Source organism: Pempheris klunzingeri, chromosome 21 (assembly GCF_042242105.1).
Source record: "Pempheris klunzingeri isolate RE-2024b chromosome 21, fPemKlu1.hap1, whole genome shotgun sequence".
In the NCBI taxonomy this organism is placed as follows: Eukaryota; Metazoa; Chordata; class Actinopteri; order Acropomatiformes; family Pempheridae; genus Pempheris; species Pempheris klunzingeri.
The window spans coordinates 1,387,743-1,509,483 of record NC_092032.1 but is presented as its reverse complement, the minus strand read 5'-3'; the positions used below and the strand labels follow the sequence as shown (position 1 = coordinate 1,509,483).

The 121,741-nt window shown below is 41.8% G+C and overlaps 1 protein-coding gene across 1 annotated transcript; it reads right to left on the bottom strand.

Moving 5' to 3' along the window:
* Nucleotides 1-27,024: 27,024 nt before the first annotated feature.
* On the bottom strand, nt 27,025-110,780 carry plppr5b (phospholipid phosphatase related 5b). Its single transcript, XM_070853080.1, has 6 exons — nt 110,577-110,780; nt 80,088-80,220; nt 60,875-61,125; nt 40,554-40,730; nt 33,123-33,257; nt 27,025-27,054 (listed from the first exon to the last, which is right to left on the bottom strand). The coding sequence occupies exons 1-6, from the start codon at nt 110,778-110,780 to the stop codon at nt 27,025-27,027; spliced, it is 930 nt and encodes a 309-aa protein (XP_070709181.1).
* Nucleotides 110,781-121,741: the final 10,961 nt, after the last annotated feature.

Below are 121,741 nucleotides of genomic sequence, written 5' to 3'. Positions count from 1 at the left end.
ATTTGTCAGACTGACTGTGGTGGCTAGGCTAGCAATAGCCATGTTAGGCAAGGCTAGCTTTTATTAGCCAGCTATTATTATCTTTGGGTGACGTTGTATCAGCAAGAATATATGAAATTATGGAACATATCCCAACAACAGAGCAGATGAGAGAAACTTCTGTTTATTGTCCTTTGGTGTCTGATGTGGCCGACCATGTTCAAGCGACACCTGCTGTTAGGAAACAATATGTCCAGCTGGAACACAAGTTGCTTTTCAATCTTAGTGATTTGGAATGAATTGTATCTTGCGCCCACAAATTACAATTGCATTTGGAGCACTCAATGTAGTAGAACCTGGCCTCAGTATATCTTTTTATTCTCTGTGGCTACACCAGGGCTTTGTAGACAACGGCTGCCTGATGCTGCTGGAAATAAGGCTGATAAAAGTGGCATCGACTGTCTGGAAATAACAAGACTTAAAGCTAGAGAGATATGGGGAACCTTGGGGCTGTTTCCAAATGAAACACAGAGTTTTCTTAAATGACATGTATGCATCGTTGATATGAAGAAACTTCTTAGTGCAGCTATAAAATAATACAATTCCATTTAATTGGTCAAACTATAACAATGTAGAAGAACATTTTAATGAGCTCAGTCAAACCCTTTTAAAAACAGCAGCAGTTAGAATCACGCAACAAAAATCATTGGCAAAACTTGCTGTCACTGGAAGACCAGCGCTTTGTACATGCTGAACAATACTTATGCAAGTGGAAACAACCTCTTCAGCTTTACTTTGAGCATTAAGCAAAAAATGACATGCATTGTCTATCCCTCGCTCCCTGCATGGTAAGGGCTGTGGAGCCGCACATGCTACTACTAAGTAGGTTATCCTACACACTTAATCACATTAAATATTAAAGAAGGTTCTTTAAATAAAGCTGCGCCTTGAAAATTAGGCCCTCCACGGTTTTTCTTAATGCTGAGGGGAATACAGGCCGGGGAGAAGAAGACAGAGGGGGAGGGGGGGACATGTGTTTGTACATGTTCATATAGCGGAGCTCTACACTGATGTTCTCTTTATGCTGTACCCTGCATGGAGGTCCCTGTAGAGAGAGAGAGAGATCATGAAATTGCTTGTACAACATACAACATGTGTTCACGTGTACATGATTGTTAGAGCTTCTCTCTGTAATAAGTTACATAATAAAGGCACAAAAGCCTGATAATATTGTGTGTTTCCTATCCCAGTATTGTGTGTGTGGATCTAAAACACTTCATTGAGCCACACTCTTATGTCTCATTATTGCTCTGCATGAGAATGAATGTATTATGAGTGGATATGTTCATTTTTTATGTTACTACCTAACACAACACAGTGTCACTACAGTACACCTCTGAGGCTGCTTGATGACGTAATACTGTAAATGACTACAATCAATGAAATCAGTCAGTAAAGGATGACAAATGAACGACTAATAATGTGTACGTACTGATGCTGCACTGAGGATTAAAACCACCCAGAGTAACTTGCACACCTCTGCTTGGAGAGAGAAAACAGGTATTACTATAAAACAGGTATTACTTTTCTACAGAAGCTTGTTCTTGTTCTCCAACATTTCTCTGCTAAAAATATCACTTCTGATCAGCTAACACATAAAGCCTTTAAATCATGTGCTTCTAGCTTCACCTGCTGTGTATCAAAACTTGTGGGTGGTTCTGCTGTCTTGGGGGCAGGCAGTAGCATTGCTGGTTTGCAAGCGCTTGTGGGCTGTCTGGGTTTCATATCATGTCCAGGAAAGATGCTGCGCAGAGATTCTGTCTACTTCTTCCTCAACTCAAGCTTTAGCTGGTTAGGGGTCAGGTGAGTGCCCAAACAGCCTGACTCAGCAAAGGTGTTCTTCTTCTGGGATGTCTGTGCTGATGGATGTGTATATTTGCTGGCAGGGCCCCACATGCAGTATATCACTATAGATCCTCTGCCTTAATACGTGTGAAAAGACTTCTCTCTTGGCACATGGGGCGCACAGCTGCACTCAAAATGATTCAACCCCCATTGCAACTTAGTTGTATTGGCTAAATTCACAAACCTTCAGCTGTGTTCAGTGAACAACTCAAACAAGAACAATAGAAATAGCTCAACACAACTAATATTTCAGGTCACCTGATGCAACTAATGATGCACTTGATTAGTTGCATCAGGTGTGCTTGAGATAGAACACATCACATACATGTTGCATTTTAAAGATATGGGTAAGTCAAGAGAATTGTCCAAAAGGTTACGAGAGGAGATGATTGCTTTGCACAAGCAAAGAAAAGGATACAAAAAGACAGCAAAGACACTGAATGTTCGTAGAGATACTGTTGGATATATAGTTCAAGTTCAAAGCTGAAGGAACTCTGGTTACGCTACCTGGATGTGGCAGAAAGAGGAAGCTGTCAATGGCTGCCACCAGATTTCTGAGGGGGGAGGAGGCCAAAACACTGAGGTTTCAGTTCCTACAGTGAGGAGCATTCTAAACACTGAAGGCCTCCATGCCTGAACTCCAAAATGTTCACCACTACTGACCTAAAAGCAAAGACAAGTTGGATCCAATATACTCAAAACTATATAAATAAGCCATAGAAGTTTTGGGATTGGTGGCTTGGTGATGCTCTGGGGCTGCTTTACTGCTTCTGGCACTGGACCTGTAGCGTTTGGAGGGCAAGATGGATTCAATCAAGTATCAGGAAATCCAGGAGAAAACATCTTCAGAAAAAGTCCTGGAAGATACGAGAGTGGCCGTCAGAGGAGGCTGTTGTCCATGAGGAATGGGCTAAGACTCCTCAGGAACACTGTCAGAGCCTGGTGTCTGGATGTGTGACATGTTTGCAGCAGGTCATAACAGCAAAAGGTGCTCCACTAAGTACTAAAGATGCTTGTCAAGAAGAGGTTGAATCATTTGCAGTAGTCTGAGAGCAGTCGTCATTAAAAGTGGCATTCTGTGTTGAATTTGGAGAAAACACGTTATTAGTGATGAAACCTCAATACACCTGCTTTGAGTAGGTGTATTTTTGAGTGCACCTGTAATATCCCATACTAGAAGTGTTACCAAGTGAATCGATTGAAAGGGAACCAACCCACACAGAACAAACACCTACTCCCACTAATTTTGCTCCATAGTGCAAGTAGTAGTCAAAAGCACCATTAAGTTGATCCTTGAAACATTTTGCCATTGGGTTGTCTCTGTTCTGCTATTGTACTTCAGAGCTTGAATTTAGCACGCCTGCCTTTCAAAAATCTCCTTGTACTCCCTATGTTAAAACATGACATGTGCAGGTGCTCGGCAGCTCTCCTGGTGGAGTATTTACTGTGCATCAAGGCTGAGTTGTTGAATCCAGCCCAGGCCCTTTGCTGTATGCCATCCCCTCTCTCTCCCCTGCTTTTCCTGTCTCTCTGTACTATCAAACAAGTGGAAATGTTGAACAATGATGCATATAAGGTGACTACACTATGTACCACGTATCGTGTGAGGAATGGGTAAAACCATGCACTCAAGGTGGGGATCATTAACACATATTCCTCAACACCAGTGGTTTCTTTAGTTCTCTCATGAACTCACCTGTAATGTTTCTTTATCAGAAAGTTCCACATTTCCTGACATTGATTTTTTTTTTGTGCGTTTGAAGAGTTCAACCCTTTCTTAACCCTCCCTAAAGCTATGATATATAACATTTCCACTGTTGTTGTCTTGCATTGCTGCAGCAACTGTTACGAAGTTTCTTGACTTGATCTGACGTGACTGAGGCAGAAATCATTTCTACGGATGAGTTAATGTATTCATGTTTCATTCACATTCAGTCATGTTTATTCTTGTTATTCTAATGTATTATTTTGATTCAGAGAAATTACATATTGTGTGTTTAAACCTTTTTTTCTAGACTCGTATTGAGGGACTCAGAGTTTGCCAATTGTTTTGAGAGACATAATGTGAGGAATCAGTGACAGCAGCAATTAGTGCCCCAATAAAACACTGCTCTACAGTACATTGCATTACTTTTACTACTACACATTTTCTTTTTTAACTTTCACAAATTACCCAGAACGCTGTTTGTTCCCTCACCGAACAAGCAGCTGAAAAATGTGTCTTCTCTACTAAAATGCTGCTTCCTCCACAAACCCTCTCTTGCCTTATTTTTTGGAGCCTTTGGACAGCACATATGGACTAATGGTAAATGGTAAATGCTCTGTATTTGTAGAGCTCCTTTCTAGTTATTTCAACTACTCAAAGCGCTTTTACATCACATCTTCATTCACCCATTCACACATCATTCATACAGGAGGAATCTAATTCTTTCTATTCTTTCATTCTCAGACTAAATGAGACTAATGGGATTCATAATTCTCCAAGAAAAAAACACTCATGGCTACAGCATTGGTCTGGCAGAATTAAAGCAAAGTATGCTAGTGCTGTATGACGTGCTGTGCTATCAAGTGTTATGGAGCACTGAGGGGCCTCTTAAGGCCCTGCAGGCGTCGTTCTGTGTGCGTCCACGAAACAAACACTCCCATTATTAATGCATTTAACCATGTATGTCCTACTTCTTCTCTGCCTGCTGTCAGTGTGGGCACAGAATATGGAGGGTGACAGTATGCTTTTTATGTATCATTCCAATTGTCTTAGAAATGTATATGTTTATATGTTTCTGATATCTAAGATCAGTTCATTTTGGAAGAAATGTATGCTGTTCAAAAACATTATTTCATATCCACGAGGGCCCAAGCATGGACTCGGTACAGATGGCCACCAGCAGCCCAGCATTAATGAATGCACAGGCTGTATGCACAGACAGTAAGCTAAATCATTCAGTATTGCTAATAGCCAATATTTCTCACTCATATGTTCTGCATATAGTCAATGTCTTGATGGTGATCTCAGTAAGAATAAAAAGCGCTCATTCGAACTTAGATATGAAAAATCCAATCTTTTGCTAAGCTGAGCCTTCAATGGATTCTAGAACAAAATTAGGGTGTGTTGACAATCTTCTAACACTCTTAAAACCAGAGCCAGATTCCTTTATGAACAGCAAAATGTGGTATGCATTTTGTGTGGAGTCTGCATGTTCTCCCTGTGCTTGTGTGGGTTCTCTTTGGCTTCCTCCCACAGTCCACAGACATGCATGTTAATTGATGAGTCTAACTTGCCCGTAGGTGCGAGTGAGTGCGTGAAGGCTTGTCTGTCTCTCTGTGTGTTGGCCCTGCAATTGACTGGCGATCGGTGCGGGATGGACCCCTCCTATCACCCAATGTCGGCTCGGTTTGGCTCCAGCCCCCCTGCGACCCTGAAGGATAAGCAGGGTAAACAATGGGTGCATGGTAATCCAGCTAACTCAGTTTAGTGACCCTTAAGGCATCCCCTCTTAACGCACTTCCAGTGTGGGTGATTGGGGACAAAATCCACAGTCCTTGTTTTGTGGTTCCTTTTGCTTTGGCTAGTAAAAGCTGTAGGTCTGCAGACAAAACAAGCGTCTGGACAAGTGGACTAAACATGTGAGAGCAGACCAACACTAGGATTTTGTGGTTGTGGATATTAGCATGAGTTCCAATGCTGAAGTTATAAACTGGCTGCAAATGTCCAAGAGTATTTAGAATGCCTGTCACTGCATAAATACAGATAATGCAGATACATCATTGTTTCGAGGGGGCCAATGAGAAAACAAAACAGAACTGCTGGTGTGAAGGAGCTATAAAGGGAAGTCAGGCGGATCAAGAAACAAGCAGTGTGACATCCACAGTTTTGTTCTTGATGTCATATTTTCTTCATCCGGTTTCATAAACCATTTTTTTTCAATAAGTCATTTATTAGGAAAAGCTACGGTGCTAAATCAAATGAAATATGATTATTGTAATAGTTATTATTATCCATAAGAAATGAGACAACACAGCTGCCCCCAGGCCAGCTGAAATTAATAGAAGGAAGATTGTATAATCCTTGTGCCGCCATCTTGTCCTTCTCTAAACCTCTGAATGCGTTCTTAAAAATGAATCACCACATTTTTTCTGCAACATCTCATCCTGTGAACAGCGATGACCCGACCTGCTCTTTCTATTTCTGACATCATGTGAGCGCTGCGTCCCACGCAGTGAGCCCCAAGGCCGACAGAGATCCAGACTCTCAGTCAGTGTGACATAATATGACTTAATGACCGCAGCCCACTCCTGACGCTGTGCAGGCATCACTGCTTCACCATGTTATTGTCTTGTTTTCATTTCATCAGCCTGTCCTGGTGATGTTTGTGGTGAACACTGTCCATGTGTGTGTGCGGTCTGTCCCTCCAGTGGACCTTCTCTCCTCGGCCGGGACTGTGGAGGAAGTCAGGAGAAATCTTTCTTCTGCATGAGTCCAAGATTCATGCGTATGTATAGACTGCATGTGGATGACTGCTAGTACTCCTCTTTGAGATCAAGATACAACCGTATTACTGTGCAGTGACTCATCAGCCACAGAGCTCTGGGGGCCAAAGAGAGAATCTGTGAGTGGTCACAAAGGAAGAGAATTCAATCTCATTTATTTTATTTGGTTTTTTTAAGTCCTCCTCAAAATGACGTTGGACATCTTATGGTTTTGTCGGAGCAAAAATATCTTTATTGGGTTAGAAGATGACATGAATAAACAACACAATGGCAGTAACCATACAGAAAGACTTTATATTGTTACACTACTTCCATGTTTATTGTACACATTGTAAAAGAGGAATCCTTGCTGAGAAGAACTCTGTTCTGGAGACTGGTGTTCGTTAAGAGTCCAGCTGTACTGTTGTCACAGCGAGGCTGACAGGGTGAGGCCGTCCTACTTGGCCCAAATCAAAACTAACACAATCATGAGCGTCGACCAAATGTTACAGCCATTAACAGCAGAGTGAACTAGTAGAGCATGAAGCAGGCTAGACCTTTTCTAACCACTTCTGAGAAAAACACCCCCCCCACCTCTACTCTCATCTGAATGTTGATACAAACACAGATACTTTCTTGTGGCATAAACAGGTACAGATGGATTCGTACATCACGAGCAGGGAGCATGCTTTTCAATTCTCATTCATTGAATGTGACTAGCGAACAGTTTCACAGGAAGAAATGGAGTCAGTTTTTCTTGACGTGTCTACGTGCTGCACAGTTGATTTTGTTGCTTGTGAATAGCTCCGGTACTCAAATTGCTGTTTCTGTGCTCTGTGAGCTTTGGAGGTGTTGATAGGTGTATTGTTGTTCCCTCCTGCTTCCAGTCTTTATGCTAATCAAGGCTAACAACAACCTCACACCACCATAAAAGATACACACACAAGAGATTAATATCCATCTGAAAGAAAGCCAGTATTTTGCAAAATTTTTTAGTATTCATTTATTTCTTCACTGGAATCAGGCAATGGCTGAGGTTCAAGGTTCAGGAATCATTCATTTGTTATTTTACTACACAATGAAGTGAAAGTTGTAGCTCCTTCATGCTACCAACAGAACACTCCTACACACAATCAAATTCAGCCCTAGAGAAAAACGCTTTCCCCTTTAAATGAAAAGTTGTTGTGAGTCTAATTTAATTACCATGAACCATGTTTATCTACAACCAAGGCTCAGTCCTGACAAACACAATCATATTTTCATAAAACTCCCCTGCACATACATCATGTTTACTTGACTGAAGTTCATTTAAGTCACCGATAGAAGTGAACAATGCTTTTAAATGATTCAGCCAGCTGTGTAAGTGTGTGCAGACAATACCACTGGGTTTATTATCAACACTTGTCTGAGTCCACTGAGAAGAGCAGCTTTTGATAAGAATACCTGATCCTCTGAGTATCGCACCACAAGTCTCGCCGTCATCATCTGACAAGAGCAGCACAACATTTGCCTCATTAAAAGCATTCCCGCAGGGCTGACTGTCAGTCATCTCCACCTGTTACACTGGGCCTAGCCCCCTGCAGATGCTGTTTTCAGTGTAATTGACAGAGCAGGGGATTTAGCCTATGGTAATGGGAGTGCACACATCTAAACCCCAATTCCCTATCACAGCACGTACCCACCAATCCACCCACTATCCCCCCCGTCTCATTCTATCTGTCCTTATTCTCATGGAAGAAAAAGGGATGAAAGCAGCAAACCTGGTAGGAGCCTGGAAGTCTCGGGAGGTAGATTACTGACATGGCAGTATGTAATCAACCTCCCATTCAGCCCAGCAGCCTTTTTATTCATGCACTGTGGGAGAAAGCTGCCTCGGCTCTGTAGCTGTGCTGCTGATGTCTGCTGGATGGAAGGATGGTGAAGTAAAGATAAAGAAGAAAAGTAAGGGATGTAAATATGATTACCTCGACTCCTTGTGAAAGTGAAATGCAGAAGTTTTGAATGGCGTGTAATGATGACACTGACCTTTTGTTTAAACATTATCACAAATAATTAATAATGATCACAGACAATGGATAATTATAATGTTATCAAAGTATAATAATTATATTCATAATTAATTAATTAATCAATATGACTTCATGTAAAGTCAACCTTGGGGAACCACTTCAATGAAAACAATGATTCAGTCTCAACACATGAACTAAACTCCAAGTTTGGTATTATGATCAATACTCAACTCAGTAACTAAAACCAAAATAACCATATTGACAGCTTGATGAGGGATTTAGGAGTTGTTGGCAGAGCAGAGGGTGTCAGTATTCACTCTTGTACAACATTAAAAAGGAAAGTATGTGTATTAAAACATTTATCAAAACGAAAAAATAGTGTGTGTGTGTGTGTGTGTGTGTACGTGTGTGTGTGTGTGTACGTGTGTGCAAAAGAAGGCAAGATGGGGAACATCAAGTTAACGGTAACCTAGCAACACATCACAACACATAAAACTCAATGAACAACATTAAAGCAAATCAAAGCCAAAACATTGACAAAGTTAAGCCATTGCTTAGCCGTGCATACAGTCATAGTGTGCTATATGTGTCCAGTCCTTTGGAGGGGAAAGAGAGAGGTCCCTCAGTTTGCTGCTTTCTTAGCTGACCAGGCTGGAAGAAGGCTTGTGGCTGCTGCATCCTGGTTGCAGGTTGGAGGAAACTGGTCACTACTTGTTAAGGGCAAGATTTAAGGAGTTGAGGATTGATATTACAACACAAACACAATACTTTGACTTCCAACTGACTTCCAGTCCTGTATACATCTGAATTTCAATAAACACGTGGAGCAATGCCTCCTCATCCTTATTGTATTAACACATTTGACCAAATTGACAAAGACATTTCCTATTTCCTTTTTACTGATTTACTTTTTTGGTTAGTCGCAAAAATAAGTAATAATAAGTACACAATATCATTTTTAAAGTGTACTTGTTATTTCTAAGTTCTGTGTGTGTGTGTGTGTGTGTGTGTGTGTGTGTGTGTGTGTGTGTGTGTGTGTGTGTCAGGATGTAAGTGTGCAGTGTGAGCTAAATGAAGGTAATGGTTCCAGAAACCCTTCATTATGTGAGCAGGGAGGACACAGAGCCCGTGCTGACTGAGCAGCTGTTTGACTGACACAGCTGCTGCTCCATCTACGCTCACATGTTTGATGATATAAGAGTCTTCATGTGTTGGGAACACCTTTCACCAATGTCACCTTAAGGCTCTACTTCCACTTCCACACAGGAAGTATATATTAAGCACACAGTTTTATGGAATTGCAGAACTTTGTGTTTTGAAAACTTCAAGTCCCTAAGGTAATGTTGTCATGTAAAAAAACAAGATATTTACTGAGTGGACTGCCATGAAAACCACCCCTTAACCTTTCCTCTTCATATCTGTGTGTCATGACTTTCAGTGGAATTAGGTTCTGTGGAAATGTACATCATGCTGAATGTTCCCTGTGACCTGTGCCCGGGTTGTTAGCCTGGCCTTTATTAGCACCCTGCCTTAGCATTTGTGCTGGCTATTATTTGAACTTTTATTATTTGAAGATTCATGGAGTATGCTTCCTGTGGTGGAGGGATAGCTTATTTATATACACTGTTGCCCATAATGTTGGAATAATTGTTCAATACCCCCAATTTAGTTAAAGCCTGAATACACAGTTTACAAAGGTTCATTGTGGTTTAAGTTTCACTGTGATATGTTTGGAAGAGTTTGATCAATAAAGTTGAGAAGATATAAACTTTATTTATCAAGAATAAATCACACTGTCAGAATCATTTCATGAGAAGAGGTAGAAAACATTTTATTCCAACTTTATGGGCAACAGTGTATGTGTATATATATATATATATATATATATACTTTACTGCTACTTTACACAGTATAATTTAATTCTTAGACTTGACCTTTGCAGCATGTTGTGCAGCATTCGACTGCATGCTTTGACAAAAAGTTATAAAGTTATAGAAAAGTTATTAAAAAAGTAAAAAAAAAACACCAGGCCTTTAAATACTGTAATACCACAGTCCCCAAATCAAAATGTTTTTTCACCAAGTCATATTCGAAGTGCGTTTGTCTGATCTGTCAATCTGTCATTGCTATTATAGCATATGCTAGTGTGGAGAGGCACTTTCGAAACTACGACACTGACTTCCCACCAAAAAGCGAGCTGAGAAAGAGAAAAGTGAGGGAACTAAAATCACAGTTAAGTGGACAGCAGTCATTTTTCACACAGTTAAATACAAAAGCAAAGGCAGCCACCGAAGCATCGCTCCAGGTGAGTCACTCCATCATTAAGCATAAGAAGTCCTTCCTGATGATGATAAAAGAGGCCTTCGTTGAGGCAGCTGACTCGTTGTTTCGGGATTTTAAAAACAAACCAGAAATATTATCTTGGATCAAAACTCTTCAGCTATCAAGAAGTACAGCTCCACGGCACTGTGAAGTAATGGCCGATGATTTGACACAGCAGCTTTGGGAGGACATTGCAGACTGAAAGTGTTTCTCACTACAATTGGACGAGTCTACAGACATAAGTGAGACGGCCCAGCAGTCATTTTTATTGGGATGGTGTTTCCAGATGTGACCGCAAAATAGGAGCTGTTAACAATCCTGCCCATGAAAGAGCACACGTGGGGAGAGAACACTTTATTGAGAAAACCCACCTCCGGCTGTTTAAATTGTGCAGGCAGGATGATGATTTCCCCGACTTCCTTAATTACCACTGCATAATACACCAACAAGCATTATGTGCTAAGATGCTAAATATGAAAGAGATAATGGATGTGGCAACAAAAATCAGCTGTTCTATACGAGCGAGACCTCTTCAAAGACGACTGCTCTGACCTCTTTCTACACACTGACGGGAGATCTCTTAGTAGGGGGAAATCCCTGCACAGATTTCGAGAGCTCTGTCGGCAGATATAGGAGTTTCTCCTTGTCAGTAAACATGCAGAATACAAGCAACTGAATGACGATCAGTGGCTGCTAGACTTAGCATTTTAACTGATCTGACCAACATGTTGAATGATCTTAATTTAAAACCGTGGTCAATATGATCAGCTCAGTTAATGCTTTCAAACGAAAAATGCAACATCTGTCCTCAAAGCTGCAGCACCATGATTTGAGAAACTTCCAAAACCTCGCATCAGAGCTGGAGACGCAACAGAAAGTGTGTGCACAACTTAACAGAGCAGAGCTCTACACAGAGCAGATTGAAAATTGTCTGTCAGACTTTGACAAACGGTTTCAAGACTTTGCTTTACTCGAGCCAGTGGCTACATTTATGTGCCATCCATTCAGGGAAGATGTTGAGGTTGATTCACTCGCATCAGAAACACTGTTTCACCCAAACTCTTCTGCAGTGGAAGATGAGATTTTGACACTACAGGCTGACATTGAGCTTAAGTCCAGGGCTCATGGACAGTTTTGGAACTTACTCACAGAGGAAAAGTATCCAAACATGTGGAAATGTGCCACCTCCTTGACTGCATTATTTGGCTCTACTTATCTATGCGTCAGCATTTTCCCACATGAAGATTATTAAGTCCAAATACCGTTCCACCATGACCGATGATCATTTGGAAGCCTGCTTGAGACTAGCTACCAGCAGCTACTGTCCGGACTATGCAACCCTGGCAGTGCAAGTCATCAGAGTAAGGTAGTGACCGTAAATGTATTGAATGTTCCTCTTGTCACTCTTGTTACTCTTGTCACTTGTGTGCAATACCAAGGGTTACATTAGTTGCAGTTATGCAGTGTACACCAACATACGTATATTGTATATGTAAAGTATACTCAGTATAAATAAATATATGTTTGGCATTTTTAATGTAGGTAGATCATTTTGACCTGGTCATATTAAAAGTAGCTCGCAAACCGAAAAAGTGTGGGCACCCCTGGTTTATATCAACTTTATTTGTGACTACCTTTTTGATTCCCTTGGTATTATTAATATTGTACAGCTGCTTTATAAAACCATGTTTAGGAAGTCTGTGTGCCTTCAAGTTGAAATGGAGCTGCAAGTGTAGAAAAAATGGTAAATGGTCTGTTCTTGGATAGCGCCTTTCTAGTCAATTCAACAAAGTTTACACTACATTCACATTTGCACATTCATACATGATTCATACAGGAGGAATCTAAGCTGAAGGAGTCTATTCTCTCACATACATTCACACACCGAAGCTGCTTCAGGAGTGGCTCTTCTGATTGATGGATGACGTGCTCTACCTCTGGTCCACAGCACAAAAGGTTAAGCCAGGTAAATTATGATGTTGCTGTATATTAAAGAGTTTGGTCTAGACCTGCTCTTTATGTAAAGCGTCTTGAGATAACGCTGTTGTGAATTGGCGCTATATAAATAAAGATTGATTGATTGATATATATTGGAATTTATGCAGACCATCCACATTGCGTAAACTGAATATTGAAAAATATAATAATGCCACTTTTTTCAGTGAATTCTCTAGTTTCCAGACTATCAAGACATTTGCAGTAATAAGACCAAAACACATTTTGGCTTGTTTGAAGGGGAGGCTTGTTTGCATAAATGATGATCATCATCATAGTCATAAATGATTAGGGTGAACAAAATGTTCTTCTAGAGTGGGCTAGGAAGTAAAAACTGTGGGGTCCAGCCAAGATTGTATGGTTCATTGTACAAAAGACCAGTAGTAAACTTTACAGCCTCAAGCAGATTTCTCTCTCTGTATTTTTAATCCTTGGTCTTCTGTTGTTCCAGATGAAGTCAGCCACTAAATTATGTAAATCATTCCAATCTGTGGATTCAAAGGAAGCATAGAGCCAGGAAAATGAATTTGAGGTAATACTTTTATTTTCACAATTGAGATTCTGGTGTTGCATTGGTCATGACAAGTCTGTTTAGATTATCTAAAGCTGTAGTATAGGTTTTACCGACTCTATTTTCTTAACAGAAGGATATGCGGAAGCAACTGTTAGAGTTTACTGTTAAAGTGATGTATGCCTACTTTTTGAGCAAGCAGCTCTAGGGATAGAACAAAAAGTGGGGAAGATGGTGGCTATCCTTGGCGAGAACCTCCAGAAACTGGAGAATGTGATGAGCAGCTCAAAATAATGCTCATTAGCTCATTTTCACCAGGATAAGCTGACCCATTCATGAAGAGCGAAAGCAGCTTTGTTGCGTTTTTTCCAGAGATTGCAGCTTAAATCGGGAAGATATTGATATTAAAGTAGTTTTGAACCTCTAGTGGAATGATTTTTGTTTATTGACAGAAAATTTTATTAATTTAAACATTTATGAGCATGCTGGTCGGAAGTGAGGCCAAAGTAATGTCAGCTGTTTTTGCCTGCTGCATGGGGAATAGTGGAGGGCATGGGCATGGGCTTGAATGGATGGCCTGTCCCCAAGTATCTCATGCATTGCATCAAACCACGGCCAAGCAGCTGTTGTTGCCTCACCGCGGTTCGTGCCTGTGCCCAGGGGGATTCTTCAACTCCTACTAACACCGTGGATAACAGAATGTTAGAATACCGATAATGTAATGTGCCATTCAACTTTGTGGCCACTCATAATTGCTTTTACATCAGATGTTGATAATTTAATCAAATAGGCACATTGCATTTCCAAATAGAAAGCTGTGGTAGCCAGTGTAAATTAATTGTGCAACTCAACATCCACAGACAACAGCACACTGCCGTGCTCAGTTATATGATATGCTTAACTTTGTGTTTGGTTTTCAAATTGTCTCACATTTTGGAGGCCTGCATGGCCCTCCAGCCCCATTTCCTTCACCGCCTGGCTGTAAATCACACTTAGCTTAATTTGCCCCAGCCTGATTTGGCTGAGTTGCTCTTCCTACTGAAGAGATGATCCAGTTTAACCCCTGCCTTTTTAAACGCTCCACATGGAGCAATAACCTGTGCAAACATCATTTTAGTCCAACTGTTAGTGGTATACGTGTTTTCCTTCTTACAGTAACACATCTCAGGCAGCAAGTCTGAAGTCAGACAAGTACAATCATCCATCAGGGTCTGGGTCAAGGTAGACTCTGTGCTGATGTTTATAGACCCAGCTCTGATGGGAGAGCTCTGACTCTTATCAGTCCCGACTCATAGACGAGCTTATCTAACTGAGATATATGATGAGACAGCTCGCTGGTCCGGAGAGGAGGGGGAGGAGAGCAAGAGAGAAAGCCCAGAAAGATCAGATCACCTGCTGCTGATGAGCAGGGGGGGCTGGAGCCAATCCCAGCTGACTTTGGGCAAGAGGCGGGGTCACCCTGGAATGGTCGCCAGCCAATCACAGGGCTGATACATAGAGACAGACAACCACTCACACTCACACCTATGGGTGTTAGAGTCACCAATTAACCTGCATGTCTTTGGACTTTAAACATCAATCAATCTTTATTTATATAGTGCCAATTCATAACAGTGTTATCTTTCCATAAAGAGCAGGTCTAGACCAAACTCTTTAATTAAGAGAGACCCAACGATTCAGGAGTTCAACATTAAGGATTCAAGAATCCCCACATGAGCAGCATCAGATATTATATTAGGAAACAGTGGAGGAAGAACTCCCCTTTAACAGGAAGAAACCTGGAACAGAACCAGGCTCAGAGGGAGGGGGGGGCTTTCTGTCGGGGTCCGTGTTGGGTGGAGGTTGGACAAAGAGAGAGAGAGAGACAGAGACAGAGACAGAGACAGAGAGAGAGAGAGAGAGAGAGAGAGAATGAAAGAGAGAATCTGACTAATAATGATCAATATGATAACAGTGAAAAACATGACAATAGTTAATATATGAATAATAATAACAGGACTAATATCAGTAAAAAGCTTCCGATGATCCACAGCAGTGATTCATGAAACCAGAGAACCGCAGCAGAGAACCAGGACCAGGATCCACAGGAACCACAGGAACCAGAGAACCACAGCAGGAGAACCAGGACCAGGATCCACAGGAACCAGAGAACCACAGCAGGAGAACCAGGACCAGGATCCTTAGGAACCTGAGAGATGAGAAAAGCACAGAAAGGCTCCAGGGAAGATACCAAGTTAGCAACAGACATTAGAGACACATGAACCATAAGGATGGAGAGGAAGAGGAGGAGAGAGGAGCCCAGTGCATCATGGGAGTCCCCTGGCAGTCTAAGCCTATAGCAGCATAACTAGGGGCTGGTCCAAAGGAAGGTTTTTAGTCTACTCTTAAATGTAGAGAGGGTGTCTGCCCCCCGAACCCAAACTGGAAGGAGATTCCACAGGAGAGGAGCCTGATAGCTGAAAGCTCTGGCTCCATCACTACTTTAGAGGACTTTAGGAAATGAATGAATGATGGAAAAAGGCAATCCTGGAAATTGCTGCTCATCCAGGACTTTATGTCCTTAAGGCAGACTTGGAGGTTCATCTGGCTTTATTGCTAAGTATAATTGGGTATCATCTGCATAACAGTGGAAATTAATGGAGTGTTTCCTGATAATATTACCTAGAGGAAGCATATATAAGGTAAATAATATATGTCCAAGCACCGAACCTTGTGGAACTCCATGTCTAACTTTAGTGTGGACAGAGGACTCATTGTTAACATGTACAAACTGAGATCGATTTAATAAATAGGATTTAAACCAGCTTAATGTGGTTCCTTTTATGCCAATGAAGTGTTCCAGTCTCTGTAACAGGATGTGATGGTCAATGGTATCAAACGCAGCACTCAGATCTAACAAGACCAGTATAGAGAGAAGTCCTCTGTCTGATGCCATAAGGACACAGTTCCATGACAAGACTATGTGATGTGACATGATCAAAATGTCCAGAAGAGGAGGAGAGCTGCTTCTGGACCTTGTGGTGAAGTTGTTTATGTCAACTGAATGTCGATTTATCTAGTTGACCGAGCAACTCTTCATCCTTTGATGGTGTAATCCTACATATTGCTGAATTTTAACAGGTAATCCTGTGATGACCTGAAATCATTTATTTGTGCCAGCTGGTCATTATTTAATGAACTGTTGCACAAAGTGGATCTTGAAGAGTGCATTTTTGGTTTCACAAATCGTTCTGATAAAAGTTCCAAAGTCATCGGAGCAACAAATTTCATTTGTCCTGTGTGTCAGCAGTATTTTTATGTTTTTGCTGGTGAGCTGTTTTTTACTCACCCACCATCACAATATGCTTTTTCAATATGCTACTAATTGTGAGCAGGTCACAGTGAGTCCTCTGGACTATCTATACCTTCTCTCAGATTTAAGAGCTTGTTTTAGTGCTTACGTACTCTGAATTACTATTTAACCAGAAACTGAGGAGCTCTAAAGTTCGGACTGATTTATATTTAGGAGTTTATCCTGACTGAGCCAATTAAGAGAAAATGAAAATGTTTTGTGAGAATGACCTGTAAACTCCTTGAGAAAAAATCTGAATTTTGTAGCCATCCATCTGGTGACCATTAGTGGGAATGCATCTTGAGGAATTTAAGGTTTAAGCTTGTGGCCATGGTGGTGATCTTTCTCAGATTTGTCCACATTTGTCTTGGTTTCCAAGGAGTCTGCTCAGAGCCAACATGCAGGAATTCTCCTCATTCTCCTGCTTTATAAGTGAGTCATTAACCAACTGCTTTACTGCTTTCCATGTACATTATGAAAAACTAACACAGATTACTCAATAATTAGGATTCAAAGGCCTAACTACTTCACTACTTTAAATGTGGGCCACTGTGTGCAGATGCACTAGCAGAGCCTCTGCTGTGACTGATAGCATACAGAAACAGCACTTCTCTTTACCACCATTAAGTATGCCCTAGTCTCCTTCATAATGACAGCATTTTCTCTGGATAAATGATCCTATCCATCTTCTGTGCTGTTGGATATGCAGTGACACTATTTCATCTGCAGCGATCCAGTGCTCACACCCACAGATAAGTAGCAGGACCAGATTAAAGTCATTCATTTCACACTCTATATATGAATGCATTCTTTCCCTTTCTCCCTGGCTCTTTCTCCCCCTCTGAGCTCCACACATAACGATAATGAATTTCACATGTGCCAGTGACTGAGATGGGATCTCAAATCTAAATTGTGGATGTTTGGAATTAAGGATTATGGTAATGTGGTGGCCACGCTGCAGCTGCTACACTGACCTGGCTGCTTCTCAGTTTTCTCCTCCATCAACCCCTGCTGGGAGCAATTTAACGTGTCCACCCCCAATCTGAGGGGAGGCACATCCCAAAACATGTCCTTCCATTGCTCTGCTTCAGAGACTTCACTGAGCTCAGGCCCACTATTTCTGCCAGAAAGCAGCATCCAGTCACGCGCACTGAGAAGTCCCTTGATATCATTGTGCATGCAGATAAGGATGATGATGAAGAGGCAGCCCAGTGGCACTCTACAGCGCTTCAAGGATCAACTATCAAAGCATGGCTCTCTTCCAGTTTGACGGATCTGCAGCAGAGTGCCTCTGAAAAAAGTTTCGTCATCACTTGACCACAATAGATCCCTACAGAAGGGGACTGGGACCACAGTTAAACATTTATTTTAGTTCTGCCTTTATTTTCAGAATTCTCCATCTAAAGTCAGAATTCAGACACTAAAGTCAGAACTCAAATGTTTCACATATGGCCCTAATCCTCTTCTGTAGATCCCTGAATTCTGTATCTGTTCTGCACCATGTACCTGCCTATGGTCCTCAGCAGGCCATGGACACAAAAACTGTTAAGTCACAGCCACAAAATATTGAAAATATTGAATTGAATATATGAATATTTATCATTTGTCATGATGGATCAAAAATTGTTATCACAAGGTCCACTTATTTGGTTGTCCAGAGCTTTCAGCCACATCCTAAAGCCTTCCTCAGTTGTCAGGTGTCATGGAGATAACAGGTGGTTGTATATGGGAATATAGGAGAGGGTAACCTCTGTCTCTGTTCAATGATGGACTGTCGGGTCAGATATGAATGTCGCCATCTTTTTCTGGTTGTCCACTGAGTCGATGCCCTCTGACCTCTTCCTGTGGATGCTGTGACTGGCTTTGGTCTGGTGTCTCTTTTTCAGGGTCTTAGCTGTTTCACTAATGTACCGTTCACCACTGCTGTCATATACAATACCATTCACCACTTACAGTGTATCAGCATTGGTGTTGAACTGTTGGTGGTCCTTATGTGTTTGACATTGCACCGGATTATGGTCGCACTTAATCTGCGATATCTGACATCTATGTCAAAAATGTCTGGATCCTTCACATGCTTCACTTTTATCATTATGATGATCCACTACAAGATGCTTCTATTTTAGCTTAAATTTCTACATCAATCACTAATTAGTATTTGTCATTCCATTTTTTCTTATCTTAGAATTTCCCATATTGACTAGTATTTTAAAGATTTGAAAATACAATAAAATGAATAAACATAGCGTCTCTTAAAACTATAAAACATGTTGCTAATATCATTCAGGAAAAAAAAGAGCCAGTGTAGCTCTATACTGCTGTGCGTCAGCTCTGGTAAAGCTGGTACAGAAGCAAGATTATGGTTCGTAAATTGATTGATGGTCTGTCTTTTCTGACAGTTATCAGTACTTGGTTAATAAGTCTGTACCCACAGTTCAGGCTAGTCTCATGGAGTGAAAGTTTAATCCATGAATTTGTATCCATGGACATGAATTTCTTATTTTTGTGTGTCCCTGAGCACAAATCTCAAACCAATATTTTTCGATAGGATTATCTTTTCATGTCTATATCACGTCTATTTTCTTGTCAGTAGTAGTAGTAGTCAATGAGGCACTGGATTATAATACCACTTCGGCTATGAAAAACGATGAAGGAGAAGTGAATTAAAATGGATGGTCATAGCATAAACCGCTCGTATTATTGACTTATCAAACACATGTTTTTGACCGGCAGTCCACTGCTGTGGACTGATAAAATAATGAGAGGGTAAAATCTGCTGGTTAAATGTTGAGTAATGTAGCGGTTATAGTTTAAAAATGAACATAAAATGAGAAATAAGAGCAGAGCTTCTGTGCTGCCAGGTCCTACAGAAGTCCTACTCACAGGAAAAAAAGATGTGATGTAGATATGAAAAGATAATCCCATAGAAATACATTGATTTGGAATTCGTGCTCAGGGACATGAAAAAAATAAGAAATTCATGTTCATGGTCACAAATTCATTGATTAAAATTTCATGACTATTTCATGAACTTCCATGAGTCTGGGTTGTTGTATTATATTACCTGTCCCTTTTGTCTTTAAGATAGAATTAGGCCAATTACTTATCTCTGAATGTTACCACAACATACAGGCCAGCCTTTTCTTCAGACTGCTCTTCACTTTGGCACAGTTCCATTTCATTTGTTGCTCAAGTGTTGCTTTGCTTTGACTTTGTTAACACTGTTACAAGCTGGAGCTCTGATAATATGTTGTGTGTTGCTGTAATGATCAGAGTGTGGAAAACCAACCTCTGAGTTCATGCGGAGCATGTAGTCCCTCCATCACAGTCTGCTTTATGTTCCATATTTAATGCCAGTGTCTCTGCATTTCCTTTGACATTATGAAGAGAATACTGAAGTAAGTCTGTGTGCTTTCCCTTGGAAATAGTCTAGTACAGCATGGGGAAGATGAAGTTCAGTGACTAAAAAAAGGCTTCAGTACCCTTTGATAGACATATGAAAGATACATGAGATACATGAAAGGCACAAAGCAAACTCTGAACAAGCCAGTTGTTAGGAGAAGATCTGTGAAAGCATTGCTTTGGACTGCTGTAAAGCTAAAGGTTGGATGCCATCAACATGTTACTTGAAATGTGTTTGATCTGAAAAAGTAAACCAAGCTCACGACAGAGACTCAAAACTGTCACTTTTCACAATGTCAGTACAAAGTCACAGTGACACTGACATGGCACTTTGCCACAGCAGCATCACGGCTATGGTTCTTTTCAGTGTCCCAAAAATCAACTCATTTCCTCCCTAGTGCCTAAGACACAGTCACGTGGAGCTCTTGGCTGTGGGTTGATGTTTAATATAAACAGTATCAGGTCATGTACTACTGACCACTTAATCTGTTACTTGTCACATAACTAAAATGATGTACAATGCCCCCCCCCCTTCTTTTTAGTTTAGTTCAAGACTCTCAAAGACTCTTCCAAGGGCTGTTCAGGTATTGTTTCCTGCTTCATGCTGTATGTTGCTTGTGCCTGATTGTCTGCTCCTGTTTCATGCTAACCTCCCCTGTCCTCACTCTCCTCACCAGTCAGCCTTTACTGATTCCACGCTAAATCCTTGTAAGTTTCTCTTCAGTTTATGGTGTTTCATTTCTTGTACTTTGCTCCTGTGTTCGTTTTGTACCTGCACCCTGAGTTTACACCTGCACTTGCCTGCTTTTTTTCCTGCCTGTAAAATATTTGAAGGTCTGCCTGCATCTGCATGTGTTTGGTTCCTCTCCCTCTGTTCCTGCCCACCAACCCCTGTGGCAGAATGAACTGACCCCTGCAGACACACAGTTTCCCCCAGGCCTGTCAGTTCCCTGTAGCCCAACCCTCTGTGACAGCAGTGACAACTATGCAAACTCCATTTTTAGATGAAGACCGTGATAGTTCAGCAAGAAGATTTGATTTGTAAAATGAAGTGTTCTCCTAATTAACTTTGTATTGGTGTCAATCAATCTTTATTTATACAGCACCAATTCATAACAGCGTTACCTCAAGACTCTTTCCATAAAGAGCAGGTCTAGACCAAACTCTTTAATTAGAGAGAGACCCAACGATTCAGGAATTCAACATTAAGGATTCAAGAATCCCCACATGAGCAGGCTGAGACTGAAGTGTCTATACAGTAATTATTTTGATGGCACACACCAAACTATCTGCCAAATCATTTAGAATCATTTTTTAAAATTGTACTTTGTTGGTTTCTGCCACTAAATTGCACCTGTAAGAGGCAGTGATAAAAATCACTACCACCACATGTGAGTGTCATGACTTGTATAATCTTTAGTGTTCAATTACTTGTGTTTAGATTCAGTTTTTCTCAGTGTACAGTTTAGAGCAGGGGCATTAAAAAAACCCCTTCACAGGTCAATGTTGTGAAGGGTTACTGTGCTAAATACAATGTACATCATTAGATTCCCATAATATGTAATTATCTTCATTCCATTCATGACTGGGCACAACTGTTTCAGAACCTCTCTCCTTTGTAGCATGAAGCAGGTGTGTTCAGCAAAGACCAGAGCTCACTAGGCCGTACTACTGCAGACAAGACTGGCTGTGAGCCCTGACAAATGTTACTGTGATATAATCAGTGATGATGTCACATTGGTGCAATTTAATCCTCAGAGACTTGATCCACTACATGACAGTTTACAGATGAATAATGTCCACGATACAATCCTGGCTTTCATTAAGAGTGTTGGAACAAGCACGAAGAAAGATGTGCAGAGAGGAAGACAGAAGAAGGGCTGCAGAGAGGAAGCTACAGAGACTCTCTCTCCATGAGCCTGTCAGGGATATCTTCCATGTTACATTTTTACTGCAGCTCAACAAAAGGACACAGGCTTTGTTGTACTGTCATGTCTCTCTTGAGAGCTGAGATTCAGAAAACTGACCTTTGATGATGTTATACAGCTTAGCTGTAGCCCTCTGTGGTCCATATATGATACAAATGCGACTATGATGGGCTCTTTGTTTGCTTTTTGGTGGAGACATGCCTTTAAAAAGCATGCAGTGCCATAGAAGTGTACAAAGGCCTGGGGAAACCTGGTTCCAGAGATGTGAAAAATATGGAGATTGAAATATTGAAATAAAATGGAAGGTATTCCTATCAGCCTTTTAACAGAGACAGACAAGCGCTAATGTTACCAAAGCACCGATCCATCACAGGAGACGGGCTGTCTGTTGGTTTGTCCTTCCAAAGTGTGTCCTACCGGTGACATCACTATTTCCAAGTCTCACTGGAGACTGTCTTGTTTTATCTAAACCTCCTGTCTGTCTTTGCAAATATTGTAGAGAGTTTTTCTGTTGAATATGTGTTAGCTGACAATAATACAAGAATCCCGTTATTGTTATATATTTCCAGTTGTTTATTTTCACTCTGTTTCTAGAGAAATGTCTCAAAATGTTTCTGCCTCTAAAACATCTTGTTTAAATGTACTATAAAGTAGGAGAGAAGGTGGGTGGAACATGACTGACAGCATATACAGTATTAGAGCTTCTCAAACAGAAGATTGACACAAATGTTTGATCCCTTTTCAATGTTTTTTATTCAAAGGCTGTAAATTTCTTTTTTTCTACAGTGTAAAAGGTCACAATTTGAACTCCAGCTGAAAAGAAGGGAATTTTGGAACAGAAAAGAATTATGAATAATATAAAAGAACTGGGAGAGAAGAGGAGCAACAGCATCCATACAAAATGTCCACTAGAAGCAAAGAAATCACATGACTGTGTGGAGAAAAACAAATAAAAACCACAAGTTTAAAAAAGGAAATATATGGAATACTCAGCAGGATAAGGAACAGAAACATTAACACCAAGACCATGAATGTCACTTTTCACAAAACATAGTATAAAAATGTGTAATTCTGAACAATTACATGAAATATACCTCATTTTAGTAAAATAACATGAAGAAGCCTTAACAGTTATCTGAGGAATAAAAGAAACATTTATCGTGAACACTCACACAGTGCACAGTCATAAGAAAATAGACAGCAGTAATGTATAATATGACCAAAAGGATATAATATATACAGTATCTATCACTTTTCCTTTAAATACTCTATGATAGTGTAGTAGCTCTCTTACAATGCACACTTGAGCAGATTTGTATTTTTTTAGAGTCCTGAATACTCTGTGTGATGTTTGTTTCCGAGCAGAAGCAACATGGGAAGCCACTTCATTAGCAATGAGAGGAGTTACAGATTGACTTAAAGTGCTGCGTTTTGCATGTTCCTGCCTGGAGTCCTTATTCACAAGTGATTCAGGGATTATTACAAAAATAGAGATTTGAAGGGGCAACAGAATTGGACCTTCAACGCGTTCTTATACTCTCTACTGGAGGGAAAGAAATGTTATTGCTAGAAAAGAGAATCACTGAATGCAAATAAGGGGGGGGGGGGCTCTTTCACCTTGATACAATGCAAATACACAATATAGGGGTCCATTTATCATTAACATTAAAGTTAGTTCCTCCTTCACTTAACTTCAGTTCAGTTAATCAAAGGACAGTAAATGTATTAATGGATGAACAAGTTAAAGCTGCATTTATCTATTTTAGTTCCACTAAGGGGCAGAAGATCATGTTAGTGTAAGTTCAATATTCACTCTCTTACCTGTTTTGGGTTTCTACCAACTCTCTGGCTCTTTTAGTTGCTAAATGCTCCGTTATGTTCACCAGTTAGCTGCTCACATTGTCTGTCTGCTAGTTAGCCAGCCCCAGTTTCCTGCGTTAAGATTACATTTGAAGAGCTAATCATCTGCTTCTCTGAAAACACACAGCATGTTTGATTAAGGGAGGAGTAAATAACGTACCACAATTCTATCTGGAAACAAACTTTTTAAGCTAATATCTTTATTAGAGAGAGACAGTAAAGAGATGACAGGGACTGAGGGGAGGGGGGAGGGGGGGTGGCGAAGGACATGCAACAAAGGCCCATGCAAAAAACATGGGTGTTGCGACCCTCAGCACCTTAACCTCAGGGAAAGATAACCTGTTTCTTAAGATGTGACTCTGTGTCCTGATCACAAAGCTGGAAAAGCTTCTTTATGTTGATGAAAATAAAACATTAAAAAAAGTGAAGTAGGAAGTAGGAAATAGCCACAAACTGGTGTGGCTAATGCAGGTTTCAGTTTAGCACAAGCCAAACACAAGCTGTTTCAGTGGATGGAGCTTCTCTGTCTTTCATGCCATTGCATTGTGCGTCCACGTTTTGGGAAACATGTTTGCTGTGTTACCCAGGACAACATGAGAATGTGGATGACATTTGGTTTGTCCGGTGCAGAAATAACGTACATCAAGAGAGAAAAGGGTGCATCTCACAACCACTCCATAACACTACTATGTATCATTCTATCAGGCATAGAGCTGACAAAACTAGAAGGTGGCCGATGTGACTACAAAGAATATCTAAAAAATAACTGAATAACCACTGACTACATCCTGGATCAGTGTTAGTCCTGTACATACAGAGCTAAACCCACAGCGAACCTTCTCATTTGACCCTGGGAAAGACAGGAAACAAGAAAATGTACTAAAGAGATAGAAATGATGAGATGTTCATTTGAATGGGACCATTTCATGCCAAACAAAGTGTTTAGTGTGATGCTGACAAAGTCTGTTCGGATTGGAAGAGATTCAGGCTTTCTAGTGTAAAAGGAATACGACTGATTTTACAATTACAAAACATTAAAACATTGAAAGAAACCGAATTTGATCCATTTGATGTTTAAATGGAACTAAAAAGCCAGGATTCCAGTAAAATCATTCTTTCATGTTATACTGAGCTACATGACAGAAACATTAGAGGGAAAAAATAGCGCAACAACAAAACTTGTAGCCTTGCCAATGATCAAAGACATCCGTGTCCCGATTGGCCGAGAGATGGAACTGCAGAGACTGCCTTCCCCCAGTGTGAAGCCATGTCTCTTTGATACTGAAGACACAGGCCATGAATAAATACTTTCTCCGAGAAAAGACGAGGAGAAATCTCAACTGTCGATTTTCTTACATACTGTAACCTGATTTGACATCGCAGACAACAGATGGGAGACAGGAACAGAACTCATTATACTGCAATTAGAACTTCATACAATAAAAATAGCAGTTGTGGCCTGTGAGTATGTTTTAGCTTTCACATGACAAGAAACAAAATAATTCTTGAAGTCTTTTTACCTTTGTACCGTGGTCGTTTCTCATGTACAGTGCTGGATTATTATACCTGCTACCACACACCCAATACCTAGAGAGCTAAAAAGGAAAGAGTGAGTTTGGTTGTGATTGTCTGGTGCGGCTAAGAAACCCTTTTAGGGTTTTGTTAGAATACAGAGTGTATAGTGTTTTCATTGATTGCACACACACCCTCATAGAGATGTCAGGGGACACATGAACACAAGGACATCAAATTTTGCAATTTTCCCATTTTGCTACTTTGACCTGAGCCCGTATTTATCAAAGTTTCAAGAATTGCACCTAAAACTGTCACCAACTTATGATGTTTTGCTCCAAAAACGTCCAAGCTGTGCTCCTGTCTCTGACTTGCTGTTGGAAGGCTGGAAACAAACAGCCATGGGAAGGTCTCCTGTCAGTGGCCCCTGTTCACGCTCATCCCATGCAACCTGAAGAAGCATGTTACAGTGCAGCCTAACCAACAAGCATCCTCCACAGAATACACACAGGGCTGGAAATACAGCAAGTTGCTTCAAATGGAAACATCTAAAAAAAAAAAAAACATTAAGGAGTCTCTAGATAAAACAGCCAAGTGGAGAAAACGAGATACAGTATATTCACTGCAAACTAAACCAAGTCTAGCGTGTGCATTACAGGACACTGCACGGCAGAAATCATGTGTAGAAAGCGATGGTGCAGGAGGCTTGGGGCTGACGACCACAGGCTAGTAGGTGAGATACAGCGTCTGAGCTAACCAGGAAAAAAAGTAGTTCTATTCAAAAAGATTAAATTCCTCCCTCGTGATTGGATGGTGAGACACAGATAACATGATGTGACAGCCCAAAATACATCCGCCTCTTTGTTCCTTCAAGCATCAGACACTTTTCTATAGCTCAACGTAGTGATTTCAGAGGTCAAAGTTGCTGCTGTTGTAAATGCTGGCCCTGATCTTGGTCATTTTCACTCCTGGAGGATGCAAAATGTGAAGTAACCTGCTGTCAAGGTGATATATTGGACAGTGCTCCTGTCTTTGTACGATCATCTAGGACTAATTTAGGACTCTATGATGCAACTCTTTTACAACTTAAGAGCCCTTAGGAGCTTTCTTGAATCTACAAGCATGATAAGTCAAATAAACATTAAATAAATCACTTTCATTCTCAAGTTTATGAATAGATCATTTATCTTTCATGATAAAAGTTCTTTTAAGTCCAAAATTCCACCTTAAGTAGTTTGATAAATACGGGCCAGAAGTCAGTGTCACATTCTCATATCCTCAGCAGTCCTCTGAATGTTACAGAGATGATGCAATAACAGCAATAACAAGGAGGAAACCAACTTTAGCAACATGATATGAGATGGCTTCTTCTTCATCACTCCGTTCAGACTCGATTCATTCAACCGCCTGACGTGACCAAACCACGGGGAAAGATGTGACCCAGGAGGTGATGCAATCCAGTTCTTCCCTGTTCTTCTAGTGTCTCACAGTGTGCAACAAGTTCACTCCAGGGTTTGCCTCTCAACGAGCTTCATTGGGGAGGCGGTTTAGAGTAAGTGCATAGATGGAGAAAGCAGAAGCAACCTGTCCCGCTGAATTACTGACCCTTTTTTACGTTCTATTTTTTTCCCTTGAATACAAGAAGCTGCGAATGACAACAGGGGCCTGATGAAGACGACATACAACAACATACTGCAGACCAGACACACACACAGGATGGGTTTAGCACTGCGCTCCGGTTAATTTGATCGGACGGTGAAAAGCGTGGACGTCCAATGGGTCTGCCACACAGCCGACTCCACGTCATGTGACCTCTGCGAAGGCGATGTGGTTCTGCAGGGAAGGAGGGAAAAAAAGGAGAATCAGGGCAATGGAAAGGACTTCAGGTTGGTTTAAGAATTAGAATTAGAATTAGCTCATGACTTCTTTTAGTGTTATGTGACTTGTAGAGTTCGACCACAAACATACTAATAAGGGAGGGCTTCCAATAACAGAATCATTTAAAGAGGTTTTCACAGCAGAAAAATTCCGCTATATTTCAACCTGGGATATTTCCGATAAATGTGGCCAAGGTGATTCTCTGGGTTGCATAATAAAATCACTTTGTCAGCTTTGCCTGGAATGATCCTCAGCCTCCTCGGCCAACATCCAGGGAATGTGTGAACAGAGCATCTCCCTCACTGGCTCACATGTGGCTGTTTGTTCCTATCTTTATACAGCAGCTCTATTCTTGGAGTAATGCGGAGGTAGAAAAGTGGCTGACTGTACGGCACTCTTCTTTTAATACCATAAATGGTGTCATATTCCAATGACAGATGCCTCACCAAGAGTGTGCCACTGCGTGGTACATTGGGAATTGGTGTGTGCCAGTGGACCACCAGGGGCAAGCTGTTTTCATATGTTATATAAAACCAGCAGCAGCAGCAGCAGCCACCCCCCCCCCCCCCCCCCCACCATTATTTTAAAAATACTTTTTCTCTGTCTACTTTCTTTGTTCTTTTTTTAAAATAAATATATCCTTTCTTTGATCTATGTTTTTAATTCTCTTGCTTCATTTCATGCAAATTCACTCCTACAAAACATGAGCTTACATGATTCCAGTGTCGTTAATAGTACCACAATGACCACCCTTTTAATGTCATCATACAGTTGCACTGAAATTTATTCAACCCCCCACGTTAGGTGTATTGGCAAAATTTACAAGTATTCAGCTTGGTTCAATGAACAACTCAAACAAGAACAGGTGGTTTCTCCAAATTCAACACAATATGCCACTTTTAATGAACACTGCCGTCTCAAAATTATCCAACCTCTTCTTGAGAAGCATCTCTGGTACTTAGCAGAGCACCTTTTGCTGTTATGACTTGCTGCTAATGTGATGCACAGCCAGACACCAGGTTCTGACAGTGTTCCTGAGAAATCTGAGCCCATTCCTCATCAACAGCCTCCAGCTCTCTAATGTTCTTGGGTTTGTGTGCTACACCTGCCTTCTTCAAATCCCACCAGAAATTTTCTATGGCACTGAAGTCAGGCGACTGTAACGGCCACTCTAGTATCTTCCAGGACTTTTTCTGAAGCCAAGCCTTGGTGAACTTTGAGGTGTGCTTGACATCGTTGTCCTGTTGGAAGGTCCAGTGACGTCCAAGCTTCAGCTTCCTCACAGACACAAGATTTCCTGATACTTGATTGAATCCATCTTGTCCTCCAAACGCTGCAGGTTTCCAGAGCCAGAAGAAGTAAAGCAGCCCCAGAGCATCACTGAGCCTCCTCCATGCTTCACTGTAGGCAGGGTGTTCTTTTCAGGGTCTGCCTCATTCTTCCTCCTCCAGACATACCGCTGATCCACAGACCTGAAAAGTTCCAGTTTTGTTTCATTGAACCACAGAACAGAATCCCAACACTTCTGTGGCTTATTTGTATGGTTTTGAGCTTATTGGAGCCGACTTGTTTTGTACTTTTGGGTCAGTAGTGGTGAACTTCTTTAGAATACACCTTACTGTAGAGACTGAAACCTCAGCGCCTGCTACCACCAAGTCTTACTGCAGGTCTTTTGAAGTCACTTGAGGGTTTTTGGCCTCCTGCCTCCTCAGAAATCTGGTGGCAGCTGTTGATAGCTTCCTCTTTCTGCCACATCCAGGTAGGGCAGCCAGTGTTCGTTTAGCTTTGAACTACGCTTCCAACAGGATCTCTAGAAACATTCCGTGCTTTTGCTGTCTTTTTGTATCCTTTTCTTTGTTTGTGCAAAGCAATGATTAACTTTTTGGACAATTCTCTTGACCCCATATTTCTAACATGCAACCAAACGTCACTGTGAACAAACCCACAGCCAGTCCGGATATTTGATGTGTTCTATCTCAAGCACACCTGATGCAACTAATGAGGCCATTGATTAGTTGCATCAGGTGTGTTTGAGGCAACACCTGATTTGCAAGTGAGTGCTGTTATGAGGGATTCTTTTTAGGGGGTTTTGAGACTCCAGTTATCATTAAAAGTAGCATATTGTGTTCCATTTGGAGAAACCATTTGTAATATTAGTTGTGTTGAGCTGTTTCAATTGTTCTAGTTTGAGCTGCTGTTGACCACAGCTGAAAGTTTGTAAATTCTGCCAATACACCTAATTTGCGAACAGGGTTGAATAATTTTGAATGCAACTGTATTCCTAGTATTACTGGGCCTATACATCAAGTAGTGCTAGTAGTAGTAGTAGTAGTAGTATCTAATGCATAGCACTCATCAAGAGTGGCATACCACCCAGAATTAGCATGACATGTGACCCTGCTGTATTTTTACCTGACCAACACATTTCTCCACTTGAAGAAGCTCCACTTCTGAATATATTCATTTGAATCATGGATGTGACAAACACAGTATGTCACAGTTGCATCTTGTGTCCGTGAGGGCTCACACAGCACCCCTGGGGAAAATCCTATTATGAAAGACACCCTCCCTGATTCGTTTTCCTCAGTACAGTTAGTGGTTGTGTTAAAATAATCCCTTCCAGCAGACTGTTGAAGCTGCCACATCAAGTCTCCCTTTTGAACCTTTAGAGTTTTCATTTGACTAAGGAGAGATAACAGCATTTATGTTGAAGGACAGTTTCAGTTTTCTCCGGGTTTGTTTCTAATAAAGCAAGCAATAACTCACCCTGCAAAACAAGAAAGTCTGATTTCCTCCTGGGTATTTAATTAAAGTCAGCGAGTGTTCAATTTTCTACAAAGCAGATTTGGTTCTATGGTGATCATATCATTGTTTCATTTCTTTATCTTTCAGGGTAATCATCTATGGCGTCTCCCAGGCAGTTTCATCGTGTAGTAGAGACTTGAAGTGGTATCATTCCAGCACAGCAAAGAGGGAAAAATAACTAAATGAAAGCATGGTATTTATTTTTTGCTGCTCAAAGGTTCCTTTGCTGTGGCTTGTTTAGCTTCCAGGCATGTTTAAGCTAAGATATTTTTAGAGCAGGCAATTTTCCACCGAGCCTGTTGTAGCTGAGGTGAGAGTGTGAGATTCTCTACTCTTTGTCAGACAACTGAGCGCAGGCTCTCTCAGCAGGAAGCTGTGAATTGAATCATCAGATAGAAGCTGTGTATTTTCACCGTTTCACTGCTGAATGTGTATCTTGTTAGAGGAAATGAAAAGAAAAACACCGCAAGCTAGAGTAAATAGAAACACATCTGGTATTAGGAATTCTGAAAATGTAGAAAACACAGATTTCACTCAGATGCAAAGAGAAAGGAGTGAAAGCACTTCAACCACACAGGCCAAATACTCTGGACAGCATTTTGTCTGGCTCAATCACCTTCATCCTCTCTTCAGTTTAATTTAATACAAACTTTGGTTTGGTTTGGTCACTTTGGACCAAGATGGTTGCTGGTCCAATAGGTGGGTAGATTAGGGCCAAACTACATCATCATATCTATGCTCCAAATGACTGGTAATGGCCATTTAATGGGTTTATATCACTGTAATCGGCTGGTTACAACAAAAAGGCCTCACACCTCAACAATGGTGAAAGTATATGAAATGAATAGTTGTGTCATTGGTACTACACATCTGTTCCACCTGTGTTTTTCTAACTATGACAGGTCAAACCATCTGCGTGACAAAGTTATGAATCTGATTCATCTGAGTCATCTCGACATAAAGAAGTAAGAATGCTCTGACACTGTGAGAGTAAGCAGATCAGCAGGATCAATTCAGATAAAAAAACAACACATAAGGTGGGACAGCAAAATAACACAGATGATTCTCATTAAGCAAAAACACTAGTTTAATCCAAAATATGACAATAAGCCTCTCGTTCTCTTAAGGCTGCTGTCAATATAGCAGAACAGCCTATTTCACATGGAGCCAACTTGCAACATGGATTCCTGGACACATGAAACGTGTCTGAGAAGAACAGATCACAGTGTATTTAATTATTTAATCAGTCTTTTCAGTGGGAGGCCAGTGAACAAACCTTATAAAGGGTCCACTAACTCATGATTGTACCTCCTAGTTGTGTCAGTCTGCTTCAAGAAAGTCATATTAGAGATGTGTCCAGAGATTTGGCAGAGCTCTGCTTTTAAACCACTTCATTGTTTGTTGCCTTTTTTTTCTGCAACGCTGGAACCATTCGAGATCCTGCAGCCAGTGCAGGAAGGCCAGGAGGCGCTCCTTAATGTAGCAAGACTCTTCATCTTCTTCATCGGCCTCCTACATCAGCAGAATGTGTGTGTGCATATACGTGAGTAAATGTCACATTAAGACATTGTGAATTAGTTTTGTGTCAGAAAAGAACAAGAACGTAAAGATGCCAGTTGTCTGTCACTACATCACTGACCACGGGTGAATAAAGGTGCGTTTCCACCAAAGGTGGATATATATTCACATCATCGAGTAAGGGGAGGCGAAGATCATTTTTATTTATTCACGTTACTCACACAAAAAATTTGCCTCGCGTTTGGTGTAAACACACCATTAGAGCTAATGTTCAGAGACATATACACTTGTTGTTTATCCACATACAAAATACGTTTTAACAGTGTACTCTACACCAGCGTCAGGGCAACGTGAGTATTCTCACAACATATATCTAGAGAGCAATGACTTTAAAAGAATCATCTTTTGTTGGTTAGTCATTGGCCCTCACTTATGATAAGGGGCACACTTACAATTAACAACAGTTTCAGTTTTTTAGACTATCAACTATTTTTTATTAGTGATGTGATGATTAGTGATTGTTTTAAAGTGATGTCTCAAAACTGCTTAGTGTTTCTGAGCAGAAGTCTAAAACTTGAGAGTATTTAGTTTACAATGATTTGAAAAGGTGAGGTGTAGCAAATTCACACATACACATAATACAATGATACTACAATAATATTAACCACTAACTAATATTACAATAATATTTTAAATACTCAAATAAAGAATCAAAATATTCACAGATTTTCATTGATAATTACTTTCTCATTATTTCTCCAAGACCACTATACGGCAAACAACTGATTGATGAAAGTAACAACTTGTTTTAAGACTAAATGAAAGTACTACACAGTGGTATGATTTTACTCAGCAGGGGAAACACTGACACCACAATCATGTGTCATATACTGCTGACTGATTGTAGGTGACACCTGTCACTGTACATTTAACTTGATTTACCCTTTCCAGGTGAATTTTGGTGTCAGTGCACATTTTATTGTCCTGTGCGTGCTGTCTCCTGCTTATATCCTATAGAAGTTATATCCTATGTACCCTTTTCACTTCCTTATTCTTGTCTAAAAGTCTTTGATTGGCTCAGGTGTTTTTGAATTCAGAGCAACAGTTTTCTATACGCACAACTCCAGAGCTATTTTAATAACTGAAGATGTGGGCGGCCATACAGACGTATAAAGCCCTTATGTAATCTGTCTGTGTATGCAGATCAATCGTTACAGCCCTATGAGAATTAAACGAATCATGTTGGTTTGAAGCTGATGTACAGTATGAGTTTACTTCATACAATAAGACTGTATAAAAGAAGTGGACGTCCTGCACTCCACTGGCTCCAAACAGAAGTCTAATTGGATGGAAGTCTATGAGGAAATGAGCCGACTTCTCTCCTGATTTATTAGCTCATTAAACATTTTCCTGATGAGTTTATGGTCTCAGTCGCTAGTTTACAGTCTTCTTCAACACAGCAGGATGTTCATTTAGTAAATTATGGTCCCATTTAGAGGAAAATAGACCAGCTCGACGCTAGGCTTCAGAGTGGCAATACATAAACCAATGGGTCACAGTGGCCATGTCCACATCTTTTATCCCGTCAATTCTTCATTAAGACATGCAATATTCCAGCATGAAAGGGCAATTAGACTTAATTCAGGGCATAAAATGGTGTGTACTCTGGGTGCAGGCGTGTTGAGTTGTGCTGCACTGACCTGTGAGGCGATATACTTCTCCAGAGGACTCTCCAGTCGACCCATGTTCAGCATGGCTGTGTTGGGCCGCTGACCCCCTGGTGAATCCTCGCTCAGCAGTAACTTGCCTTTGAAGTTATGGACCACACACACCACCTACAACACATACACACACAAACACACACATACATATAGCAAATTTAATACACACTTAGATGAAAATAGACCTATAGCCAAGTGATACACACACACACACACACACATTCATTCTGAGCCGAGGACAGAGATGTGCGCCTAATTGAATTTCAAGGACTGATAGCGTTCCTGGCTAGATTAAGAAAGTAACTGAAGTATGTAGGTCACATATGTGTTCATTGACTTCTTCCTCTGGGGTACTGTACTTAGTTGTGATGGATGTGGGTGTTGCATGAGCTCCTCTAATAAGGAGCTAAACCTGGCTTTGAGGTTCAAAATGAAATAACCAATATCAAATTGGCTGAGCAGAGAAGAGATACACAAAAGCTCTGAGGGCTGAAGTGGTGTCAAATCCAGTGCAGTCCATTCTGTCCTACAGAACACTGCAACCTGTAAACTTTGTATGGAGTGTCATAATGCACACCAGCAGACTTCACCAGCCAAAAGCAAACCACGTTTTTATTCTTGTCTTTTGTTCCATTAACAGAGGGGCCAGGGAGTCACACCAACTGAACTGGGACGGAGGTTTGATGCCACTCCTTCTGATGCAATAACAACAAATAGTGTTTTAGAATAGAATACCTATATTGTCACCGCTCAGAGTACAATGAAATTGAGCAGCAATCCTGACATTCACACATTCAAACAGCATTTAGGAATATATTTGCTGAAATTGTAGTGGCCCTATATACAAGTAGTGCAGTTAAACAAATATATACATATAAAGGAGCCGTGGTTATGTAGGCATCTGTGTTCTATAAGTGTCAGTTTTGGGCATTGTTCCGTTCTCATACGGCTATGGAGTAGAAGCTGTTCTTAAGTCTGTTTGTCCATGATATGATCGACCTGAAGCATTTACCAGTGAGCAGCAGGTCAAACAGATGATATCTAGGGTGGGGTGGTTTTTTGAGTATGTTGGCTACAGAGGCAGCAAGAGTTGAGAGAGTCCTCCAAAGAGGGCAGTGAGCAGCTCGTGATCTTCTGGGAGGTACTGACGACCCTCTGAATGGCTCTCCTGTCTGTCTGAGCAGCCGGCATACCATGCACGTCTATGAAAAGCATCCTTACATTGCTGGTGTTGAAGCTCTTCATGATGACAGCAGTGAATTGACTGTGGCCTGAGGGGGACGATGGATTTAGGCAGGGACAGATTGAAGGTCTTTGTGAAGTCCTCAGAGAGCTGGTTCTCACATTCCTAATGTACTGTTCCTGTCACACCATCAGGCCTGGAAGTTTTCCTGGGATGTACTGCTGTGGGCACACACCTCACATCCTGATCCTGCACAGTGACGATGTGGCTGTTGCAAGCTGTTGAAGAACCAGTGAGGCGTCACCGTTGAGCCGAATGGTTGCTGGTGTTGTAACGGGTGATGTGCTGAATGCTCTACTTCACCTTGGCACACCACCAACAGGGATTATTATTGGTAAAGTGGTCGATGTTCCTCTAGTAGGTCCCTTCTGCATCACTGATGCCTCTCTTCAGGTTGGCTCTTGCAGCACTGTAGAGGGCTCTATCACTGGGCCTGAAGGCAGTGTTACAGTACTCGAGGCAAGTTTTGACCTCCTCAGACATCCGGGGCTTCTGGTTGGGTGGGGAGATGTGTGTGACAACATTGACATAGTCAAGTCAGTTCTGTATTTTACCTAGCAGGAAGTGAGCACAAAATATAATTCTGCTCCCTATAAACTTATATACAATGGATTTACAGCGTCGCGTTCCAGACAGAAATAAAGCCTCATCTCCTTAGGCAGGTTGATTCATAGCTGAGAAGTCCTAACGGCAAAAGCACCTTTGGATTAAGCACTGATTCTGGAACGGCCAGCAGAAGCCCACCTGAGGATCCAAGGCTGCCAACCGGCTCATGTAAGGTCACCATTTCCTCTATGTAGCTTGGGGTCAGACCCATGCTACCTTTAAATGTGATCAGTGAAATCTTAAAATCAGTTCAGGACTGGGCTGATGTGATGTCTATTAAAACCAGTGACAAGTCAAGCTGGTCATTCTGAACTAGTTGGAAGCGAGAGAGTGATTTATGATTCATACCATGGAGGAGAGAGTTACAGTAATCAAGTCTAGAGAAAACGAATGCATGAATAACTTTTTCCAGGTCAGAATGTGACAGCATTGGTTTTATTCTGGAGATGGGTCTTGTCAGTTGACATTGCTGAGACAGTTTAAAACAGCAGCTGGGCTTTTAGAATTACCAGGGCTCAGGGGAAGGTATATCTGTGTGTCATCTGTGTAGAAATGAGAAGATACGTTATGAAGTTAGATGACTTGACCAAGTGGGAAATAAAATTGGACCTAAAACTGAACCTTGCAGTACGCCACATGTCAGTTTTAAAGGAAGAGTAAGAGGAGTAGGTGATAACGGAGTCTATAACCTTAAACAAAATTCTGGGGTCAGAGTGATTTGTCAAAATCAGATTAGAAAAGAAGGATGCTCTTGCTTCTTTCGGCCGGCATTACACTAACAACTATTTAACTACAAATTCACCATTTTGAGTTTCCTGCACCTCTCACTCAAAGGCAGGGTGAAAGGGGGGGGGCAAAACACGACAGAGTGCACTCTCCCCGGAGACATCCATAGTTTCATTTTGTTGTTCTATGAGAAGTGACAGCCGTACTCATGTGTGAGTAATGACAAAAGAAAACTCGAGATGGAAGTTCCAAACCCTGCCAACTTTCACACCTCCATTCATCTCACCAGCCAGTGTGTGCAGAGAACATGATCTGATCTTATGTAAAGTAGAGATGCTGTTTGATGATTCAACAAGTATGTAAGATTGACTTCTTTATCTGTCATCTAAATTAGAATATCCTAAATTCAGTGTTAAAATGTGATGTAATATTGTGTACTAAAACAAAATACTGTTTGGTGATAACACTCTTGTCTGATGAGTTTAACTCATCATAATTTCATTTTACCAAAGAAAGGCGTTGCATTACTGAGGACAATAAAGCAAGCCGACTAAAGATGCGATGAAATAAAGCTAGAAACACATAATGCAGTATTAGAAAAGTCAGGTAGCACCAATTTATATTTTCATAAATGAGGTAAGTTTTTATATTCAGATTCATATTAAGTTCCTAAATATAGTATATCTCCTCATGTTAATCTGTCTATTTTATTTCTCTATTTTCTTTTCTTTTTGTATTTGTAGGCCCTATTTATGAGTTTAATTCCCAGGACATAAAACCATGTTGTTGTGACCCACAACCCATCTGTAGGAGATTTAAAGGCTTTATTGGGCCCAATATATCTGCTGTCACTTGTAGAGATCATTTGGACATATATAATAGCATCCCTACAAAGCCAGGAAGGGGCCAATCTTCTCTTTGATTCACTGTTCTCTGTGATAATTAGAGCTATTAGAGAGGAGAGGAGAGGGGATGAGAGGAGAAGAAACAGGGAGAGGTAAGGAAACAAGGATAAGAAGAGGAGAGAAGAGGGGGGAGGAGGGGGTCTGCTTCTCAGGTATCAAAAGAAAAGTGTTTTGTGTGCTTTGTGTGTTTTCCCTATGTCCATCCATCACTAATGGTGCTCTAGGTATTTCCGAACCACGGCCACCATTACCTCATCACAGACTCTCTCTCCCTCAAAGCCCTCTAGTCCCAGCAAAGAATGTACTGGCCTTCCTCTGTCGAGTGCAAGAGGAGGACAGAGGCTGAGGGAAAAAAGGGAGGGAGGTGATCTTTTCTTTCTACTGCTGCTGCTAGGAAACGTGCTGTATCTGGGGCCTCCTCATCATCACTGTGAGTGTATTTCATGATGGTGTGCAGCAAAGCTGTGAAGGGAAGACAAGCTTTAATATATATATATATGACAGAACAAAGGCTATACAAAGAGCATGCAGAGCCTTACAGCCTACACAGACTGACAGCAATTAGATGTGCAGCTAAACTGTGTGACCCTGCCGGATGCTGTTCGTGTCCACTCTCTGATACCATTGGACCTTTCTGCATCTTTGACTAATGCCTATCTTTTTTACAAGCCAAAAGTACATATTTTTGTTTGGTAGATGGAATATTTACAGAACATGCATGAAAGAATTTCTGACGAGCAGGCATTTTGTGTGCTAAAAGTGTTTGTTATCGGCAGTTTTCAAAACCAAAGCCAGTATTCAAATAATGGCTTAAACTACACTGTTGCCCATAAAGTTGGAATAAAATGTGTTTTACCTCTTCTCATGAAATGATTGTGACAATGTGATTTATTCTTGATAAATAAAGTTTAGATCTTCTCAACTTTATTGATCAAACTCTTCCAAACATATCACAGTGAAACTTAAACCACAATGAACCTTTGCAAACTGTGGATTCAGGCTTTAACAAGATTGGGGGTATTGAACAATTATTCCAACTTTATGGACAACAGTGTATAACGATAACAGGTCTGATGAAGGCCATTCAGCATGTGGTGTAAGAATCACTATACTGTACATTTTCACAGAATCAATTGGAATGCATCACTACAACAGAGTCATGTCATAGTCATGTTGTGCTCAGTGGTACTAGGGCACCAATAAATGTAGGGATTCCAATTATAGTTCTTGACAGAGTAGAGGTTGGCAGTATTCACTCTTGTACAATATTAAAGCATGTGGATTAAAACTTTTATTAAAACATGACAAAATCAAACAAACAAACAATCTAAGTGTGACTAGATAACAAACAATAAGGAGAGTGTGTGTGAGGGGGTGTGTACATGTGAATAGGTGGAGGACTAACTTAGCTTAGCTTTGTCTCTCAGTGGAGGCCTATTGTAAAACTGTATGTGTGTAGTGTGTAGATAAAGGTACCAGGTTAGAGGAGAGGATGGTTAGTCTGTAGACTCTGTGTCTGTGGGAGCAAACTAACATCAACTAAACTTTATGGCTGCACAGTAAACTACAACACATCACAATAATCAAACTCAGTGAACATTAAAGCAAATCAAATATATATATATATATATATATATATATATATATATATATATATATATACATATATATATATGCCCAGTTAGAGTTTGTTCCCAGTCCTCAAAGGGAAGAAGAAGGTCCTTCAGTGTGCTGCTTTCTCAGCCTGTTGATGAACCAGGCTGGAAGAAGGTTCTGGTTCTTTGTTCTTGCTGTCCTGGTTGCAGGTTGGAGGAATCTGGTCACTCCTTTGTTCCTTGCTAGTTAGCAGCTCAGTGCTAACTTCCTGGTGTGCTCCTGTTGCTCTGAAGATCAGCTGGCAGACTTCAGGTCATACCTGCTGGTGCTGATAAACTTGGTTCAGGCAGGACTTTGTGTTGCTGCCATGAAAAAGGTGGTCTGCTCTGGTACAGGCCACACTGAGGCTGGGGCTCTCAGGGGTTTGAGAGAGCTCTGGAAGGAGACCTGGCCTCTCCTCCATCCAGGAGAGCGATCAGAAAGAGGGAAAGCAGTGGGGGAGCTCTGGTTTTGTGGCCTGAGGTTGTAGGGTCATGTGTCCCACTTTGGCCAATTGTGGCTGCAAAGGTCCAGAGGTGCATTTAGCACCTATGAGTGAAAACGTAAGGACTCTGGGAAACTGAGTTCAGAGAGGAGTCCTTTGTTCAAAAGACAGAAACATGTGGCCTCCACCATCTTCTGGTGAAGCCCAACAGTCACGACTCTGGTGCTCTGGGTTTCTCTCAGAAATACTGTTGACATTCACCCACCTCACTTCGATGCTATTTTGCCATTTGTTTCTATTGCTGTTAAGCTTGTGTCAATAAAGGTCAACACTTCCACATTAAAAGTAGAGTAATTAAATTGGAAAGGGGGCACTTTTTCACTATTATTATCGAACATACCATCTTCATGAAAGTCATTGTCTGACCAATCAAATAATGCTGAGAAAATTGTGTGGGACTACACAGCCTTTTCAGCCATGCTATAGTCATAGGATTTACTGACCATCAACCCTGCTGGAGGTCTCTGCTTTGCTGTGACTTATTGTTATCAGCAGTGGAGATCACCCTCTCTGTTGCAACAGTGCTGCCAGTTGTTATCACCAAAGATATATCGACTTATCTTTTGAAATGAAAAAGTATACGGTTCGAGCCTTTTTTCTTCCAGTTGGAGTTGCCTGGAAGCTTTGCTGCGTGGTGCAATTTATGTTGGGTGGTTGGGGTTTGGTGCTTGACCCCGTTGACGCTAGTCTCTACAGCATGGTGTTCCAAGCATTCATATAACACTTCAGCTTCATCTTGCAAAGCTAATTATCTAGTTATTAAAAATGCACCCAAATGCTTGCTGTTTTTTTTATGATAAACTCTAGATAACTCTGGGTGTGTGTGCACTCTATGCTGTCCAGGTGCTGCACTATGCCCTTAAGAAGTAGAAGAGGAGGAACTTTATTAATCCCTCTTGGGGTAATACATTTTTTACACTTACATTTTTTTCATCACACACACATAGGCCCATAATACACTCACATACACACACAGTGCAGTTTGGGGTTCAGTGCTTTGCTCAAGGGCACATCAGCAGTGCCCAAGGGGTAAACTGGCACCTTTCCACCTTTCAAACTGTAATCTCTTACGCCACTCATTATTGAAAAAACAGTTAAGTCATTACTGTAACTTGTTACTAAGGAATGCGTGTTGTGGAGCCCACTGCTTGCCAATACTAAATGCAAAGCCATGCCATTAGTTTTCATGATGATGAGTTCTCAAAAATGAAAAATGAAAAGCAGTCCGTCACAAATCACAGCTTGGGGGCAGAACTGATAATCACTTTAATGTGACACATAAAATTCATGTTGCATTGAAAAACAATTCAGTTATCAAAGCGAAAAAGCTAAGTCAATGCTTTTTTTTATTATGACAGTAAATTGCACATATTTATTTCTTTGTTTAATTTGTTTTGGTATAGGTGTTATAAATCTTCTATAGAACTTTAGGTTCTGCCAACGTTACATTATTTATATCTTACAATAACCAACTTTTTTGAATCCATAAATCAATTTGGACTCATAAAAGAAACAATTCTTATCTGAATTGATAAGAAACACACCCCATTATAAGACTACCAGGAAAGGGAGGGATTTGAGGTAACAAAAGTTCCCAGTCAGAAACTGAGAATTTAAGTTACCTGTGTCTGAATGTGTGCATTGTACGTGTAATATATGCACATCAAACACAATAGCATCATCCCAACAGCTGGACATGTCTCCTATCACACACTCCATATCCTTCAATAACTCAATGTCCTACACAAGCATTTAACATCACATGCAACCTTTGTGTATGCGAGTCTCACCAGGAAAGTGGCGATGGCAGTGCCGATGATAAAGCCGGCGATGACGTCCGACCAGTGGTTGCGGTATTCAGCCACGCGGTTCAGACCGGTGAGAAATGCCAGACACATGAGCCCAAGAGAAAGCACAGGCTTGGCCAGACGAGTGCCCTTCGCCTGCACTGTGCATGTCACATACATCTGCCAGGGAAGAGAGATGCAAGGATTAGATCATCGGAATTTTTTAACTTGTGGTAAAATCACTGATTCTGTTGAAAAGCTCAGGACCGCCCTTCACTTGCAAAAACGATTCAGAAAAACACATCCATGCTAATATATGACACCACTGTAACACCTTAAGCACCTGCTTCCGCCGTTCTGCAGTCCATCCATCCATTGTCTATACCTTAACCTTATCCTTTGGGGAGCTGGAGCCAATCCCAGCTGACAGTGGGTGAGAGGTGGGGTACACCCTGAACTGGTTGCCAGTCAATCACAGGACCAACACACAGAGACAGACAATCACTCACACTCACACCTAGGGGCCAATTTAGTCACCGGTTGACTTGCATGTCTTTGGATTGTGGGAGGAAGCTGGAGAACCCGGAGAAAATCCATGCAAGCATGGGGAGAACATTCAAACTCCACACAGAAAGGCCCCAGGTTCAAACCTGGATTTGAACCCGGAACCTTCTTGCTGTGAGGCAACAGTGCTGGAACTGTTAATCCCACATCACAGCAGTTTTAGCCTTCACTGGCTCCATGTTAAGTTGACTGGCAGCATATATAATTTGTACACTTTATACCATGAATCCAAACTAAGAACAGCTGCTTGCCATAATCATATTAGCAACTGATTGCATGTAATGTGAAATGTGACCAAGTAAATTGTGACTCTTGTCTGTCAGGAGCAAAGGTGGGAGCAGTGTGGTGTTGTTTTAGAGTTACTTACTCTAAGGGAAGAGGTTAGGGTGGATGGGTCAACAGTGCATGCAATGCTGACACTGGAAACCACCAGAAAGCCACCGCTATTGTCTTTTTATCACATTACCAATAATAATGGCAGATTGGCAAAAGGTGAAATGGATCATTCTTTTAACAGTTGTTCGCAGGCAAAGACAGAACATCAGAACGTTATATGCTCATACAGTACGTGTCACTTTGGCCTTTAAGCTCATTGTTTTGGTGCAGCAGGGAGCTAAAAGAAGCATCAATATTCTACGCAGAACAGAATTCAACATAAATGCTGGTCCTTGAATTGTCAACTTTGTATTATCATTTATAAATTTATAAGGTGACGATATATCTGGTTTTGTGTTATCTGCATGTTCCTGTACCACAAGAAGCCAAAAAAAGGAATAATGCATAATGCAAACAATTTCTGCATATAAACTCTGTTTCTCTGTGGTTAAATTAGATTTCTGTTTGCAAAAATAAATCAATTACCATAAAACAACCTTCTTCATTACCCACCAAGCACAGCAGCAGGTTTGTGTTTGTCTTTTGGTTGTGTTTGATATAGATATGTTACAGTTACGTTGCATGAACATGATGCATCCTGCAGCTCACGGCACAAGTATCCTTGAGGATTGTATTAATTCTGTTCAGTTATAAAGACACAAGTTTTGCATTTCAAATGTCCCTAGCTTCTGCTGCGTCTGACACATAAGGTTTTGCACCTAACCGTTCAACTGTGTTAAAATATGTGATAGAATAGCGGAGGTGTGTAAATGACTGCAGAAAGTAGCTCATGTGATGTCAGGAAGAAACGTCAACTCAAACTGCATGTCTCACAGATGTTCATGTGAATAAATACATTTGCCACATTCAAAACGTTCTCCTGACAGGAAAATGCTGAAAATTTAAATTATTTTAGTTTGACTTTTAAAAAATATTCTGAAATTTCCTTCCTGTGCTCCTAATATTTTATTACAACCTGTGGTGAAATGCCACCAGACAGCTGTGACTGTGTGTGAATATGATCTGATGCGTTAAGTCTCTCCTCAGGGCAGCTCTCTATTTTCTCCTCTGTGTTTAGAGAAGTGCTGGCAGATCTGCAGGATGAAAAAAATATAATGATGACAAAAACAAATTGACAAAGAAGCAGACAGAGAGCAATGGATAGAAAACAGGGGATGACTAACAGAAAAGAAAGAAAAAAGAAAAAGTAGAGGAAAAGGATGATATCTACAGGAAGAAAGACATAATGTGGGGTGAGATGGAGAGAGAGGGAGAGAAGGTAGTGAGGAGAGGAGAGGAGAGGACAGGTTTTCAAAGTCCCTTTATTGAACCACTATTAAGAGAACATAAATAGATCACTCTCACACCAACATTTAAGGCCAAAACACCTAAAGCAGAACACACCAGTCAACAACTCATAGAGACTTCCTTCAGTCACAGATTAACAATTAGCTCTCCAACCCCCCCCCCCCTGCAGATTTTCCATCATTAGATTCTACGTTTTACCCTCAGTCTGGCTGTCAGCAGTCCCTCCACACTGCCAGCACCCTGAATCCGGTTCCTGCAAATCAGCCAAATGGCTAACTTAGCAGAACCAGATAGGAAATTCACTAAAGTGTGCATCTTCTTTTTGATTGCACAGTAGTTTGGACCAAAAATGAACAGATCAAAGGAAAAGACCACCCCAAGACCCCGAAACCACCTTTTTAAAAGTTCAGAAAGTGCACCAAGGTTTCAATCTGTGAGCAGAAAACACACTCCTCCCCCACCGCTGAATCCAGGTGTGCTCTCTATCTGTTTGTGGCTATTGCCTCATGTACGACTCTCCATTGGAGGTCTGCTGTCCGCTTTTCAACAGGCAGCTCGTACAGGGACCGCCAGCTGCCTTTCAGGGGAAAAACTCAGTCCACCTCGACTCTCTCCAGGTCTGAGCTGAGGGAGCCCCCCCAGGAGTTCCACACTGCACTCCTCTGACCCAAAGAGGTCAGCAGCAAGGCTCCTCATCTCGCCTGGATTGGTGATCACTCTGCCTCCAGGACGTTTAAGGCAGGTCATCTGCTTCCTCTGTGCCGCCGAGCTCTCCAAGTTAAAAAAGAAAGAGCTTGGGGCATCCATATCCTTCAACTGGAGGAAATGAGACCTTCTGAGAGCTCCTGTAACTTTCTCCTGCAGGAAGCTAGCCTCTTCTCCTTCAGCTGCCAGCAGTTCTACACTATTCAGTACACTCTTTCCTTCAAATTATGCTTGTCCTTGTTTTTCTGTATATCTAATTGTGTAAATGACCCAAATAATGCTCTTTCCATGTTAAATTCATTTTTACCTTTATCAGCGGGTACTTTTATTTTGAAGGCTAAAAACCCGGAAGTTATTTTTAAAAAAACGGAAAACGAGGAAAGGTTTAATTTACGTTTATAACCAAGAATATAGTAATATTAGGTATTGTTTAGCACCTGGCTGACAAGGGCACAAGGTTTGTCGGTGTTTTATTTTATATTGTGCATATTTTAGTTACTCTGTGGTTTTGGTTTTGTAACTTGTCAGATGGAATATGGTGCATTGTGAATTAAGGTGCTAGCCCTCTGAAAGTTTGCTCTTTCCTCAGGTGTAATGCTATAAAATGAAGTTGTCTATTTAGTTTCTTTTCACCAGCTCTTACGGTGTGTTCAGTGATGTGGTCAGTCAGTTCCCCTGTATGTGTACACATTCTGTACAGGCAAAGCTGTTAGTCTTTCTGGTTCTGAGCAGACACCACCTGTTGGCATGCACAGGTGTAGACAACTGGGATTTTGGGGGGGTGCAAGAGCCTACAGTATACAGTCTAAGTCACAGGTTTGTGGGTGTTTCAGCAGGTTGGAGAGTTGGTCAGCTGGATAGTGAGAGATGCAGGAGTGATAGAGTGATTGATGGTGATAGTAAATGAGAGTCAGTGAGTGATAGTGGGTGAGGTGTGTATCTGAGGTGTGCTTGTGTTTCTGACAGTCTGACATTGTAGGTTTGTCTTGTCTTTGGCAGTGTGATTTGTGTATTTGTCCTTTTCCATGTGTATTTTCTTGTGTGCGTTTTTGTTTTTTGTATGTGAAAAGGTGGGGGTGGAAAGGAGAAGTAGTTGGCAGGTTGAGTTAGAATCAGGACGGACACACAGGGTTACTAGAATGGATCCCAGAATTGTGCTGAATCTGAAACTGCACGAGCTCTATCCTGAAGGTTTGACTAGTAAAGAACGGTGTGTCATCGAGAGAAGAGCTGACAGCTTCAGGATCAAGGGTAAGAATGCATGCCATGTGGAATATCTCCCAATAAATCTAACAACATGACACTGAAACACCAGATGGAGACCCTCACTGCATTTGTAGATGAAAGAGAAGCGGCTCAGAGCACCTTGCTGAGGTCGTGTCGACGGTTCAGCATCTTTGAGGAGTTTCACTCCAGCCATTTTTGGGGACACTTTGGTGTGGAGAAAACCCACAGTGCCGTTATTAGCCGATACTATTGGCCCGGCATGGAGGAAGACATTCGAAAGTGGGTGAGTTACTATCTTCAAAATAATGTGGAATGCTCATTCAATGACTCATTCAATTCACACCATTTCATGAATGACAACTTATAATTCATCCACCTGCCATACATTCCCTTCTGTACATACAGTAGAATACACTGATCCTATCATGTCCCTTTCCTGAAACCCTAACATTGAAAGTCCTTTCACTACATGTTGTGTTGTGAATGATAATGTACATGACATTAGAATTTGATTTCATGGAGTGTAATGTATAATTTTTGCAATTATGAGAAGCCTGTGAATGTAACACTGAAGTACTGTTCTGTAGCCTTCCTGGGCTGGTATGACAATGCCTGCTTAAGAGCCTACCATTAGTTTGCAATATGAGGACTAACTGATAGTAACACATCTGTCGTAATGTTTGTGTGTTTAGATTGCCCAGTGTCCCCAGTGCCAGTCAAGGAGGGCCAGTATCAAAGAAAAGAGGGGGTACAATCCAGTTGAGGTAAAGGAAATGGTGGCATACACTGTCAGCTTCCACACACATTGACAATGATACAATGCTCATGTCTATATATTTTGTCTCCCAGGTCACAGAGCCTGTTGAACTGGTGGGGATGGACCTAGTGTGTAAACTCACTCAAACAGATGGTGGCAACCAGCACACATGTGTCATGGTTGATTATTTCACCAAATGGGCAGAGGCCTACCCACTAAAGAGTAAAACAGCAGATGAGGTGACCAATTGTAGACTTGATTTCTTTTACAAATTTGGTGCACCTAAAAGACTGCTAACAGACCAGGGCTCAGAATTCTGCAGTGAGGTACAGTCATGATTCATTATGAATCCCCAATATGACTGTTGCTCTGCTAACATACATACCAACAGGTCAACTACAGCCTGTGGCAGAGGCTCGGTATTAAAAGAAGCCTCTGTGCGCCTTATCATCCCGAGACAAATGGCCTTGTAGAGAATACAGCCCCGACTGTCTCATGCTCGGCAGAGAGGTATCCATCAGAGGTTCCCCTCAAGTATGAAGTAAGATTCTCTAATGTTCTCATCCTTCTGTACAAAATGTAATTTTAATCAGCTGTTCCACCTGTGTCCTCTACAGCAGGGATTCTCAACTGGTAGGTCAACCCGTTTTCAGGGTCGCAGGCAAAGAGAAATGTTGAGAAAAAAATCCTGTGCTTTTATTTTGAAGGGGATTTTTAATGCAGCGGAGTGCCATCTATTCACACTCCTTAACAATAGGTGGCGATAATGCCCTGTAATTAGAATTACACCCGCCATTTCACAGTATAGAAGAAGACCTGCAAAGTTTGTTTTCATGTGCTAATTGAGCATGGTGAAACACAAGTATGACAACACTCTTCTCTTGAAGATAAACCTGTTGAGTACTTTCGAAGACCTGAGGACATCACAAAGGTGTCTTACTTCTTCATGCTCGAAGCAAGAACAGGCACTCCGTGCATGTTACCAGGTGACACATCGTAAATTCAAACTGCACCATCTTTCCATTGAATACATTTGAGAAGTTGAAAATGTTCAACTTCTCCTCGCTTGTCATTAAGGGGTGACGGTGGGTCCTGAAGCCAAACCAGTTGACAATCACTGCTCTACAGTACATTCTAACTGATCTCTGGCAGATAACAGAATACAAGACAGCAGCTCTCAGAGGGCCTAAAAGAACAAGCCGCCACTTTCATTGTCTGGCAGGGTCTGTGTTGGGTGGAGTTCCACAATACCTCATCCAAAACAGCAGGACTCAACCTCATGTGGTGTCTTTGTGTGCAAGGTAACAATGCGGTGATCTCTGTGGCCATCCATCATATACAAGTCATCATAACCAGAACTGTCAGACTTTGTAGCTTGCAGAGCAAATCCTCCACAAGCAAAATGTTGATTACCGTGTGGACCAGGAGGGAGGGGCCAGGTTGAGGCTAGACTTAGCAATGTCCTTGCTGATTGACCCAGGTACTCACTACTCTTGTGAATGTTGTGTCTGAATTGGCATTAGACTGCATTAAAGCCTGTATTTCAATTGTTCCAGATGACCTATCCCAGCTGTGTCGGCTTGTGGGGAGGAGAGCTCGGGGGCAGATGTAGATGGTTGGGTAAGAGGATTCATTCTGTTCCAGACTGATGTTCAGCTGGAACACTGGGATCCACCTTAGATGGGTTACCTCAACATAACTGGGTGAACAGCAGGTCATTGCACTTTCTAAGGACACTGGTGCAGCTGAAGGAAGATAAGAATCCAACTCTACAATTGCAGGACCAGAGCTAATATTTACACTCACATACACTGTAACACAGGTTGATATTATATCGCCATGTCCAAGTTTAAACAGCTTCCTTGTACGTCTTTCTGTGGATGAGCAATGTGAACCTGATGATGTTTGACAACAATCCAAGTCTGTTTTGAGAGCACCACCTGCGCCTTGTGGTACCACACTGTCTGTGTTGGCCATCAGTACTTTTTCTGCAAGGCATGTAGCCTTAAATAAAACGGATTCTAAATCTCAGGGAGACATAGTGCCTGCATTGCACTTCAAACTTGAATTTATCCAGTGTCAACATATGTAATTTCTTGTTTTGTTGTTCTTTTGTTCTTTTGTTTTCTCCACCCAGAGCAGGCCTACTGCTCTATGTAAAGGGTTTGGTTGGGTTTAAATGATGCAAGGTATTCATTTCAAACTTTATTTCAGGCTCACAAGGGACCATAGCAGAAGACAAACACTACAAGATATAAATATATTAAGTTGTGCATCAGATGCGTTAGAAGTGCCTTATGTAGTATCATCTGAACACCCAGTTGATGATGTCACCAGCATCATTGTAAGCCACTGTGAGCCAAACATTCCCCTCCTGGTAAGCAGGATTCTTTCCACCACCTGACAGGGAATACTGGCGAGGGCAATAAGATCATCCATTTTTCCCCTTTTACCATCTGACCTGACTACCATGTTTCAGAAAGGCCAACTACATCTCAGACTGGGACGGAGGTTCACCTTCCAGCAGGACAATGACCCTAAGCAACACTCGAGTGGTTTAAGGGGAAACACTTCCATGTCTTGGAATGGCCTAGTCAAAGCTCAGACCTAAATCCACTTGAGAATCTGTGGTATGACTTCAAGATTGCTGTACACCAGCGGAACCCATCCAACTTGAAGGAGCTGGAGCAGTTCTGCCTTGAAGAATGGGCAAAAATCCCAGTGGCTAGATGTGCCAAGCTTATAGAGACGTGCCCCAAGAGACTTGCAGCTGTGACTGCTGGAAAAGGTGGCTCTACAAAGTATTGACTTTGGGGGGGTGAATAGTTATACACGCTCAAGTTTTCTGTTGTGTTTTTTTTTTGTCTTATTTCTTGTTTGTTTCACAATAAAAAACATTATTTATACTGTGTATATACTGTAGTCTTTAATCAAAAGCCTGATCGATGGTAGGAACATGTATCACAAGTTAGGACAGCTAACAGCCTTCTCCACACTACGTCAGAGCTGTGTGGATCAACACATTCCTTCCCTTATAGGCTGCATAAAAGTAGAAACCTTCCCACCTCCATCAGATCAGTAACGATACTTAATACAAATATTGAAATGACGACAGGAACATTTAGATACCGACTTAGTGGCGTTAGCAGTGTTTTGAACAGTCACAGTCACCCACACTGCCACTCAGTGTCTAATCACTGTCCAACCTACTCAAACACCAACAGTCCTAACATGTATACTGAACTTATAAAGCCTGTTGCACTCCTGTTTCTACACCAGTGCTTAACAGTTATCCACTCTGTCTTTATTTGCCAAATGAGAGACTCAGTCTGATGTGACTCAGAGGACTGAAGTGTGCTGAAGACTACAGAATTTCAAGCTGAGATTCACGTTTGGAGACTTAAATATAAAACAGGACTGATGATACTGATACTTGTGTCACTGATTAATCTGGACTTCCTGCTCTTTGCCACAGCAATCTCTGCTCAAACTGGGCCGAAACATACGGTTACACCCCAGACTGTTTAACTTGTACGAACACATCACTAATCACCATATGTACATATAGACTAACGTTATTGAGCTGTCACACATTCCACACCAGCGTAACGTCAGTTAAAAGTTAACTTCAACCCATCCTGCTTTAGCAAAAAGAAACAGCCTCGACATCCGTGTGGTTTGAGAGTTCCAGGTGAACTCATCGCCACAGGGGAGTGACATGTATAATATTAAACTGAGATGGAATCATTTTAATGCTCACGTTTCCTTTTCTGTTCGGGTTTTAAACATTTTATTTTCACAGTCACAGTCCTGGTTTCATAGATATGGCCTAGACCTGAAAGTGTGTGTGTGTCCAAAGCCTGACATCTATCTAAGTCCTCCTGTTCTTCTGGTCCACAGAGTGCTATTGCTGTCTGTTAAAACAGATTAATGAGCCACATGATTGCATTAAACGACCATCCACCACTGTAAACAGTCCCCAACAAATGTACACTTTCGAGTAATGTCTGTTAAAGAATAGTGGCCGTTTAAAGAAATGTAAAATGAAACTATATATTTGTGAGCTGTGAGTCGTCAGTAGGAACAAATGGGGTTGGAGGCAGAAGACACCGACAGCAGATGTAGGTCAGAAAGCATTCTTCTAATTAGTGTGAGGTCCACTGTGGGTATTCAGAATTCACTATGCAACGATTTTACTGAATTTGATTTATTTTCTATGTGCATAATTGTATCAGCTGAGCAGTGGACCACTCTGGTCGGCACTTAAGATGAGAATTCAAACACCTTTAAGTGCCTCTGTGTTCACATGAGGCAAAGTTCAGGAACATTTAATGCTAATCACCTAAACAGCCCTGATTAACTTCCCCCCCTTCTTTCCTCTCTGACCTCCCCTCCCATCATGCCATTGGTTTTGGGGCCTTCTCTTTTGATGACATGGGTAAATGAAAGCAGATGTACTGTTTCATGCTTAGTTTCAGTGACTCAGTGAACCTTGTTATTTCGCTGATATTGATCAGGCTGGCTCACTGTCACACCGTCACGTCTCACTGGCTCATTTGAACACTAAAGAGCCGTCGGTACTTCTGACTGTGATGCTGCTCCTGCTGCCACACATCTGCTGTGAATGTCGGTGACCTTCTGGGACTTCATTTTTCTTTCGAATTTACATTTAATAATTTGCTTTTTTAAATTTGAATTCAAATGTTTTCTAATTTGTTCTCATTCCACACAGACACGTGATGAATTCATATACCATTCCCATTTAATTTATCATTTGCATTGTATTAGTTTCTAGTCTCTGAGATGGTCCGTTGTACAGGTACATACATTTCTTTGGCCTGTTAGTGTTACTGTGCAGCTGTTACTGTGTCTAGCTGTGCTGTCCTGCTAGTCTTTGTGTCATGTGTCAGGTGTATGTCCCGCTCTGTGCTCAGTTCAGGTTAGGTCCGTTTGTTGGGGTTAAATGAATGTTGTTTTGACCTCTTTAATGGAAGAGATGAGGAACCTTATGTAGCTTTGGAAATCAGCTTCTTAATTCTTTGGGTAAATAAAATACCCCTCTTTTAAAATCCTCCTGTGTCTCCGACTATGCCTTTTGGGTAATGCCATGCAACAACGATCCTGAAAGCCTGGATGTTGTATTTGTTTTTGAAATAGCACTTTTTTTCTCCTTTTTCTGCAATAGTCAGCAACAGCATGTGTTAACAATGAGAACATACAATAAAACCAGGGTGGGCCGAACACTGTCGACCTTTTAAGACCTTTGACCAATCATGTGACATTTGAGGAGGATGGAGGGGGGGGTGCCTCAGGTACTGTGGCTCTGCTGAAATGCCACTAAACAGCCTGTAGCTCTGCAGGGGGGGGGGGGGGGGGACAGAAGCACCATAGAATAATTACATTTACTTCTTTACAATGTACGTTCTTTTAACATGACTCGGCACATTTAGCTGCAGATCTATGAGCCAGCGTGCCTGGCCTGATGTCTCAGAGCACATCCGAACACCTTCTAGCTTGACGGACTCATGCAACACAAGCACACAGTGTGTTTTAGCAGTTGTATTGCTCCCCCTCCACGGCTGGAGCTGTTTCTCGAGTAACAATAATGAGATATATAAAGTCTGATCTTGTTTTAGTGCCATGATATCAAGCATGGAGACAACAGGCCGGGGAAGAGACAAATATAGACCAGAGGAAACGTGTTTATGTTTGCCTCTAATCACTCATCTGCTGTGCTGAGGCAGTAGACAGTCTCCAAGGGCCTAATTGTATTTTTCATTGGAGTGTGCGTTCTCCTCCAAGGCCAGATCAAATGTTTCCATTTCTCAGCAATTCATTCGTTCTTCATCTCGTATTCAAGACTTAAAAATAATGTTTTTCCGCTTGCAGGGTAAAGTGGCTACAAAGCAGAGTGGTTTGAGAAAGCATTGTGCAGGGCTCTACGGTACACTTCCTCTCCGCTAACAGGTGAACCAGGCTGCTCTGCTTACCTTTTCATGAGTCCACATTAATCAGCACATCCTGCTCAAAGGACTCACTTGCCGGAGTAAAGGTCTTCATCGATGCCCAGGGTTTTGGGGCTTTGAGGTCTTAATAATTTGGTGGTTGCCGGGTGCACTTGTGCCGCACTTGGGCATAGGATGGGATCAGAAAGAATACATAATCAGCAGTGATGGAAGAAGTAAAGTGTAAACTGTGCAGTAAAATATTCCCAGTCAGTGTTTTCCTGTCATATCTGACGTTCCTGGATTAATATCACTGCTGGAGGTTTCAATTTACTGCTGTAGATGATAGATAACATGGGCAGGTAGAAAGCTGCATAAAGTGGAATACAAGTTTCTTGAATTTGTACTGAAGTACACTACGTGAGTAAATGTACTTAGTTACATTCAGCGACTGATTATCACACATTTTAGGGAGGGACAGTCATGGCCAATCACATTCACTATTACCCCCCCCGGAATCATGACTCTTGTCATGATTCCGACATGTGCTGATCCCATGGTCACTATGTTTTCCATGTTTAGAATTATTATTACAATGACCCTAAGAATCAGCTGCAGTGAAACATCTCCACAGTACCATAAACAGCAGGAAAGAAGAATATAAAAAAATCGTTTTTCACAAAGGTTTCTTACAGTTCTAAAAATTGCAGTGTGGGAACATTTTTTTCTTTTGGGAAATATGTAAAATTTAACCTGAACAGTCTCTATTACATAACCACAACCAAATACAATGATACTATTTTCATTATATAATGTTTTTTTATAATGAAATCAACAGTCCAGGCAGCACTTGCTGGTACCCAACATTAAGAGAACAGTGGTGGGAGCGAGTTAGTCTTTCGCATGTGCATGTGGAACTAATACTTGCCGCCTTCATGTGGCTGTAAGGTCTTCAGTACAAACTACTAATTGTCCTGGATGAACGATGCTGGTAAGGTCTTTCTGGCATTGATCCCTTAATGAGAATAAAAGAGAGAAGAGAGACTTCTCTGGGTTTGTGTGTGTGATATGTCAGTTAACCTTTTTCACTCCATAGGTGATTCTCTCAACAGCAGCTGGTTTGCATGTGTGGACACACTGCACGCTACAGGCTTTGGTTTCTTTCCTTCTTAACTGGTTTTCATGAATCGGTTACTCAGAGTGCACTGAGGGACGTCACCATATCATGGCCTTGCTATGCACACATCATTTATGTAACTTTGACAACTGCTGTCAGAGCCCTGTACCACACAATCCAGTCCACTAGATGAAGGGTGGTACCAGCTGGGGCAATACTGACTGTAGGACATGTGTCAACGAGCATTCTAAGGATGGATCATGCAACACCAGCACTTCATGTCCCATGTGAAACAAAAAGTCATCTTTGAGTTATTTTAAGTGACGTAGTATGTAAGTATGTAATGTCAACTTTAATGTCATCTATGTCACGTACAGAACATAAGTTTACTTCTGTAACTACGATACTTATTTCAGGCTAAACCATCATCTTGTCCTAACCCTAAATACATAGTGTTGGTGCTTAATGTTGAGTTTAACCAGATGGTTCATATTTATTATTAGTATTAGTATTATTATAGTAACCTGAACACCAAATGAGGACGTGTGGCTTTACACACAAGCAAAACGTGATACACATCCTCGAGTGGACCAGTGGGTCTGTTATATGCTTTGATGTGATAGAATGCATAGAAAACCTCTCTGTCTGTCTGTCTGTCTGTCTGTGTCTCTCTCTCTCTCTCTCTCTCTCTCACACACACACACACACACACAGTATATTTCCTTGTTTCTCTGATGCACCTCATTTGACCTGAAACAGGTCAACTACATTTGTCTAAACAGCCTCTGGAAGCATTTCATAGCTGGGTGCACGCTCTAACCTATATTGCCCATTTAATGTCAGACATCATCAGCTGCTGGCATGTTCACTATATCAGAGCCTTGTCAGCTAAATGGAGAGTGTGACATGACAAATTCAACGTAGGAGATGAGGCTGAGCTGCTTGTCCTCCGCTTCACACTGCTTCAGACATCAATCTCTCGGTGGTTCAAACGGTGTCCTGTGGTATGACTGAGAGAGAGAGAGCTCACAGGCTGCTGCGGTAATGTATCAGGATGAAAACGTTTTGTTCTAAGCCCTCCTTAGTTTCATGTCACAGGTCTCTTTGGAGTTTAGCCATATATTAACCTTTGATTTGAAATGGTCCAGTCAGAGGTGTCCAGCAGACATGATGGTTAAAATGTGTCTTTCCTTTCACACGAATATCAATGAGTAGATTATTGTTCTCATCATGATCTAGATAAAATAGAAAATCAACCATTACTACTGTATGTTCTGGAGTGCTTTGGAGACATATACTGCGTCTGCACTGCAGCCCTGCTTTGGGAAATAGCCAGTCCAACACTGCCAAAGGCTCTTGCCTTCTTGCACCTACAAAGCTTCTATATATTCAAAATGAAAGAATTACAACCTTAAACTGCATTAAACACTTGGCTGCTGTGTGACAACGTGTAGCTTGTTCTCAGTGACTGACAGGTTTGCTGTCAGTCACCACCACCCTCACTGCTGGGCTCAGCGGACCCAAGGGCAGAGCCAGGCTGTAAACATTCAGGGCTGTTTACCTGACAAATCTGCTGCTGTTTGAATCCATGTGAATTACAAATCAATCATTCACAACAATGCAGAGTAAATGTGATCTTCACTGCCCAGAAATGAGTGAAAAGTCAATAATCACGATAAATGATGAATAATTCCAGTTGATCAGCATACTGGCTAACCTCCAAACATCATGATGGTAATCAGAAGACCAAACCTAACCATTTGGAGATCCCCCAGAAACTGAAAATGTTTCCTGTCTTCTCGTGAATCCATGGAGTAACTTTATCCAGGAAACAAACAAACCATATTTCCATATAAGACTATAAAAGCAAATCATTTTCTGATACTTTGGCAAATAAATTAAGCTCAAACAACAACCAAAACACTAACAGCAACTATAGTGCTGACAATAGGAATCTGACTAATAATGATCAGTGAAAAACAGGACAATAGTTAATATATGAATAATAATAACAGGACTAATATCAGTAAAAAGTGCGGGCAGCCTTTTTAGCCCCAGCTCCATGTGTAGTATTTGAAAACTGTAAACTAATATGTGCAGACAGCCATGCACAGATCTGCACTGATGTGACCCATGGACGCTGAGAATAAAAGGCTGAAAGCACCAACTTCGCCATTATGTCATTTTTGTAACAGCAATTTATGCCATCAGAATCTAAAAGATGTTATGATCAAAAGATGGACATCCATCCGTCCTCCATACCGCTGAGGTATGAGGTATCATGAGGTCGCCTGTCAATCACAGGGCCGACACATAGAGACACACACTCACACCCACAGGTAATTTAGAGTCACCAGTTAACCTAACCTGCATGTCTTTGGACTGGATGGAAGCCAGAGTACCTGGAGAGAAGCCCACACCCACTGATATGACCGTGATTCAGCCAAGCCACAACCAAGCAGTTTTGGCTGCAGCCACATGAAGCCACACTCGGTCACATGAAGATGCAAAAGACTTTTAGGTGGGTCATATCACATATAGGTAAGTTGTGTTCATGCCATTAATGTGTGCTGAGATTCAACAGGAGGTCAAAGTCTATTATATTGTATGTTTTATGTGTATTCTGTACGGCGACCTTGTGAGCTTTGAAAGGCGCCCTAAAAATAAAATGTATTATTATTATCATTATTATTAAAGTATTATAAATCATTTATAAATGAAAATGTTCCTGCAAAATGCCACGGTACACGTGTGAGACGTTTATTTTAACGCATACAGGATAAGATCACTGTCATCGTATTTCCTACTTTCATAGTGAGTAGCACAGAAGAGTACGTTACACACCTTCATATCAAAGGAAATGTTCTGTGGCTTAACAACAGTACAAATGGTCTCATTTTTACAAAAAGGATGCACTGACCTTTACTTCCTTTTTTTTGCTCCTAACTTCTCCTGCAAAAGTCCCTAAGGAGCGTATGTGATGTCACAGTGTACTGGTGAGATCCTGCTGGCTACACCAAAACATTTGAAAGTTCTGCTCATGATGTTACACAAGCACAGAAAAAGACCTGGTGAACGCTTTTTTCCTCTGTAATTGCAGATGTTGGTGTGTTGCAATACATTGTTGAAATAAAGCACAGGAATAAACGTAGCGCCCCCCCCCCGGTGTCTGTCCGCTCTCCTCCGCGAGGAGTCCTCTGGTGTACAGGAGGGCGTTTTGAATCAGCAGAAGAAGAGCTGAGAAGTGATATCCAACATGGCTGAACAGACGAATCAAACAACACTGCCTTCAGAAGTTCAAAGTTAAAAAGAAAATGTAAAGAGAAGATGTCACAGTACAGTCCAGCACCGCCCACACTGTTAGACAGCACAGCAGCAAACACACCAAAGCTGGGGTCTAACTAACAAGCTGAGACTCTCTCAGCTGGATAGACCTCCTACAGACAAACACAGTCGTGTTACACAGTGAACACGGACTCTTCTGGTTGTTCTGCTTCAACATGGCACTTAGTAGCTGAGGTGAAATCCTAAGATATTAATCAGGATTTTCTAATGAATCAATCAGTCACTTCTGATCAGTGTGGATCCTGTGGATGTTTGATGAGCTCCTGTGGGGAAAGGCAGCATAACATGAATGCTTAAAGGAAGCAGAGCCAGGTACTGTATCACAGCCCACTAACCCTAAAATGAACATTCATATTGTATGATTCACCTTTTGTGTTTCAAATTTCCTCTCAGCTTCTTTTAATGCATAAATAGAAAATGTGCATAAAAACAAGTGGATGGAATTTTAACTCGTGAGTCTTAAGTGAAGTGACTTGGGACTTCTGGTTCTGCTATTGGTCATAACGCTAGTCACCCACAAATTAAACTTTAGCGACAAGAAAACAGGCTGGTTTGAATGAGTTCAGTTAGCAAAAAGCATTTCTTCTCAATCAAAAACAAAGGTGTGACCTTGTGCTTCTACTATGACAGTCTTGAATAAAAGGTTTACATAACCACTAGGAATGAGCTAAAAAGATAGAAAATAGATTAGAAAATAGAGAGAAGTGTAGCTGCTATGCAAGGACCAAATGATTCATATTTGCAAAAAGGTGAGAAAACCTTACAGTGTAGCTTCAGGCCCAAACATCACAATAAGGCATCCGGAGCCTGCACATCGCGGTCACATTACCATCTGAATGGGGTAATTACAGCTTCATTTAGATAGATTCTTGGGTTCAACAGATGTTGGATGGTTGGATGTGTTTGGCCTCAGCATTGCTATAATGTCCAAGACAATGAGAGTTTGAAGAGGAGAAATAATTATCTCCTCAGAGCCGCAGGACTGTGTGTGTGTGTGTGTGTGTGTGTGTGTGTGTGCCCGCATGTTATGTGTGTGCAATCTGTGTGTATGTCCTAAATGCAGAGTTGTACACACACACAGAGGTCTTTGCTAAATGACCTAGATAACAGAGGCAATCTGCTCTCCCCGTCGTGCAAGAAGTCACTGATGGTCCAAAGCCAAGCATCCATCGCTCATGGGCAGACGCTGCCTCTCTGATACAGACAATCAAAGCAATCACACCATCAGCAAGAATCACAGCCTGTCTGGTTTTAATGTGTGTGTTTAAAGGATAAATCCACAGTGAATCACAGCAGAAATCTGCTGCTGCACTGCCTTCTGCAACACACAAACCATTCTACTACCACTAAACATCCACTCCCACAAGTCCAATTTTTGTATCTAATATTCTGTTGCAATGCCTCACTTTATTTGTGACTGTCTGTGTCAGCACATGGTCTGATGATGTTGTTGTACATAGTTTTGATTTAGTCCTTGCATCATTTGTATATAGTAGATGCTCATAATATATATAGCATCCTGACAGCTGCCTATGCATCTGTTCTTGTACTTCTGCTGCTGTGAAATTCATGTTTCGCAGCTGCAGAAGTACGAGAACCGTTTATTTGATCTTAATCTAGGTATTAAGTTTAACACTCTCACAAACACACAGTGTCGATAGTTTGAATATTTTGTATGCTAATGCCGTTCCCTGTCACTAGATGAAGGGAAAAAGACACGAGGAAACCATTTGTGTGTTTGCATTTGCAAATATGTGCAGTATGCATGTGTGCTAGTTGGCATGGGCCTGCACATGGTGCACTGTAGCTCATTCTGCTACGGGTGAGCCTGCAAGGCTTCCTTGTGAGTTAGGGTAGAAAAGGCCGATGAGGGATGACCTATTTGGAGTTTCTTTTAAAGCTCTGTCACTACAACTTGTTTTGATTGCACGGGAAGTTTCTTGTGGGTGTCATCATTTCGTAATGGGTCTAATGCACAAGTTATGAATCCGAATGCTTGAAAGATAAACTAACATTAACTTTGGCTAAGTGATTGTGATGCTTTCTATTCATACTTTAGCTGGTTACCTGCTGCAACATGTAAATACAGACGTATGGACACGATTTTGGATCCTCATCTAGTCACTCATCTAGTTAGGTGACAGCCGGCAAAAGGTCCTCACAAGTGGAGTAATCTTCAACACATTCCTCCAGTAATGCTTGAATCTGATATCTGTGAAGGGAGACAGCCTCCCCCACAAATGAATTCTGGGAAGCGTCCCTGTCACTCTGCCACTATCTGTGATCTATAACTGGGCCTTACATAAGACAATCAAGTGAGAAATGAATCGAGGAGCTAAATGCGATAATCTTACAAGGCATCAGAGAGATTAGATGGAAGGTCATGCACAGTCAGGCCTGCAGTGGAACCGCTCACATAACAATATGGAACAAACACTGACCTCAGAGCGTCCAAGTGTCTGTGGATGTCGGCGAAGGCTGAACCCAAATCAGTGGGCTGAAGTCGTACTTGAAGGTATTTCACTGTTCAACTGAAAGGTTTCTTCAATTTAAGCTATCATACCTGATGATACTGCAAGCTGAATCTCACACTACACAGTCAAAGTCAGTTGGTCCCACACTTAGGCAGACAGATGGTATTTAGCGAGGTGGAAAACACGGATGTAAACTGAGAGACTGCCCTCATCAGAAAAACCACAGCATTTTCATCAGTGTACTTATTAATATTGTCATTAGTTTATAATTATTAAATTCACTTAAAACGCTGGTATTGAAACACTACCTTAGATTTATAAAAGTGAACAGGAAGGCTTGAATCCGAGCACTGACTATCACAACCAGCTGTTACCACGACACACGTGCACAGTTATCACAAACAACTGCTCTTTAAATGCATAATAGAGTGTGTGAATGTCCCGGCGTGCTCGGTGGGGTTCGGTCCGCCTCAGATAGCTGCGAGGAGAGGGTCCGTTATGCCGCTGCGTCAGAGGGGTTAACGACGCGCTGGTCCTCGGCCTCCTACATAGTTTTGCGCTGTACCGTCCGAGGGAGTTTTGTTTCAGCGCCTGTTCCTTTGTTTCAGGCTTTGGAATTTACATGTAGGCCTTTCTTTGTTCTCCCACGTGTTGAAGGCCCAACAATATCCTGACAAGCAACCTTTTGTAGTCATAAGAATAAAGACTCAGGAGGAATCTTAAACAGACAAACAGCAGCTCTTGGATGAACTGTCTATATTTAACACATAAATGAACATCATAAACATCAGCATGTTACCAAGCTGCCATTAACTTCCAGCTCTTAGCCCCATGTTTCGTGATTAAATTCAGTTGCTTTTAGATTTAAATCTTGATGGCCATTATCTGCTTCCATACTTTTCCCATTAAAACATATAAGAAAAAACAAGGCAGCATGAAGTAAGAATACTTAGTAAGTAGTAAATATTACTGGGCTGAGTCCATCAAACTTTTTCCAACTCCCAACTGATTATAATTAATCACTTAATCATGTACAGCTCCTACTGTATATAAACCGTACAAAGCCTTTCAAAACTTTGGTTTGCTCTTGTTCTCTACAGATGCTGTGCTGCGGCGGCCCAAACCTTTTCCATGAGGAGAGACCTTCAGCGACAGTGCCAGAAACATACAAGAATGTAAAGCAAATACATCAACGCTAACATGCTGCAAACACAGAAGTGATGCTGTTTGGAGAAGATGCGAGCCAAACAAGACACCAGCTGCAGAACCAGTGTGTGGATAGTGCACGAGGAGAGTAGTCACTTGCAGGAAATGCATTGCAAATGTTAAAGGTTCTTTATAAGACAGTTAGAACATTAATATAGCGTTAAACAACTACCTGCTATGGAAAGATACAGTGGAGTAAGCAACTTGAGCAGAGAATGAAGTCACATCCCCCCTCTGTGAGCTTCCCTGTCTTTTATTTTGGTCACGAGGACGGCCACATGTGCATGTTAGTGCTTGTGAGTCTGTGAACCGTACAGTGAGCGACCCCCCAGCACAGAGAAACGAGTCACAAACACTGAGGTAAGCTTCTGAGCTAACACAGTAGCACACAAGCTAAAAGAAGCTGTCAGTCAGACGAGAACGGCCGAGGAACTACTCAGAGTGCTTTTCCACCCTCATTCACCATCATTCACACATCATTCATTCAGGAGGAATCTAAGTTGGAGGAGACGGTTCTTTCACACACTGAAGCTTCAGCAGGAAGTTGTTCAGTGTCTTGTCCAAGGACACTTCGACACGCTGACTCATAGGACCTGGGGATCGAACCTTCTGATTGAGGGACGACCCACTGTACCTCTGAGCCGCAGCCACCGAGGAGCGGTGGTGTGAAGCGCACATTTAGATGAATCAAAACTGTGGATGGGATCTCTGATGGTTATTACCCTAGAGAACAGATGCATTCGTCTCTTAATTGAGTATTTATCATGACAGATTATAGAGTTTCTAAATTCCAGCACTTCTAGTGTTCATCATAGATGGATTATGTGTAAAGCTAAGCCACAATAACTGTCAGTCGATTGGATATCACTGAGATAGATGATTTGGTACAAAGCTCTAAATTTAGTTCCAATAATTTCAATAAAAACAGACTATAAACTACTAATCCCTATATACTACAAATAAAACTGCAGGATTTTAAAGTGAACATGACTGAAATGTCACTCGTCTTACTAACACACAGGAAAACAGTATGTATAGATGAAAGACGGGCAGAGAGCGGCTCTGTAAACTGGGACAGACATTTTAAGACAGTTTGCTGGCTGCCTTTGTTTTCTCTTCCTGATAACTTGGTTTCCAACCTGTGTCATCGTCTGACTGCCTGTGTCTCTTGACCAGGCAGACTTCTTTCAAGTGAAACTTGAAAAACATGAACTAAAATGGTTTGGTGACTTCATTTGTAAACCACCATACTCTACAGTGTATGCAGCGAGAGCAGGAAATAGAGGAGCAGATGAACTCACAGCCAGGTAGAGTGCAGCATAGACACTGAGCGCCGCCTCCTTCGATGGGAAGGTCTTGCGGGCGCGCAGGATGTCGTCCTGATTTCCAGTGCAGGCCTCCTGGTGGCTGATGTAGCGCAGGGCCTGCTGACAGCCCAGTGCCGTGAAATTTGGCTTACAGACCGTCAGGAAGTAGGGTGCCAGGTTCCCCGTCACTACCTGGCCTGCATTGACAAAGATGTCAACGGTGAAGAGGCCAAAGGTGTAGACTCCTGGGAAGAAAAAAGAAGGTGTTAAGAGGGAGGACAGACGGTGCAACCGTCAGCAGCAGTGCCGCGGTATCAAGGCTGAAAAGGTGGAGCTGCTGAGCCATGTGGGTTATGTCGTCTTACTAATATCACGAACATCATCACAGTTAAACATACAAAAGTGTATCTGTCAAATTCCAGTTCACCGCTGAGAGGCACATGTTCACCAGACATGATATTGTTTTCTGAAAAGTTAGTTAGTAGTGGTAGTAAGAAAGACAACAGGCTCAAAAAGAGTTCCTGCCAGAGAAAATCATTTGGACCGCTTCCAAGAAAGTCAAATGTGAGCGACAGACAAGCTACAAATCCCACAATGTGGGATTTTATGTACAGGTTTAATACATGTTGTATCTCAAAGAACAAATTTTTGTGAAAATGTAAAGTTAAAATGCCAAATGAACACTGTTTCTCTCATGATATCATATTGGGGTCCTTTCAGACCAAAATGGGTTACAGCTGGTTCACACTCAGTGTTCTGTACTTGGGAGTGGGCGGCTGTGGCCCAGGAGGTCATTAATCCCAGGGTTGGTGGCTCGATCCCTGGTTCCTCCTACAGGACACTGAACTGAATATAAATGCAGTCCATTTGAATAAATGGCAGAAGGGTGTAACTCTGCCAAGGTTACCAGCTACTGTACATCTGGGCTGCTGCTGTCCACCAACTTCTATCAGATCTTTAAGTAGAGTGAGCGGTTAGCTTACATTAACTGGCTTTATTGACTCTGGCTGGACAAATTCAACTTTGAAGCTGATGTTGCTCCAAGAATATTTTATGTAAATGAACCTGTTTGTTTACTGCTGATTAAAACGTGATCATTTGCATGAACTTACATACCAGTAAACTAATTGTCTTCCTGGTTTGGTTTCTGTGGTTGTCATGGTCACACCACGTCACACAGCTGTAATCGTCTCGGGGGGCTGTCAGATAGCTGTTCACATGCACGAGAGCGGCAGCTGTCGGCTCTCTCCTCTCTGCTGCCTGTGGCCTCAGTGCCACACCTGTGGCTCACAGGTCGATATGAATGATGGATGAATGGGTGAATGAGGATGTGATGTCTTTGATTCGTCGAAATGACTGAACAGCCGCTATACAAATACATTCCATTCACCTGCTGTCACGTTTCCAATAAGAACACTGAGGGCAGATTAAGCAACTACTCACTGTCTCACATACCTTTATAGAGACTTCATGACTGGGCACCTTAGAGCCTCTATATATATATATATATATATGTATATACATATATATATATATATATAAAACCAAGAAGAATAAACAGAATATTCACAGGACGACCACATCAGGATCATCACAACTCATTTGGTCCTTACTAACGTTTGCCTTCTTGTTTTATTTTTATTCTAATTGACAGATCTGTAATTAATATTAATTAATTATCAATAATTCTGGGTCAGCAGTTATGTTCTCATCCCACAAAATGATGAATGGCATTTGCAACGATCTGTTCTGCAGTCAGTGTATCTTCTGTAGCTCTGCTGTCTCTCCTGTCCCCAATCTCCTATAAAAGACACACTGTGTTCATGAAGCAACAAGCTCGGGATATAAATCATTAAACCAACTTGTATTTTCAGTGTGAACAATTTCACTTAGCACCAAACGAAACCTCTTCATCCCACACATGTATAAAACAGGTCCACTGTCTACAGGGATGCTTCAGGACCAGGAACCAACCCAGTCTCACAGCAGTTTGGAAGATAGTCACAAATGTAGTCTATGAATTCTTGTTTTTTTTTCCTGTCTCTGAGCATGAATTTCAAACCAACATATTTCTATGGGATTATCTTTTCGTGTCCATACCTCACCCAGTAGGACTTCTGTAGGACCTGAAAACACAGAAGCTGTGCTCTTATTTCTTATTTTATATTTGTTTTTTTTAACTAGAACCGCTACATCACTCACTCCACATCAGTCCACATTAGTCCACATCATTCTGTCCGGAGGGTCTGCTGCCAGTCAAAAACACGTGTTTGATAAGTCAACAATACAAGCAGTTAAGGCTATGGCCATCCATTTTCATTTATTTCTCCTTCCATCCAAAAAAAATCATGATTTTTGTCAGTTTTTAACAACAGAAGCAGCTCGTATGTTTCTATGGAGGCGAGGACGCTCTGCTTTTCCTCACTGTCGCTGCTTCCTGTTAAACAATTCTCAACATAAAAACATGACAGTGTCCTTGACAGCTCAACAATATGGCGGACTACCCCTGAGGCCATCAGTTCCGGTTTATCAGAAGGCTTTTTATAGCCTGTGATTGTAAATGTGAAGTTGCTCATTTAATTTGTTAGGATTTATGAGGATTTTTAAAATGAAATCAACTTCCTTAAAACAATAAAACACTCAGTGTGTGTGTGGTTAGGTGTGTGTGTGTGTGTGTGTGTGTGTGTGTGTGTGTGTGTGCATCACATTTTGTATAGTGGTCACATAAATAGGATGAAGATGAAGCTATCAAAATATTTTACACTTCACATCCCTCATTTAATCCCTGGGACCAAACTTTAGAAACTACAATTCCCAGAACTGCACCATACAATTTGACACAAATCAGCATCACAGCTGTAGTTCTTAGTTTAGGGTTGCAAAAAGATATATATATACTGAATGTGCCACATATCTAGTATACACCATCTAGTAACATCTAGACAATCTATGTTGAGAAAACTGAAACATGGTTTATGTCAGATATCTAAGCTACTATTGTAGAAAATGGGTTTTTGACATGGCAGGTCTTACAGTTTACAAAGAAGGGCTGTAAAAAGATATATCTATGGAATACATCAAATATCTAGTACAGCCAAATAAGTAAATAGCTTGTATAAGCAACAATGAGCAACTTCACACTTAAGATCACAGGCTATAAAAATCCTTTCCTCCAAAGATACAGGGGTGTTTGGATTCAGCTTATGGTCAACCGGCAGCAATTCTAAATGGAATGAAGCCCAGTGACAGCAGAGAGCCCAAAACAATAGTGGAACACGTCCACAACACAGTGTATTTATCTAAAACATGTATCTGTAATTTGTGATAGCACTGCATCTAGATGATCTATGACTTCATCCAGTAATGTAAATGCTATAATAGTATCATAGTAATAATAAAGGTTTTGTAATGTAATGCACAGCTGACTGCGTTTGCCTCCACAGCAACGGTCATTGATAAAGACGCCGCTTTCGCTGTGAAGAACTGACGGAAAAACTTTACCGTTTTTAGAATCGAGGAGAAAATAATTCACACCGATGGCATTAACGATAGTCCACCATATTGTTGAGGACGCTGTCGTGTTTTTATGTTGGGGAATGTTTAACAGGAAGTGACAATAACTGGAGCAGCTTCTCCTCCGTAGAGACATTCGAGACGCTTTCGCTATCAAAAACTGACGAAAAGGTGATTTTTCAGGATGAAGGAGAAGTGAATTCAAATGGATGGTCACAGCATAAACGGCTCGCATTGTTGACTTGTCAAACACGTGTTTTTTTACCAGCAGCGGACCCTCCGACTGCTGCCGACTGATAAGGTAAAGACAGGAAATGAAGTCTAAACTCTGGTGGTTAAATGTTGAGTAAAGTAGCTGTTATAGTTAAAAAACGAGTAGAAAATGAGAAATGACGGCAGAGCTCACAAGTCCTACAGACGTCCTATTGACAGGAGGAAAGACACGAAAAGATGATCCCATAGAGATACACTGGTTTGAAATGAAAAAAAACTGAATGAATGTTGTGACTATTTGATGCACTTCTATGAGACTGGGCTGCAGGAACACAGTCCGCTCCTAATCAAACAGATCATACCATACCAAACCATTCCAAACCCAGACACAAGCGTCGTGTAACAGTCACCCAGGTGCCACTGTCCACACTACTCTTAACCAAAGCAGCCAGACTTGACACCTAAGTGACTGAAGGACAGAAATAATTGCTCCGCTCCTACCAGAGCCAGGCCTTCTGTCACAGTAAATTACCCACCAGGCGTTTAGTCCCACAGCTTTCTCTCTCACATACACTCAACACAACAAAAACACACACACACACACATACGCTTCCAGGATGCATTGTTTACTGGGTCATCAATAGCAGCTTTTCCAGTCACTGACAAGTGTGTGTGCTTCTGCAAACTAATTCAACCCAGGCTTTGAAGTGCATTTAGCTGGAAGACATTGATGAAAAAGGCCAGTGAGGCGTCACAGCTGTTGATCAAGGCAACTATTTCTCCTTCTTTCACCAAGTTCTTGTTTTAAATGTTGCTGTCGAACTCATTGTTTTTCCTTTCTCATTCCTCATTAGCCACACGCAGCAGCAGTGTGACGCTCCAGATGCTGACAGGTCCTTTTCTTAACAAGCATTAAATAGGTTTTGTCAAGCATCATGTGACTCACTTGCACAGTGCTCACCACACGGTGCTTCGTTTCAACACTGTCCCACTTTCTCCAACACCAATGTGGAGATGTGGGTGCTCTGTGTTTTACGGACGACTTACTCTCACTAGCCACCCCCCCACCCTCACCCCCCCCGCCCTTTATGGCTCTAGGAAATCAGAGAGAGACGACCAAAATTGCTTATTAGGGCATACATTTAATTCAGTTCGCCTGCTTCCAACAGCGTCATGATGTGTTGCAGAGCCACTGTGTAGCCATACATGTGTACATGCTCTGGAGTCTGAGTCCGCATGCTTATTGGGTGCATCTGATCCTCCTATCTTTGTGAATATGTGTGTGTGTGTGTGTTGGAGAGTGAACGAGGTTGAGGCAATGCACCTTTTCTTTGATCCGGTGCCAGCCTCTCCACAATGCTGCAGTGTGATGCACAACCCAGTCAGTCTCAAAGTACACTCAGAACACTGGGCTAAGAGGTTAATACGAATGTTAAAGAACTAGACACAGTGTTAAAGAGTGCTGTCATATTTCAGCAAAATGTATTCATCTAAGAAAGACTGAATTTGGATCTTTTTCCCCTTTGAGCACTCAAGTATAGTCAGTTAGCATAAACAATGCTAGGATTTTAGTCAAGACAGACAGAGCTGCTTTAGTTTATTTTTATTTGATTTATTATTATTTGTTCTTGCCTATATCTACTCCCTTTTTAGTGTGATCGTGCATGATTTTGTTCACTTGGGTGTTGCTCTCCAACCCCCACTGATGCCACTGACAGTGAAAGATGTGTTGGTGCCTTAGGCAAAATCTCATCGAGTCCATCGCCTACATCCATTATTATAAAATGATCACTTTTTGTTCACATGAGCAGCATGCCAACTACTAAGTGACCTGACACCACTGAAGCCTGAGCTATATATACATATATATATATATGTAGTTACACAGGGCCAATGGTCAGCTGCTACCCCGCACACCTACTGCTATGGTGCTAATTTTCTGTCTGAAATCCCTCTTCACATTATTATGTGTTTAAAAATCGAATAAATAATAGTTGTTTGATAGCAGGGCAAGGAACTATGGAGTTTTATGATTTAAATAGTTTTTATTAGCTACATTCAGCAGCTGAACCCGTCAACATATGGGAGTATACAGAGTGAGAGTCAAGACGTGGTCAATCTAGCTTAGCATAAGTCTGGAAGCAAGGGGGGGTCGCATGCTGAAACTATCACAGTCAGAGAGGCTAACCTAGAGGACTGTGTGCAGATTCCTGAAGCCTTATTGTCTGAATGAGGTTGTCCATTTTCATTTCAACACTGTACCATTTTGACCAAAATGTGCCTTTATAGAGCCGTGCTACAGCCAGACGCTGCACAGTATTACTACAGGTTTCATTTGCTTTTCATAGACTGTATTGTGCTCCACACTGAATTTACCATGAGGATATCCTTGTCTGTAGTCATTCTCAGAGTTCTTTTCACACTTGAGAACTGCTGATGTTGTTTAAGTTGAAACCCTTGTTTCAGTTAATAATTAGATCAGAAAACACGCTGATCTCCAAGTACATACAGTCTGAGAGTCTGGTCTGGGAGCCAGGTGGCATCACATTTGGAAACACTGGAGAGCAAATTTGTTGATGACATGAAGAGGCTAGCATCTCCTTCATATCAGCATCAGACTTGCTCTGTTTGAACAGTTTTTACAGCGATCATCTGTGGTCCCTTCAAATCATCCCTCAGATGAGTGTTTGTCTGGTGCTAAAATTGCACCTGACTGTGCAACTAATTGAAATGCTGCTTTAAAACAGCTACTGTAGATCATATAAAAGTCATTTACAATAGAAAATCAGCTGGCTGGCATCAGATCTGTATATCAACCCCTCTAATCACCTGCAACAATGCAACATCTTGCCTGCACTTGGATGAGACATCTGAGGTTGAACCATCCTCTTTGAATTTAATTATTGAATGTTTGACTTACTGAGACTACACTTTAGAACTGTTCCCAGCTGCACCAACACTTCATGGGGTGCATTTTGATACTGAATACACATTGTAACATTTTACACACAAGAGCCAGTGTACTATGGGATATTCCATTCACAATCTTAACTTGAATTGTTTTCTGTGTGGAAAGAAACCAAACCAGGTAGAAAATGTATCTTATCCACCAACTGATCCACTTCACCGGACCAAGACCTGACTTATTGGAGTTTTGTGTGTCATGTTCACCACACAGCAAACAGTGACCAGGTAATATTCCAGTCGAAAAGTGTACCATTAATACTTAACAGTGAGTAATAAGATGTCCTTCAAAGTTTGTAAAAACACAGTTTTTCTCATCTAGTTTCTGAGCAGCTGCAGGTATCATCAGATATCAGATTGTACACAAATTCAAAGTCAGAATCTAATCTTTTCAGATTTGCTATACTCAACTGCAAATTAAATCACACACAGTCTAAAATCTCTCCAAGGATTTATGGTCTTTAGATTATAATTACCGCTCTCTTTTGTAGTGTGCTAGTATGTGTTTTTACAGCTGCACCATTGTGAGAACAGCCATTTTCCCCTTTACAATTCAGACTGCTGATAAGTTTCGCCAATGGGCATCATTACAGCAATTAGCCTTCCTGTATTGACATGAATGAATGAATCCACACAGAACTCTTTGCACTGGCAACAATGAGGATATGCAGAGAGGAACACCACCCACATGAGTAGAATGAAAATGTCTCAGTTATCATACATACACACATAGAAATGTGTAAATGATTATTTCTTTAAATCCACATCCAGCTGTTACTTTGAATAAATGAACTCACATAAAACACAACAGAACTGGAGGTGTGGAGTGGGTTAAGACACGTGATACAACAGGAGAACATGGTGTGCCAGGTGATGCTATTTTTACAACTGAAATATGTTCATCCAAAATGAATTGTTAAGTGGACGTTTTTCTCTACATAAGTACTCAGACGTGGCTGTCTTAAGCTGGCATACAGCAGTGTCTACCCGAGAATGTCAAACTAGGCAGACAGCAAAGTTGCAGAAGAAAGATGTACATGTATATTAATCTACAACTGAAAATACTCCCTAGCAAATGCAATATTTACTCCTGTTTGAGTAACATTTGTTAAAAACTACGGCGCCCAGCTGGTTTTGAAAATTAAACTACATATAAGAGATGAGTTTTACACCTTCAGGTGAAATGACTTGGCTTCTGTCTTGTTAGGGTTTTGGTGTTTTCGGTGTCACAGGATTTCTTTACAATTCACTTGGCTTGCACATCTGGTGAAGGTGACAAAACATGAAAATGATCCTAAAACATTGCCAAGAAAATAATATTTAATGTTTTCAATGTTATGTTGTCTATGTATGAAAGAATACATTCTGATTTTGTTTGCTAAGGACTCATTCACAAAGAAATGTACAGTATGTTGTCCTATCTAGTGACATTACTTGTTTGAGGTCAGTTAGACCTCTAACAGGTCAAAGTCCATGATAGACCAATTAAACTGAAAGTTAAACTCCAACAGGACAGAACATTAGGGTTAAAATCCTTTGGTCCATAAACATCAACTGTTAATACAGACAACATGGTTAATATTCAAAATGAAGGCTGATTTGGTGATTGTTTTTATATGGAAATTGAAATTTAGGCCTCAGTCCAAGTCAAGATGAACGCTGACTTTTATTCTTTCGTGTTTGGGGCAAGAACAATTACTTCAGTTTTTATCTGTGTTTAGTTGTTGAAAATTCTGGCACAATCACTCATTGATGTGTTTGATGCATTTGTTTAGCAAATGTAAGGGGCTGTAGTCATGGAGACTCTGTTGTGTAGAGTTGTGTGTCATCTGTATAAGTATGATACGAGATGTTATAAGATTCAATGATCTGAGCAAGGGGAAGCATATAAACAATAAGAAGAAGAAGTCTGAGAATGGACCCTTGAGGAACCCCACGTTATTTTTGTTCGCTCAGATTTAAAATTGCCAATTGACACAAAGTAGTCCCTATCCTGTAAGTAAGATTTGAACCAGTTTAACACAGTGCCAGACAGTCCCACCCACTTTTCTAATCTGTCCAACAGTATTTTATGGTCAACAGTATCAAACACAGCACTGAGATCCAATGAAATTAGAACTGAGATTTTTGATGCACCGCAACTCAGATGGATGTGATTTAAAACGTTAACAAGTGCAGTCTCAGTGCTGTGGTGTGGTTTAAAACCAGACTGAGAGAGATTGAGGGAATGTGTACAAGGAAGGTGTTAAACTACAGAAAAACAACCCTTTCAGTGACTTTTCTCAGAAAAGGCAAGTTTGATATGGGTATGTCGTTATTAATCACTGAGGCATCTAGATTAGGCTTTTTCAAGAGAGGTTTGATAACAGCTGTCTTCAGGGCCCTAGGAAAAAGGCCTGACTGAAGGGAACTGTTGACAATTTGCAATATATCTGGTGCTAAGCAGTTAAAAACATCTCTAAAAAGAGTTGCAGACAAGGTATCAAGGCAGCAGGTAGTGGGTCTAAGATTACACACAATGTCAAGGCTGCACAATCTACAGTTTGAAAAAGTGTCAACTTAACAGGAGTGGTTTTACAGAGATGACTTACAGATTTTCTCTCTTCATCTTTACTATTTTCTCTGTAAAAAAGAATGCAAAGTAGTTGCATGATTTGGTGGATCTCAGTTCAGGGGGGACTGACGCTGAAGGGTTAGTTAGTCTGTCAACAACAGTAAATACAGTGTATGTAACATGTAACGTGTGTGTGTAACAGGAATCAGATTGGAGACAGAAGCTGTGCGCTTTGGGTAAACTTTCCTTCTGATACTGATCTACACGGGAATGGCAGACATTGTAGTTAGCACTCCTGACCACAAGGGGGAGCTAGAGTGGTTCTTGGGGGAGGGAGAGTTTTGCTGGTGATGACCAGTAGTAACCAGGTGTGGATGAGGAGTAGCGGTGGAAGTTAGTCAGCTTGAGAGTGCCAGATGACAGCGTCTGTGGTCAGAGATGCAGGCCAACACCTACGGTGTGATGGCAAAAGATCAGGAAACTTGTGGTGGACGGCTAATTGATCTCGAAAGCTGCGGAATAAGAAGAAGAATAACAATACACTCCCTGGGCTGCAGGAGGTCACTGAAGCAGGGGACCTGGGCAACTTCCTGAATGACATCCTCCAATATATTCTGGATTTTAACAATGAAAACACTGGGCCCTCAACCCAAATGGAACCCCAGAGAAACCCCTTGAATCATCATCATGCACCTGCTTCTGTGGGCCGACAGACAGGTCATTTTACAGGCCACTGGAAAGGTGCAGGAGGGCCAGTACTCCAGTCTGCAATCTGGATTACTTCAGCCTGAGAAGCTTGTTAGTTATTGAAATATTTTTAAAATACATCCTCGCTGGACTTGAAAGATAAACTTCCAGATATTATTTTTGATTTCACTTTTTGTTTTCTTCTCTCCAGTGTGTGACTCACCTGTTTATTCTTTATCTTTCAGTCCCTTTTATGGCCCTAGTCCAGAGTCTGATAGAATTTCTGTCCCATTAAATGGGTTATGGACCAAAGTAATGTGAGAGTATGTTGACAAGAAAATGAGTTCCTTTTATTTTTCATGTTGAATCAGGTTAGCCTTAGCCAACTTTTGAAGTTAAGGGCAATAAATATTTATTTATTTGTTAATATTAGTTCATCTATAATTAGTCTGCTTGATGTAGTGAGTCTGCACCTACACCGTACTATAGTACACAGCTGATGAGGGGTACTTCATTCAAACACTCTCTTCATGTTTTGTCTTTGCCATTTGGCATACTGTGTTTCCTAACCTTCGTTACCCATAATGTACATGTTCCTTTTCTCCTCCCTCCCCAACTCCCCAACCCAAATATCCTTCAATATAATTGATTTGGTTAGAGATAAGGAAGGTTGAATGCAGGAATGAAAATGCACGCTAGTTAATATATACACTTATATATATACTTACTGTGTACTTAAAATGAAGCTGCATGTCTGTGGGAAGAAGCCAGATTACCAGAGAAGACACCATTCCTCCTCAAATCCTCCAACAACAAGATCATTACTGGGCCTACAATATTCACTCCTGGTCTCAACCATCTTGTCTAATAATAAGAATGATAATAGTATATTTAGATTTGTTGGGGTAAAGCATGTGTTAATGTAAAATGATGTGCATGCATGTGTTTGTATGGACACCATTAGAGTTAACTACAAACAGCTGCACAGTGGAACCCTCCCTCCACCTCCTTCCCCTGGTTCGTACTGTCTGTGAAATAGCCATGTCCTTGTAATGTCGTACTGTCTTTCTTGGGTCTTTATCAGTCATGGAAACTCTATAATAAAATTCAAATCGGAGCTCACTTCTCTCTTTTTTTTTTAGGTTGCAAGTGTGTGTTTTTAAAGCCCTTGTCCCCTTTACTGCTGATACGCTTTGCCATTGGGCATTATTATAGCAATTAGAGTTCCAGTACTGACATGAATGAATCAGCACACAATTCTTTTGCATTGGCAAAAATGAGGAAATGCGGAGAGGAACGTGACCCCCTGAGCCACAGCAGGGTGAACATCTCAGTCACCATAGAAAACATAAAAGTCAGCAGTGATCAATGAATAAATGGTTAGTACTGTTTCATGACTAATTCAAGCTGAGTGACTAATTCACTGTTTAATTAGACACTCAGCCAACATCTGACATCTAAACGTACTGATGAAGTAACACTGATCTGTCTCACTAAAGCCATGAGTGACTGCCTTTCTTCATTCAGAACAATAAATAGTAAATACATGTGTGAGCCCTACAGGGCTTACGCATGACTGACTTACAGTAACTGATAAAGTTCACAAAGCACTTTTTAATGTGTAGTTCTAACACAGGCTTTTTTTGTTTGGAATTAATGGCAATTTAATGGATATGAATGAACACATGGTAGGGAAATTACAAATTTTGAGTTTAGTGCAAACACACAACAATTTAGCATGAAAGATGGATAAAAAAAACAAAAAGCACTGAAGAGGCTGAGAATTACAATTTTGCAAGGTAATTTTTAGAATAAGCGAGTGCTCATGGTGCAGAGCAACCTTGGGAGGAAGGTTAGATGAGTGGAATCAGATTGTCAGAGCAGAGCTTTGCTGCATTCAGCAGCCACAAACACTTTAACATCAGCAACACTGCAGTCTCTGGGGACGCTGTTTTTACTGACAGAGGAGTGTGACATAGATTATAAAACGTTAATGCTGAGAGGAGGGGAGAGAGGAGAAGGCATCGCAGTTCGGTGGTACTGTTAAGTGTTGATGATGGAGGACAGCTCTTGGTGAAAGGGGCTGTTGTGTTGATGCAAGGACTGTTGTGCATATTTACAAAAGTGACTTCTGTGAATCATATAGGAATTAGTAACTGAGATGGCTGCAGCATGCTTTGGTATCCTTGTAATACAAAACAATACACGGTCAGCCTCTAAACCTTTAGAAGCCTTGCACCACACCCATACTTTCCCTCTCACTGTATAAAGGACGCATTCCATCCTCATTCGACACTAAATGTTGGCACTGGCTATAAATCAGTACCAAATTGTCCACTGTGGAAATGATTACTGCGGACACTTGGGTGGGGTGTGACATCACCCTCGGCACACACGTGTGGGTCAAGTTCACCACTGGTTGGGGTCCACTGTGGTGTCTACCATAACTTTTATCAAATCACAGGCAGCTTTTATGACTCTATGGTCATCCATGACAGTAAGAACTCTAATTTAACTCTTAACGCAACTCGTTTTCTACACTGATGTCAGCTAAACGTACCTTCTGAAATCTTGGGAATGACTTTTGTGAGTCTGTATACAACGGGCCAGGATCAGGTCTTTAGCAATAATAATACTGGTGCACCTTAAAACTGTGTAAAATACCAGTGCTGCCAAAGGGCTAGCCTCACTGGTATGTTACGTTGACTCTCTTAACCTCTTAAGACCCGAGCTCTTGTCTGATATGCATTTTTTATTTCTCCTTGCTATTTGGGCTTATTGGACCCTGATAAGTATAAAACCTAAGCATCATCTTTTTACATGGTGTAGTTTTAGAGAAACATTATGTCCACATATGTGGACAATCGGTCTTAATTTCCACAAAACACAATAAAGTCACCTTTGTGCAAAACTCTTTATTTCTACCCTGAACATAGCAGTTTTTTTTCCTGACTGTATTTATAACACATACAAAACATATTTTGAACATGTTTTGCAAATCACGGTGCAAAAAACAATATGAAATATCAACAGTTTTGCCCACATACATGTCCATACGGCCCCAGCTAAGCAGAATTAACTACTATGGTAATATAACCCAAAATGTGGTCTTTAGAGGTTAATGTCACTGAAATGGTGGGCTGGGCAGGACCCTCCCAAATCTAAAGTTCAACAAGCAAAGCCTTAAAACACATGTAGGTAAGAACACGCTGCTTAAGTTGAGTGTGGAGAGTGCTGCAACCCTTGGCTGTGTTCTAAATTTAATCTTTCCCAAACAACACGGCCCTGTGAGTCATTATGCAAAGCGATGTCAGGCGTGAGTGAAAGGGGAGGGCTGTGGTGCAGGTCACATGATGCTGCTCTGCTCTCCAGCAGATAAACTCTGGCAACAAGCATGTGCTAGGGTACATACTGATGTGCATGAATACACACACTTGGGCCTACATACTCAAATACAAGCACACAGTCCAGACACGCACATGGGGGGTGTCACGTGCGAACACTGGCACAGTCTGACATCAGCAAAGGGAGGCAAGAAAAACACAAAAGAGGATCCAGGAGCAGCTAGGCTGAAAGAATTCAGCTTCTGCATGACAGCTGCAGGACGCAGCAGGGCATTCTGGGTGAAAGAGTAACAGCTTCTCCCTGATCCTGATGCTACTTACACTCAACAGCTTTTCAGAGGGGCCTTTAATACATTTTACTCCTACTACAGTTAATTTGACAGCTCTGGTTTTCAGATTAAGATTTAACATAAAACACAAATAAGCTTGTAAAATACAATGGATTGTTCTAGATTAAACCCGTGGGCCCCAACATCTTTGGCTTGTGACTCTTACTACTAGGAGTGGGAAGCAGTTCCACCAAAGAGGCACTTCCTCACAAACACAAGTTTTTACTAACATCCGCCCACATCCACAAACATTCTGTCTCCCACAATAGAGCTCCACTGATGTTGTGTCTTCTCCCGTCCCACAGGGAAGAATCCTTATTTTGCCGCGTGATATCAATAAAGCCGCAGACTTGTTGGTACTCAGGTGGCAAAATGACATTTTTCAAAATTCAAATAAAACACTTTCATCAAAAATGTTGCAACGTTACACACAGCCAAAGGACGAAGTGGCTGCTTTGCAACATATTTTCAAATTAGTCAAAATCTGCAGTTTATCTTTTGATTGAAATCATTTGCTCTTGTGAGATTGGCGTACCCCCATCCCAGTGCAGAGTGATGTTGACTGGAATATGTTCTAGATGGGCTTTGACGATGTCTGTAAGTCTGCACAACTGGTGACAACCTTCATAGCAGTGCTGGCTAATATCAACATTATCATTTTACACTAACCTTTTAGCCCACATTTCTCTGCACATACTGAGAAATAGGAGTATGTGAATAATAAAGCCTTACATTTTGATGTACATAGTAAGAAAGTTTAAAGTTCATCAAGTAATCTAAGGGCAGATCTTGAAGAATATATATAGAAGCCGACACAGAGAGGCCTCCTCTCAGCTTTAGATGGGCTGTGATGTCACGTGTGAAGCACAGCTGTGTTTCCCATCTGCCTCCCCATCTGTTTGGATGTGATGTGTCATCTTCACTGAATTTCTCGGATTCTTCTTCATTGTGTTCCTTTGTTTTGGAAACACCTTTAGGCGATTAGATGTTGTGTCAAATATGTAATGGAAGAAAGAACCCATGCTGAAAGGTGTAGGGAAGTGGTCGTGTGCTGTGCTTTCAGTTAGTAGTTTACTGTAGAATACTTGTATGATAAAATTAGCAGGAAACATAAAGCGCAGCTGAGGCTGACGGGAACATCTTTAATTCTGCAGATATTTGAATCAGCAAAGTTAATTATTTAATTAAGCCTTGAGAGGTCCATCGGTGATCCAACCAAGTTAGGAGGATATAATTAATTACCATGATAGAAAAAGACAGGTGACTAATTAAAGTAAAAACCAGAATTAGTGAGTGGAAAAACAAAATCATTGCAGCTGCATCCTTTGCTAAGGTTTTAACAGCCACCACACCTAAACCCAGCTGAGCACTTTTGGGAAACTGTGGTGGAACATGTTCTCCACCTCCATCACCAAAACACCACATCAGGAAGTATTTAGTATAAGAACGCTTTTCGTTCCTTCTGTAGAGTTCTACACGTGGAGTTTTGAAGCTGGTGAAGCACAGCAACTTACCAAAGTACTACATGGTGTTTTAGTATTTTGACACTGTGTCAGATTAGCAGACCATACATCTTGGACCCTGACCGACTTAGCCTTTCCATCTCACAGTACCAATAGCATCATTCCTCTTGCTGAAGTTGTAAAATGAGTCATTTTGTTGTGTCCGGTTGTCTTCAACTATGAGTCACCTAATACAATAAAGCTAACAAATGTCATGTCTCATGTTCACTCTTGATGTCTGTCAGGTTGGAACATTATCAGACAGATGTCATGGAGAATTTCCTGGCATTTTGTAATTTATGTTTGTAAACTCCTCACTGCACATAGTCGTTCAGCTCTAAGAGATCAACCCTGAAGAAATGAACAGCAGGTTCCCAATGAATTCCTCTCGTTGCATTCACATCACAGCCTCAGCCAATCAGTCCTCGGCTGTACGAGAGGAGGCGTGCAGCTCCGGTGTTACTGTGCCAGCAGGTGCAGTCTGAGGCCTCACCAGTCACGGTACCATCACCCAGTTCTAATGGGCTCTGATCTCTCACACACAAATCCCTCCACATATAAGGCAAATCAACTCAGGGGGCCTTTGGTTCCAACGCTCAGAGAGAGGCAGGCGCACAACGGCGCTCAGCCTCACAAGGAGGCTTGGCAGTGCAGGGAGACCCGATCACTCAATACAGCACAGCAGAGTCTCTGCTGGATTCATTCATCTGGGCTCCCTCGCTGTGCCAACAAGCCTGCCAGAAGTAGTTATCAAGAGCCATGGATCAAATGCACCATAAAACACACAGGCAGACACACTCCGTAATGGGATTTCCAGATTGTGTATGTTAAATAGTGCTTTGTAATTTGGGATAACTGCTGTTGCTAATGCTGCTGTAAAGAGGCACTGACAGCGTAGCACAGACCCATTAGCTGATGTTGGTAAAGAGAAGCAAATGCTGCACCTCTTGTGAAATTTGCTTCAGTGAGCCATAAATCTTTAGTTAAAGGGCAGAGGGACCTCTCTGTAACCCTCCCCACAACATTTCAAACACAACTGCCTCATCTCTCGAAGAAACTCTTCAACTTTAGAAACTTCACTGTAGCCTAGGGTTAGAAGACAAAACTTGTAAATGCTTACGAGCTGTGTTGCACTGTTCCGTCTTTACCAAACTTTCCCCTGCCAGAGTATAGACAGCTCCACAGCTGAGGCACGGGCATTTAGAAGACACTAGTCAATAGCATAAAGATGGCAAGGAAATAAATAAGCTTTTCAGGCATCAGCTCTGAGAGCTCTCATGATTGGCTAACACCAGCACACCTCTGGCTCATCACCAATCACCTAGTTCATGTTCATATTTGCTGTGCCATTTTGATCTGACCTGGCATTTAGTAAAGTAGCCCCAGTTCTTCCTGGGGGATCTTCAGACATTCCCATGTCGAACTGTAGGGGAAGGTAATCCCTCTAGCATGGCCTGGGTCTGCCTCAGGGGCTCCTTCCAAAACCCCTGGAGTGAGGACACATCCAAATCAGTTGCCCAACCAGTCAGAGTCTTACCCAGTCTCTATAAGGTCTCAGCATGACAAACCAAAGTGCTCATCACAGCATCTAACATGGTCTGAAACACCCTTTTCCCACACTGTCCTGACATTAGAACTGTGGCCGAGTGCACCTCTATGAGATCCTTCAGATCCTTTCCATTTACACAATTAGTTTCTCTTCATGACAAGCTATTTCATTTCAAGCTGCATAGGAAACGTCTGTTGGTTACTTGTATCTTGATTAAATGTGGATATTACGGGCACCTTCCAATCACTTTACTTTACGTGGCCATAAACACAGTCATAATGATGATATTAAAATGCCCACTGCTCTGGAGCAGAACTGATTATGCTTTGCAGATCAAAGGAACGAGTGGGTCACCGAGGCAGTAAGAATAGCTGTTTTGGCCATTTAAGTCTGTCTTTTAAACTTGTTCCTGTTTGTGTTGTAGGACATAGCAAGACTAGATTAGTATATATTTCTTTAATGAATGTTTCCACTAGCAGGCACGATGGGATTTTGCTGTGGTGCCCTATCACTGCCCAAGAAACACAAAGATACAAAGGAAACTGGGCAGCTGAAGCCTTTTATCCCCCTTCCTCTGCTTTGCATGGGAAAAGACGACTTAAACGAAAAGTCATCCCACAGCGCTCTTTAAAAGTGACATCAATTAACACTAAGACATAAGCCTTATTCAGATACAACACTGTACCAGAGTATAATACGTGATAACCAATTCCAGTCTCTTAGGGATGAAAGGAGCTTTACCCTGGAATGAGAGGCCTGTTAACATTAACGAGCAGCGTGAATGGCATGCTGGATGTGTAAATGCGAGGGTAAAGCTGGGCCACCAAGTGGATTCCACCTCGGGGATCAAGGTAATAATCCTCTTCTGCATCCTTATCTCCTGCTCTCACTAAAGCAGGAGAGAGGGCGAAGAGCGGCTACCTCTGTGCTGCAATGTGCGTGTTTGACAACCTCCAGGCCGTGTATGTGTCGGCATGTGTGTTTCCTCAGAGAGCAGTCTAGGGAAGGCTTTTACTGTGAAAACCCTAAGAATGCATGCATGCTTGCACATCTGTACGCACCTACACTGCACCTGTCAAAGCAGTGTAGACAGATGAGTTTGCATGTTTCAGATGAGAAAACATGTGTGATTCAGAAAGTGTCGAAGTCTATCAGCATCTTCTGACATGTATGGGTGTATCAACATGCAGCTGTGAGTAGATTTGGAGTGGAACAGGCAGATGTGTGTAGCTTGATGCGTGCTTACAGTCAGATAAGATGTATACATTCAGAGGAGTCTGTGTTCTTGTGTTTGACACTGTTGACGTGAATAAGATAAAAATCAAAGTCAAACTAAAAGACATTCAGGTCTAAATCCAACGTATCACTGAGCCTCACACAAGAACATTTTCATATTCCATTCTCTTCTCTCAGGTTTTCTCCCTTAAGTTTGTTTGTGTTCCAAGTGGTATTCAGCAGACTGGTCATAATTTACACATTTACACTTGATGAATACGACCTGTACATGAGATAGCATGCATTCATGAATTGTAATCACTGGAATAATAGATGGCATACATAATGTACCTGGTATTGATGATATTCTGGTCAGGTCTTTACTTTAATGTGACCGTTTTAATGGCCTCATTGGGTGACAATACAGAAATTCAATCCCTATTATGAGGTGTGTCATATTGTTTAAAACATTTCATGCAGTTAAGATCTGACATTTCTAAACCTGTATTACACACATATTAAACACATCAAACTATTAATGTATTGCTTTTTTTAATGAACTATAAGACAGTAAGGCGCAGGCTTTAACAAAATTGGGGGTATTGAACAATTATTCCAACTTTATGGACAACAGTGTATTAATTAAAAGCTTTTAACTAACTTAAATTGTTTACTTTGTGTTGCAGTTGCTTTTTGTACTGTGAGCAATTTTGATAGTTCTTATCAGAAAAATTATGCAGATTATTAAGCCATTAACATTATTTACATTCACTAAATGAGATGATTTTTGTTTTGTTGGAATATCCAGTACTGTGCAAAAGTCTATGTGGTATGAAGGTATGAAGAAATGCTGTAAAGTAAGAATGCTTTCAAAAACATCATTTTTATCAATTTACAAAACGCAAAGTGAGCGAACAGAAGAAAAATCTAAATGAAGTCAGTATTTGGTGTGACCACCCGTTGCCTGCAACACTTTCCCGCAGACAAAATAAAGGGAGTCGGAGCACTTCCTTCTTGCTTAAGTGCATGAGGTCAGTCCCCCAGAAATGTTGCTATCACGGGGATGACACACATGCAGGCACACAACCCTTCACACCTGCAGCCAACTGAGAGAGGCCAGTGTTCTCCCATAATCTTTAGACTGTGGTAGAGAACCCGTCTGACAAACACAGAAAAATGCTCCACATGCCACACACTTTCTGAGAGATGGAAGGGTGGTGGTGTCTGTAACCACAGTCACTCACAAAGATGCTTCGGCGAAACTCCATTGTGCATCTAAAGGCACAAAGTGGTAAAAATGCAGTATGGCTTTGCAGTAATCAAAAACTGAGACTTACCAAGGAAGCGGAAGGTCCTGCGAACCAGCGGGTTGAGGTAACAGCAGTCCCCAGTGGCCACTGTCTTCTCTGACCGGTCAAACTCTTTGGATGTGTACTGGACCAGGAACAGCACTGTCTCTGTTATCGTGATCTGATAGGAACAAAGGCCAAAGACAGAGGAACTGAGTAACATTTTATTTGCGAGTGTGCCATTTTCTCACACTCTGTCGCACAGCCCTGAGCTTTTTGACTGTTTTTCAGGGGGCTCCATCTGTACGGACACAGCTGTGGAAGACGCAGGAACATATGGGAGAGGGGAGGTCAGCTTGTAGGACTGAGAGAGAGGGAGTAGAGCATAGTGCATAGGGTAACATTTATCTATTCATTTATTATGAAGAATGGGATCTGGTCCATGGTTCCATCCATCCTAGGAGTCGAAATCAACTCAAGACTTGTTGACTTGTGGTGGATTTTATCCATGTTTAGCAGTAACTTTTAATATCATTTTTACTATTATTATATATTCATTATTTATTTTACTATAATTAATATAATATAATATACACTGTTGCCCATAAAGTTGGAATAATTGTTCAATAGTTTCACTGTGATATGTTTGGAAGAGTTTGATCAATAAATTTGAGAAGATATAAACTTTATTTATCAAGAATAAATCACACTGTCACAATCATTTCATGAGAAGAGGTAAAAAACATTTTATTCCAACTTTATGGGCAACAGTGTATAATATAATATCATATTACATTATATTAGGCAACAGTGGCAGGAAAAACTCCCTTTTAACAGGAAGAAACCTTGAACAGACTCAGAGCAGGGGGGGGGCTTTCTGCCGGGTTCTGTGTAGGGTGGAAGTTGGACAGAGAGTGAGAGAGAAGGGATCTTACTGACAATAGGCATACGACTAATAATGATCAATATGGCAACAGTGAAAAACATGACAATAGTTAATATATGAATAGTAATAACAGGACTAATATTGATGCTGGCAAGTTGAAATCCCAACAAAACCATCTTTAAAGACACTGTAACCTCCACACACAACCAAATCACCTGACCACACCACAGAAACATTACAAACCAAAGCACTGGTCATTTTAGGTGATGACTGTGAAATGTAAAAATGTGTTTGGTACACTTACATATAGCTAATGGGAAGAAAGCAAAAAATCTGAGCTGTAATGAGGAAATCCCTCCACAAGTAACCACAGAAATCAGTGAAGGATAAATTTGAGAGGAAACCACTAAAGGATAAATCTGCTGTTAATCTAAATATCTGTAACTAAATCAAAATCGACGTGCTGACCCAAACCTACTGCCTCTCAATTCTGTCTGACTTTCCTTCTCTGTCTGTGGCTCTCAGACCCAAGCCCACTGGCTCCTACTGAAGACGTATATATTTTGAAATGCCTCATAAATACAGTTTCACTTTAAAAACAGGCTCAGTACTTTTCTAAAACAGCTGAGTTTTAGTCTTTAGTGCAGATAAAGTAATTATAGTGGGTGACTTTAATATTCATGTGGACGATGATGATGGTCTCAGCACTGCCTTCATCTCATTATTAGACTCAGTTGGCTTCAGCTCAGAGTGTAAATGAACCCACTCACCCAAACCCTCATAGTTTTAAATACACCCTCAACCTTGTTCTGGCATATGGTATAGAAACTGAACAGTTAACAGTCTTCATACATAACTCTATTCTATCGGACCATTACCTGATAACTTTTGATTTCTTGTTACTGGACGATACGCCAAATGGCAAAAATGTCCTCACTAGACGCTTTTTAAGGAAATTTCAGGAAGTGATTCCATCAGTATTTAAGCCAATGCCATGTCTCAATACAACGGAAGACTATTAGAGAGAAAATCCATCACCTCAAATTTAAGAACCATGGAAACAGCTGTTGGACTGTTTTTCTCCAACTGATCTTCCTGAATTGTCTTCAACAATTTCCTCATCCAAACCATCAACATGTCTTATCAATAAAGCCAGATGAATCCAATCAGTAGACCAAACTCCAAGTCTGCCTTAAGGACATAAAGTCCTGGATGAGCAGCAATTTCCTGCTGCTAAACTTAGTTATTCTGCTCGGCCCTAAACACCTTAGAGACACCTTTTCTAACAACATAACTGCTCTGGATGGCATTACTCTGGCCTCCAGCTCCACTGTGAGGAAGTGAGGAAGTTATCTTTGATCAGGATTTGTCCTTTAACTCCCACATTAAACAGATTTCCAGGACTGCCTTTTTCCATCTACATAATATTGCTAAAATCAGGCCCATCCTGTCTATAGATGATGCAGAAACACATTTGTCACTTCCAGGTTGGATTATTTCTGTTCCTTATTATCAGGCTGCCCCAATAAGTCGTTAAAGACTCTCCAGCTGGTCCAGAACGCTGCTGCTCGTGTTCTGATGAGAACTGAGAAGAGACCATCTTTCTCCTGTACTGGCTTCTCTTCATTGGCTTCCAGTAAAATCTAGAATAGAGTTTAAAATCCTTCTCCTCACCTACAAGGTTCTTAATGGTCAGGCTCCATCAAATCTTGATGTCTTGATGAATGCAAGCCTACTGGTGGTTCCTAAAGTCCTCTAAAGTAGTGATGGAGCCAGAGCTTTCAGCTATCAGGCTTAAAACCTTCCTTAGTGATAAAGCCTATAGTTTAGGTCTGGCTCAGGCCTTGGACCAGCCCCTAGTTATGCTGCTATAGGCTTAGACTGCCGGGGGACTTCCCATGATGCACTGGGCTCCTCTCTCCTCCTCTTCCTCTCCATCCTTATGGTTCATGTGTCTTTAATGTCTGTTACTAACTTGGCATCTTTTCATCCATCAGGTTCCTGTGGATCGTGGTCATGATTCTCCTGCTGTGGTTCTCTGGCTTCATGAATGAATGAAACATGAGTGAATTAATCCATATGTGGTGCTCCAGTGAGTATTTGTTACAGCAGTCTGTGTTTTCATGTTAATGAAGGAATATGTCACCCAGTACAACAATGTGGCTCATCAAACTCATGACCCGCTGAAGGTGAAAACTGGGAATCAGCGGTGGTCTCCTGTGGTGGTCTCCTGCTTTGTTGGCCCATCCACCCATGACCTGACTACGTATACTACTATCACACTTCTTTCACTTTGGTTTCTGTCAGGTAAAGCCATTCATCATTCACACAGCCATGGAGTTCCTTATCAGGCAAATATAAACATTTATTATATTCAGGCATTTAACCAAACGACTGATGCTGTCTGTTTAACTCAATCTATTCTCTTTGGATGTTTTTCAAACATGCATCACATAGCTAACACTCAGCTCATGAGATGTAGTCTGGATGTGTGATGTTGTGGGGCACTCACACACAAATTATATGTTTACACATCTTAATTTTTAATAATTGTGCAAAATAAACATCAGCAATTGAACACTTCAGTTGCAAAGGATTAGTATCCATATGAGCTTTTAACCATTCATCTGGTAAGTATTTGTAAGGATCAATGCAATGTCAATAAGTGGCAGCTGCTGCACTTTGCTGCCAAGAGATCCACAGCTTGCCAGTCATTAAACCAGCCACTGTTCTCCATCAAACTGCAGCCACCAGTGACCTGAGACAAAATTGTAGCCCCCAGTACAACATTTCCTGGAATGCCAGCAGCTTTCAAATCTAAATTGGATGAACAGTGTAGGAATTACACACATATATATTTGTGGTCCACCCTTTTTAGACTGCATTTTGTATTCTGTGCAATTACACTAAAGCTGAATCTAATTTAACAAGATGACCCTTTTTTAAACTTTATTTCATTTCAATTGTTATACAGATTTGGCCCTGCGATTGACTAGTCCGATCAGTTCCGGGTGTACCCTGCCTCTCACCCAATGTCAGCTGGGAGTATCTGTCTCATAGACAAAAGTGTGTACTACTGGGCATTGATCGTTCTGTATTTTTACCACTGTCAAAGGGAGTTCCACAAGGTTTAATACTGGGTCCTGTATTATTTACAATTTATATTAATAATATTACATCCCTATATTTCAAAATTGTAATGCCCATCTTTATGTGGATGATACAATTCTGTATTGCTTTGCTGATACTGCACACTCAGCCATGGAAAATTTACAAGCCCTTAAAAATCTAGAAGATGCACTTTTTAATCTGAAATTAGTCCTGAATGCAGAGATATTGTGGACAATAATTTGCACGTTTCCACTCTGAATGGACACAGTATTGAGAGGGTCTCAGTATAAATATCTCTGTATCTGGCTGGGTCAAAAAGATACATTAAAAACTCACGTTGATGCACTTATCAGTAAGCTTGAAAATTGGGTATTTGTGCAGAAATAGAGCTAATTTTCCTGCTCTCAGCAATAGGCTGTCTTCAGGCCTTGCATGTTCTGGATTATGGAGATATCACCAATACACACACCTCTTCCTCCACTCTAAAACCGCTAGATTCAGTTTATCACTCTGCTCTAAGATTTATTACCAGTAACAGATACTCCATACTTCATCATTGCATATGACATGAAAAGGTTAGGTGGCTTTATCTAACAGTAAGATGGGACAAGCATTGGTGTTTGTTCATTTATAAAGCCCTTAATGGCAACTTGCCATCATATCTTACCTCCCTATTAAACTGGGCAACACACCGTCTAACACACTGCTCCTCACACCATGGCATGCAGCAAGTCACCACGATAACAAACCGCTGTAAGAAATTACCTCAGCATGCCAGTTTGCCTGTTCAACACCAAACTAGAGCCTGATGTATCTTTTATTTAGTTTAGCCTTAATGTCTGCACGTTCTGCTCTCAGTGAAGTTCAATCAGGAAGGCTATGTTTATGCAACATTCTCTCTCTCTCTCTCTCTCTCTCTGCTCTTCTTCATCAGCTGACTACAGGCGTTCATTCTTTCAGTTACACCAACCAGTTTTGCCATGATCTCTGTGAGCCTTTAACCTCGTTGTTGTCAAACTTAAAATTTGTTTTCCCCTCTGATGCTGTCAGCTGTCATTTCAGTGCAAAATCGTTGCAATCCTACTTCACCCCATTGACCCCCAGTTTAGTCACTTCCAGAGGCCAGTTTTGAGCTTGTCAGAGGCCAGCTCTTCACATCCATCCAGATCTTTAGCCATTCTCATCATCCCATCACCATCACCACCCCCAGTGTCTAGACTACATGAGGGCGACATCCCATCATACTCACAGCTTCACTACCTCCTTAAAATATGATGCATCATAGACGCCTCACATTTCTCATGTTTACTGTGCACAAGGAAGTTTCTCCTAAATTAAATACCATTGTCACATCCATTGTCTTGTGTCTGCTGTTATGTAATAATTTGCAACATGAAAATATTACTGAATGCACAAAACAACTTGCAGAAACCCTCCTCCTGTTTTCCCACAAAATGAATAATTTGAAAAAGATGGCCTGATATTCCCTGGCCTCCCCAAAGATAGTATGAAACCGCCTAAATATTCATAGATGGAATACAACGAACTCCATCCAGGGATCTCACAGCCACAGGGAGCCCCTCCCTGTGGGGTAAAATCAAGACAGCAGGGCAAAGGAGCAAAGCCAACAAATAAGAAATATTAATGAGAAAGGTCTGAGTTCCGTCTGTGGACAGCCATACTACAGAGGCAACTACGGAGCCTCTGCTGCTCCAACAGTGATGAAACAACATTAATAAGAACATTTACATTTATGTAACACTGGAGTCTTTGGATAAATTGGAACAAGGTTACATAAGAGGAGAAGAAAACAAAGGCAAAATATCAGACATGCAATAAACAACACTAGAGAAGGCTAAACACTTCTTACAGGCTGAAAATGTACAGGTTGCAGTCTCAAAATCTTCTCACATGCAATTTTGAAATCTGTGAAATACTGAAAGAACTCAACACATCGGTTGAGGTAACCAGTGAAAGTTGGAATCTAGTGCAAATGAAGTGTCTGCTGATGTGTGATGACTAACACAGCTCAATTGTCAATTGAGTTAGAGATAGAGGCTATTCATTTCTTTCCTTACTATTTCAGTGCCAACTCCAATAATAACTCAAAATAATTATTTGGTCACCATGTTGAGAATGGTAATGGTATTGACTGATGCCTAATTATAGGTGAAAAGTAAATCACACACGAATGTTAAACACCTGCTCACGTTTACACTCTACCTAAGAGCAGGTAGAAAGAGTGTGTGCTGTGTTTTTTTAGAGACAAACAGACATTACAAGATGAACTGTCTCCTGTTGGAGAAACATGCAGATGGTGATCAGACAAGAGAGACTCAAACAACATAACGTATGTAACATGAACGTGAACATGAACGAGAGCCAATAGAGCACTCACACATATGTACGGTACATGACTGACCGCATCTGGGCATCAGCCAAACGTCTGATCACAGGAAGCAGCCTTTCAGAACTCAGATGACATTAGGCAGTGTTCATGCTGAGTGCTGTTGTCTCCCTCCAAAAGTTTCTATCATATTAGCGTACAGACATTCTCAGCAATACTTTAAAGGTAAGTTTGCACCATTGAGGGCCATCCACAAGCACCCAAAACCAGCTCAATAATGGACATGGATAGTGTGACACGGTTCCTTCTCCCTCTCTGAAGTTATGAGTGATGTATGCATGAAGGGAAGCCAAGCATGTAACCCTGACCAATAGGGGTTTTTTTGTGGGTCAATACAAATGTTTCTGGACTGACAAAGCTGGCAGTAAATAAAGTAAACTGCACTCTCAATTCCCCAAAGTTTCCAAAGCAAGCTTTCTTAGAGCCATTTCAGACCAGGCTTTGTGAGAATCTCTCTGAGCCTTGGAGTTCCTGACAAATCTTTTTCTTTCTTCTGGCGCAATATAAATATTTATTTGAATATAAATTCCCTGAATATGTTAAAGCATCGACTTACAATCCTAAATCACAAAATGTTCTTACAGCTCACTATTTGTATTTTCAAACTAAACTGTGTTAAATTTTAAGAGCGTAAAATTAAAGCAATCTTCACATGCAATATATTTCCCTTGTTAAATACCTTTCGGAGTTGAAAACCATGTTGAATTTTAGAGTGGAGGTCAATGATAAAATACGAGTGAGCGTCATATACCCACCAGCTTAACACTTTGATTCCTCGGTTACATTCAAAACTTAAAACCTGAGGAGTGATAACAATCACTTTAGGTTAAGGGCCTCTCATGGCCAACTACTGCAATAAAGACTTCAACAGCATCATATGGATCATACAAGCTTTAACGTGTACTGATACATCAGTCTAAAGACACATTGGTTCATTTATCCAGATTGATTTCTGAAGGAAACACTTTCAGTTCAAACTGGGAGAAGCAGGGCCTGTTTGAAAGCTGCAATCTCTCTCTGCAAAGTCATACAAGAGCAGTGAAACAATAGACGCTCTGTGGTTTCCTCAGTAAGACGTGACTTGCTAAGTGGCAGTGTCTAAAAACGTCTCGTTTCCAGTTGCCAATGGAAACCTGTGTGAAGTGTGTGCACGACAGTGTGGAGTTCAGTGCTTTTACTCATCAAATGGCAGGTATGGTGGATTTACCAAGCCTTGAAAATAAAGGGCTAGCCCAGGGGTCGGCAACCCGCCGCTCCGGAGCCACATGTGGCTCTTTCATCCCTCTGCTGCGGCTCCCTGTGGCTTTGAAAACTAAATAATGACTATTTAACTCTCTAAGACCTAACGGCCCGTTAGCATTTCAGGCGCACTTAGCATTTCGGGCGCACTTCGGCCCGCCGGTGGGCCCGAAGTGCGCAAATGCTCTGGATTACCGTAGTTCCGTCACAGTTTGTGCTTTCGGAAAGCTGAGACATTGCGCTTTACAGCCAATATGGTGTCATTACGGTAATTTCACTCGCGTCTCTCCCGGAAACCCGCAAAGAAAACTTTTTTTCCCCAGGGAAATCAGTGGAAATGTTTTTTTTGTTCCGTTCTGTATAATATATTTCTGCCAGATTGTATATGTACTTTGATACAAAAAAGGTGATTTCATTTGTGTTCATGTGTTCTGAAGGCAATTTATTTCATTAGTAAAGGCATGAATCTATACATATTATTAAAATTCAGGATGTAAGGGTTGTATCGATGTATAGTAAAAATATAGTAAAATACTCCAAAAAAATGGGACTACAGTATGTAAAAATGTAAAAAGATTTATGGTAGACCATAAAGGGCTAATTAAAATGTGTTTTATTTTAGTCCATTAGTTTTTGAAATGTAATTCTAAATTTGAAGATTATATTATGCGTCGCAACCGCCAATGTGCGACACCGACCTGTGTGAAGATGACGTGTAGACGCTGTTCGCTGAGGTTCAGGAGCTAAAATCACATTAACCAAGTAAGAGAAATATTTTAATAACCTACTATTTTGCATATATTCATATTTTTTTCATTGTTCAGTGAAATAGTCCATTTGTTATTCAGGTTGACAGCTGACTGGACGCTCCAGTAAAAGGATGAAGGCACAAAAGAGGACGGCACTTTTGGTTTGCTGCCGATGGATCATTTAAGTTCGTTAAATACAAGAAGGACTAAAATAGACATTGCGGATTTTATTTAAAAGTAACCTTCAACCCAGCGTCTTTTTCAAAATACTTTTGTTGCATTCACAAATGTCATTTCATTTTCTCTGTAGCAGTTCATTGATTACATGAAGGCAACACACTATAGTTTGTTTATACATAACATAAAGGTAAAAAACTATACATGCAGTGGTATCTTCATTTTGAATGTCAGAAGGGTTTTGTGGCTCCCGGTGTTTTCTTTTCTGTCTTTTCTTTGAGCAGTTAAGGTTGCAGACCCCTGGGCTAGACGGTATATTTGAACCATATACAGTAGAGTGAGTAGACCCTTGTGCAGTTGTGTCAGCAGGCCAGTTCCTAACAGCTCTCTGCAGGAACAGAGCCACACCGGCCTTTTTGTCAGTGATAAAGCAGCTATGGCCAGACTGCAGGGCTGGGTTGGCACTGCTGGCTAAAGCTCATTGTGTTCACTGTTGTGACTTTTGTGTTGTGGCAGTTGTGCTTCCGGCGCTTGGCTGATTTCACACTGAGGGATTAATCTTTAATTTACAGGTTACTGCCACTGGGATTTGTACCAACAACCTCGTGACCTTGCCCGGTCTGAATATTTCCACCTGACTGAGCACCCAGACGCATAAAGTCCTGTCAGTAAATATAGCACAGTGTGTCCTAGCATGTGTGTCACTGTGCACATGCGCCCTTCAGTGTCCGTGGTCACAATGGCCATGGAGCCTGGAGGTGGAACGCACTGAGCCGCCACACATTCAGACGTCGCCACTGTGACGTTTATTTAGGTCAACTGGTCAATTCGTAATGTGTGAACACTGTGTGCTGGGCTACACTGCAGGGCTGCCTATTAGCACTTTCAGAACTTATCATCGGCACTAAGATGTTATAAAAATAATCTCTGAAGTGTGTATCCTACTGAGCATTTAGAGATCTCGAGTAGAGCAGCTGTCCGCCTGCAAGGCCACATTTATCTCATATACATGAATGACAAGTTCATTTCCTGAATGTCTATTTCCCATGGCTTTGACCCCCCCCCCCCCCCCACATCTCAGTTCTACATATGCCTGCTTGCCAAAACTTTGCTCCGCACTCCACAACAGCAAACAATGTTATAGATATGACTTGGAGTGAGATGGTAAAGATGAGAGAATAATGTTGCCATTGCTTGAACAGAGGAGACACTGCTATTAGACTGTTTTCATTGTTAAACATTTTAAATATGATGTTTTCACTCTTTTATAAATGTCTGTAGAAACGAGGCGTGTGTTTAGGGCGGATAAGTGGGTGTGTGGTCACATCTTTAATGCCAGGTGTCAGCTGTCCACTTGTGATCAGATAACCCAAGACACACGTTAATGCAGGTGTGAACAGGGTCTATGGCAAAGTGTTACAGTATTTACTTTGCTTTCTGAAACACTAGCAGTTTCTTTGTCAATATTTCTTCTGATTGGAATTGCATTCTGCTGAGGGCATCCTCTACTTTCCAAAGAAAGGCTTGTTTGTGGTTTCCTTCCTTGGGGAAGACACTGAATCCACTCCCAAAGCTTTAGTGTGTGAATGTATGTGAACTTCCAACTTCCTCCTGTATGAATGATGGGTGAATGTGGATGTGATGTGACTAGAAAGGTGCTATACAAACACAGACCATTTATATACATGACTGTGATATGTTTTTGTCCCTCTCAAGGGAGGATCTTGTGTGTGAAAGGTTCCTACTGGCCCATATTTACTGCAGCAAAACAATCGCTTCTAAAATTACTTTGTGTAAAAACAAACATTCTTAAGCATATTAGTTTGCTGGAGGTCACAGGTAGATTCCTCCATGTTAATCCTCTTTCTCTCTCCACCGCTTCCTACTAATGACTACTTGACATCAGTCTATATTATATCCAATTACTGTAACATGGCCATTGGCATGAGTGGTTGCAGATTAAATGACATGGTGTACAACAGTGTTCATGGTATGGATTAACCCCATGTGAACCATCTGTAAAGTCCTGACTGCTGACTGCTGAAGCTTTCAGGGGTCATGTGATGTTAGGGATAAAGACACGACCGGGTCTGTCCTGTGATTATGGCAGCTGAACTTGAAAGCAAAGGCTCCAGTGATTTCCACACTATCCATACAGAAGGCACTCTGAGGTGTTGGGTGGAAGCATTACAGCACAGCAGCAGCTTCTCAACCTCCTCAACATTGGGCTCCAGATGAATAGTTGTCTATTGCATCATGTTCTTGAAGGGTAATTCAAAAATACTACAACCTGTGTCTTATTTCATTTTCTATTATTTTCATTCATTTCTTCCCAACAGTTGAGATCTGGGGACACTGCATTTGCTACAAAGAAGTCTGATGGGTCAAGAGACATTAGCACTTCAGTTACTATGAAAGAAACCCTGGAGGGTGGTGTCCAAGTTGTCGGGAAAGTAGGGACCAGGACACCTCTTCTCCTCAACAGCTCTCCTCCAGAGTGAACACCTGTAATAAATGTGTTCTCCATTGCTGTTGTAGGATCTATCTTACAGAACTCCACTGTAAGGCTGAGGAGAGGTTAGTGTCTTTGAGGTGTCCATTGCTTCCTGTTTATCTAGAGGTAGAATACAACCTCCTGGTAAATGGTCTGCATTTATATAGCGCCTTTCTAGTCATTTCGACTAATCCAAGCATTTTTACATGACATCCTCATTCATACAGGAGGAATCTAAGTTGGAGCTATAACACACTGAAGCTGCTTCAGGAGCAAGTTGGGGTTCAGTGTCTTGCCCAAGGACACTTCGACATGCTGTCTCATAAGAGCTGGGGCCCAAACATAGAAGTAAGAATTCTAAAAGCAATGCAGTACCCAATTATGTTACTGTACTTCTAAACAATAAATACTCTTAAAAAGCTTGATGAGACAAAGTAAGCACAGAAACACCTGAAATAAATATATGGCAATAAGACTACATCAACAGTTTAAAAGTACACCTTGTTCCATCCAAAAGGGATCTGTGATGCTTGTAAAGCAAGGACGTCCTCTCAATGGACATTTTTGGTTATTAGACAGAGATTAACACTTTTTTTATCTGAAATATTACAAGTGTAATAACATGATGTATTTTTCATCCAGAGGCACCAGTATGTACCTCTATCAGCAGTTCCATGTGACAACTCTAAATATATAACAACCCACGCGTGATGTGCAAAGAAACCGGGAGAAACAGGGACCGTTTTTGGAGTAAAGTCATGCAAAACAGTGACTAAAGGATGTGACAGAAGCACTCAGAAGACCAAAGGATGTCAGTGTTTTATGAAAACAGACGCTTCACAGTTACAAAATCTGATGTAACAAACACTTGGAACAGAACTAAAGCAAACAAAGGAAAAAAACGGAACATCACCTTACAGTTAATGAAGTTCACCTCTGCAATTTAAGAACATTTTTAATATTGTAATGGATTAAATGACCATTTATATTCAATTCCTTTGAGCAAACAGCTTTCCAGCTTTTTTGCCTTTCAAGTTTTAGATGTCTGGGGGCAGTAGAAAACAGTGTACAAGGATAAAGGATAATGTCAAAAAGTCAGTTTTGTGACAAGTCAAGTAGGGCTTTCCTCTCTTCTTTCTTTGCGTCAGCTTTTTCCATTGCTCACACTAATCCTATTATACCAGGAGAGAGATTTTCTACAGGAAGCAAAAACGGAGCTGAAGGAAAGACTGGGCAGAGGTGGAGGACATGAAAAGAAGATCATTCTACTGGGGTTGTATTCTCGTGTAATTGGTGATGTTGTATTGTAGCAGTCCTGCACAATGCCCACATTACAGCTGATGCTGCACCTGTCCGCCTGTCAATCTCTTGCTCCATTTTACCTTCTGTCATGCTCAAGACTACAGATATTTAAACACTTTCACTTATGGATGCAACACACACCCAATCCAGAGAGAGCAATCCACCGTTTTCCAGCAGACAACCATAGTGTCAGACTTGGACGTGCTGACTCTCATTACAATCACTTGTAATTGCAATTGCAGAACTGCGTGCTGAAGGTCAAAGTCTGATGAAACCCACAGAACCACATCATCTGCAAAGAGCAAAAGCCAAAGCAATTCTCGGCTCAGTCAATTCTATATGTTGCAGGTTCCTGTGCCTGTGTTGCCTTTTTAAGCCTTATTTGTCTACATTCTGACAAACTTATGATATTAATTATGAATAATATCAATATGTGTTAATTTCACCACATTATGATTTGACTGAGTTATGATTCAGAGAGGGAGTACAATTTTGACTAAGACTGACCACTGGCAGTATCTTTGCCTCATTCCTCTCCTTCCCTTTAACCATTCCATGCCCAAACAACCATTTTTTTCATTTTCTGATACATTCTGTAATTTCCTTATAGATAAAATGCCGCCTGAAAGAATTGGTTAAATAGTTTTATTAAAACAGAGAAAGTAATGTATGCTTTCACCAGCTAATGTCACACAATGTTTGTTCCATCTAACATCACCTAATCACTAGTTAAACGATGACTGATTGATTGAACTTGCACACATGGTATCATAAGTGGTGATGTACAAAAGGAGACACAAATGAAGCATGGATGTTCTTAGGGTCTGGCATTCGGTCTTGTGTCTTCGTTTTTTTATTTATATTAATAGTCGCAGAATTGTTTAATACTGGAGGTGTGGCTGCATTTTTTATTCAGAGCTTATGTCGGTCTCAGCATGGACTAGTTAGTACATCTGGTCTAGTCTGAGTACATCTGGGAGGCATACTTTTCAAGCTATATCTTAACACTACGTTGTAACTAACCTTTAATGTGCAGCCTGTTCTAGTTTAAGTTGCAACATTAGTTTACACCATCCTTGTCCAATGGATGATTGATAAATTCACCATGCTGATGGTCAGGTTGTATTATCATCATTCTTCTGGTGACTTCATAGTTCATAGTTCATAGACTTCAAGTGATTCATAGTAAAAGAAGTTTTATCAAACTGATGGATTTTCTTTGACAGACCAGAATATAGGCCATTCTTTGGCCTTTGTATTCAGGGGAGCATTACAAATATCTTGGTAGCTCTCTCTGTATGGCCTGACTTTGACTTTGAGTTGCTGGAGAGAAGGCCCACATAGAGATCAGGGTTGAACTTACAAGTGTAACACAAACAGCCCAGTGAACAGGGGTCAGAACGGGTCAGTTGATGGCTAACCACAGAAAACAAAGCAATGCACTGCATGACCTGCACCTGCTCCCTGTGTAAATGGATTGACTCGAGATCATGGGTCATACGGTTGGTGAGAAAAATGTCTCATGCAAGTCAAACTATGTAAGAAAACACAAGTTGAGTTCTTTGATGTGAAAGAGATTATATTAAACTGATCAAGTTCCTCTGGACAAACCTGTCAGTACAGTATCACTTACCATAACATTTGGCATCTTTCTGACAGCCATCAATTTTTGGGGTGAAAGTGATGTGTATTATGCAAATGTAGACACTCAAGCTTGTTACTGGTAGATGAAACTGCGATTCTTCTGTTAAAAGACATAATGTGGACATGAGCTGCATGCGGACGACATAAGGCCATGATGAGCATTGTGCATGTATGTGTTTGTCAGTCACACTTACAGTTAAGCTTTGAAGAGAGAAACTAGCAATTTTCTATAATTACATGATCAAATTCATCTTTACTTGGTCCACTATGATATTAGCTTATAGCAGGTAATGTTAGCAAACATTTGATAAGCCCTTTGCAAACATGAAATTTAGTCTCATCTACGTGCAGGGTAGTGGTGAGTGGAAATCTTATAGTTTAATATCAAAAATATGCTATCTGAACGGCAATTTAAAGTCCAGGGTGTGTTAATGTAAGTCTAGAGTCTGACATTGTGTCAACAAGTCACCCTCTCTGCAGCCTGCCCTTGTCCCTGGCAGAGGCAACAGCGTACCAGATGGTGATGGAGCTGCTGAGGATGGACTCAATGATGGTGGAATAAAGGTGCACTGTCATTGATAGGTTGATGAAAGCTGATGTTCAGCTCCCACTTGAGGTCCTGGGTGACGATGGTACCCAGGTAGCGGAAACACTCGGAAAAACCATGGAAACAGTCACAGAGGGTGATGGGGGCGGGTGTGGCTGCGTTCTTTCTAAACTCCACAACGATTAAGTGGGGGATTAAGCTCTGAGTTGTCCGCACTAGGTCAGCAGATGGTCCGCGAACTTCACGAGCTTGACGGACTGATGACCGGAGATGCAGCTGTTAGTGTACAGGGAGAATAGAAGAGGGGAAAGAACGCAGGCTTGGGGGAAGGCTGGTGCTGATGGTCATGGAGTCAGAGACGTGTTTCCCCAGCTTCACGTGCTGCCTCGAAGTCAGTGATTCACCTGCAGGTGGAGTCAGGCACGTTCAGCAGGGAGAGCTTGTACTGAAGCAGAGCTGAAATCCACACAGGATCCTGGCACAGGTTCCTGCTGAGTCCAGATGCTGGAGGAGGAAGTGGAAGGCCATGTTGATGTAGATGTGTTGGCTCTGTAGGTGAACTGCAGGGGGTCCATGAGGGGGTCTGTGATGTCCTTGAGGTGTCAAAGCACAAGGCGCTCAAAAGACCTCATCACCACAGAGGTCAGGTCTGTAGTCGTTGAGTCATGTGGATGGTGGGGGCCCTGCAGCAGGCTGACACATGGCATGTAGATGTCTGTCTCAGAGGCAGAGTGGGTTGTCACCAATCACGAGATCCATTTGATCCCTGGTTCGTGCAGTCTGAGAGTGCTCCTAAAGATGTGTTTCGCTTAGCTTCCTTCAGCATATGAATGGTGTGTGAATGGGTGAGTGTGAATGTAATGTTAAAGTGCTTTGAGAGATAGGAAAAACTAGAGCGGCGCTATAGAGGTACACTCCATTTATCATTATGTTACCAAGAGTTCCAACGTTCACATTCATTTGACACCTGGAACCCGCTTCACAAAATAGACTTTGACTACTTCTTGGGGCTAATGGCCAGATTTCTGGCTATTCATCCATTGCACAAAGCTGTCCAATCCATGACTATATTCAAATGAACTACTTTGCAATGAATTCTGGGTAAATTAAGACATTTTTCATAGCAATGTGCTCCATTTACTCCAACAGAAAATGTTGCTCACTGGAACAATTTAACATTACAAAGCCATTTTAGTGGGAAAAATCTGCAAAGATTATAACAAAACAAAATCCTTCCAGTAAAAATAAAATCTCAACACAGTACAAACCTGCAGCAGAACTGACATGCTGAGACCTCTTAATGAGGCAGGGCTCACAAACCACTACAGCCATGTTCTCCCCTTTTCCGTCATTTGTTGCTGCTGGTCAGCAGGTGTCACTGATTATTGCCATGGAGACATGGCTGCTGTAGACATTAGCTTTTATTTACCCTGGGGGTACAGTTTCCAGCTTTTTCAATAGGGTCCAACTACAAACCTCACATCTGGGGACATCAGATCCACGAGCCAGTGGGAAGACAGTAGCAACCTCAGAACCTGTAAAGTTGTACTTCCACAAAGTACAGAAGAGAAGTAGAGAAGACTTTCTGCAGGTCTTTCACAAGCTATGTTGCTGATGAATGTTAAAAGAAAAACTAATAAATGATTGTTTATTTCTGAGGCTTGACTAAAGACCAAGGATTCATTCTCTGAATTGAGGGATGCTTTTATATAGTTCGGTTCATTTGGTCTGGGGAAAACACTTTTCCTTGTGGTCCATTTCATGTTATGTCCACACTGGCTATCAACGTGACATGTAAATTATATATTGTCATCATCAGTGCTATATGAACCTCTTGAAAAACATCCAATTCCAAGACTGGTAAAGCTGTACTTCCTAATCACTATTAGCCTAGATTGCAAATTCAACCTTGTATACAGAACCACATAGTAACCACCAAGAGGAAAATGGACAAAGGGCATCTTTAACTGTTTCATTCAGCGATGTTTTTCTCACTTTTTAATGAGGAACTGATAAAACAGATTTACTAGTTTCTCTCTTGTAATTATGCTAAAATGACTATGATCGCTTTGATTTGTGTTTAGTCCTCTTTACTTACCACACCACTCTTACCAAAACATACCAGAATCTGTTTTGACAGATTTGACAGAAGACCATCCTTTTCCAGTAGTCTCCATCAGATGCACACAAACTGGGTGAAAAGGGCCACACTGCACCGAACAGGTTTGGTTTGAAAGCACCCTCTGATTCCTCTTGTGCTTCTGTCACATAGGTTTAAGCTTAGTACGATTTTAAAGTACCTCACCAAAAGACATGTTATTTCTTGCTAGTGATCCATTTTCCTTTACTCCCCATCAGGTTGCCTAGAAACCGAGTTTTTAAAGCAAATGACTCAGAAAAATCTTGGAAAATAAAAGCAAAAGTTCCATAGTCTGTCTTCAAGACAAAAAGAAAGAAGTCAGACAAGAAATCTGAATGAAAGGAAGTCAATGAGGAAATCTCATTAGATTTATTACCTCAGTAAACACTTTCCTAATGAGTTTATAGTCTCAGTTGCTAGTCTTCTTCAATAAAGCATGATGTTCATTTAATATATTATGGTCCCATTCAGAGTAAAACAGATGAAAAAGCAGGGTATGCTTTAGGGCGGGACTATGTTGTGACGGTCTTTGTGGAACAAACATTACTTTCCACAAAAGACATTACAATTTTCTGTTATTAATCATATTGGTCTTCCACACAAGTGGAAGTGGTCGTGCACTTTAGAAGCCACAACTTATACCATTTGATTTCACATAGAATGGCAAGAAGTGGCAAAAAGCCTGAGCAGCACTGTGACAGCCACAGGCCATTTGTCCCACTTTCTCATTGGCTATAACACAAGTTGACAGGGCCACAGTGACAATGTGCTGCTTGTTTAGTCCCTCATCTACCTCTCTCTATCTCCCCCTCTCCCTTACTCTAGAGCTATTCCCTGCTGGCTAAGTCACAGTGACAAGGCCAGGGTGACCCGTGCTGCTTATTTGCTCAACTGCTCCTCTGGTCAGGGCCGAACTGCTTCACTTCTCTCATTCTCTTCCTCCTTTCCTCTTCCTTACTCTCCCACCAGTCTATATCAGGACACTAATCAATCTTCATCAGCATTGCAAGGCAGTGTAGCCGACAGGAAAAGACACTGGCATTGAACCAATATTTGGGGAAGGCTTTGCCGGTCAGTGTGTGCCTCCAGGTACGGTTTTCACAATAAAGCTCAACGTCTCAATGTGTCTCCATTTACAGCCTAATTGGACTAGTAGGGGCAAGAAGTTTTAACAGTAAAGTGACACAGTGCCTGACATCTGAGCAATAGAAGAGACCTTTGAACACGCTAATACAAAGAGGCTCCAGGGACAGAGGGGCGCACAGTCTTTCATTTTCAGCCACTGAGGCATGAATGAAGCCTCTGGCCTCTGGAGTTCACAGTGATACATGGCTGTCATTTTGGGAAAAGCTATGAACAGCACAAGCCAAACAGCAATCACAGTGAGGGATGAAGCCAACGTCCAACGTCCACATCCATGACCACTAGACTTTAACCTAAAATAAATTTAAAGGAATATAGCTTGGATGATCTTGATTTATCTTAGGGCAGATTTAAATACTTTTGCCACGTCTCAGACAAATTACTTTGATCTGAGACTAGAGCCTCCTCCTCCATGATCCTGAATTTGGGAAGTTTATAGCATAGCCTGTATAACATATGAATGTGCACTCTGGTAACGTTATAGTCTGAGTGAACAGCGCAGCAGCAGGCTAGCCCCATAGCTACTGTAACACCAAGGTCGGTTTGAAACAAACATATCAAGTGTAACCTGATCTCACGCTACACTTATCAGCTTGAAGTTAGCACCTGTGAAACTAACAACTCGGCTCACAGCACAGAGGACAGGCACAGACCCCTGGGCTCATGTAGGCAAGAAAGAGTAAAAAGTCTCCTGCAAAGCGTTCATGTAATGTAATGCATTACTACCCCCCCGCTGGGAACCAAGCTCCTAAGTAGCAAAGCTGGCAGTGCACAGTCTCAGGTGTTACCTATGGTACAGTGTATGGCTCATGCCCACCCCATTCCAGGTGCGTGAGACACTTCTAGAAATGCGTCGTATTTGGTTGTATCACTTGATGCTGTTTCCAAATCGTATCGTGACAAAAGCAACAATCTGTCATGTGAGAGGAAATGAACGGGTGTTTTCCACCATCTTCTCTGCCGTGCTGAGATCCATGGCTGGATTCTTCAGGGAGGTTCACTGGGCTATTACAAATGAGGATGATAATCCTTTACTTCATGATTATAATGCAGAGGTTGGCTCTCTGTTAAGCCTCACAATGCCCCCCCCCTCACTCTTCCTCTAATTACCTTTAAAGCACAGCGCCGTGCAGTAATATTTTAGAACCTCCTCCAGCCAATGTGTGGACTGGAATGCTAATTACTGTGGCGATCAGAGATGAGGGCATTTGCATATGTGAGGTCATGCATTAATAAAGTTGGTCCAAATTGAAGGGTCAGGGGACTTGACCACCTCTGGGCTTACAGGAGGTCATGGTGGGAATGCCTATTATAAACTAAAGTGGCCTGTGCATTACAATGTAACACTGAACATCAGTCAAAGATAGGCTTTGTGGTCTTCCTTATTTTTTTATAATGTTTTTATAACATATGTATTCTGTATGTTCATTTGGCAACGAGTTGTGAGCAATAAACAACACACTAATACAAGCACACATTCCAGAAGAAATCAATCTCACGGCAAGAACATCCTGGATTTGAGTCCACCAGCTGTGAACAGCTGAATTGAAAACTTTATTCACCAAGCAACAGGACACCGCCCCCATCTACAGCCATGACCGGACCATAACCTCAGCCAGGTGGTTAAAAGTGTCACCTTAATGGAGAAGCTCTTCGACGTTTAACTGAGTGTTTTTAACCCTAGTGGTGTTTCCCTTGACCTCCCTTGCTGTTTTTGTGCCTAAACGTACACACACAGGCAAATGATGTCCTGTCCAGTCGACAGGGGCGTCAGACCTGAGCAGTTACAAAGGATTTATTTATATATATGTATATTTTTATCTTGCACAAAGCTGTGTTTCGGGATCCACAGGCAGTAGATGAGAGAACAAAATATTACAAACCACCTCCCCAGTGATATCATGAGTGATATCATAATCAGGCCCCACAGTGTTTGTTCTGCTGTGAGAACGGCCTGTTTATTAAAGAAAATCAATTCAGCAAACTCCACGTGGAGAACATAGTCCCAATTCAATTAACTCTATTTCTTTAATGGCGCTGTAGAGCATATCGTCAATCTGTTACCAGACAGCTACTATAGCTCCAGTTTAGAGCAGATCCACCCAGAGATCTGTTAGGTATCATCAGATGTTCAGTGGATCCCAATGCAGTGAGTTAGTCCTTGGATTTACTCTGCTTCACAGTTTCTCTGACCATATCTGTCTATTTTTACTGCAGCTGGTGATTTCCTTCCTCCAACGACTTTAAACACAGCATAACCTCTCTGGCAGCTGCATTCAGCTATTCTACTGCAGTGTCTGTGGGTGGAGAAGTGAATATCTCTGTCTCTTCTACTGAAACATTCTCCTGTCTGGTTGTTCCTTGTTGGCCTCTTTAGCAACACAGGATCAGTTTTTTCTGTTTTATTGTGGGCGTTTGTTGTTTTAATTAGTTTAGTTGGTGTAGGTTCATTGATTGAGATAGTCCGTGTTCTGTTTGTGTCAATGGAGCCCAGTGGCTTCGAAGAGAGTGAAGAACACCTCTATTTACACTGCTATCCTTTTGGGTCATCTTTGAGCTGTACTAGTGCACTTTAACCCTTCAGAGTCTGGGGTAAAACAGCGTTTTTTACTACTTTTCATTTTCCCTTTGTGTTTCCCATTCAAACTGCTTAGCTTGCCTTTCTTTGTGTCTTTCTTTTCAGCACAACCTCACCTATGTGATTCTACAAGTATTTATTTATTTTGACATAATATATGGACACACTGGATGTAAGAGTGCAAAAGAAACACAAAATCCGAGCAGGAACTAGTTGGATCTTTGGAGGAGCGGGGGTCTGCGCGGACACCTCCTCTCGTTCGTCTTCACGCGCAGCATCCACTTCATCCTCTGAAAGGAGTCTTCCTCAGAATCAGAACGTTCTTCCCCAGATTCAGCATCTTCTAACTCGTAGAAGAGCTGTAGTGCGCGACTTCGGCTCTTCATAAATTTAGTGTTAATAGGCCGATCGACAAAATTCAAACACTTGTAAAAAGTTTGAAGTGTCCGCTTTCCAACAGTCTTTGAACTGAGCACCTGCGTGTTTGTGTCACAGCTTTACGTTTTCAAACATGCGACATGTGACTTTGACGCCGTGTGGCGGTCCTAGACTCCGAAAGGGTTAAAGGGGATGCTCCTCAAAGCCCGTTGTACACTGTATAATGATGATAAAGGCTTTATGCTATATGTGCTGTATATAACTTGGCAGTCAGCTAAACACTTTCCTAACACCAAGACTCTGAAGACCACTGTCCACTTGTCCACAGGCTTATTGATGTTGCAAGGAAAGGTGAAACTAAAACATAAAAAAATGCATAATTATTTATTTTTCTTACTTTCAACATGTGCAAATAGTATTGTAAACATATCCGTCAAGTCAACATGAACAATGGGCACGTTTTAGCCGTAACAGCTTCCACATATCTTCCAACCAGAAAATGCAAACATGGCATCAAATTCGACGTCCAATCAATTATCTGTTCATTCACAGATCCAAACAGTCTTTTAACAAACCTTCTATTGTTTGAGAGCAGTACATTCACTATCCCTTGTAACTCAGTGCATTCATAGCATCAAACTTCGCAAAAACACACAAGTATGCAACATATACTGTAACAATAGACCAAGCATGTACATACCCACGATGCTGCTGCAGGCAAAAGACGTGTGCAGATGTTCCTCAAACAGCATTCAGAGCCACATTCACATACTTCCTTACCACTAGTCACAGGACATCAATATCCTGTTGCTCACTTCCTGTGACCTCACACCCCAAAGTGACTCTCACAATGACCACACACCTGAAAGTGAGCAAAGCCAGCAGACCAAGCCAGCTGCAACAGAACAGGCTTTCTATTCTATTCTAGTCAGAAGGGGCTGTCTAAAGTGGTGGCAATAACCCTAAACTGGGGGTGTGCTATGTTCTCTGTAGCATTTATAGAAGAAAATCAATCAGATATCACAAATTCCTCTTGTAAATGTCCCCGTTGTGGGACTAATACAGGAATATCTTATCTCACTTCCACTTTCGGTCACACTCATTCAGTCACAGTGGGCCGCTGGCACTGCCGACTACAACACACTTCTTCTTCTGCGTGCCTTTCACAATATCAACAAGAGCAGCGCTGTGAAGGCAGCGGTGTGTCTTTACTGTAATTACTAGCTATGATGTTCAGCAGGTCAATTTTGTTTTGAGAGGAAAAAAGAAATAAAGACAATCTGCTTGTTAAGAGGTGATGGAAAGCTGCAGCCTCGTGTTTCCTTATCTAAGAATAACCCCGATAACGTGAGTGCACTGTCAGTAGTCAGTAGTATTTAATCAGTACTCAATATTGGAAGAACTCATTTGATGGAAACACATTTACTGGGCCTCCTGCAAGAACATATGTATTATATATTACAAATACTGTGTATTGCACAGCAAATACAATACAGCTGTACTGTGACAGAAATAAAGAAGGATGATTGGACATGATGTGAAAACTACACTAAAAAAACTACTTTCTCATGTAAAATAGTCAATGACTAATATGAGAGGCAGTCAAGGGCTCTGATAGTTTCAGAGATACTGTGATAGCCGACAGCAGGAGATGTCACAGTGTGTGCTGGAGCAGAGGACGGTCCTGGACAGGAACCTGTCAGTTATTCAGCGGAACACGGACAAAGAAGTGGATGATGAGCGTGGAGCTCAGTGTATGGTTGGAAATCAGAAAAGTATCCCTTTAAGTCATACAAAATGGTTTTCCCGCCTTCGAGAAAGTCAAACTGTTAGTCTGTGACCTGTGCGACAGTTCTGGAGCACTCACAAATCCTGTTCATACCCAAGAGAAAGAAGAAGAAGAAAAACTCTAAATACTTCAAACTGAAGAACAAAACGTGTTAAATGGTTCTCATATGAGGCCCATTGTCTTTATCTTCTGCTCACAGGAAAAACATCACCAAAAAAAAAAAAGGAACAGAACGGACCTGGAGTGCAGCGCACACTGTGATTAGTTGTGTTTTTACACCATGTCCCAGAGTTTTCAGATAGATTGTTCTACAGACTGAGGCTGTCTGCCAGACTCTTTATGGCACTTTCATTCTCAGAAAGAAACAGTAGACTGAGAGCTGTGGGAGCGAATCTGCTCTAACACATGTTCGTCTTTGCTTTTTCTTGGCTTCACACAATGAAGCTGAAAAAAGCCACGGCCACCCTGTGGTCTTCCACATTCTGGATGACGGTAATTAGGAATTTGTGGGTCTGTTTGTTTTTACCCTCTTTAGTTCCTCTCCTGGAGGCTGCTGAAACAGTTATCATGAACACCAGGGGAATAATGCTTCTGGTAATTGACAAGAACGAAGCACACTGGAGGCGATCACTGTGACTGGGAGCAGTGCTGCGGGTCGACTGTTTCAATCAGAAGTTTCCTTGTCAGGGTGTGTCTGAGCGGGGACATTAATGAGCACCTGTCCTGCCTCATTAACAGGCTGTTTTTACGGCCAGAAGCTCACACAAGAAAACAAGTCAAATGCTCGACGCAAGCAAACAGATGGTAAAAGGTGCAGTTTATTGTTGAACAAGATCAACAAAGACGAGGCACCAAAAACAGACAGATGCTTACAGACAAATACAGATAACTTTTTTTTTTTTTTTTTTACGTATTTTGCATCCAAAACTGTTGGTAGGTACAAAAAGCTGGAGCTGTTTACATCACATCTTATTGACCTCTGATTTATTTTGTCTTTTTACTGCCTGTCTGTTACGCCTGTTGTGTGCCGAATGATTTACACATCACTACAATCTTTAGTAGCTCAGACAATCCTTCAGTTTTAACTGGCCAACCTGGTTAAGAAACTAGCCAGCAGTTACTAATAACTTTAACATCCACGTTGCTACTTAAGGACTTTCCTGCAGGAACAGAACAAGCAAGGCAACTTTAACCAGGTGCAGATCTCTTCAGATTTCTTAATTCATTCATGTCTTGGTCATTTTCTGGCACCAAATAAACACGTGTGCTCTGAGATGGGGGGGGGGCAGCACTGCTGTGTTCCATGCTCATTTTCACATGAAATTGCATTTACATTAAAAACTGCTGTGACCACCTCTCATGAGAAACACAGCTGCAGGCCAGTGCTTGTGTCTTTAGTTGTCACCCCACGCCCTCACAGCTCAACACGAAGTGATCTCTTACCTGCATTTATGTCTAAATCAAATCAGTGTGATCCATTCTGTGACCGGCCTGACCCAGCATTAACTACTGGATCAGTGCTGCTGCTGCGAGGAGAGACAAGTCTTGGGCAAACGGTGGCAATAAATGAAAGCACAATGATGGTGCAGACTGTGGCGACACCAGCACCCACCACGTACCCCCTAGATAACGCTTCCTTGTGTTTCCTTTTGCTACAAACTGAAGCTCCGTGGCACAGGCACACACAGCTTCATGTAGAGCTGGCACAGTGCAGGTAGCCATTCATTATTTAGATCTTCTGATGACACACCTGGATTTCATGGTAACTATCACACACACACACACACACATGCACTATTTCACATTTGTTGCCACCAACATTCCAATCAGCTGCCTCTTCATTCATTCTACCGGAATTTTAGCATATTTGCCATCACGCCTACGGTGTCGTATGTTCATATTTAGGGTTTGTGTGCTTCTGTACTTTGATACAATCAGTTGCTTGATGGAGTTGAACTTTTTGTAGATTTTTAAATAGTGGGTGCGACCTAATCCTAGCAAGTACCGCATGATGAATGTTTTTACTGTCACTGCACTGTAGCGGCAGAGGCTCAGGACAGATTTTGATCTTGGTTAAATATTGAACATGTGAAAGCTGACAGGACGCAGTGCTGCCCACCCGGGGGTGCAGAGGAAGAGACAGAGGCAGCGTGAGGGACCGCTGGTGCTGGTGTCAGCTGTTGCTGCAGCAGCAGTGGTTGGGACGAACAGCTCAGCAGTTAATCAATTAAGGTACTTAATACAGCGCCTGATAGCTCGACCTGAAACCTTGGACTCCTTCTCAGTTATACCTCTCTTTCTGGGGAGGGCATTATTTCTGATGACCATCCATAAATATGTTTAGGATTATGGATTTAGAAATTGTAGCATTCAAGAAATTAAAGTAACTCCAAATCTTTGCAAAGCAAAACAACATTTTTTGGCTTTCCTCCAGGATCACAGTCATCCAGTGATAGATGTCTGTGCATCCATGAATACACTGCAAACAGCTACCAGCGAGTTCAGCAAAATTTTAATGGTGCCAATTTGCCAAAATGTGAAAACATATAGGCTCAATAAAGGCTAAATGAGCAGAGTGTGTCTTGAATACTAAAACCTCCCAAGACCAACTCTGGGCATGATTCCTGTGTGGATGAGTCTGGTCGGGTCCATCAGCCATCAGAACAACTCTCTCTCATACCTGCTGTATGTGATCAACAGATAAACATCAAAGTGTCCCATTCTTCTCACACTTTTGTGGGGCTGCAGGCACCAAGGACTTCGTGTTGCTGTCTAGTTTAGTGCATTAAACTTTGACACTCTATCCAACAGCTGCTGATTGTCTGTTTTCACTGAGCAGTCAGATCTGCAAACAGGAAGAAGTTGAATAAAGTCAGACCTTAAAGTACCTCAGCATGTACTGCTCCTCATAAGAACTGTTAGCACTAGTTAAAGGAGCGTCATAGAGTAAATGTCTCTGCTTCTCCAACAAAAAGCCACGATTACTGATAAAGTCAAAAGTAGAAACAGCCAAAGCCTCCCTGCTGTAAGGTTGTGATTGGCTCCAGCAATGAGTCAAAATACAATATTTCCCCAGGACCTCTCTCACCGTTGCCATGGAAAAAATGCTCGTCCTAAGTGTTCAACCAAAAGCTTAATGACCAACCGCTCTGTATTTGTCTGGACTGTTTCACTGTAGTCCCACTATGAGAGGACTCCTTCAGAGCCAGTATGTAGCATGAGTGCTGTGAGGGAGGCCGTTGTATTATCAGATGTATTATTAATATTATTAGCTGTATTCTCAGGCACCTCACAGCATATATTTTACCCTCCATTACTGCTGACACATGAAGCACAGCCCCCCATTACAGTCTCAGTAGCAGACTTTCGTATTCATTGACAAACAATACAACTGGTCCAAGTCCCTGCTGGACACTCTTCTCACTGTCTATCTCACTATAACATCACATATTACTTAACTGCAGAGCACTTTGGATAAATAGATCAGACTGAGTAGTAGCCACAGTTTTCATCAGTGCAGTCTGAGAACTAACTTACAGACACTGGAAACGTTCTCCAGTAGGAAAGTGCTGCAGCACAGTGGACAGAAAGACAGATGTTATTAGTGTCTTATCTCAGTGCTGTAAGGGCAGCGTGGAGCACAGAGGTGCTCCAACAGTTTGGTATTTTACTCACCATGAAATTCACAATGCCAGTTGTATGTTGTTTCAGTGTGAGTGCACTCTGCAGGGGGGGAGGGGCGTGTTGTTACTTAGTGACTGCACTGAACTATGTCTCAGAACCACATTTCTCCATCCATCCATCCATTATCTTCTGCTTATCTGAGGTCGGGTCACGGTGGCAACAAGCAGGACACTCCAGACGTCCTTCTCCCGAGCAAAGCTTTCCAGCTCCTCCTGGGGGATCCCGAGGCGTTCCCAGGCCAGCCGGGTTCTGGGTCTGCCCCGGGGTCTCCTCCCAGAGGGACCTGCCCAGAAAACCTCTGAGGGGAGGCGCCCAGGAGGCATCCTGACCAGATGCCCGAACCACCTCAACTGGCTCCTTTTGATGTGGAGGAGCAGCAGCTCTACTCTGAGCCCATCCTGGATGTCCGAGCTCCTCACCCTATCTCTAAGGCTGAGCCCAGACACCCTACAGAGGAAACTCATTTCAGCTGCTTCTATCCACGATCTCGTCCTTTCGGTCATTACCCAGAGCTCATGACCACAGGTGAGGGTTGGAACGTAGATAGAGCTCAGCTCCTTCTTCACTACAACAGACTGATACAGCTCCTGCATTACTGCTGACACCCAACCAATCCGTCTGTCCATCTTGTGCTCCACTTTACCTTCACTCGTGAACAAGACCCCGAGATACTTGGGGCAGTAACTCACTCCCAACCCAGACTCCCACATTTCTTTCTAGTTTAAATTTGCTACCAATCTGATGAATCAAATGTACTGTAATAATGTAATAACACTTGAAATATAAGTAGATTTAATGAAATGCTTTCCAGCCAGTAGATGCGTTCGGATCAGCATCAGAAGACATTTCATGTGGTTAAAGCAGTAATATCTGTTAACCACTCTGAGTTATTCCTACAGTTCCTGTGGTCCACAGCTGCTTTATGCAGTATGAAAAGTTTCTCCTTCAGTTCATTAAACCCCTGCAGCCATCTGAAGAGGCCAGGACCCGTGTGTTGATAAATCTGCAGCATCCCATTCGATTTGCAGCAGCAGAGTGCAGTGCCATTACACATGGGCCTCCACAAGTTTATCTACATTAAATCAAGTCCAGATATCACCAAGCTGCAGCAGACTGACCACACACACCTCTACACAGCCTGGACTGGTCAGTTATAACTCAGTATTCTGTTTTATCCTGCCTCCTTTCCAATCTTCTTTCAGAAAATGAAATGGAACAGTGAAAATGCTGTTGTGTCCCATTTTACAACATGTGACCATTTATGACACAAGATACATTAGAATCCAATCTAATCAGCATTGAATTGATGCCACAATATTAACAGCTTCACCAAACTGTGATGTTGTCATTGCTCTGCCTCTGCACCATCCACACAACAACATGAGCACCTGAAGTGTCTTTGCATTTGTGAAGTTATTGTGGGCACAGGGAGGCATGCTGCCATGCTTCCCTGTGAGGCTGCTTCAAAGTGCTGGCGTCAGTGATGTGATTTGCTGAGCGTGTACCTACAGCACACCACACCCTCCAATTTCTGCTGCAGTTCATCCACCTTTTACACTTTGTGCTGTTACACGAACCAAAATAGCTGAAAGGACCCAGGTGCATTTCAACAGAGCTTACAAAGCAGCTCCAGAGCCACAGAAGACATGATACAACTGTTCTCTTAGGATGCCGACTACTACTCTTGGCAAATAAACAGCTCTCCATGAGTAAGATTGGTGGAGTGCACCTTTAACTACATTTGACTCAGTGGTAGCTTGGCTGGAACTTTCCAGTGTGGCAAAAGTTAGATGTTCAGAGCAGCTTCCTGAGGCCTGCTGACAAGAAACGTACATAAATGTTGCCTGGGAGTGTGTCATGTCCTTCCTGCTGTTTTCTCCTGATCTCCTCTAATTTCCATAAAAGAAAACCAAAATCAACATGCTGTCTGCTCTGAACCGCCACAGTGTCTGGTCCACATCCATACCCACGCTGCACTGAAGCCACACACTTCTGCACCAATTGTTAAACAGCCTGCCCGTCTGAATGACCACACTGTGCTTTAATGACATCAAAAAGTTTAGTGTGCGCCATCAAAGAGAGACTCCCAGGGCAGCAGAGGAGAGAGAGGCAGACCTGTGCAGCTAAATCTGGTTAAATGTAACATTGCTGCTCTGAGACTGTGTGACGTGCCAGGATGCCTGGGCTGTGCTCAGTTATCCACAGTGATTTCTGTGTGTGTGTGTGTGTGTGTGTGTGTGTGTGTGTGTGTAGAAAGGCAGGCAGGCAGCTGAAACAGACACAGCAGCGTACAGACAGTGGAACATGTAGCCAGGACAGGGTCACCGTCACCGTGTGTAAACTTCACCTCAGCTACTGCAGCAACAATCAGCTTCATGTTCACATGATCATGTGGCAGAGCAGTGACACATAACACAAGCATCGTTCATGGTGAGGAGTCTGCAGTCCACACTGAACCTCACCATTATCTCCTGATTATTACATCGTTGTTAACTAACACGAGGTGAAAGCCACAGGAATGTGTGCAGGTGCTGCATTTGAAAGGACAATAATCACATCTGATGAGCTCTCCACAATCCATCACACTGATCAAATAGAAAAGAAGTCATGTTGGATCGCTGCACTTTGAAGAGATCAGATCACCGCAGACACATCTGGTCTTTTTCACTGAGCTGTGGCACAACAAGCCAGCCCCCATGCCATGTAAATGTGACCTTGTCATTTTAAAAGTCCCCTGTAACCCCCACAGAAGTCGTGTCTTCAGTCTGCATTCATCTGTATTCACATTAACTATGAATCACATGTAGACTGTGGCAGATGTCGCTCGTACTGATGAGCCTCTTTTACTGTTTTGGCTTTCTGGCTTTCATCACCCTTTGTTCATCACCCTTGTTACCAGCAGCATCAGGCAGCTGTCCTCAGTGAAAATGCTCTGATAAAGCCACTGTGCACCAGCACCGAGCACACAGCAGACACAGTCAGAGAGCCACATCGCTCTCTCAGGAGTTGGCAGATACCTTAAAGGGAGAGAACATTACGGCCGAGGCCTGCAGTCATGGCGTGGACTCAAACACGGCTCTGAATGGATGGTACGGCTGCTCTGTCTGCTAACCCAGGCACCACATCAGCTCCACACATTCAGTGGTAACATGTCCATGTAGTGCTTCCAGTCTGCTGTGCTGCCCCCCAGTGGCTGAGAGCGCAGTGGCTTATCCAGGCACAGCAGCCTAACGGGAAGGTTTCACATTGGATCTTGTTTGCTGAGCAATGGCGAGTCAACCCATTCTCTGAGCGCCATTTGGAATCTGATCTTGTCCTCTCTGACACTGTACCAGGAGCAAAGAGCAGAGCCACGTCAGCAGTAGTCTACATGGAGGCTGGATCCTGACAGAGGTCAGCAGTCCCTCCAAGATGACAGCTGATTATTCACCACACTGACCATCAGTCATCGCACACTGGTGCATTTTCAGGAGATGAGATCGGTGCGGACAGGTGGGCTCGCATTTGGTCCCGTGCACTGCCTTACGGGAAGGCAGCCTGTATGTGCCATTTTGAATAATTTGATCTTTCCATTTCTGACATTACATCAAAGACAAGAGATGAGGCCAAAGTCAGCAGTGATCCATACACAGAGGCTATCACAATGGACAAAACTACAATAACTGGAACGCACCACAGGTGGGTTCCACACTGGCTGAAGGATGTGTAGAACGTCTGAAAGTCAGTTTCTGCGTTACATTCAGGAGCTAAGATGAAGCCAGAGTGACCAGTAATCTTGTTCTGAGACGAGCCCTGATGATGTAGAACAATCCTTTTGTCCTTAGTCCTAGTTTGACTGTGTGTGTGTGTGTGTGTGTGTGTGTGTGTTGACTGTCTGTAAAATGTCAGATAATAGTGAAAGTCCACAGAGGCCACAGTGACATCTCTAAATGTTATCTTTATTGTCCAGCTCCGACCAAACCTCCAAACCTCCAAACCTCTGAACACTTTCACACTGCAGCAACATAAAGCAGGCAGTTTGATGACTGAACCACTCTGAGTGTGTTCCAGGTGATGGAACACTGGGCTACACACATGATGCAGCAGATCACTGATGAAGCAGTGTGAGTGTGCCTTCTGTCTGGAAGCACTCTGTGGAGGTAAGTCCATGTTGTAAGCTGACACACACACACACACACACACACACACACTCACACACACACATGCAGCCACAGTGACTGTGAGGACGGACCATCGGGGCTGAACTTTGCTGGAGAAGTGAGCACTCACCAGCAGCGTGGGCAGCCCGGCCACCACGGCGTACAGCAGGACGGGCGGGACGGCGCTGCTGTCCTCCGGGCCCAGGTACGGTTTGGTGTAGGTGGTGTCGTAGCAGAAAAAGCCCTGCACGTGCACGCTGAAGGTGTCGGTGTACTCGAAGTAGTAGGCCAGCATGACGGTCCCGGCCATGATCACCAGCTGGAAGTACAGCATGATGCAGACGGAGAGCGAGAGACATTTAATTAGAATCAAGCCTTTTTGCCCTCCCTCCCTCCCTGTCTCCTACCCAGCCTCCTCCTCCTCCCCGGCGGCACCGACTCCCGCTGACCGCCTCATCACGGCTCCGCTGCGCGCAAAGAGCCGCTGTGTGATCGGAGAGTCGCTCGCCCTGGTTCTTCTGCTCAGAGCTGCTGCGACTCACTGAGTGTGTGTGTGTGTGTGTGTGAGAGAGAGAGAGAGAGAGGGAGGGAGAGAGGGGCGGTGGGTGGGGGTTGGATGCGTAAGCATGTAAGAGATGAGGAGGCTTGGCTAACCCGCCTTTACGCGTGCGCGCGTCTGTGACTGTGTGTGACTGTGTGTGTGTGTGTGTGTGTGTGTGTGTGTGTGTGTGTGTGTGTGTGTGTGAGTGTGTGTGAGTGAGAGAGAGAGAGAGAGAGAGAGAGAGAGAGAGAGAGAGATCTGAGGGAAGTGTAAGCAAATAGGAGGATTGGCTGTTCCCTCTGTCAGTGTTAATGTGTGTGTGTGTGTGTGTGTGTGTGTGTGTGTGTGTGTGTGTGTGTGTGTGTGTGTGTGTGTGTGTGAGTGTGTGTGTGTGTGTGAGTGAGAGAGAGAGAGAGAGAGAGAGAGAGAGAGATCTGAGGGAAGTGTAAGCAAATAGGAGGATTGGCTGTTCCCTCTGTCAGTGTTAATGTGTGTGTTAGTGTGTGTGTGTGTGTGTGTGTGTGTGTGTGTGTGTGTGTGTGTGTGTGTGTGTGTGTGTGTGTGTGTGTGTGAATGGACATGCCTTGCCATGTTTAACCAGCTCAGATGCAGACCTGAGAGAAGCAGAGGGAGGGAATGAAAGGAGAACAGAGATGAGGATGAGGAGAGAGATGGAGATGTGAGAGAGGGGGGGTGGGGGGGGGCTGTAGACGTCAGAGGCCGAAGCTCTGGCTCTACATTTTGCCATATTTCATCAGAGACACATGAGGAAAGGCTGTTTGTAAAGTCATCTCATGGACAGATGCAGTGATCTTTATTCTCAGGGTCTCTGTCCCTTCATGTGGGTCTGACAACAGGAGCTCAGGTGTCTTCTACTTTCTCGCTTTTTCTAGAGCTTTCAACCACACTTCATGGTCTTCTATACCGCAGATGTCAACTGCCATCTCCATGAATGTCAATATAATGGCATTATTCTAAAAGCTAACGCCATATCAACATTAAAACACGTACATTATATGAGCCCCTAGAATGACTTGAGAAGCCGCTCTTATTTAGAGTCCTTCCCTTCGCTCGCCTCCATAACTCCTTATTTCCTTTATTTATTCTCCCTCTCTTGCAGCAGAGACCCCACATGCATCACTGAAGCACCGTCTCATTTCATGCCCCACACTCTTTCTTTTCCAACACCGGAAACACATTCATCTTCTTCACTGACACGCTGAAATCCATAAGTGAAGGCTGTCAGAGGAGACAGAGAGACGGATGGAGACGGCGAGGCAGACAGAGATGGAGATGGAGATGGAGATGAAGAGGGTGTGTGGAGTCAGGTGGGTACATGCTGACAGCTCTGAGTAATGGCTGCCATTACTGTGTCACTCTGTCATCACTCCCCATTTTAATACTAACTAGGCCAAATCTATAAGCTACTCAAACCCACCACAGACACATCGAATGGAACGTCTCCCACTGCACATAATAACAATCAGAAAGTGGATCATTACAGTATCCATACGTTATGAACCCAGTGTTAGCAAACTGACAGCTGTAGAATAAAATACACATCTTGGTGTTCAGGACATGACTAAGAAACGTTCACCCCCTGACTTTAACATATGAGCATGCTAACACTTGCTAATGAGCAATGACAGTGGTGAGAAAGTCTTTCCCAGGATTTGTTACTTCCTTTGATTGGAATAATGTAGGCCGACACTGTAAACCCATGAAACTGTCACTGTAGTGGTACACTGAATGAAGTAATGTGCCTGCAAACACATGGAGGAGATGTGTGCGTGTCAGCAGAAGCTGAGAGCCGGGAAAAGATTTCTGCCTTTCAAGAGCTAAGACAATCAAATTCATGTGAGTGCTGCTGGTGCTTAACAGAGTTTAAACTCAGCTACAGCTGTTTCAGGGACTTTGGCCAAAAAGACACGGCTGTGACACTTTTGACATGTCATACATCAGCCTGGTGGTACGTGTGTTGCACATTAACACGTCCCACAGCTCTGGCATGTTCTATCACACCATCCTCCCATTAATTAAAGAAAAAAAACTAAAATAAACACACACAAAAAGCATGGCAACACTGACTGAGAAGCACATTAATGTTTTCACATGTGAGATATTATATATGTAAGAATGCAGCTAAATAAGGTAATACAATGGTAATAATCTGTATATGACTATGTCCTGAGTTTAATATTGATAAAAGGGAAATAGCACCTATCTACATGCAGCGACTGTTATTTGTAGCACAGACACACACACACACACACACACATCATGCAGCCAATCAGAGAGCACTTCCTGTAAACAGTGGTGAGAGACTGAACACAGTCGAGTCCCCCGAAGACCTACAGGTCCATCTGTCACTGTCCCACTCAGCCTGAGAGGAGCCCCCCAGTCACTGCTACACTGCTGAGGCATCGAGCAGGCTGCACACACACACACACACACACACACACACACACACACACACACACATACATGAATGTTGGATAGTTGACAACAGAGGGAGCAGTGATGATCATAGTGACTAGACTGTGTCTGGCTCTTTGAGGGTCAATGGTGACTTTTTGTTTGCTTGTTTATTTATTGAAGCACCTGACATTCATTTGATATGTGCCAGTATTCTATATATTTATTGTGTATATAAAGAATGATGAGTCTTCCTGAATGCAATTTAATTAATTAATCTCCCTGTTAAACTTATTTGATCATAACAGATCAATAACTTAAACTGATTTTTGAATCACGGCCTTAAGTATTTGGATTTATAGCTTAAAGAAGGTGTAACAGTCAGTGGGCTACACCTGTTACTACACCAGGTAGATCAGTGTCATGTATACCCAACAGCACCTCACAGAAGAGGTTTGGTGCTATCTTTGGATGGCTCAAAGGAATATGATCAGGATGAATGGCCTTATGTGTCTGCAGTCCTTAAAAAGTGAAACTGGGCATAGGTTTATTTCTTGGATAAAACTAATATATAAAAAGTCCAAGTACTGACTAACCAGACCCTCTCTCCTAACCTCAGGCAGTGCCGTGGACTGAAGTCCTGTGCTCTTTGCACTGGTGATTTAGCTCCTTGCCCAGAGTATTCACTCACACCCAGTAATTCATTTCTTTAACACAAAGTATGCTACTAATAAAATATGCTTTTAATGCAGACGATATTCTCCTTTTCATAGCTCAATCCCAAACATCAATTCTTTCACTTGTGTCCTTTGGTTTGGAACCTTTGCTGGATGCAGACTCAACTGGGATAAGAGCGAGCTCAAACCAGACTCCATACCTAGCTCTTTGTTTGTATAAGGCATTGCAGATTATAGCCCCAACCACAGTTAACACCATTAAGGCAGAAAGGGAAGCAGAATTAGGTGAACAGTTATCAGAGGATATCTGGGACAAGAGTATATATATATATATATATATATATACATGCTGAATTAATGCAGGACACAGTTTAATTCAGTTGGAGGTATTGCACAGACTGCACTTTTGCACAGAATGTTTCCAGAAATCTCATCACAGTGTAATTCCACAGAAGCAACCTTGCTTCATAGTTATGCCTTATGTCCCAGTCTGCTGAACTTCTGGATGGGGATATTCAAAGTGCTTTCGATAATACTGGGGGTAGAGATTAAACCTGAGCCAGTATTAATGATCCTAGTATAGTTCAGAAGGTACGTATCAGAAGGGTCGTGCAGACTACAGGCAGCACAAGAACACCTCTTAGGGGCTTCTCACTGGTAAGAAGCTCATTCTTCTATTTTGGAGGAAGAAAGAAGTGCCCACTGTTAAATTATGGTTAAGTGATCTGACTCTGCATTTAGAGAGGATTAGATTTACTCCCCAAAACAAACTTGGTTCTTGTTCTGTTGTCCACTGTGTACTCTGTAGTGTGAGGACAAGTTCTTATGTTGCCATAGTACACTGTGTTGCCTAAATGCTCTGTATCTCTACAGCACCTTTCTAATCATTTCAACCACTCAGGAGCCGGGGTTCGAACTACCGACCCTCTGACTGACGGTAGACCCGCTCTACTTCTGAGCCACCGTAGCCCAGTTCTTTTCTCTGATTTGTATGGCATACAAGGATGGCATAGCTCTTAATAAAATATTTGAAACGCTGTGCCAAATGCATATTTAATCAAAATATATGTATGTATTAATTTTGCATGAGATCTTCTGCTACTATGTAAATATAACTCAGTTTCTGCAAATCAAGATTGGAGCCAAAAAAACCTGATTCTTTTAAAACATGCTTACGGAGTGAACTGGAAATGCCTGGTTGAATAAATGATCATCTGAGCCAAGCAGTAACCAAATTTAATTTGAGGTGTTAGAGCAAAAAACAAGTGTGAAAAAAACAAACAAAGGCTCTGATATCCTGCTGGCATCTGTAATCCTTTAGGGACACACAACTCTCAGTTTTGGGGTCCAATAAATTCGTCTTATTCACTGGTTTAGGCATCGCAGATATTTAACCCAATCATATTGGGTTGGAGCCCCAAATGTCAGAAAATAACTCAACAACATGGACAGATAAAACGCTATCTACAGTTGCACTCAAAATGATTCAACCCCCATAACTTTCAGCTGTGTTCAATGAACAACTCAAACAAGAACAATATAAATAGCTCAACACAAGGTAGTATAACTTTGAGTGCACCTGTACATGGAAATATACCACTAGAGGGAAGTCAGATGTCAAAACATATTGTTGCCATTTGGGTGAACTGACCCTTTACAAGATCCAAAGAATGAGTAATCTGCTTATGAGAGTGTCGTGCTGCAGCGGCAAGGAAAGTGAGCTCTGTTGATGCTCTCATGAACGCATCTGAACGACTTCATGATGGTTCAATTGATGGCGGATTGCCGTGTCCACACCATGGTAACCACAGAAGAAGAGTTCCATACGTCTTCACCACAGAGAAAAGACGGATCAGAGAACAGAGGGACGGTCTCATCCAGTCTGGGACAACCTGCTTGGCTACATGATGAGACTATATTAGGTAGACAGTGACTAGATGGTGGTGTCACACTGTGCTGCCACTGATTCAGAATACAGAACGCTGATGTTACTGGGCACCGTTATCGTTCAACATTCTTAAAACATCATCAAACAACAGTCTTAAAACCTTATTCTAGCATAATGTAATCTGCTAGAGACACTGTCCTCACACAGGGTAAAACTATCTGGGATGATGCAAAAGCTGCAACAGTAAATATGACATCAGTGTAGTATGACAGGCCTGTCTTCTTCCTCTCATGAAGACAGGAGAGAGTTCATTGTCTTCCCTGAGGAACGACTAATGAGCTCTGTTGTCTGGCTAATACAGGTGTCCCATGGCGGAGCAGCAGCACCAAGCCATGAAAAGACACACACACACACACACACACTTGTAGAGAACAATAAAGTACCTTTTAGATGTAGGTAATAACTAGTTAAAGTGACACTGAGCACACTTTTGATCACTAATAAGACAAAAGCAAACCTGAGGATTTGCTGTCTACACCGTGAACAACAAAGGGCTATTAACTGTCTGGAGAACAAAGGATGAAGAATCCTTTTTCTTTTCCAATAAAACAGACTTCAACATGACTGCGTTGACACTGTGGGTGCGATCGAGTCAGTGTGGCTTTTTTAAGCATCAACCATGAGAAGTGTTACCATGGTACCCAGGTACAGTGTGACAATGGTGTCATCTCATAGTAGCACCAGGGCAAGTGATGATATCCACCTATCAAAATATTAACATGCTGCAACTTATGCCTGCATGCAAATGAGACTTTAACAAGTCAGAATACTACCTCCTTCCTTCTGAAACTGACAAGGTCACAAGGGAGGAAGCGAGATAAAAGGATACTTCCACGCAGCTACAGCTGTGCTTTGGTCTTCTTTTTCTATCCGTTATGGTAATGTTGCTATAAGCTCTGAGAGCACGACCACATCACTCCAACACAGAGAGGCAAGAAGCACGAACTGCATCAGAAAGGCCGAAGATGATTTACAGACAGTTTGGGGCATCACTTTACTCACCGAAGATGTGTTTGAACTGTGATCATGTGCCTGCTCTTGGTGCTTCACCACCATGATGTAGTAGTTGTCTTTTTATTGATGTCAAACTAAAAATGTTTGTTAGAGTCTCGAAAGTCAGATGGAAAGCAGACTGTCCTTAAAGTCGGCTGATTAAACAGAGGTCTGGGTGGACACAAATTCTAAAGACCTGAGAAACATCCAGTGACTGTCAAAAGATTTTTTACATTATACATTAATATTGAAGACATCAACACTATGATATATGGAATTATGGACTAAACCAAAAAGTGACCAGAACATGTTTTAGATTCTTCAAAGCAGCCACTTTGTGATGACTCACTCTTAGCGTTCTCTTCATGAGGTCGTCACCTGGATGGTTTTCCAGCTCATCCCAAATAATCTGAGTTGGGTATAGGTCGGGTGGTTCTGGAGGGCAGGTCATCTGATGCAGCCTCCGTCCCACTGACCTTCATGTATTAAAGTAATGATGGACTGTCAATTCTCAGAGTTAAGTGGTTCTTGGCCTAATACGGCCAATTAGAGCTATTAGAGCCAACTCTACCTCTGCACAACACAACTGTCCCAAAAACATTAAGAAGGCAAGAAATTCCACAGTTTAACTTTTGACGAGGCACACATGTTCACTGAAAACCATTCCAGGAGACAACCTAATGAAGCTGATGGAGAGAATGACAGGTGGTGTCCAAAGGTGTGTCCAAATGTTTGACTGGTACTTTATACTTTGACCAACAACTAACCATCTTTTCTGTTGTGATCCTTATTATTTGTGGGACATCTTTGTCGCCATCAGCATGTCAGAACTTAGATTTAGTTTAAGAGTAACAGCACACTTACAATACAGTAGGTGTTTAAACACCAGTGTCAGCTGTTACATTTTCTCAGACTGAATTAGTTGAAGTGCTCACACTCCATCCAACAGCTGAGCTTTGCTACTTATTCTGCCTCTTCTCTCTGGAAAACACAGTCCAACATAAATACCAAATATACATTAAATCCAGCTTTTCATAAACACAGGTTGATAAAATATTGTCTTGACTTTATTGTCATATTCTGCTTCTCTGCTTAAGGCTTTTGTGATTATTACAGCAATGCAATTAGCAATAGTGCATATCAAAAGTGGAAATAACTTACAGTTGAGACTATAAATGTTATCTTGCTATTGAACGCTCCTCATCTCTCAGGTTGTTGCCATGTAACAGTGGCCACCAAGTGGCAGCAGAAACAGGAGGAGAGAGATTCACTTGCTGCCCACACAGAAGACCGATCTGAAATACAGATACTGCTGAGGTGAAGGGTCACATGCTCGAAGAACAACAGGGCTGATGTTATTGTAGTTTGGCTATTAATTTACCTGCAAGTACTATATTAACCTAACCGTCATCATTTGCATCCGAATTTGTACCTTTTCTCAAAGTCATAACAGTCAAATCTGACACACACAGAACACACTCTTATACAGATATAGTGACATCTACACAGGCTGCAGTCTTCTTGATTTTTCCTGCGAGGGCATGGAGGAGTTATCCCAATCATCTCAACAAAAAGGTTTACAGGTTTTTAAAGGACACGATCATGGCGGCTGGCTGCAGGAGAAAGCAAGTCATCCATTGTTTTCATTCACAGGGTCACTGGGTCACCTTCAATCACTCAGGCTCCCTGTGAGACATAGTCAAAACACGTGAAGCCATTCAAAATGGATTAACATGCTGCCAACATCACTCTGACTGACTGGGAATCTATAAACAGGCGTGTTGCGCTTGAGAAATGAGAAATGCTTACATTGTGTTTCATTACACTATTATGCTAAAGGCAGCGGTGTGACCCAGATACAGTCAATACATCACAGAAGTAGGCATGCAAAGTACCTTCACTAACAGGCACACACATCACTTCAGAATGCGTATCAATCTCTCTCTCAGTCCTCACACTTTCTATGCAGGATCACACTCCAACTGTAACAGGCCACGATTTACTAAATAAGTCTTCATTATCACAACTATGGGTCAAAATATAAAGATTTCTGATTTCTGCAGGCGAGTCAAGTGTAGCACACAAGATTTGATTTCATCATCACGTGTGAATAAACAGCTCTTATTAAAAGGCAAAGCGGCAGAAGAGAGAACTTCAAAGTAGCATGCTTCAAGCAGCAAAGGCTTATCTGGCATGTCGCACTTCATAAGAAATTCATGCAATGTCTTTCTCGTGACCCACTGATGTGAAGGCGGTTCCTGCAGGCCCGTCCTCTTGAATGAAAATAATTGTGGCAGGCATGGGAGGAAGTGGAGATTGAAGGCTGGGGCAGCTCCACAGAGAGGCAGCCAGTGCAGCTCTGTGCTGTCGACATGGAAGTTACCAGGTCACATGAAGGGGGCACATGAAGTGGAATATACTGTATTTAGGGCTGCATTTTAAATGGAATTTAATCTCTTGTGACACTCGTATCATTTTAATTCATAATTCACAATGAAGCCTTTAAAAGCTAAATCGAGGTGCCCTTCTAATTATTTGACTAAGAACCTACAGCTCTGTGAGGTTGCACAGCACTACTGTGAGCTAAGTGCTAACATCAGTATCCTAGCACAGTGATGTTTAGCAGGTATAATGTTTGTCATGTTAGCATGATTACATTTTCTAACTAGCACTAAACAAAGAATCAAATTTCCATTCAACAGTAGTCACTAAACTTAACAAATATCAACCTCATAATGGCACCAGATGAATGAATGAATGAATTTGAGTGAGTTATGCTGTGATCTGGGCAAAAACCAGACTGCTGCAGCTGTTTGGTGCAGCTGTTTAGTTATGTTTAGGGCATCAATAAAGGCACAGAGATACAGGGGCGGCTGTAGCTCAGAGGTAGAGGGGGCCGTCCATCAAGCGGGAGGTTGCTGGTTCAACCCCCAGCTCCTATGAGTCAGCATGTTGAAGTGTCTTTGGGTAAGACACTGAACCCCAACCTGCTCCTGAAGCACCTTCACTGTGTGAATGTGTGTGAAAGAACAGTCTCCTCCAACCTCCAACTCCTCCAGCTTAGATTCCTCCTGAATGAATGATGTGTGAATGAGGATGTGATGTAAAAGTGCTTTGAGTAGTCAAAATGACCAGAAAGGAGCTGTACAGATACAGACCAGTTAGCATTTACATGGAAACTGGCCAATGATTGGATTTTTGCTGAGAAGGTAAGTTTACACATTTGACAGTAGTTTTTGAAGTTGACATCACTACTTTGGTGTAAGGGTACGATTAAGGGACTTTTCCATGAAGGTGGAATCGTGCCTTTTGAAAAGATCTGGTTAAAATGATCAACTACATGTGGACAGATAAAGGGAACATTTGGGTTCTGATTATCTGCAGCAGTGTTTTCAATGATGTAGTCATCATCTACAGTTGAATCTGAAGGCATACTAAATAAAAGACCATCAGAGAGGACATAGTGATTACAAGCTTCAATCATGGATGATGTAATGGGACAATGACTCGATATTTGCTTGATTTGAGGTGGGAGGTGAGACTGAGTGCACTGTGTAGGATTCAGGGACATCTAGTGCTGAAGTTGCAGACTGCAACTTCACTTGTTTTCTAAAACAAGGCTTAAAGCTCCAGTTTATACTGCATTACTGATTCAGATTATTGATATTCATGGAAACAAACAAAGCTGTAATTGTTTTTTTTTCACCTTCCTTCTCTGTGTGTGTGTGTGTGTGTGTGTGTGTGTGTGTGTGTGTGTGTGTACTCCACACTAAGTCTCTCTCGCTCTCCTTTTCCTGAAAACTGTGCAGGTATTTCTCATTTTCTGTGCTTTTTCACTATAACTGCTACATTACTCAGCATCTAACCACCACATTTTATCTTTATCGTCCTCCCTTTATTTTATCACTTCACATCACTCAGTGGTCCTGAGGGTCTGCTGCCACTCAAAAACATGTGTTTGCTAAGTCAACAACAACCATCAACAACTATCCGTTTTAATTCACTTCTCCTTCCATCCTGAATAATCATGTGTTTTGTCAGGTTTTAACAGTGACAGCAGCTCAACTGTTTTAATGGAGGCAAAGACGCTCTGCTTTTCCTCACTGTCACCGCTTCCTGTTAAACATTTCTGACCATAAAAACACAACACTCTCCCTGACAGCTCAACAATCGAGCTTTTTATCCATTTTTCATCGTGAAGTGTCGTCGTCATCCAGAGCCTCACTGACCGTTTATATGGAGACGAAACCTTTATTATTACTGTGATACTATTAAACTGAATGACTGTATTCAATCATAGATTATGTAGATGCAGTGTTATTACTTATTTGGCTGTACTAGATATTTGATATATTCGACAGATCTATGTAATGTTTTTTACGTTTTTTTATGTTTAACAGGAAGTGGTGGCAGTGAGGAGGACCACCTGTCAAGGATCGCCGTGGAGTGATGTGAACTAATAAAGTAAAGAGAGGAAAACGAGTATAAAACCTTGTGGTCAAATGTAGCCATTGTGGTTTTAAAGCTAATCTAAAATGAGAAATAAGAGCTCAGCTTCTGTGCTCCCAGGTCCTACTGAAGTCCTACTGACGTGATATAGACCTGAAAAGATCATCCCATAGAAATACATTGGTTGGAAATTCGTACTCAGGGACACGAAAAAATGAGAAATTCATGTCCACAAATTCATAGATTAAAGTTTTGTGACTATTCCGTGTATG

Excerpts from the sequence above, each read along its gene's own strand:
- plppr5b (XM_070853080.1), bottom strand. The coding sequence starts at position 110,780 with ATGCTGTACTTCCAGCTGGTGATCATGGCCGGGACCGTCATGCTGGCC. Across the intron at positions 40,731-60,874 it reads ATGCTGCACTCTACCTGGCT|ATGTATGTGACATGCACAGT; the intron begins GTGAGTTCATCT and ends CTTCCCTGGCAG. Across the intron at positions 27,055-33,122 it reads AGAAGTATATCGCCTCACAG|AACCACATCGCCTTCGCAGA; the intron begins GTCAGTGCAGCA and ends CCTTCCCTGCAG.